This window comes from Juglans microcarpa x Juglans regia, chromosome 4D (genome assembly GCF_004785595.1).
Source record: "Juglans microcarpa x Juglans regia isolate MS1-56 chromosome 4D, Jm3101_v1.0, whole genome shotgun sequence".
Lineage (NCBI taxonomy): Eukaryota > Viridiplantae > Streptophyta > Magnoliopsida > Fagales > Juglandaceae > Juglans > Juglans microcarpa x Juglans regia.
In genome coordinates, this window is record NC_054600.1 from 26,082,329 (window position 1) to 26,225,442 (window position 143,114).

Consider the following 143,114-nt stretch of genomic DNA (forward strand, 5'->3'; position numbering starts at 1 on the left):
TCTTTCAACCAACTCTATTACATCCTCAGCCAGCTCAAGAGAACTCTTGGCTAGATAGTGAGCAAGACAATTACCCATTCTCCTTACAAATCTTACTTTCCATTGATCTATTTCTGATAATAATACTTTAGTGTCACACAAAATCATTCCCACATTATCCCAACGCTCACTTTGATGGTTGAGGCCATTGACAATTTGTTGAAAATCACCTTCCAACATCACAGAGTTTAGTCCCAATTCTCTGGCCCATCTAGCAGCTTGATAACCTCCTTGTGCTTCAGCTAACAGAGGGTCCATAAAACCAGATGTTGACAGTTTCTTAAAAGCCAAAATTGAGCCCTCGTGATCACAAGCCACCAAGCCAATCCCAATTATGTCTTTTGTTGAACATAAAGCTGCGTCCCAATTGATTTTTATGCACCATTCAGGTGGATGGATCCAAACATGGGAATCTGTTTGATGCCCTGGGCCACTCTTTCTTGACATAAGTTGTGCTAACTTGAAATCCTTCAAGGATTTTAAACCCTGCTTGGCTACCTTAGTAGGGTGGGAGAATAAGTCATCAAAAACAAATTTGTTCCTTCTTATCCAGATGCCTCGAGCAATCACAAAAAAAACCTCCATAGAAATCTGATTTGAAGTGCACTGTAGATGCTCAACCAGGTCCTTGAAGTTACTTACTCTACTAGAGCTCTTTTAGAAAACCATTGGCCCTTGACTCCACACATCCATGGCTGAGGTGCAGCTCCACAAAGCATGAGTAGTTGATTCCTCTTCCCTACAGCAGATAGGGCACAGAGGAGAATCAACAATCTTCTTCTTAAACAGGATTAATTTTGTTGGTAATGACTCAATACATGCTCTCCACAAGAAGACTTTAGTAGCATTTGGGATCTGATAGTTCCAGCTACATGTCCAAGATTTAGTTTTCTGTGCAACTTGAGAAGTTTCCACATCCAACAGCTCCTTCTGTTTATGATATGCGCTTTTTACTGAGAAACTACCATCTTTTGTGCCAAGCCAGATCAGTTTATCACTAGCACCTGATGCACTAATGGGGATTTTGCATACTAAGTCAGCCATTTCAGTTCCCAGGACAGAAATGACCAAACTTCGATCCCATTGCTTGGTCACCACATTAATTAACTCAACAACTAGAGCATCTTCATGCAGTACCTAAATAGGAGATTGGATTTTAAAACTTGAAGGGCGAGGCAACCACCTACAATTCCATATTTTGATATCCTGACCATTTCCTAATCTCCATAAAGATCCTTTCTCAAGCAAACCCCTGGCAGCATGTAGACTTCTCCAAATAAAGGAAGGTCGAGAGCCTACTTTAGCTTGGAAAAAATCTGACAAAGGGTGGCATTTCAATTTTAGAACCTGAGCTGCCAATGAATCAGGGAATTGAATGAGCCTCCAACCTTGTTTAGCCAACAAGGCTAAGTTAAAGCTCTCGAAGTCTCTAAAGCCTAAGCCACCTGCCCCTTTTACTTTTCCCATCTGACCCCATGAAACCCAATGCATCTTCTTTTCATTATCCATATGGCTCCACCAAAAATTCTGCATGATTCTGTTAATTTCACATAATAAGGACTTTGGCAATCTAAAGACCCCATGCAATAAGTTGGAAGAGCCTGAACCACAGCTTTCAGTAAGATTTCTTTTCCTGCCTGGGAGAGAAAATTTGTTTTCCAGTTACTGACTTTGCCTCTAATTCTGTCCAAAATTCCTTTGAAGGCAGCATACCTTGATCTTCCTATTAGGGATGGTAAGCCCAAATATCTCTCATAGCAAGAGGAAATGCGAGTCCCTGCAATACTCAGGATATAATCCTTGGTAACCTTGTATTTGCACTAAAGAAGATGGAAGTCTTTAACTTATTAATTTTCTGCTCTGAAGCATCTTCATACAGAAAAAGGATTCTATTAATGGCTGCCCACTCTCTAGAATTTGCTCTGCAAAAAAGTAAACTGTCATCTGCAAAGAGGAGGTGGTTAATGCTTAATACTCCTCTACGAATAGCAAAACCATGAATGTCTTTAATAGATTCAGCTTGATTCAACATACTACTAAAAATCTCAGCAATAAGAATAAACAGAAAGGGAGATAGAGGATTCCCCTGTCTGATACCTCTTGAAGGAATAATCCTTGCTTGTGGCTTCCCATTCACTAAAATGGAATAGGAAATAGATGAAATGCAGTTCATGATCAAATTAACTCATCTCTCATTGAATCCCATCTTTTCCATAACCTTTCTTAAAAAGATCCACTCCACTCTATCGTATGCTTTGCTCATGTCTAGTTTAATGGCCATGTACCCTTGCTGTCCTCTTCTTTTAGTGGTCATAAAATGCAAGACTTCAAAAGCACCCATAACATTATCTTGGAGCATTCTCTCCGGGACAAAAGCACTCTGTGTTGGAGAAATAATTTGAGGAAGAACCATTTTGAGCCTGTTGGACAGCATTTTAGAGACAATTTTGTAGAGTACATTGCATAAAGAAATAGATCTGAAATCCAACACTGTTTTGGGACTTCTTAACTTAGGAATCAAAACTATGAATGTATCATTTATGAGGGTCAAATCCCCTCCATGGTTGAGCACCTCAAGAACAGCCTTAGTAACCACATTTCCCACTATCTCCCAATGAGTTTGATAAAAAACAGCTAAGAATCCATCTGGGCCTGGAGAACCCAGAGGATTCATCTGAAAAAGGGCTCTCTTTACTTCCTCTGCAGTAAAGCTTCTTGAGAGGTTATTATTCATAACCTCTGTCACTTTTGGTTGAGTATTTCGCAGGCATTCATCAAATTCACTAGGATGCATTGTAGAGAAAAGAGACTGGTAATGCTAGTTGAAGGCTTCAGCAATCCCAATATCATCATTAATCAACCTGCTATCTTCACAAACCAGGTTTTTAATCTCATTTGTATTTCTTCTTTGGTTAGCACACTTATGAAAAAACTTTGAGTTTCTATCTCCATCTTTCAGCCATAACTGTTTTGCTCTTTGCTTCCATTTGACATCCTCATTTTCAAGTAATCTGTCTATATCCTTCTGAAGCACCTTGACTGCTACTGTATCTGAACCCGTATTTAAATTCTGCAAAAAGGACAACTGGTTAAGCTTTGTCTGAGTTTCCTTCTTTTGATGTCTCAGAAAATTCTTGTTCCATAGATCAAGAGCTGTTCTGCACTTGCCAAGACTGCTCTGAACCGAATTTAAAAAACCCTGCTGAGGTGGCTAGTTTAGCCAAGTCGTTTGGATGATCTTGTTGCATTCCTCATGTAAGTTTCACCTAGCTTCAAACTTGAAAATTCTATGTCTAGCCCTTCCCTCCTGTGGCAATCTAGCTCCACCTTTCAAGGACATCATAAGAGGACTGTGATCTGAGGATTGAGCAACCAAAGTAAAAATTCTGAAATTATCAAACAAACTAGTACTGAGCATATTCCCAAAAACTCGGTCAATCCTTTCGTTTGTGGATTGGGCACCTTCCCTGTTATTGCTCCAAGTAAATTTTGGGCCCTCATAACCTAAGTCACTCAATCCACAATGCTCCACACATGATCTAAAAGATTCCATCTGATGGTAAGGCCTAACAGCAGCTCCAAACTTCTCATGGTTATGTAAAATTTTATTAAAATCTCCAAAACAAACCCAAGGCTTATCTACCTTAGGTCTCATTAACCTTAGTAACCTCCAGCTATCAATCCTTTTAGCAGTAATGGGAGACCCATAAAAACCTGAAATTGAGACTTCTAGACCAGATTCTTCATGGTGAACTAGCATGGAGATGTGATTTTGAGAGTAGGATTCTAGTTTCAAATCAAGATTACTATTCCACATAAAAGCAATCCCCCCACTCAAGCCAATGCTATCTACCACAAAGTTTGAATCAAACCCCACTTTATTTCTAACTTCCTCTACCCTTCTTCTACCACACTTTGTTTCTATTAAGAAAACAAACTTGGACCACTTAGTCTTCACTAACAAGTGAAGTTCTCTAACTGTCCGGGGGTTCCCAAGCCCCCGACAGTTCCAGCTAAGGCCTGTCATTGTTGTTGGTGGAGCTGCATAGCAGCCTCCACCAACTCAATGTCAAGGTTGGAATCATCCATAACTTTAACAACTCTTTTTTTCATATCAGGTTCAGAATCATCACCGATAGAACAAACTCGCCTTTTCCTTTTTTCCTTTAGTGCAGAATCCAATACCAATGGTCCATGAAGATGTTCTTCCCTTGCCCTACGTTTCCACGTGGTTCCTCTTTGCTTGGGCAGTTTTTTGTCAGATGGTAGTTTAGAAGCAGAAAAAACGGTTTTTACCTGGGTCTTTTCACAAACAGGTGAACCCCGTTGAGAGATGTTAATCAATCCAGAGGTCAACGGCTCTGTACCAAACTGAAATGTGATCCCTTCACCTTCTTGAACTTTAGAATCATTATAGGGAGTTTCTGTTTGCATCTCACTATCAGGAAAATTACCCACACATGTTGTTGATAATGACTCAGGAGATTTTCCATCTTTGGTCTCATCGTCACAACTCCCAGGACTCTCATCTTTATATCTCCTCTGTTGATGGTTTTCACCATTGGGTCCACCATATTTACGGGTCTAAAAAATCTTAGAATTCATTGGTTGTGCTCTTAGCCAAGGGCCAAATTGAGATGGTTTTGAATGACCACCTAGGGTTGCACTTCTCTACCCCTGACATCCCTTAAGTTTATGAGATAGGATCCCACAATGAAAACAGAAGGATTGTAAACGCTCATACTTCAAAGAGACCCAATACTTCTTATCCTCCAACTGCACCCATTTACCTCGTACCAAAGGTTTGTACAAATCCACAGCGACTCTGACCCTCATGCACTTTCCCCATGTCATACTATCCGAATCAGCTTCAACACGTAAGACATGGCCAATTGACGAGGCAAGGCTTCCTCCAATGTCTTCTGACATGGTTGCCAGAGGCAGACCATGTAACTGCACCCAGAAAGGTTCAAACTGGAATTGCACTGAATTTAGTGGAATAGATTCATCAATCTCTTGAAGAGAGACTAGGTTTCTATCAAAAAACCACGGACGCCCTCCAAGGATTCTCTCCTTATCAGACAAAAATTAGAATTCTATTAAAAACCAAAGTTCCCCAAGATCCTTAAATTTCACCCACCCTTCCAACCTCCACACTTGTGAGATTGTCACCCGAAAAGCTTCACTGTTAATCCCCTTATCCGCCAACACCCCTCCAATCGCACAGAACGTTCCACGTAAACAACTATATTTTATATCAGTAGGGGAAACCAAGAAAACTTTACTTTCCTCCGATGACAATTTTAGGTTTTCCCATCGTCGAGCTAAATCCTCTTGTTCCATCACTCCTCTTACGTAACTCTACACTCACCAAAACTATAAACTCTCACAAAAAGAGACTTGCACCTTTGCCCAAGCAAAGATACAAAAACCTTACTCAGTCTCTAGAGAGAAAGAGAGTTATCCCTAGTTGGTATCATGTTTGGTTGAAAATATATGAATTTTAAATTTTTGTTGCATCTGTAGATATATTTATTAAAGGATATGTTTTAATATAGTTTTTTATCACATTTTTTTCATGTTTGAATATAGTGTTAATACTTTCATCTATCCATATATCTTTTTAAAAGCTTTGCACAAATAATTTTCATAACGATATTGGGTCCTTTGAGTCAATTCGGAAAAAATAAAAGTTAATAATAAAAAGAAAGTATTTTAACTATAAAAAAATATATAAAAAAATTAATAAGTTAAAATAATTTAATATAATATAACAAATTATATGAATTTATATTTATCACAGTAAGATTCTTATTCATGAAAAGTTGAGATGACCGTAACTTTTATCATTAAGGAAAAGCTCCTAGCCAGTCGAGTATGAATCTAATTTTAACACCTGCCAATATAAATTTGTCACATAAGCCATGTACCAACCTTAAATTTACACCTATAGGTACATGATTTCATTTTATTTCTCTCTCACCCCAATGCTTGCAACCCCTCTCTCTCAAGGATGTATATACAGTAATGATTTTTTTATATGAAAATAATGCAAGACGTAAAAAAGTGACGAATGAAAGATAATGCAAATCACCTAAAACGAGAAAAAGGTGAAAGAAAACAATGCAAAAAAGTGGTAGCACCCACCCCCCAAAAGCACCGGTAGTTTTTTTTTTTTTTTTAAATTTTTTATGGAAGCAGACTAGCAGTAAGCACCAGTAGGTTTTAGTTAAAAGAAAAGTTCATCTTTTTCCAAAGTATCATTTAGATGAACTCTTACATTTAGATAATTTTCTGCAACTCCCTCCTACGCGCAAAAAATGATTTAAATATTTAAGTCTTGTTTGTTTTTAAAAAATATCCTATTTCAATATTATAATTTTTTTAAATTTTCATACAAAATAAAATAAATAATTTAATTTTTTTAAATTTTAAAATAAAAATAATATTAAAAAATATATTCTAATAATATTTTTTTAATTTTTTAATTTTTTAATTTTAATCTTATCTCATTTCTCTTCTAAAAATAAATCACCACTTAAATATAGAAAGGATGCATCGGATAAATATAAATCACCACTTAAATATAGAAAGGATGCATCGGATAAATAGAAGTTTAAGCAAGAGAAGTGGCATTGCACGCGTACAAGGTAGGCAGAGAGGGAGAGAGAGAATGAGAATGAGAATGATAAAATGAAATCATGTATATACGTAAATGCAAATTTTAGTCTGATATGTCTCCCACGTGGAAAATCAATGTTTGTTGGTGTTAAAGTTAAATTCCCACCCGGGCTAGTAGCTTCTCCCTTATTATCATCATCGACTCTGTCGCGAAGGAAAGAATAAAGTAGACATACACGATTGCTATTCCTGACAATTACAGCCCATCTGCTCTTAGACCCGAGCCTATTTTGTTTTTTTTCCCCTACTCTCTCTCTCTCTCTGTGTTTTTTTTTTTTTTCCTCCTTTTATTTCATATTCGGGAAAAGGAAAAGACATATTCCGTAATCAAACATGATTGATAAAATTATCCTAAAATCCTTCTCAGACTGCAATTAATAACTTAGATAAAGTGAACTATTCTTATATTGATTAACGAAATATTGCAAGTACATTTAAGAGTATGTTTAAAAAATGAGAAGGGATAAAAATTATGTAAATAATAATGAAATTAATTGTAAATAATAGTGAAATTAGTTTGAGTTATGATATTTTATTGAGTTTTAAGAAAAAAAAAGAAAAAATTGAATAAAAATATTATAAAATTAAGATATTATTATAACTTTTGTATTTTAAAATTTGAAAAGTAGTATTATTTTTTATATTTTGTTTGTAGCTTTAAGAAAATTGTAATTATTAAATGAAAAAGTAAAAAATTTAATATTGAAAAGTATTTGTATTTTTGTTATATTTAAGAAGAAAATTATAATAAGTTTTGAAATGAAATGATGAGATCATTGCACTTCCCAAACAAGCCTCAAGTCCACACTAGGAATTAAACAATAGCAACTAACTGCATCAACTACTTACCACTTTAGTTACTTGGATTGAAGTAAGGCCACATTTAGATATAGAAACAGTTTCATCTCATCTCATCTCATCTCATCATTATAAATTTTTTAAATTTTTACACAAAATATAATAAATAATTTATCTTTTTCAAATCCCAAAAGTTAAATTATAATAAATAATTTCGTGGCCCAAACTTGGCCACAAAGCAACTCACTTGCAAGAAAAAATAAGTAATGATGGCTGATGGAGCAGATAGGCCTGATGCCGCTCGGCCACCTCACGCTCATGGGGACTGGTACAGGTAGAACGGGAAAGATGGAGAACCTTTGATCTTCTGACAAGGGAACATCGATGAATGACCAACAAGACCTGGGGTTTTGTAAAATCTTCTAAGATATTAATGGGTAAAAGGATTGGAATTGGTTGAATGTATTTACTGAAATAACCTAATCCTTTTTTGATAAGACGCAGAATAAGGCACCACTATCCGAGTAACACGCCACATTAATGAGGCCATCGCAGAGGCACACCGCATTAAAAGACCCTAACAAAGGGAACAGTAGTGAGGACATAGATCCCACAAGGGCAGACACGATTTGTCTCTCCAGACTCCCTGTATAAATAGTAATTTTCAAGTACGAAAAAAGCTTTGGTCTTTATACTCTTTTATTATTTGCAAACTTTCAAAATACTTTACTAACTTTGGCATCAGAGACTCTTCAGCCTCAAGGGCGCCTTCTCCTAGCTGCTTTCTTATTCATTGTTGCAGGCCCAACTTTGAAGACATGAGTTTCTAAAACCTAGTCCAAAGGCGTACGAAACATGACGTTAACAGTGACATCGTCTGTGAGATCCTCGTATATCTTATGTGTACTTCATATGCCTATGACAACCCATTCCAGGCAACTCGGGGGGAGGGGGGCACATAGGAAGTTTCCATGGAGGCGAGACTAAAAGCTATGGAGGACTGGGTAACAAAGTTAATTGGCGAAGTGCAAAAATTTCATGAGGAGAATAAAGAGTTTAGGACACCTCAACAAGAGTAAAACGAAGAGGTGGAGCCTAGTAATAGCGAGTGCATGGAGTCCCGAAACGCGAGAGCTAGAGCGAGCTTGGAGGACGAGATGAAGAACATGCAAGACGAGCTCCGCAATCTCAAAGAGAAATACAAAGAGATTGCAAAGAAGTGAGCACATCATCATCAGTGGACCAACTACTCACAAGCACTGGTTTACCCTACACGGAAGAAGTGATAGTTGTACTCTTGCCACTAAAGTTCAGGGTTCCTACCATGGAGATATACGATGGGGGGAGAGACTCCCTTGAGCACCTAGAAACCTTTAGGACTCACATGACGTTATATGACTTCCCGAAAGAGGTGACATGCAGGGTGTTCCCACTGACCCTAAATGGGCCAGCACGAGTATGCCTTGGGTCTCTGGCGCCCGGTTTCGTAGATAGTTTTGGTGAGTTGGCTAGACTATTTTTGACCCAGTTCATGTCAAGTCGAAGAAAGCGACACGCAACATCATACCTCCTTACCATTAAGCAAGGAAATGAGGAAAGTCTGAATGCGTACCTGCCCTATTTCAACAGGGAGTGCGTGACTACCGATGACTAGGACGAAAAGATAATCCTAGCGGCACTTCTGGGAAGGGTCTGACCATGATCCTAGTTCATGGTCGAGCTAGCAAGAATAACTCCTGTAATGTTGCAGGAGTTTATGAACCAGACCAACAATTTTATTAATGCCGAAGACACTCTTTAGGCCTTAACGGAGCCATGGAAGAAGTCAGGCTGGAGGCAGATGTAAAAACCGCCACCAACAAAATAAGGGTCGAGAGCATCCAAAGTTGAAGACCTCGTACTCAAAGAAATAAGAACAACAACACGAGACTAGGGAAGGCTGGGCCCCCGATGGGAAGGTCCCTACATGGTCACTGCACCAATCGCCTGGGCTCCTACAGACTCTGAGACTCATAAGGAAACGAGTTGTTGTACCCCTGGAATGAGGAACACCTATGAAAATTTTATTGTTAAAGGCACCTTAATTATTGTAAATTTATGTTTTCATGCATTCACTACAAATCCTAATGGAAGAGGTGTTGTGTTTCAATGTCGAGTTTCAAGAACATAACAGAATCTTCATCAACGTAATCTCCATCAACATAATCTTCATCGACGTAATCTCTACCAATAGAATCTCCATTAATGTAATCTCTATCAACAAAGTTTTCATCAACTGTTTACCTCTCGCGGGACACCAACTGGACGAGTCGCTCTAGAGGCTACTTTATCCCTCTTGCAGAAGAGTGTGGGTCAGGCCTCAACCACCCGAAGATAAAGGCTTACCTTCCTCATGAGCGTCAACAGGAGGGAGCAGGTCTAGTTATAGACTTCCCGAACAATGTACCTTTCGTTGGGCCAAAGGGAATGGTTGAGCTAAAGGCCGCCTTGTCACTCTTGGGACAGAGAGCGAGTCCAGACTCGAGACCACCCGAAAAACTTACCCCAACTTCCGTCACGATGAAGTATAGGATTAACGTCAGCCTGACCCAAACTTATTCTTTCCTGCGATGTCGACGGGCAGGAGCGGGTGTAGTCCTAAACTCTCCGAACAACCTACCTCCCCACGAAGGATGATAGGTGAGAAGGAGGCTCAACCTCCTCGTCAGAGAGAGCCGGACCAGCCCCCTGGTAGCCCGAAAAACTTATCCCGACCCCATCGCGGTGAATGAGCAAACCAGCCATATCACTATCAGAGGTAAATGTAGGCTAAAAGGTTGTATTATTCCTCCTGTGGCATAGTACTAGTCAGTCATCAACTACCCGAATGGAAAGACTTACCTTTCTCGTAAGCGTCAACAGGCGAGAGCGGGTCTAGTAGTAGACTGCATGAACAACCTACCTCCCTACAGACCAAGGAGATGGGTTGAGTTAGAGGACGCCTTGTCTCCCCTCGGTGGAGAGTGGGACCAGCCCCACAGCTACCCAAATAACTTACCACGACCTCTACTATGACGAAGAATGGATTCAGCGTCAGCCTGACCCAAATGTCAATGGACGAGAGCGAATCCAGTAGCAAACTGCTCAAACAACTTATCTCCTGTGAAGAACAAATGGATGGGTTGAGCCAGAGGCCACATTGTCCCTCCCGCAACGGAGAACGAGTTCAGCCTTGTGTCTACCCAAAAACTTACACCGACTCTCATTGTGGAGAAGGAGCGGACCAGCCATATCGCTATCCGAATTACCTTCTCGAAGGCAAATGGACAGTTTGGCTTGAGGCATTCTGACCCCTCCTCGACGGAGTGCGAGTAGTCCTTAGCTACTCGAAGATAAGATTTACCTTCATCGTAAATGTCAGCAGGCGGGAGCGGGTTCAGTTACAGACTGCCCGAACAATCTACCTCCTCGAGGACCAATGAGAAAGGTCGAGCCAAATGACGTCTTGTCTCCTTGCGGTGGAGAGCTGGACTAGCCCCATGGCTACTTAAATAACTTACCCCGACCTCCGCTACGACAAAGAGTGGGTTCAGCGCTAGCCTGACCGAAAACTTACCCTTTCTTGAGGTGTCAATGGGCGAGAGCGAGTCCAGTAACAGAATGCCTGAACAACCTACCTCCCACGGGGAACAAATGGACGGTTTGAGCCAGAGGCCACCTTGTCCCTCCCGCGAAGGAGAGCTGGTCAGCCCTGAGATTGCCAGAAAACTTACCCTGACCCCTTTCGCGACGAAGGAGCGGATCAGCCACGTCGTTGTCTGAATTACCTCATCGGGGGGCAATTTGGTAGTTTGGCTTGAGGAATTTTGACCCCTCCCCGATGGAGTGTGGGTTGGGTTCTTTGACAGCCCGAATGCTGCAACAAGAAATACAGACATTAACAACATGGTAAAAAGCAGCAAGCATAATGCATCATAGGCCAAAGGGCCTAGGTTTGTGAAGTCTAATTCCTATGAAGCTAATAATAAAGTTATGATAGCCTACTTATTTTCAGTCAGGAATTACATATGCAATGTCAACGAGCAGGAGTGGGTCCAGTCCCAAACTGCCCGACCAACCTACCTTTTGCAGAGACAAAAGGGACGAATCAAGCCAGAGGCCATCTTGTCCCTTTCACGACGGAAAGCGAGTCAGGCCTCCCAGTCACCAGAATACTTTTCCCAGCCCCCATTGTAGCAAAGATCAGTCTTGATTATTTAATTTGACTCCACGGCCACGGTGCTACTCGAATGGATATAGAGGCAGGTTAGCAAAACGTTTCTCAGCCTCTCTCCCCCCAGGAGGCAACAGGCTTATCTCTAAGGGTGCTTATGCACTCCGCGACTTTCTTATGTTATGGGGTCCCGAAGATTGAATTTAGCTGCCAACCCTAGTCAACAAGCTGAAATAATAAGGTAAGCTTCATTGCTCCAATCGGACTATTGCCACCACTTACTAAGCTTAAGTTTTTGCAGCTTAATTCTTAGGGGGGATTTCCATCCCCTCCAAGCCGATGGCAGCGGACGAGGGCTGATATACGCTGATGACACTTTTTTATTTTTTATTTTATTTTATAGTTGCGCATCAAAATAAAGCACGACAACGCAAAATGGAAGAACTAAAGAACTATGTGGGGGTAAAGCGCATTCAAAAGATCGACGACCAAAAAAAAGAAAAAAGAAGAAGAAAAAGCAAATCGGCCTCGTCAACGATATAACTAAAGGTACCAAGAGGATAATTGACTAACGAAGGCAAACGATGACAATATAAGCGAAAAGTCGTTAATCGATGGGTCGTCAGGGATGGGTTCGGCACTAGCGGGCTGAATCGTAAAGCTCTAGATGGCGGCAATCCCCGTACTCGACGCAGATCCCCGCGCTCGACGCAGAAGGAGACCCCGAAAGTAAACGGCCACAGAAGATTAAAAAAAAAATTGATAATTTTATTGGCAACATGAAGCCACAAGCTTACAATAGACAAGTTACAACGTGAAGCGACAAGTTACAATATGAAGTCGTAAGGTCAAAATGGACAAATTACAACGTGAAGTGACAAGTTACAACATAAAACCGCAATCTTACAATGGACAAGTTACAACGTGAAGCCGTAAGCTACAATAACATACATCATAAGTCAACTAGATACAACAGAAAGTCGTGGGGGCAAAAGCAAACCGAAGCTTGATCAGATCATATTCTAGTAGAAGTAGCATATAGGGATTTTCATCATTACGACGTGCCGATAACGCCAGAGGTTACCTTGAAATCAACAATGGATGTAATGAGGTAGTTAATTAGGTCGTACGATGACAACAACCGCCAAGACACCTCTAAGAGTCGCCCACCTGTTGTGGAGAGGTATGAGAAATAGTTGGAGAAGGTGAAGACAGGTGGGCGAGATGTCGATAAGAGGGTAATTTTGAAACTTAAGAAGAACTGTTGTGTGTTGGATTGTGCAAAGATGAATGATGAAAGCAAGGGTGAGCTTTGAGAGAGGAGGAACTCACTAGAGTTTCTCCTCGTTATGCTATATGGGTCAAGTCGAACACGATCCGTTAAACTTATCGTGTTAAAATTTCAAACCCTAACACGACTCATTAACATAACGGGTTGTATCAACCCATTTGGATCCTTTAGTGAATACTACGAAATAGGCTAACCTGACCCGACCCGTTTATGTAAATGAGTTGAATAGACCCGAAATTAATATCTTGACTTGATTAAGTTTAATATAATTTTATATAAATATTAAAATTACAATATCTATAAAAAAAAATATAAAACTAATTACAAGTCTAAAATTACAATCCAAATAATAAAAATATCAAAATTAAAATCTTAACAATTTTACTTTTAGTATAAGTGTATAATTGTAACTTTAACTTTATTAACGAGTCAAAACAAGTTGATCTGTTATCAACTTGTCAAACAATTATATCTTAACAGATCAATCGTTTTAATCCAAACTCGTTAAAATTAAACTCAAATATATTATTATTGTATTATGTTCGTATTCGTAGGTCAAGATTCGATACTGCTACTCTCAGCCTAAATCCAATTTTACGCTTCCAGACGGCTTCACGGAACAAGACGTGGTTGCGAGCACTCTCGATGATTGTCCAATAGCCGCGAGGCCTGAGAAGTGGAGACTGGGAAGAGGCAAAAAAAAAAAAAAAACCGAAGGGAGCTGCTGTTCTTATCTTAGCAAGAAAACTACTTTCTCCCAATTGATAACGGACGCGTGTACTTTAGAATCCGAGGCGGATCCTTCCTTTAACGGCCGTTAACGAACCTGACCTCTCAGAATCTGGAAGGACGCGAGAGAGGACACCGCTGGACGGTCCACTGAATGCGTCAGAGATCCAACGGTTGGGAGGCTCTGACGGCACCGATCCACGAACTAACAGGAGTTCCATCCGGTCACCAGAGAACCACCAACCAAAAATCACCACGTGTCGGTACCCCATCCCCAACCCAACCCCTACAGCTATTAGATCAGTGCGATTACTTGGAATCCCCGGTGGCCAACCACATACCAACAAGTTCGTCTCCTCTGTCTCTGTCTCTCTGTCTCTCTCTCTCATAGAGACCTCTTCTTAGGGTTCCTTCGATTACCTGTCAGCGAAGGGAAAAAGCATTCGAATCATCGTCATCGTCATCGTCATCGTCGTCTGTGAGATTCCCTGTTTGTCTCGGGTTCCGCCTTCGATTTTCGTTCAAGATTTTAATTTGCTGTGATTTTTTACTAGACATTTTTGTAAATTGTCGGGGGGTTGATGGATTTGATCTGCTAGTTGATTTGAGAATTATTGGGAAGCTTTAAAAATTCGAAATTTGAGGTTTGCTCTGTAAACTTTCGTGATTCTCTCTGACTTTTTGGACACCTTTAAGGAACTCTAAACTGCAAATTACGATAAAGGTAGAATTGCTCATTTCGTGAAGCGTTTACTTTGCTTGCTAGATATTCTTCTTTCTACCGTTGATTGATAACTTGAAGGACTTTAATAAAGTGAAGTTTGCAAATTTGGGCTGCTTGTGGAGCTTCCATTCTGGACAGATCCAACGAATTTGAGTTGCTTGATCTGGAATTTAATTGCCACGTAACATTACTGAAGTGGGTTTTGCTTTGGAACCGTCTTAAACTTAGGTTATTCGTGGATTCTTGCAAAGGGATTTGTTTGGTTGAGTTAAAGGTGTCGTGCTGAGTAATTAAATTTATGATTTGGAACGGGTTATGGCTGCGGGTATGGATCTTTCGCCTCCATTTGCGATATTAGAAGGTGGTTACAATAACATGGATAATGTATCTACTATGGAAGATCAGAGCTCGGAGAGCTTGAATAATTTGAAAAAAATGACAAATGGAAAACCTCCACGGCATCTTTCAGTTATGCGGCATAGCATGTGCTCGATGAGGCTGCTGGCCACTGCTGAGTTGGTAAGTTAATCCCAAAATTCTTGGCCTGTAATCAGTAGAAGTTGATAATCCGTTCCTGTTCTTATCTGTAGATCTTTAGGAAGTTTTATCCTAAAGGAGGGGAGTTGAATTCGCAACATATTTGCAACAGCCACATATATTTTTCTTTGTTACTGCATTTCTGCAAAATGCACTTAAAACTATTTTTCCATATATCCTTCTCCAGGATTTGGATGTCAGTATTATTTCCAGTAAATCTCCTTCTGATGAAAAGTCAGATTTCTTACCCATGCTCCGCTCGGGGAGCTGTGCAGAAAGAGGACCTAAACAGTACATGGAGGATGAGCACATATGTGTAGATAATCTTATTGAACATCTAGGTGCAACTGCTGACTTCCCTTCTCCTGGGGCTTTCTATGGGGTAAGCATGTTGCTTTTCTACCAACCCTTTCGTACTTCTGTTCCTTGATTAGAGGAATAACTTATCAATGGATCTCCTCTTCCATGAAAGGCTAGCTAATGGGAGACGTGAATTGATTTTGGCATATAACAATGCACTTCCTTTATATCATATGGCATAATTGTTAGTTGATAATCAAAAGCATGTGATCTACCTGATAGTCACTTTCACTAAAACTTCGTAATTTGGACTATGATGTAGTAAGATATGAGTGCAATCATTCAGAAGTACCCTAAACTGCTGAAGATATCCAAACTCACTTCAGGTTTATGTCACACCACTGACCTAAAATATCCTGATGTTCTACCTCTCTATTTCAAAATGCCTCCATTAAGCATTGAAAATAATTTTAGAGGGATTATGGATTGTTGGAATAAAGTGGCTGATGAATGGTGGTAGTATACATACAGTGAGTTGGAAGTTTGTTACCTTAAGTTGAAAATGTTCACTAACTATTTTAATTACTATCGACAGGTGTTTGATGGCCATGGAGGTACAGATGCAGCATCATTTGTCAGACATAACATCCTTAGATTCATAGTTGAGGACTCCCAATTCCCAATCTGTGTAGAGAAGGCAATTAAGAGTGCTTTTGTTAAAGCTGATTATGCATTTGCTGATGCCAGTTCTCTTGATATCTCCTCTGGCACCACTGCTCTAACTGCACTTATTTTTGGCAGGTAGGTGACATTCAGAGTTGCTTTTAATTTAATTTAATTTTGCTTTAGGATGCAGAGTCATATATCGATCGTGCTTAAAAGTTTTATTGTTTTAACAAGTGAATAGAATTGCAGGCCTTAGGCACAATGTGTAGCTCCCCTGTCAGACATCCAGCATATTTAGTCCACTACCCCTAAAGATTGTGATGGTACATGGCATAATAACATTATTAATTGTACATGATTATATTATGTTGGGAAATGAGAGTTTAACACATTGCCTTTTCTTCTGCATTATAATGCATTTTGTGGAAACAAGGTTAAGAGATGCTTGAAAATTCCAATATTCTACAAATATCAGAGGTTTTATTGTGTTAAAAAGTGAATAGAATTGCAGGCTTTAAAGTTTTTGTTATAGAGTGGACCAGTGGTGATGTTACCTTGGAAAATTGCTGGAATGCAAGTCTACTATTGCATCAATGTTCTTGAATGGCTGGAAACATTGTAATCTAGGTTTTCTAATATTCCATTCTCAAATGCTTATACTTGAGAGTAAGCCGTGGATTATCTCTGACAAACTTTTACTCTTCTAGGACAATGATAATTGCAAATGCCGGGGATTGTCGTGCAGTTCTTGGGAGGCGAGGTAGGGCAATCGAGATGTCAAAGGACCATAAACCCAATTGCACATCTGAAAGAATAAGAATTGAGAAACTTGGTGGTGTCATATATGATGGATACCTCAATGGCCAATTATCCGTGGCTCGTGCGTTAGGAGACTGGCACATGAAGGGCCCCAAAGGTTCCGCCTGCCCTTTAAGTGCAGAACCAGAGTTGCTGGAGACATGCCTGACTGAGGACGATGAGTTCTTGATAATGGGTTGCGATGGCCTGTGGGATGTAATGAGCAGCCAGTGTGCTGTCACTATGGCGAGGAAAGAATTGATGCTCCACAATGATCCTGAAAGATGCTCAAGAGAGCTGGTCAGAGAGGCACTCAAGCGCAACACCTGTGATAATTTAACGGTTATTGTGGTTTGTTTTTCTTCAGACCCTCCCCTCGGATAGAGATACCTCAATCCCGAGTTAGGAGGAGTATATCAGCGGAAGGATTGAATTTACTCAAAGGCGTATTGGACTGTAATTCATGATTAGGAAGGGGAATGGTTGAAAGATTGATGTACATATATTGAGGTGACTATTGGTTAAGGGCATTTTAGCCCCTGAGCTGCTGCTGCACCCATTTACTTGGGCTACTCCCACTGCACTTGTTGCTTTTGTTCTATTTGTTGCTCCCTTTTCGATGGCTGGCATTCAGCCTCATTCATAGAAATAAAATTATTTAGGATTGATTTTCATCTCTGAGTTCTGAATCCTGAACATCTCAGACTAATCAAAGAACAAAAACCCTGTACAACACATAATAGTTATGCTGTACTAACTGGAAGATTCATAGTTTGTGGTGTACTTATCAGAAGTCTCTATCATAACTTTACCAAGGCTTTTGAAGGTGTACGATTTAAACGTAGAAATATATATAGAAAAAATCAGCGCTCGTAGCTGAGGATATTAGTGACTGTAGAGTTTAAGAAAACAAGAATGTATTTTAAGAACAATCATCCCTTAGCTAATAGCATATGAAGGAAATTTTAATCTTGTACCCGGTTTCAGTACGTGATGATCTCGAACAAGCACAGAAACACAAACTGTCGTGTCATTGAGTTCTTCAAACATGTGATCGGTTATTTTTAACTTTTGTGACTTGAACACATTGATACATCCAGCTAGCAGAAGAATTGGGAGAAACATTTTCTGGATTACAAGTTAAGCGTAAGTTTAATCTGAGTAGTGATGCATTGATGCCGACAGAAGTTTTAAAATGTAGGAACCTTTTTTTCTTGAGAGTTGATCAGAGTTCTCCATCTGATCCATGATCGGTGCCAACCACGTCTGGGAAGTCACTGCAATAAACCTGAAATCCATTAACTTTTAAGTCTTCCCCTCTTCAAGGCACAAACTAGAGGCGGCTAGCTAAAGCATGCAGCCCAAAGTTCCTGTAACTTTTATTTTTGAAAAAAGGAAAGGTGGGTTGGATTACAGGTTTAAAGTTCAACATTACCTCGTCTGACTGCAGTGCTTGCTTACAGCTCCTACTTCGACAGATCCTTTTCTTTTTCAAGTCTGCCAACTGCAAGGATCGGTAAAACTGACATAGTTGTATGCAATGCATCAACAAAAGTGACCTTCAATTGGGTCAAAATCGAAATGCAGAACATCAAAAGCTACATCATCTTCTGTTTCCATTGCAAACATGGACAACTACCAAGATCAAGATCGACTTCAGACCATAAAAAGGAGGTGTACCAGTACTGTTTAACCTCTTACCTTCCACAATAAGACGAGATAGCTTTTGAATATGCTCGGGCTTCTTGTGCATTTATCATACAAGACACGTGCTTGATTCCCAAAATTTATAAATATTATATGCTGGTTTTGGAGGTTGTTTCTTCTTTTTTTTTTTTTTTTTTTTTTAGAGCGATGAAACAAAGTGTCATTTGTGGTTGCTTATAGGTAAAGGAAAATATTTAACCTATAAAATGATTACACAAAAATAAACCTATAAATTGATGTGATTTAATATAGTAGGTCAGATTGTAAAGTTACTTTTATTACAAAATAGATTTAACAGATTCTATAAAGCGACATCAATTTGTGGGTTTATTTTGTATAATCTATTTGTGTCTGTAGCATTTCTCGTAAAAGAAAACAAGAATGTATAATTATACCTTAAGGTTTGTATTCGCAACCCATCTGAAGTCATTTCAATTCATCTCACTACTATTTATTACTATTCATCAACTTTAACTCATAAATTTCATTACTATTCACAACTCATCTCAATTCATCTTAACTCATCTTTGAATCCAAAAGATAGATTAATTTTCTCTATAGCCCTAGAAATCCAAAGGTTTTAGGCTACGTTTGGGTATCAAGAATACCTCAAGTACTCTTACTATTATTATTTACTTTATTATTACTTTTTATCTACTTTTTTACTATTTATTATTTTTTACATACTATTTATTATTTTATTATTATTTTTTTACTACTTTTTTACTACTATTCACAAATATTTTTAACACTTATCAAATATTTTCACTACCCAAACGTAGGCTTAGCCGTAAAGTGTATGCAATGCAATGATTGTCTGAAGCAATTAATTGCGTACTCTTCAAGCAAAGTTGCAATAGCAGTTCTAACCTCATCATGTATTTCACCATCAAAATCAAAAGCCCAACTTGGTTGCTTCCAATTGAGCATTATTCAAATGAATACGTCTTCCTGCATGAGCAGGAAATCATATGTGCTGCAAGAGATTCACATGCCTTCCGGATGCTTTTCTCCCAAATATTGGTTGATGCAGCTTCTTGAACTTGAGCTAGCTATTAGAAGAACTGGGGCAAGTAACACATCTCAAATACTATAAATTTTCTCGCATTATTATTATTATTTTTTGTCATTAGAATATAATTAAATGATTGCATGTACATTTTCTCATCATTTTAAACTTTTCATATAAATGATAATTTAATACAGTATCAGAATAAGGTCACGAGTTCAAACTTTGATTTTACCATTTACCTTATGTTCATTAAGTTTACATATTCTCGTCAATTTAAAAAATTTGAAACAACTGATAATTTAACATTAATTCGTGAGAGAGTCAAGAGTTTTTAAGAATTTGTAGCACGTGATAGGTTTGTACCACACCATGCATACTCATATCCATGATTAAAGATCATGTGGTAAGAATCAACCAAAATTGATAATCATTCTTTCAATTAAAAATAGATTAATCCTCATAATTATATTCATGATGCACTCACATGAGATCAATTTTCATGCGCTTGTCTTTTGGGATTTCATGATGATCAACAGATTATTGATCTCTCCCTCCACTATTTGGAAGTGGAAGGCCAATGCGTGTTGGCTTGGCTCCGGTCTTTATGGGCCTATGAATTGTATCAACGATGGGCTTTCTCTTAAAAAAAATTATTTTAAATATAATATTTTTATTTTAAATCTAACTTATGATTTTTAAATTGAGTCAAGTATTCTAAAATCTTCTAAATATTTTATCAAAATCATTTTAACTAAGGTATTTGTAGTGTTATTGAACAAAGACTAATTTTGAAGTAAACATTTTTATATTTTGGAGTTTCGAAAATAATATAGTTTTAAAAAATTAATTAATTTAAATGATTTTATTATTTTAAGAATATTATTTAATATTTATTAATTTATTTGACTCAAAACATGCCATTAAATATCATTTGTCATTTTCTCAGAAAACGACCCAAGCATAAATCGATCATTTTCCCAGAAAATGGTGCTCGTATCCATTAAACCACAAACCGCCATTTTTTCAAAAAATAGCCTGACATATTCATTTATCAATCACTGTAGGCGGAAATTGCAGGCGGGATTATCACCATTTCTACCGCTAATACTGTAGGCAAGAATCGTAGGCGGGAATCATAGGCGAGACTTACCACCATCACTACTTACCACCACCCCTACGGCTTGTACTGTAGGTGAGAATCACAAGTAGGACTTACCACCATCTCTGCTTAACTACCGCGTGCATCATGGGCGGGAATCACATGCGGAACTCTACCACTGTCCTTGCTTACCACCATCCCTATAGTTCCCTTTCATTTCTCTTATTCCTTTTAATCCATTCATTTCAAACATATCCAAAAATAAAAAACCCAATTTTCATTCACGACACATGAGCATGCATGAAATGATGCAATAAATGTCATGATGCCAAACACAACATAAATGCATGCAAGCATATTTCAATTAAATAAACAAAACATCTTTATATCCAATCAACCCCCATACTCATCGAACCCAAAGTCCGGCACAACCAACAAAACTACAGGGTGGGCGGCGGTTGGACGTTGGAGGCCAAAATATCCAAATCGAAAAATGAGTTAGAAGAGCTTCAACGGTGGTGTATTGGAGCTAAGGTTGAGTGGTTTAGGTGGCTGGAGGGTTGATGGTGGTATGGTAAAGAGATGGTGGCCAACGACAGCACAACGACGACGCTAGAACGAAAAAGGGTTGCGGCTTAGATTCTCTCGTGGCGGTTAACGGCAGCACCAGAGGGGCTGAGATTGGAAGGGGAGGGACGCCGGCCGGAGGGGAAGAGAATGGGCGGGGTGGTGTTGGCCATGCAGGCGTGCGGCAGCGCACTGGAAGGAGCGAAGAAACAGACGGGGGAGAAGGGAGGAGGGGCTCGTGGGCGGGAGAAATAAGCTCAGGGGCAAAACAGAAATTTGTGAATAGAAGCAAAGGCAAAATGGGAAGAAGAATTGTTAGACGAAAATACTGTTCATCTCATATTCGCACTTATATATATATAGTAGATTTTGAAGAAGGTTCATCTCATCTCATCTTCGTTTGGATAGTGAGATGAGATGAGATGAGATGAAATGGTTTGTAAATAGTAGTGAAATTATTAGTTGAAATTAGATGAGATGAGATGGTTTCATCTCACTTCTATATCCAAACGGGAGTAATTTTCTTTTATTTATAGATACAAAAAACCTTTTATTCTTATTTTTCTTAATCTCATATAATGTATTTTTAGTAGTTTTAAAAGGCAATTATTTAAATAAAATCTACTTAAAATATAACAAATCAATTAAAAAAATAACGATAAAAAATAATATTTGTTAATGAAAAAAACGAAGGAAAAAGTGGGAAAACATGTTGAATAAGATCCAAGGAAGGAAAGTACATAAAACAACATACGTGAGATTATAGACTAAAAAAAAAAAAAGGTAATAAACTAATTTTTTGTTTATATTCCAGAATTAAAAAAAGGACAAAAATACATAAACCATTGACTTAAAACCCCGTAATTCTCTCGGTCCCCCAGCCCCGACACCTACTTAGTTCTTACATATCCAGCTAAGTAGCCAACCTTTTTGTTTTTTGTTTTTTTTTTTTTGGCACCCAAATTGCTCTATGCACAGTCACTCTCATTTCTTTTGGTTGGTGAGCCATGAATATAAGGTGTTGGCAAATCATGTCAATAGAGATACACAGATCAAGATCCACTTTATTTTCCATGTGAGACTATAAATTCTTGGGGATAGATACAGTCTAACAAATTCATGGATATTAGATGCTGTTCTTGATATCTAACTAGTTGTGGCAGTAGGGTCAACTCTTAGAATCAAGTTTACTTGTCGCAGTTAAAAGATCTTGGGCCTCTCTCTCTCTCTCTCTCTCTCTCTCTCTCTGTTAAAACGGTACAGTGTTCGTAGCTTTAGGACCACACCCTCCCCTACACCTATAATTAAATACCACGTGGTCCAAATTTTTAAAATTTTATCACCCTCTCATAATCTTATGATGTTGTTGAAGTCATATTTCGCACGCACTTGGACTAGGCCTCGACAACTCGGGTCTTTGGAGCTAGGCCTTGATCGGTGATATGTGTGAGCCTCCGGTAGTAATCTGGTGTGGCTGTGCGGTATTGGTTTATACATCCTTGGCGATAAACATTATCTAAATGCAGAAAATAAAGAGATTAACACACAGATTTTACGTGGTTCGACACTAGGCTTACGTCCACGGGAGTTTGGAGATGAAAGATTTCACTATAATAAACTTGTTTACATTCTCTTGTAATCTCTCATTTCTCTCTGTACAATAGAAGCAGTAGAGCCATTTTATAGAGAATCAGTTCTCTCTGGAACTCTTTGAATGAAGAAGAAGTCGCAAAGTCTGAAGAAGTCGAAAGAGTAGGTTTCCTCCATTTTAGCTTCTGTCTCTTATTTGTTTTAAGTCACATTCCTCATTTTCTCTCCTGACACCTTACTTTATGTCACCTCCTTATTTTTCCTCTCCTAACACCTCCTGGCTTAGTACATTCTTGTCCCCTCTCCTTCTCTCATACTTTATTTTCTAGAGAGTTCCCACTTAATGCTTGGGCCCATGATACTCTATAGGTCGGGAAAAAATCTCATATATATGTAATATTAAATGATTAGAAATTATTTATTATATTTTACTTATGATTATATCGTCTAATACTATATAATAAGATAACGAGAAGATAATAAAAAAATAGATGAGGAATATATTTTTTCTTATACTATTTATATTATAGAATTTATTTGCAAATATGATTCTTCTTCCAACATTTATACGTATAATTATTACTTAATAATAATAATAAATGCAAATAAAAAACTCACCCCTGCCCCAAAGGAAGGAAAAAAGTACAGACAGTGAAAACAGGATGATGGGTTCCACCCTTCACCAACTACTGAAGAAAATTCTCACTTCGCACGTGTTACCATTCACACTCGTGCCAAGACAAAAAGCCCCAGCAAATTTATAAGGGGAAAGAAAAAACAAAAAGTACAACAATGGCCCGTGCCGACGTGTCGCTCCCACGATAAAATCGGACGGCTGAGAGATATGAGTAGCACAATAATCTCCGTGGGCAAGGTCGTAGCAGATGGAAACACAGTGAAGAATGCACAAATGCAAATGGAATTGGGATAAAGAGTAAAGAGAGGAGGAGCCGAAGCTGTTGGGTCGCTTTTTAGATCAGTGTTGCGTCGCTTTACTAAATTCCACCTCCGACACCAACCAAACCCCACATTTTGTTTTTTGAATTTTGTTTTTCAGGCCCTCTATGATCGATCCCTGTCTGGCTTTCCATTAAGATAATCACAAGTTTATTCGCCCATTCTTCTGAGCTCGAACGATCCAATCTCGTCTCAGATTTGCTTTGGTTTCTCTAGGCGCTTTCACATTCCTGCGAAATGTGAGTTTTTGGGTTAATTTTGTGTTTTCTGGGCTTTGGACTTCGTTTTTCCGACATTTGGTCGACGAGGATTCTTAGGAAAGAGATAGAACTTGAATTCTGTTGCCGTAGTACGTTTCCGTTTCTAGATTTCGAGTTTCCCCTTTTGTTTCTCCACAACCAAACGGGGAGTTTTCTCTTTCATTTTTTTTCTTGCTTCGTTCTTGGCTTTTGAATCTCTATACAACTCGCTTTAAAATTCTTTCAGGATTTTGATTTGAACGTGATTCGTGTAGTTCTACCCGATTCCATATTGCGGTTTTTTTTTCTTTGGTTTTCCACATTTATGTAAAACAAATTTGAACAGTTCCGAAAATTGATGAATTAGGATATACAGTGTTATGAAAGACCGTTACATATCCTGTTATAAACGTTTTCTTTTTAGCTTAATTATGCACTCAATGCAGCGGATCTGTAAATTCTACCGATTGATTAGGTAAATTTTCGGGCTTAGAATCGAATCTTCATGACACCCATTTATTTTGTTGTTTTTCTATTATTTCTTGAATTGGGTCGTGCTTAACTCCTTGTTCTAGCCTTTCGATTAAAGGAGAAACTCACCGGGTTATTGAAATGTTGGGGCTAATTAGTTTCTCTTAACTTGTGATTTATTTCTCTGTGCACGAATAATGAGGAAAGGTTTCAACTTCTGCTCAGTGCTTATATAAATTGTATATGCTTTTGTGCTCTTGGAGCAGATGTCTTTTCGGTCATAGTTTCTTCTTTGTTAATGTTTGGGCCTAATGCTTCTTGGTTCTTCTGTTTCAGATGAATGCCGGTAGGCAAGTTTAGTGATGGTATCATTGCAATTTGCGAGATAGTGAGTGGGAATGTGCTTTTTCTGGCAAAAGACTAGAGAACAGAATGTTTTCTGAGAAACTGACTGGAGAAGAATCTCTTGGTCAAGATTTTGAGGCTTTGAGTGTGTCGAAACGTCTCTTCAGAAGTGTAAGCCAGAAGTGGAAGAAGAAGTCCAAAGGTGGAGGAGAAGAAGAGGATGATGTGCGGGGGTTTCTTTGAGATGTCTTACTTTATATGGTAGAGGTGGGGGTTGCAAAGTGGGGGCTGACACTAGTGGTGAATTTCGGGATCCAAGTAGCAGAAGAAGGTCAAGTTCCAGTGAAGAAGGAAAGGGATACAAAATGATATGTGGCACTGAGGAAACTGGGGTGGATTGCTTCTCATATGGGGTGAAGGAGAAGTTTTGGAAGAAAACTAGTAAAAAGGATTTTGAACTTGAAGAATCGGTAAGAAACAGTAGAATGCACATATTTCTTCCAGATGATATTCTGGAAATGTGCTTGGTGAGGCTTCCACTGACAAGTCTTATGACTGCCCGCCTTGTCTGCAAGAAATGGCGATACCTAACTACCACTCCTAGGTTCCTGCATATGAGACGGGAAGGTTCACATCAGAATCCATGGTTGTTTCTTTTTGGTGCTGTTAAAGATGGCTATTGCTCTGGTGAGATACATGCATTAGATGTTTCTCTAGACCAATGGCGTAGGATAGATGCTGATATTCTGAAGGGAAGGTTCATGTTCTCTGTTTCTAGCATTCAGGATGATATATATATCGTTGGAGGTTGTTCCAGCTTGACCAACTTTGGGATGTTGGACAGGAGCTCATTCAAGACACATAAAGGGGTGCTAGTGTTTAGTCCCTTGACTAAATCATGGCGTAAAGCTGCATCTATGAAGTATGGGAGGTCAATGCCTATTTTAGGGGTTTCCAAGGTCAGTTCAGATTTTTCAATCTATCAAAGTCATCAAAATCGGCATGATAGACGCTTTTCCAGATCACGGGTTGGTGGGGTTTCAGATGTTTATGAGGATCCTCACAGGCTTTCACTAAGAAGACAATGCAGAAATGCTTTGGAAGAAAACGAGGCTTCATTGTTGCCCAATAAAAAGTCATACAAATTTACCAGGCAAAAAAGTGATCAGTTGGGCACAAAGGGCTGTCGAAGGTTTGTGCTGATTGCTGTTGGAGGTCTTGGATCTTGGGATGAGCCTTTGGATTCTGGAGAAATCTATGACTCTGCATCAAATAAATGGACAGAAATCCAGAGGATGCCTGTAGATTTGGGAATTGTTTGTTCTGGTGTTTTTTGTAAAGGTGTCTTTTATGTATATTCTGAGACTGATAAACTTGCAGGATATGACATAGAAAGGGGTTACTGGATTCGGGTCCAAATGACTCCTTTCCCATCCTATGTTCACGAGTACCATCCAAAACTTGTATCTTCTAATGGGCGGCTGTTCATGCTTTCTGTCTCCTGGTGTGAAGGAGACGGTCAAATAGGCCGAAGAAACAAGGCTGTTAGGAAACTGTGGGAACTGGATCTCATGTATCTTACATGGACTGAGGCCTCGGTACATCCTGATGCTCCAATGGACTGGAACGCTGCATTTGTCGGGGACAGAAACCTGATATTTGGGGTTGAAATGTTCAAAATATTTGGTCAGGTCTTGGATTTCTTGACTGTATGTGACGTGTCTGATCATGGGGCTAAATGGAGCCATATTACAAGGAATCATGTAACTCATGAATTTGATGCTTCTTCATGCACAACAAAATCACTGGCAGTGCTACATCTGTGAAGCCTATTGTAAACTGCAACTCGTGCAGAAACTTAAAGACGTCCTTATTCCTAATGGTCATTCTGAGAGGACATAACAACTGGGGGAAAATACTGTTTGGAATTCTTTGGACATAATCCTGGACACTACACTTCTGGTCGCAGTTTCTGATTCTGGCAGCGACTAGAGGTATGGCTTGCTCGTGTAACATTTGATGTAATTTATTCCACCACCATTCATACAATTGATTCTGTACTTTTGCTTTTGCATATATTGCACCAGTATATTTCTTTCCTGGTAAACGTCCAATTTGTGGATTTTGTTTCAGCTCAATTTATAGCCCTTCAGAATCTCATGGGTATAAAGTCGCTGAATCGAAGTTTCTTATTATCTGTCATTAACTTGTTTGAAATGTACTTTTGGTATTAAGCATATGATGTACATCGCCCAAAAACATATCATTTGAGCACAAACATTAGATGGCCAGTGATTGAGAATTTAAGAAGATCGGCGATAAGTTTATAGGTAAATGACCAATCACTCATAAAACGACCATGTTGTTTCAGACCTAGTATGCTACATTATGTTTTAGAGTTTAAGATTTTAGGTTCATGGTTGTTTCAAGAAGCTAAAAGATTCTAAGCGCCATATGCACACAGACTCGTGTCTTGATCACGGAGGACCATACCTTTAAAAGTCTAACCACCTCTCTCTCAGGTGTACCCTTTAATGTTCAGTCTAATTGAACAATATCCTTAGTTGTGTTTTAATGTTTTGTGAAAAACTTTTTGAATTCTATGATAAGTCCGGTTGATAGGATCGGGGACAACCCCTCGTGTTTTCTATGAAATTGGTTCTGGAGATGCAGGAGGGAACTTGGGCTGCATCGACTACAGTAGTTTTATTCTGATTGAACTGATGTAATGCCAGCAAGGGAGTGCTGTTTACTCTTTGTTATGGCTGCTGGGTATGTGAAACGGAAAGAGCATTGAGATTGCTCTGGGCATTTCTAGTTGAGGCAGTGGAGAACATTTCGCATGCACTCACGAACGGTGCTTATCATAGCATGATCTTGTGAGGAAGTAACTTCACATTGTTCGATCGATTATCATAGCTAATCGTTGGGTTATGATACTTGCCTTTTGCTTTGTTTTTAAATTGTGGTTTATCAACCTCCGTTAAAACCTCAAAAACCATTATTACATACAAAATACAACCCCAAGGATTGAGTACAATGGACAAGCTATACATTTACCATAATTAGCTATTGGCACCTTAAGCTACCAGTTTTTAACCTTTTACACAAGGTCATCGATGAAAAATAAATATATAGCACAATCTTAATGGTCAGATTTTGGCTGAAGGTGCAAATTGTCAAGATTCAGTAATTTATTTATTTTTTTTTATTGGCACCGGGTGTCCGGAACAGCAACCCGACTAATCCCAGGGTGCAAGACTCTCGGCAAGGAGTTTCTCACAAGTACATCTTGAGTAATTCAAAGAAAAAAATCCTTTAGTCCGATACCCTTAGAGATTATTTGCATCCAAGAGGATTTGAACTTTAGTCCTAGGGAGAGCATATCCCTAAGCGCAAGGCCTTTTCTACTTGAGCAAATTCCTAGGGGTCAGGATTTGGTAATATAAAGATAACAAGTATTAATTTTGTTAGATTATGATATAAAAATTGGAAAACGGTTGCAATTCAAGAGCACAAAATTGAACTTTTTCCTAAATTTTAACTAATGTTTCAATGTTGATAATGGCCGAACGCATATACACGGCAAATGCCTACGTTGTCTCAAGATAATTAAGGTGCATGGGAGATCAATACGTCTGTGTTGGTGGAACCCCATAACAATCCCTCCGTTTATGCTTTGATAAAAAGGTAGAGACTCTCCCTATAAAAGAATTTAACAATTTCCCACTCTCAACTCAAGCGCTGTGCAATACAAGTCGATAGAATAGAATCATTCAGAAAAAATAAACAGCTTTCAAAAACCTCAACAAAGGGAAAATGAGAAAATCTGTATACAACAATATCTACCTTCAACTTTATGCTTTCCAAGCCACCATTGAAACAGAACGCTCCAGACAAAAGGAGAGTTACATACGGGTACTTGTACTCATCAACTTAAAGAAATGGCCTATCCCATATTTGGAAAGATTCCAGAGAAGTTTGGTATCTTATCAACATGCTTCAAGGCACGCTCGGCAATCTGCCGGGTTCGGTAATCAGCATGCTGAAATGCATCAACAAGTGCTGTAGTCACATTTGGATCTCCAGAAACTTCATAGGCTATATCTTCAGTTCGCAAAAGTCTTTCAACAGCCCAAACTGCCCTCCTCCTCAGATTATCTGTTCGTTTCTCGAGTAAAACATCGAGTATAGGTTTGATTCCCTCTACCTCATTCAGCACTGTTACGCCTTGTTCAATGTCAACACCATCATCCAGTAAAGTAGATAATGCCGCCAGTGCTGCCTCAACCACCTTCTCATTTGTATGGTCTAAAAGAGCGACTAACTTTGCCACGGCCTGTCCTTCCAGAAGGCAAAAGGATTCTTTTAGTGAACATGTTCCTCGATGAAGCCTACACAATCCAGTTATGACCTGCTGTTTGCTAAAACATGTGAAGATTGAGGCACAAAAGCCAGGTGCTGGCAACTCGGGCAATGTTGTCAAATTCTTGGATTCTAGTGATAAGTTCTCCAGCGCTGTGGCAGAGATCATCTGTACATTGTCTAGTCCATTGGCCTGAAGCAGTTCAATAAACAATGCAGCGACATTCTCCTCACGGCAGAAAGCAATGCAGTCAGGTTCATCAGCCAAGACAAATGTAACCCTCGCAAGAACCTGTACAAGCCCTTCTAGGAATGGAGTGACAAATCGACTGCCCCTAGTCTCTCCTTGACGGATCCTAACAACTCTAGAGAAGATCATCCGAAAGGCACCCTCATCCAGCATCTGCCTGGTAAGGCCCAAGTCCCTCTCCGGAAGTTCAGCTAAAAGGCCAACAGCTGCAGCCTGCTCTTCACTGATTCCTATATTTTCTGATATGACTTTAATTAGGCTGCTGAGCTGGCCGACTGAGCCGCGCAGGGCATCAGCCAATTCCTGACCCATGAGTGAGGAGAGGTTCTTCAGAAGTTTAATGGAGGCTAAACGCAAATCTCTCTGTGGAGCCTCAATAAACTGAACCAAACTGATAGCAGCACCAGAGCTTTTGATGGCAGAAACAACATTAACAACGGTAGTTGGAGAGTTAGTGAGCCCAACAAGAACCTGGAGAAGCTTGCACTCGATTGCTGGACCTGTGTTGCTAATGAGATGTAGTAGGTTATGGACTATGTCTTCTGAGACCAGAGTCTGGTGGTCGGATCCAACTGGGATAGAATCACAGTCATAACCCGAGCTCACAACATTAGCGAGAATTGTTGCAGAAACCTCTTTTAGTCTCATGGGAAGCTGATTGGAACCAACAGCAAAGAGATCCTTCACAAGAGGGGGAAGTATCCCAGCCTCTATCAACACCTTGGCACTTGCCTCATAAGATGAGATCTGGTTTAGAGCTTTTAAAGCAGCTTCTCTTGATTGAATATTACCATTTCTCATTATACTAATCAAAGATGGACCGACGGTGTTGGCCACAATGACTTTTACATCATTGTTCAAGACCAGCTCACCAAGAAATGCAGCCATGGACAGTTTGGTTTCTGGTGGCCCTGCAACCAGCACAAGGGAACCGAGTTAATCTGGAATTTCTTTAACTAACTGTTACTTCATAAAAAAAATAAATAAATAAAAATCCTACCACATCTGAACTCTTAAATTGCTAAGGTGGACCCACCACTCTACTTCTCCAGCTACCAACCAATAATGATTAGAAGAAAGAATTACAGATCTCGTACAAGAAATAGTCTAATTCTCATTTCAGAATATCATGTTTGGCATTTGGATTGCCTCGTACCATATTCAACCCAAACATCAACCCCTCTTCAAGTAAAAAGATGAAAATCAATTGAAGATAGCAAAATCAGTAGGTAAAATATTTGGCAACGTGTAGAAGTTTGGTTTGAATCAAGTTATAATTGACTTGCATATTCATGCATTATCTTTAACAATTAACTTCAGCAAGCAAAACAAAATATTCCTTGCTCTAACCCTGCAAGAAGCAGGACATGTCTGAACTACAGTGTGACCTACGTAGTTGGCTAAAGAAGAAGTCCAGCCAAAATTTGTAATTCTAAGATTTCTTAAAACTATCAAATCTCAGGGCATAAATATTGCACAATCAATTTATGCTTCTTACGCTTTTTACTAATAGTGAGAATAATATCTATTTATGTATTTGTACTTATAGAGATAAAAGAAATTAGGGAGCTCAGTAATCGAGTGAGACTTGGATATTGCTCAACATAAATTCTACTTCAAACACATGACAAGCAACATTTTTGTAGTCCAGTTTGTTTTGGGAAAAGAAACTGGCCAAGGAGTACAGCTTTTGTAGTCAATGAAATAAGCATAAAATAAGACTGACAGTGCAAGCACCTTCAAGGAGTTGCATCAGAAGAGGCTGCAGTCTGCCATTTTCAGCCATCTGCCGCACATTGTTCTCACACTTCTCCAAATTTTCTAGCGTTTTATCAGCCTTTTCAACAGTTAAAAGATCCTCTGAATTACTGCTTGTCATTCCAACCAAGATAAGAATTGCTCCATTAACTGAGCCAATCTTCTCACACAATGTTTCGGATTTGGAGAGCTCATACAGCAAAGATACAGCTTCCTCCCTCTCTTTGGAGAGTTCATGGGACAAGAACTTTACTATAGTGCGCACAGTGTCTCCCTCAGCCAACATTTTCTGCAAAACAAAAAGAAACCATTAACAAGAGGCACTAAGCCCATCCATTTCAATGATTCCATAAAAGCAATTTAGAGAATCATAAACCAATAAAAACCTTATTCTCATCATCATCCTCCACCACAATTCGAAGAGTTTCCAGAGTTTTACACCGAACTTTACGGCTGCTGCTCTTTAACATGTCAACAACCAAGGGTATCAACCCTGCATTACGTGGGATATGCTTATTGGATCTGCTCTTTTGGCAGACGTACTGGACACACTTCAAAGCCTGCAGAATATCACTATCTGAACTCCCCAGATTCAATGACTTACGAGCCATATCAATCTGAACAGCTTCATTCCTAGCAGTCCACTCTTCAATAGTGTTCCTCAAAGCTATACTAGGTTTCAGATCTGTGCTTTTTAATTCCTTCAGCGTTAACGGACACACCAGCTTTCTTGCACTCTCCCTGCATTCCTTGAACCACTTTTCAATTGCTTCTCGTTCAAAAGTTTGCCCATTCTCTAAGGTAACAGGATCACGCATAACTTGCTTTGTCAACGGGCAGACAAATGCATCATAAATAGGCTCAAGGTATAGTCTTTCAAAATGACTGCTCTCATCTGATTGGCTGCCAAGGTCAAAACTCCCATCCCAGCTATTAGCCATCTGATCTAAATTATCCCCTGTGACAAAGATAAGGTAAAACCAGTGTAGACAGTCATTAGAGAAGTAATGCAAGATACAACTAAATCATTTTTGTGAGAGGGGAAAAAAGGAAGCTGCTTTACAGTAACATCAACCATCAACTCATCAAGCGAAGTGAGACATGGAAAGTTCAGAATTTGATTATGGAAAGAGACACTTCGTAGAGAAAGGCACTAAGCTAGTGTGCAGTAAGTAAGCAAACAAGACCCTAGAAGCGCTCATTCCAAGTAAATACTATGTTGGACCCAAACTCCCAAACTTCGAATAACCACTCCAAATCCCCCTTCTTCATTTAAGACTCGTACATCTGGCCAGATATTATCCAATTTTGAACCAAAAAGCAAATCTTATAATCCCCTGAATTATAAGCATCATTTGAAATATATGGACACCAAGAAAACTGAGCCAAACTTTGCCAAAAGTACTAACTACATTCAACCACAAGAACAACAACATGGTATTAATCCTAAGATTCAATTTAATCCGTTCTAAATTAAATCCCAAACTTTTCTAAATTTAAGCAACCACCCCTCACAAATTGATCGTAAAAATAATGACCAAGTTTTAATCAATATCGTTAAACGCAACCATTTTAATCTCAAAGATTCACGTCAAGGTGCGTTCCGGACAATTCAGATTAAACCCATCCCTAATTTGTTTCCACTCTTTCAAAGCGATCGTAAGCAACCCAAGAAGCACAAGGAGGAAAAGACACGGATAGAGAATTAGAAAACAGAAGGAAAGAGATAAATACAAAGAAACGATAAGAAGGGTATACCAAGAACATACCTTTACTCTGAAATTCTTGAACAACTTGCCTCCAAGGAAACCCTAATTCTAGTCTCACAGTTTGGAGGAAATGATCACTGGGTGGATTCGTTGAGCAGAGAAGACTCCGATACGGAGCACTTGTTCCATAAATAAGAATTGACTTTAAACTCGCTGAGAGCAATAGGTATCAAAGACTGTTGTTGCTGGAAGTGGGATGTTTTGAACATGGAGAGAAAGGAAAGAGGGGCTTTGTGGTGAATCAGGAAAGCAACGAACGCTACAGAACAAAAGAGCCAGATAAGTAATATCATAGATTCATAATACAGCGCGTATGTTTCGTGGAAGATATAAGGGGTCGACTGGACAAGAACAGTCGTATGAGAGAGAGAGAGAGAGAGAGAGAGAGTGAGTGTGTGTGTATGTGTCTGTGGAGCCCACGTTGGTTTACCTCGCGGTTGACCCACCAAGCTCCCAAAAACCAGGCTGGCAGAGGCTGTTGGCACTAAAATAGTACGAGAGAGGGAGACGGGCGGCAGGGAATGGAGGACAGTTCCACGTTGGTACCGACAGGCAAAAACCCGGTTTTTCGATGAAAGACATGGCAAATAGAATTTGTTGCGTAGTCTTATCGGATGTACCGTTATTAATTCATTATTATTACACTAGCTTGCAAGACTGGTGCATTGCAAGATTACTGCATCGACTGACCGACCCTGAGGGGACTTCCGGCGGCTGTTCCATTAAAGGCGTTGACTTAACGGTAAAAACTTTCCTCTGATTTAGTTTGGATAATTGGGAGTTGAAATTTAAAGTCTTCACAAGTACGATGCTAAAAGCATGAAACTAATGTGTACTATTTCTTTTATATAATGCGACTCTATGGTTCATCTTCAGATATAAAATGCTACTGAACTACAATTACGTCTATGCACAGATGATGAGTATATATCAACGTGTTATCTCCATCCATCTTCTTAAACTTGTTTACCTTGATAAGAAAGAACTCACACCTTTTGGAATTTCTCTAGCTTCTTTTTCAAAAGCTAATCATTTTTTAATCCTCCTACGTTTGCCATTGAACATATATAGCACAAAAATTGGCCAGATATCAGATATCATGTCATGACTAAGCTTTACATTGAACTAAATTATGTACGACGATGTCATGTACTAAAGCTGAGAAGCAGCACTACAACTTTGAAGTCCCCTTTCAAAGATGATCTCGTCCAGTTCCAAGTTGTTCTTTTTTTTTTTTTTTTTTTTTTTTTTTAGCCTCAGAAGTTATAACAAGTATTGCTTTGACTTCATAAACTAATGGATCCAATGATGTCTACATGTTAACCACACACAGACACGGAGAGAGAGAGAGAGAGAGAGACAGACAGACAGACAGACAGACAGACTTTTTTCTTATCGCCTCCATGCGTTTAATTTTCTCGAAAACTATTATGCGTCAAATGTGGTTCATTTTGACTGGACATCAATAAAGAAAAAACCTTCGTTGAAAGAGAGAGAGTGCTCGCTTTTCCTTATGAAACCTTGTATTGACCAAATCTGATTTCCAAAAGTTTTTTTTTTTAAAAGTCAAAGATTCAATCTTATTTGGGCGGCTGATACAAAAACATGTCAAGGGCTGAAAGTTAAACCTGCCACGGTGCTACCTGTTGGTCCAAGGTTTGCTACATATGATTATAGTATGATAAAACGAATAATAAAGACTAAAGAATAAACATGTCGAAATGAAGTACTATATAAAGGCTCCCAGCTCATCAATATCGGATTTCTGCAAGTCAATGTTTGTTTTGGCAGAAACAAGTTTTACCTATAACTAACAAATCATTTGTTGATGAGAATAATAGGCATAGCCCATGTACACATAACGTATACAAGAGAGAGACCTAAGCATAACTTGCAACCGATACAGGAAAATCATGGACACCTCCCTTGTATATACGCCTATGTATCACACCACTTCCCGGGATATCATCACATAAGATTGTCATCTAACGGAATTCTGAGTGCCTTGTTTGTGCTATCAAGCACCAATTTCTCAGGATTCTCTCTGCAGACAGCTTTTATGGAGTCTCCTTACCAGGCAACAAGCATGCTAGATGATCACCGTAGTAAACCTCAAAAAACGATTCCACTTTGTACTCCCGGTACAAGATATGCTATTTTGTACCACGGTGGAATCAACAGATTTCTTCAGCAAATATGATATCAAATATGAATTGAACTGCAAGAAAAATGCTGCAATCAAATGATGGAAGTAAACTGCAAAAGTTGGTGAAGTAACCATACGTTTTCCACTGAGCAGATGTAAATTTTGCAGGTTTCGACATTGGTGGGTTCTCCCAGCTGGATTGCTTTAAAAATGTCAAAAACCCAGCAATCCAGCTAGCAGAACCCACCAAAGGCCAAAGGAGTATTTATCTTTTCCCATCTATTCTGTCCCTATGTTTCTTTGATTTGTTTAAATTTTTATTAAATGGCAAAAATGTGTTGCACATTGAACCAGAAGAATTATGCTCCTTATTCTATGACATGTTCTTCATTTGTCCTTGGCATACCTTCCTCTTTGGGGATATTAGGCTGATCAACCAGGAGCTGCTGGAGAGCACATAGATCACTGGCACTGCAATGTAGATAGTCCAATATACATGTCAAAGCCGAAGAACAATAGAATACACACACAGAGCACGCAACTAAAAACAAGTCAAGACATGCTAACATAAACACATCAGCCAAAAGTGCAATAAAGTATAGTTGAGAAAAAATAAGGCAGATTTAATTATCTAGAACAGATAAATTATGAACAGCGTAAACAAATATATTTAGAGCTTCTTCTTTTTTCTGTTTCGTACCTGGGTTTCAAGGTAAGTGCTGATAGTGCTGAAACCACTGATGCTTTGAGACGGTACCTTGTAAACAAAAAGCAGGCAAGTCATTGATAATCAAAATCTTTATCTAGCAGTAATACAGGACCATAAATCATAAAGGACATGCTCCAGAGTTCACAGACAGAAAAGTTCCATACTCAGAATTGTGCATGTCATAAAGAACCAAAAGCCCATCCAAGCAGTCAACAAGGCTGGGTTTTATGCCAACTCGTTGCTGCAGTTGCTTTGCATTTGGCTTACTGGAACCACCTTTAATTTGCTGTTTACTGTCTCGATGAATCTTCTCGATTGAAAAAACAATACCATGAAACTCTTCCCTAAAACAATTATAGAACTTAGGTGTAATGAATAAAGCAAAAAATAAGAATCCCATAGGGTAAATGCTGAGTAGCAAACTCTGAACAATTTGATTAAATATAGTGGCTAGAAGTTTAAGAACTGATACGCATACAAAGTGGTTGCTCAATTCATTGCCACTAAACTCCTATGGTCTCTACATACATCTATGAAACAACTGATGCCCATCTTTAATCCTCGCTAATCAGTCGCCAAAACCCAAATCGACAAAAAAAAAAAGTAGGGGGGCAACTCACATGGTTCTCTTCATAGAAAGGAAATTTATTTCTAAAGACTCCATCTGCTTTCTCAGCACCTCGTCCCTGATGCCGTCGATACAATTCAGAGCACCATAATTGCTAGGGTCTTGAAGCACCTGATCACAGACAACAGACGCCCAAAATTTAACATTCTGCATAAAACAAAATTGAGATAAAAAAAAAAAAAAATAGGATAGTGTATAAAACGAGGAACCATCTGGCTCTAGAACGACCTGCAGCCTCTCGATGATGGAGGAGGCATTCCGGAACTGTGAAATTAAGCGAGATTGAAGCTCGTCCCAACGGTTCATTTCGTCCCTAACCTTTCTGAATTTTTGCTGATATTTCTTCACCATCGCCTCCATGACTGTCTCCGACCGCTGACAATAACACAATACAGGAATAAAGAGAGAATCAAAGTGACCGAGCTAGCCTAAGCTGCAGCGCCATTTTCAGTCCATTCGTTGCTTTGTTTTTCAGGGGACAACCAGTCGTGGAGTGGAATGTCGTCGCAAGTCTCTCCTTGGGCCTAACCCCTAACCCGAAAATACTATAACCCGACCCAACTTCGTGTTAGGCAATGACAATTGAGTCCCCAAAAGTTATTGAAATTACGAACCTGTGGCATAGACTGAGTAGGGCTGAGCACCGACCAAGTCGGAGTCAGTATGGCCATCCTCCGACTTTGACTTTGTCAGAGGTCGAATCCGACCTCCGACTCCGACATGTTCATCCTCTGCCCCAACTCCGACTTGTCGGAGCGGAGTCAGATTTGGGGTTTTTTTTACTGTTTTTAACTTCATATTTGACACACTTTTTGAAAAAGAATTTTGTGTGAGATTTTAAATTTATTTTTTTTCAAAAATACAATCTGAAGTAAATAATTTACTTTTTACTAAAAACATAAGAAAAAATAAAACTAAATAGAAACAAGTAACATACTAAGTTACTAACATGCTTCAAAAAATTAAAAATGACTAATCACTGCAATAAACATCCACTCCCATCAATGCATCATCCATCATCCACATCCAACTAATCACTTCAAGTCTACAATAAACATCCACACCCATCATCCATCAACCACATCCAAAATCATCCACATTAATCATAATAATATGTTCTTACAACAATTACAAACATTTTTTATGTTCTAATTTTGTAAAAAAGAGAAACCCAACATTTTCTAAGTGCCAACCAAATTAAATGTTCCCAACAACAAACATATTACAACAAATTAAATGTTCCAAGTGCCACACTGCCTTTCCAACTTCTAAGTTGTGCTTAAAAAAAATATGAAAATATGTTATAAAATATTTTGCTATGCCAACCAGAAAATGATAATGACAACAGAGATAACTATGAATTTTGCTATGCAGTAAATATCCATTATCATGAATTTCACAGAGAATAACAGTTCAATGATCTTACAAACTCCAAAAATCCAATGCAAGCATTGTTGATGGTCCTCTCAATTCAACCAAGGAACGTGATATAAGTTATCCAATCTTTCTTTTCATGATTTTCAAGATTGTCAGCCACAAAACAGACATCAGCAGGACTTTTAGGGAATAACATGACAACTTATGTCGTATATGCACTAAATTAGTTTATCAAAAAGAGGTGATTTCATCAAGTCTGAATTCCTAAAGGTGATAAAACTTCAACTTTGTACTAATAAAAATGTTCAACTTTGTGGAACACAGATTAACTTCCCAACCACACCATCAATTACAGAAAGAAAAAAAACAGCCCACATGCATCATATTAATATATAAACAGTCCCAAACCACAACACACAAACAAAAACAGCTCCAAAAACAAGTATAATCATAGTTTATTCATTCAAAACATCCCAACAAAAGCAGCCCCAATCTTAACTCAAATTAAAACAGCCCCAGTATAATCACAGTTTTATCCAATCATTCCTTGCAAAAACTAAAAAACAGCCCCAAACTCATTCTATTTTAGTTACACAGATTTTACACAAACTCATCAACTGCAACATCCATCCAAACAAGTGTTGATAGGACTTTCAGGATATTCCTTGCAACATCCAAACAAGTATAATCACAGTTTATTCCTTCAAAACATCCCAACAAAAACAGCCCCAATATTAACTCATACTCATCAACTGCAAGTCTGCAACATCCATCCTATTTTAGTTACACATTTTTATACAAACTCATCATCCCAAAATTACACAGATTTTACACAACTATATCATCACAACATTACACAGATTTTACACAACCATATCATCGCAAAATTACACAGATTCACATTTTACACAGAAAGAGAAGACGAAGGGAGAAGAGAGTGAGGCTTACCGTGTTGACCGCTGCCTGCGGGGGTGGTTACTGGGTCAGGGTGAGGTCCTGCGGCGACTCGGCGAGAGAGAGACGAGAGTCGGGGGGATTGGATCAGGGACAGGGGGACTGGGTCAGGGTGAAATCGGGGGGACTGAGTCAGGTGAGATCGGGGGACTGTCGCAAGGTGAGATCGGGACTCGCAGGGAGAGAGAGAGAGAGAGAGAGGAGAGTGGTGCTGTGGAGGCTAGGGTTTTTTTTTAAGCTGAAGCCGAAGGAAAATGGAAATTATGAGTGAGAGAGAGAGAAAGAGAGAGGAGAGTGAACAGGGTGAGGGCCTGAGGCTGAGGCCGCCCCTCCGGGCCGGGGAGGGGGGTGGGGGAGATGGATAATGATACCCTTCCCTCCCGTCTACAACTAGTTTACCTCCCATGACGTGGCAGCTTAGCTTTTTACCTCAGCAGTACAAACTATCGAAACATCTGAAATTCAAAAATAAATTTCAGTCCTCCGACTCCTCCCCGCGCTCTCTCCCCGCTCATCATCTCTCTCGCAACTTCGCATCGTTCGGCGCCTCCATCTCATGTGAGTATCTCTCCTCCGCCTCTCTCTCTCTCTCTCTCTCTCTCTCTCTCTCTCTCTATTGGTTTTGGCCGACAATGGTTGAAGTTTACTCGTTATATGTGCTGCCACCATCACCGTTGCAACTCCAGCGCTGCCATAAACACTACCTGAGACGCCCCTCTCGCACTTCTAAGTAGGCCCCAAGTTGTTCCTCTCCCTCCGCGTACGCTTGCATGGGCCCTAACCTCTCTTGTGCAAAAATCATAGATTGGTCCACCCCCACCCACCGGCGACACGTTCCATTGGTACTAGATTGGTCTACCTCTCCCTATCTCTATGGCTTAAATTGTCATAGGCTGTTGTGAATAATGTCCGAATGGACATTTTTTGTCTCTCAGCTAGATTGGTCTCTTGTTTTAGTCAATCTTTGTTGTGATTCATTCATTATATGCCCATTCCCCCCCGCCCTGATTTGGTTTTCATTGCTGCATATTTGGTGGCTGGTTGTGATTGCTATGTATTATTCTCCCTGAGTTGGTTGCGTATTTGGCCCTCTACCTCTTCACAATTGAAGCTTTCAACAAAATCCCTTGCCACAAATAAATCTAACTAACCAAGAAAATTACAGTTTTGGATTAATCTAATATCTCAAAAAAAGGATATAAGGATATCTGAAATAGAAAAATGAAAGGATCTAGGGATTTAATAAAAACCTAGGAGGTGAGATTGTTTGCACTCGCTCATGTTCTTGATTATGCCTGGAAATGGATATTAATCATAATCCGCACTTGACTTGTTATTCCTGGGTTTTTATTATTTTTTGAGGTTGTGGTTGATCAAAGGCCCTTATTTTTTTAGTTCTTTAAGCAAAATCAGAGGCCTAGAATAAGTTCCATTGTGGAGTTTGATATATAGGTTTGTAAACCTGGTTTCTTTCTCTCTTTTGGTTGAGATTATGTAGGTAACACATTGAATTTGCCTGCAAACTCAAGGCACTTCCTCTTATTTTAGTGGAGTCAATTAGGGATTGAATTGTTTGTTTGTAAAGATTAGTTCTTTATTCTTTTATTTGGTGCACTTTGAATGTGGTCCGTCTTGGATAAATTTTCATGCACTTTGAATATGGTATTGGATAAGTCATGTTATTTCTTTGGTTTGCAGTTTGGCCAATCATGCAACTTTTTTACTTGGGTAGGAAAAAAGAATCCTGAATATGGTACAAGCATGACAGAAAGGGAACTAAATGAACAGTTGGTGGCCGAAGCTGCTCAAATTCATTTAATGAACGAAGATGAGGTATCCAAAGCACAGGACGATGATGGAACCAAAAGTTGTTCGACATCGAGTAGAACTTGAAAAGCCAAACACTGGAGCAAAATATTTATCCATATATATGGGGCCGCACTTTTAGTGCCGTAGACTTTTCAACTTGTACCTTTGACCAATCAATTTAGCTTGAATCCAAATTCAAAGCAATCCTCCACGAAAGCTTATAATGTTGTAAATTTTCATTACACATGTATTTAGAGACATGTTGATTAAAAACTTAGACATGTTGATTAAAAACTTAGGAAAATGGGGGAAAAGGACTTTCAAACTGGAATAGTTTCATGTGGAAAGGTATCAACAACCACCTAATTCACCACTTGTTTTAGTGCTATTCCAAAACATCTAGTTTTTAACATAATCAATTTGAACATAATTGGAGTACATATTACAATGAAATAGTAGACATTAGAACTCGGCCAAAAAATGCACGCATTACAATTAATTTTCCACTGACCTATTACACATTACAATACAACCAGAAACGGTATGCAACTAAATTTCAACTAATCTACCACACATGACAATCAACCAAAATCTGTACACATTATAACTAATTTTCAACCAGACCAAAACAGTAATTTTTATCCCTGACCAAAATTGTACACATTACAATATGATTTGGCTTTCTCTGTAACATTCGACCTTCACAAAATGGCCATTACCCTCATGGGAAAAATATAAAAAATCATGGAAGCATCATATAAGTAGAACCATACATTCCAAAATGATAAATGTAACACCCTCTATTTTAGTAGAACCCGCCATTACTTAGAACCAGCTCAGGTACAAAAACTAGGGAAGCCAGGGACACAAGGTAGAACCAACCTAGGGGCACAAATGATCGAGTAGAACCAGCTATCAGAACCAAATATGCAACCGCAACCACAACCACATCGTGGAAAAATCCAGTTGAGGGACACAAAAAATGCCCATTCTAGCATTAGTCACAACAACGTCCTATGTGGCCATATCTCAACAGAGACAGGGAGAGGCATGACGGTATCCATATGCTGGCGCGTGTTGTTGGCCGCATCGAAGGTGTAGTGGCAGTGGAAGGCATCACCGATGGGTGGGTGGACCAGAGGGGTTATGGCACATGCAAGTGTACGAGGGGGAGAGGAACGACTTGGGGCTTACCTAGAGGCATGAGAAGGGCGTCTTAGGCAGTCTGTATGGTGGCACTGGAGTTCCGATAGTGGAGGTGGCGGCGGCACCTGAAACCAGTAAACATCAACCATTTTCGACCAATGGCCCAAAACAGGTGGGGAGAGAGAGAGAGAGAGAGAGAGAGAGAGAGTTGAGGAGAGATGGAGGGAGGGAGAGAGACTCACCTGTGATGGAGGTGTCGAACAGTCTCGGTGGGCAGAACTGCAACAGAGATGATGCGGAGGAAGAGAGCGCGGGGAGGACTGAAATTTATTTTTGAATTTGAAATGTTTCGATAGGCTGTATTGTTAGCAGTTATTTAGATGTTTTAAAAACTAAGCTGCCACGTCATGGGAGGTAAACGAGTTGCAGACGGGAGGGATGGGTATCATTACCCAATTCTAAAATCAAAATGACCAGCACTATATGCTGTTTCAGAAGTAGTTTTAGGCTTTGTTTGGTTATTAAACTCATCTCAATTCATCTCAACTCATCATTATAACTTTTTTAAATTTTAATATAAAATATAATAAACAATTCAATTTTTTCAAATTTTAAAATAATAATAATATTAAAAAATAATATTTTATCATCACAACTCAACTCAACTCAACTCACTTCAACATCCACACACACCCTTAGTTCAACTTCTTATGGCAATATTTGGACATTTCAGGTAAATGAGATCTTCACTTTGGGTTTATCTCGTTTGGTTATACAAATCATCTCATTTAATTATTATAGTTTTTATAAACTTCCACACAAAATACCATAAAAAAATTAATTTTTTTAAATTTCAAAACAAAATAACATTAAAAAATAATATTTCAAAAATATTTTATTAAATTTTCAACTTTCATCTCAACTCATATGTGTAACCAAATGAAATCTTAATCTCGATGACCTTCTATTCTTGTTTTTACTCGAATAACACCACAAATTCAACTAACACACTTGCAAGTTTTGAACCCCACTTGGTCTTAGAGCTGAGTAAAAATCTGAAAATCCGATTCCGACTCCGAGTCTGCTCTGAGTCTAATAAGGTTTTTTTTCTTGAGAAGTCGGAGTCAGAGGTGGAGTTGAACCGACTCTGACTTTGCTCCGATCTGACTTTGATACTCCGACTTCGACTTTGCCCTCCGATCTCGATTCCGACTCCGCCTCCGACATCGATATTATATATATTTTATAAATATATGTGTTTTTCTATATATTAATAATAATAATTTTATATAATTATATTTTATATAGTTAGTTAAAATCCATACTATACTGGCATGACCTCATTATTATTAAATAATATATATATATATACTATAATATATAGACTAAATTGACTAATAATAATTTAGTATATGTAAACATCATACTATTACAATATTATTACCATGTAGCAATAAATTACTAATATATAAATATAATAACACGTAATCCTAATATATAAACGCTAAAATGCATAATAACATGTAATACTAATCAACTAAGTTACTAATGGATAATAACATGTAATACAAATGGATAAACACTAATGACTAATATATAACTTTATTAATATGTAATACTAAATTATAATAAGTAAAGTATAATAACATGTAATAGTAATGTATAATACCTAAAGTATAAAAACATATAATAGTAATGTATAATAACCAATGTTCCAATATATAATATATAATCACCAGTGACTAGTATAATAAATTAAATATAAATACCAAGTCTAGAATATAATTAAGTTAGAAAATAATATAATAATATGTAATACTTTAGTAAAACAATATGTAACTAACTATTAATGTATAAACATGTAATACTATTCTTTTCAAAAAAAAAAAAACATGTAATACTATTATACTAATATATAATACTAATTATACTTTAGCTATTAATAGAAATAAATTAGACACTAGTTATAGTGAAAGTATAACAAGTTAATAATACGTAATTAAACACTATTTATAAAAATTATAGTACAAGTCTATAGACTATAACATGTAATTTTTAATAACATGCAATACTATAATATAATAATATGTAATTATCAATAATCAATCCTATGGTACAAGTATAAATACTAACGATAAAAACATTATAGACTTATAGTCTACATTTAATACCAATGTAATAATAATTATATTTAAATTTTAGTCAATATAGTACAAGTCAATTTAAATAATAATTTTCATTAATTAATACTAACAATTAAATTGAGTGATAGAAAAAAATTATAAAAATCATAAATAGAATGATAAGTTGATAACATATAATTAGATACTATAATATGATAAAATATTAAAAGTATTATATGAATCTATGATAAGTGATAACATATAATTAATACTAACAATTATAAATATTATAAATATAAAAACTTAACGTTAAAAGTCTAAATAAAGATTAAGATTAAAATTAAATTTATCTATAAAAATCAAAGAAAACAGCGCCCTTTTTAACCAATCCATCTCCCCGAATTATGGTACGCTTACCACCAACTACTACTGTTTTACTACACGTCCGACTTGCCTTTCTTCTTTTTTTGTTTCTTTTACTCTCTGCTACTAGACGCTTATAATAGGCTTCTCTGCGGTGTGATGTGATTTGCTTCTTGCATTGTCAGAGTGATGCACCTCTACACAGAACGCATTTTCATTTCGAAATTCAAATCCTTCCCCACGGGTTGCTTTCATTTTCGCTGGGCTCTCCTCGGACGAACGAACGAACCTCTCATTGTTGCAAGTGTTTAGCAAACCTCCCGGCGTTGTCGAAGGGCTTGCGAACCTCTCTCGATGTTGTCGAAGGGCGAAGTCAAAGGCACCAAGCAAGCCGAACGAACTCCTCCCCTCCCAACGTGGGAACAACGGCGCCATTGAAAGTTAGATAAACACCATACGAGTTCTTGAACCTCTATTGTGAGATCCTTAATTTTTATGTGTTTTATTTTTCTTAATATTTATTTATTTTTTATTATTTTATTGTGTTATTTTATTTGTTTATTTATGTTATTTTTTATTTTATTTTATTTATATTATTTTAAATGTGTGCATTTTCAATTTGGGCATTTGTTTTTATTATGTTTGGTGGGCTGTATGTATTTTTATTTGTATTGTGTGATTTTAATTGTGGGCCGTGTGTGTTGTGCTTAAAACTCAACCCAGCCCGTGTAACTTCAAGCCCAACCCGTGCACCATGCGAAGCCCAGCCCGTGCGAGTAACCTAGACCCCCCACTATCTGAAACGGCGCCGTTTGAAGTGAACCCCTTAGGGTTTCTCCCTTGCGCCGCTCAACTTCTTCTTCCTTCTTCTTCTTCTTTCTTCTTCTTCCTTCTATTTTCTTCTTCTCTCTTTTTGTTACAACAACTGCCGTGAGCTACCTCCACATTTCTAAGGCAACTCCATGTCGCTCAGTTGCGGCCTTTAGTCACGCATTTTCACCCACTGTCGCCACCTCCTCATTCCTTGGTCTTTCTCGGTGTCACTCGGCATGAGCACCGAAGGCTTGCTAGCAAGCCATCGCCCCACAGCCACCACCTCCTTCTTGCTTGGGCTACTCGGTGTCGTGCGGCAATGGATTCTGTGGTGCGCTGTCCAGCTGTCGTGCCACGCATTCGTGCAAAATGCCACCTCTCCTCCACGGCTTGCTGCCCTTTTTGCTTTTCTTCCACCCGTGCGACACGCATGCCTCGCAAACTGCCACACTTGGCCTATTTAAAGGCCACAGCTTCTGCAAATAAAATTCCCCGAGAATCCTCATCTTTCTCTCTCGTTTAAGCTTATTGTTTCTCTGTGTGTTTAAAGTTTTGTTCTTTAATTTTTGGTGGTTAATCAGAAAGCTTGTAGTTTGGTCGTGCTTGGTTTTGTTCTAAAAGTGTGTATTACAATCGGTTTTGGTGAATTATTGAAAATTGTCGTTGTGCCGCCACCTTGAGCAACGCCCTTTCGAGTGATCTTTCAGATTTTTCCTAACTTCGTGTGTATATAGTTTTCCATTTTTATAATTATACGATTGTAATTGTCAATTGTAAAACTATTGATTTGTTGGTTTGATGGAAATTGGGCCTTGGACCGTTGAAGTGTTGGGTTGTGATTGTAGTTGGTTTTTGTGTTGGGCCTTGGGCCAGATTGGAGGTTGGGATTATATGTGTATTTGTGAAACTGTATAATTGTAAATGGAGGGTTATTTTATGTAAATGAGTTGTTTTAATATTTATTCCAATAAACTGTTGTAATGTATATTTATCGTTTACAATAAATTGTGCTGTGATGTCACGTTGTCTGTTGGAATTGAGACTGAATATATGGGTGCGTGTGTATCACAACCCCAAGCCGAGATGGGGCATTATCTCAGTAAAACTCCTCTGGTCATTTGGGAGCGTAACAGACTGACATGACGTCCCCTGAGTTGTCGTAGGGCGACGACGAAAACGGACGAGACGGTAACGCTCTCGTACCGATTCTGTGACCTTTTGGCTGGCGAGGTTAGAGGATGCTTGGCCATGTACGCGTTGGGCGCGGAACTAGGCATCGCACGTTACGAAGTCTCATGCACGGACGTTACCCGTGATGTGACGATGAGAGCCAGGGTGTGCAGACGATCCATAGAGGAGACCGTGGTGCATGCATAATAAAATAATGGTTATGACTAGGCTAAAATGGGATTTTTGGTGTGAGTTGTTAAAAAGGATATTTTTGGGAAAAAAGAAATGTGGATATTGTTTTCTGTATTATTTGTTCGTATGGGGACGCATGAATTTATTAATATGTTTTAAATCTCTTGTGTGTTGTTTTGGTTAATTACTTGATGAGATGTCATAATCTCATTATGGTGTTTTACCCTACAGTTCCATCTTATGGTGCCGTAGAGTCTGACGCAAAGCCCAAGTATGAACCTGAGGAATCAGCTCCGCCGGAGGTCTGAGTTGCTGAATTATTGTTCAATGTCATGGGATTTGTTTCCCTTATGTTATTTCCTGTTTTTAATTTATCTGTCAGATGACTGTATAATCCTTGTAAAGTTATTTTACTGTTTTTGAACAAATTCTGGTACTTAATAAAGAAAGACCTTTTTATTTCTCCGCTGCGAATATTTTTGTACACTTATTGCATGTTGTACACACTCTGAGCATTGGTCGTTAGGGTACGTGATCCGTGTGGTCATTATCCTGGTGTCACGAACTCCACAAAAATAACACGTGGGGGTCGAGGGCGCCACAGGTAGTATTAGAGCGGTCTGGCTCTGGAAAAAATCGTAATAAATATCTAGGTGCAGTACCAGAATATTTTATTGTATTTTAACTCATTTATTAAATATTGGTTTTAAGAGGCGTGTTTTATCATAAAGATGGACCGATCAGGAATGCCACATCCGGAACCTGAGAACGACTTGTCTCGTATTGATGGGAATTTCGCCATGGCTAGAGCCTTAACTCGTATGACCAAATTTTTTCAACAGAATTTTCTTCCACAAAGGGAGCAACAAAACGGTTGTCCGTACGAACGCTTTTTAGCTCATAGAACCCCTGTTTTTTCTGGACAAGAGTATCCACTTCGTGCTGGGAGGTGGATTAATGATCTCGAAAAGTTGTTTGAAATCTGTGGGTGTACTGAAACTCAGAAAGTGTTATACGCAAGTCACCTGCTGCAAAGTGACGCAACTGCTTGGTGGGGGCCAAGCGAGAGCTTCTGGAAATGGAGTTAGGATTAATTGCAGTAGTATCTTGGCCGCGTTTTAAAAAGGAATTCAATGATCGTTTCTTCCCTAGCACTATGAGGAAACAAAAGGTACGAGAGTTTAACAATTTAGTGCAAGGGAAAATGATGGTCGAGTAGTATGCCCAGAAGTTTATAGAACTCAGGAAGTTTGCTACACATTTGATTGCTACAGAAGAGATGCGGATCAAGCAATTTCAGGAGGGTCTACGGAGGGAGATCTGTAGACAGGTTGCTTGTTTGCAAATTCTGACCTTTCAGCAATTAGTAGAGGTTGCTACAATTGCAGAGCGGGAGTTTATTGATCCTGTTGCTGCTCCAATCGGTCAAAAGAGAAGAGTTTTCAGGGAAGGTAGTAGTTCAGAGTCTGCACCTAAGTTTATTACTAAGACTGGAGCCCGCCCGCAGATGGCCACTGGAGTACGAATGGGGGGACGAGCACCAGTATGTGGCAAATGCAATAGGTCGCATGTAGGCGAGTGCCATTTGTCTGGGTTATAGTGTTTCAAATGCAGGCAAAGGGGACATCTTGCTCGCAATTGCCTTACCATGATGTAGGCGAACCGAGACGATTACCGTGATGGGAGGACTACCCCAAGACCAACTCTTAACTTTTCTTGAACTTCTTTGAATTTTGTATTTAGTGCATTATTTTTTATGGCATTATTCAAAGAAGTTCAAGAAGAGTTAAGAGGTTTGATTTATTATTGTGCATCAATGGTTTGGAGTGAATGAGGGATTTTTACATATCATGTGGTTGATCAGGTCCAAGTTATAGATGGGTTTAGAAAAAATACAAAATATGTTGTTGAGTTTAATGAGGAAGAGTGTGAAGCAAGTTGCACATGTCAGTTGTTTGCTTTTAAGGGCATTTTGTGTAGACATGCCATTCGTATGTTGACACTCTATGACAATTAAGAGTTCCCTAGAAAATACATACTTGATGAGTGGAGGAAGGGCCTAAATGAGATTACACACTTGTCTAAAGTAGCAGTGATGATCTGAGTTATAGTCCAAATGCATTCCGAATGAATAAATTGATCAAGACTTACAAGATTTCTTCAATTGCAGGCACCTTGGATGAAGATTGTGCGAAGTTAATGACTCAATTAAGTAAGTTAAAGCTTAAGTGGGTTGAGGTCCAACCAGTGTATGATAACCATTCTATTGAGTCAGTAAGGATGACAAACGGGTCTGTCAAATTAAAAAGTCATGTTGCTGCTCGCAGTAAAGGTAGGCTGGTTTCTAAGAGAAAATAATCATTACTTGAGAAGTCAGTGAATCGGTTGAAAGTAAAGAAGACTCAAAGGCTAAGTCAGGTAATTTTTGTATTTTGTGTTTCTAATTATATTTTATAATCTATTGGCATTAACTATATGTCTTGAAAGTTTTAACAGAATAATAGGCCACGCCTAAATAGAACTGCTATTGCAGATGTTGGGTCACTTTGCTTGCCTGAACGTGATTTTCTTATAGCCTATACTGCTTAATCGAATGTGGTATTGTTCATTTGTATTGTTTATATAATATTGATTCTTTGAGGATATTAATTGTGGGTATCTTGTCTTCCCTTGATAGATACAACCGTCTTTCCAACTCTTGGACAATGTTAATTCTTGTGCTACTCCTACGTATCAAGATTTAGACGTTGATATCTGTAAGTATATTATATTAATTATGCTGAAATTAAACTTTACTCAAAATAGTACAATCACTAGTGTAACAGTATACTGCAAGTTTGAGATTGTAGATCATTCTTTAGCGCCATTTTGCAATGAAGCTGTTAAATTAAAGTAGCCACTAGTGTACTTGTTTAAGATGGAAGGTAGATATATTAAGGTGAGGTGTTTGATAATATCTTAATTAAGTTAAGCAGTGCCTTAAGTTTATTATATTGTTGAGTGTGTTGATGTCTACGTGCAGGCTTCAATTATTTAAGTTCATTTTGCTAATTTTGGTGCAAGGGCTGGTGATATTGTTTGCAATGTGGCAGTTTTGTGCTCACCCTGGAAGGTGGTTATTTGTGCTTTGCCCTGCGATGTGGTAGTCTATCTGTCTTCCTTTCTCTCCCACACCAAATCCATCCAACCATACATACCACAAATCACTTCGGTATTTAATCTGTTTTTTACTCCATCTATCCAAATACAAGCAGCAGAATCCTCATATCATTTTTGTCAAACACCATACATCATTAAAGGATGGCAACAACACTGCACATAAATCTTGAATTTGGCGTTAAAGAGAAAATATCAGGGAAAGAAAGAAAGAACAAGAGAATAAATATTATTTTTGCCAGTGAGACACATCAAGCTAAAACAAGAATATAAAACCGTCAGTAAGGAAATTGGATAACAAGGACATATAGCCATCAATAATCAAAGTCCAACATCATATACAATATTTTCAACAAAAAATAAGAAAAATATCGAAGATGGGTTAGACTCGTTAAGTTAAAGTAACAGTCATATTAATACAAATAAGAAAAACATCTACGACACTATAAGTGCAGCCCTATATCTACACATGAAAATCTTGATTTTGTGTGCTTCATTTTGAATTTGTACTTGATGTCGTGTACCTTTTATCAAGTTTTGCTACACAACCTCTTCCACACTCCACATTTTAAAAAAAAAAAATTTGAGTTTATTCTTTTCAAATTTTCTATTTATTATTCATATAATAAATATTTGATAAAAGAAAAAAAAATAATTAAAAAAAAAATAAAGTGTAGAGTATGAGGAGGTTGTGAAGATTTATTCATCCTACCATCCAGCGTTTTTCGTTTAAACCTAAGAGAAACAAGCTTCTTTTTTTTTTCTCCTTTTCTTTTCAATTCGTGCTCTCTTTCATCCCAAAAAATACAAAGGCAGAATGTCCTCGACATAATATAAGGCCACGCCATACAAAAATACAACTGTTGGGATTTAGTTCCAAGCTATACATTACTACCAAAAAATGGCTACCATTAACACCTCGAAAAAAAAGGGGGAAAATAAGGGAGGCAGTACAAAAGCAAGCTAAATTGCCAGCTAGAAAGCACTCCAATTATCCGAACTTCTTTTTGGCGTTTGATTCTCTGATGAGACCCTAAATGGGCCAGAGGAGCCGAACGGGTCTGTGTCATCAAAAGTAAATGCACCACTGTGGCTGAAGTCTTTGGTGCTGCTCATAGAATCAAACCTTGTAAGCCTGTCACCACGAAATCCGATATCTTTGCTGCTGCTCATGGAATCAAACCTTGTAAACCTCTCCCGTGGCGAAAATCCACCATCATGCATGCTAAAGGAATCAAACCTTGTGGAGTTGTCAAAGAAGTGATCCCCCGCCTCACTGTACCTCGGAGAATTGCCAAACTTGGACGTCGGAGTGCCAGGAACAGAATCTTCAAACATAAATGGGCTCTTTGTCGGAAAGATGATTTCTGCATGTGAGGATCCTGTTCTTACGGGCTTTACATCAAAGTCACTAGATCCAAAGCTATCTTTGTGCCTCTCATTATCCGAGTACTGCAGGAATCATGGGCAGGGAATGAAACATCATGTATTATAACAAGATACCATATGCAACAAAAGTGGTTTGACAGCAAATATGTGAAGAAGCAGTCTGCCATGAAAGTAGCATCTTATACAGTTGGAATGCAGAAACCGCACTGTAGCAGCATAAAGCTTTGGAATAAGACAGTCAAGAATCAAATACATTCCAAGTCTTGGATTGTCTAATGATTAAAGAAGCGTGTTCTCGCTTCTAATGGAATAGATCAATAGCATTGAAACTGTTTTACATGTAGACCAAAACACTTTTTCAGTCAAAAGCATGTATTAAATAGTTAGTTTTCCTTGACCTCAAACCCTTTCCCTCAGTGGAATCTTGATCTTAATCAGCCTAGAAGTCAGGTCAACACAAGAACATAAACAAATTCTGAATAAGTAGGGATGGATCCTTTGATGCATTATGCAGCAAGGCAGGTTCTTCAATCCATCCCCAACTGTAGATAAGCATCCTAATGTATTATTGAACAGTTTGAATGTAGATGCGTGTGCACTCTAGGGGTGCTAACTTTAGGCTTTCCAATGTGCCATATATTGGAGGGCAGCATATGTTATGTGGACAAATGACATCTGTCAAGTGCGAGTATAGATTGAGGTATGAGATCCATCTTAGCACTGAATGTTAAGAGATTATAAAATTACATTGTGGTGAAGCCTATGTTGTTGGAAATGTCCCAAGTATTTCCATTTGATATGGCAGAAACAGTTTTCCATTGGGCGTGGCCGTTGCATGCCTTACAGAGAAATTTTAAGTTATTGCATAAATTCAAGGAAAATCTTGATAAAATAACAAAATCCTAGGGAGCTTATAAACAACACCCATCTTTTCACCTTTTGCTCTTATTAGACACACCTAATAGGAAAATGCCCGAACACATCTCCATGTGCTAGGAGGTTTTGGCTCACCTTGGTAGTGGAAGTATTAAATCCCCACACTGAGTCCACGTCATCATTATTGTCGAAGGCACCCCATGTCGTCGATTCATCAAAACTTCTGTCACCGTATATGAGTGAACACAGTGAGCACTAGAGAAAGAGATGAAACTGCAAATTAGGTGAAACAAAGGCATGAATCAATGCCTATACCTATGTGTTTCTGCATCTGCTTCGGAATCTTTTCCATAATGAACATCTGAATATTCTTGAGATGGACTCTCAAATTGATTCCTTCCAGCCAGACTATCCCGAGGGCTTCTGGCCAATTCATCTTCACTGTGGGAATATGCAGATTCACTCTCAAAGGCAGGTTCAGGGCTCAAAGAATTGCCTGGCTTTCCATTAGCATATAAATCATGGGGTGAACTATCACCACCATACGATTTTTCTATGTGAACAGATGCAGATTTTGGTCTTGGAGAGACAGAAGTATTTTTTGCATCAAGAGTGAGATCATTAACAAAACCTGAAAGTTCAAAAGGTATACCCACATTGATAAATAATTCTTTTTAATAACTTTGCCAAATTACTCAATCTCTTAAAATGATACGCAGAGCTGATGGCATTAACTGGAGACAGAAAAAGTAAGCAACTACTATTTTTTTTAAAAAAAAAGGTAGGAAGCAAGGGGGCATACCTTCATCTTCAAACTTATCCCACTCTTCATCCCAAAGAGCTGCTCCTTCTTGAATTCCAGGTTCCCAACCTTCAAAATTAATCATGCAAAATGACCATATATGATTTGCAGTTTATCACAAAAGTATTGCCCTTAAGTACAGGAGCAATGGCAATAAACAGTGGCTACTCCTACCAACACCCCCCCCCCCACGAGAGAGAGAGAGAGAGAGAGAGAGAGAGAGAGAGAGAGAGAGAGAGAGAACGGGGGTTATAGAAACAACAAAGTAGCCTATTTCAGAAATTGGATAGCAACGCGGGACATTAGCTTCCTCAACATATTCGGCAAACATTACCTGAACAAAGTATTGACTACTTTTTTTATTTGTCTCGGAGGCCCACCATGCATATCAATCGGAGCTAGTTGCATCAAAACCCTCAAAAACCCAGAGAATTTACCCATTGAACCGGCAAAGGAGAAACAATAAGAGGTTTCTATATAAAAGGTCATTCAGGTGTACATTTCTGATCAAATACTAACATGGGGGATGAAATCCTCACACACTTCATGGAGAAATCCAGAAATCCACATATATATATATATATATATATATGCACGTATGCAAAAAACAAATTATACAATCTTTCTCTCCCCAAAACTCCACCCAGGATATGGTGGCTGATCATTAAAACCCACTTTAAGTAATATTATCTGTTTTAAAGTCTTCAAAGTTAAACAAATAATGGAAGTTGTGGAACCCTGTATCCTATTCAATGCTTTTATTTGGAAAAATAATTAACTTAAAATAAAACCTGCGTGCTACAACAGGTTTCAAGAATTTGGATCACTATGGTTACGTAAAAAGGAATCGTATATCTCGGCACAGCAGCAAGTGTTCTAAATGCAAATAGCAAGACATTGAAAAAGGTATGGAATTGCATTTTTAAAGAAGCTGCATGGATGAGTCTAAATAAACGGTTAACATGGGACTAAAAATACCAATTGGAAGCTCAATTAATGCAGTCGACTTAATAACCAATCCATGTTTCTTGCAACGTTCAGTTAGAGCCTTCAGCAGCTCCTCAAGATCTGATTGAATACGGTCAACTCGCACCTATATAAGTAGCAAATGCAATGATGTTGGACAAGATTAAGGTGCCATTTGGATAGTGAGTTGAGATGAGATGAGTTGAGATAAAAGTTAAAAGTTGAATAAAATATTGTTAGAATATTATTTTTTAATATTATTATTGTTTGGGATTTGAAAAAATGAATTGTTTATTATCTTTTGTGTGAGAATTTGAGAAAGTTGTAATGATGAGATGAAATGAAACACTTCTTGTATACAAATGGGTAAAAGGAGTCTCCATTGACTCTTCATAGAAATTTGGGTAGGCGTACCTGAAGGATACCATCTGCACTGCCTCCATGTTCCATGTTAACAATTGCTTGATGCAACTCCACCTTCCTCTCCTAATAGTAAATCAAGTAAAATTCAAAATCATGCGAAAAACTTCCTTAGAGACAAGACTCTAATAAAAATCCATGTTTCAGAGGTACAAATTCTTGATCAGGGAATGAATGTCGCCAATGGGCTGCAGCTCAAGATAAAATTAGTATGTTTAGCAGTGTTATCCATGAATGTTATTACTTGTAACCCCCCCAAAACGAAAAATCCTTTTCTTTCTACTAAGCCCTAAGCAAAAATGAAAGAGAATCATCTCAATAAAATGAGCATAATAAGTGGAAAAAGGAAACTGACAAATTAAGCATAGATGATAAGATACAAGTTGAGTTCCACCTTAGCAAGAAATTAACGTCTCAACTACCAATTAGAGAGAGAGAGAGAGAGAGAGAGAGAGAGGAAGTAACCAGAGGGAGATGAAAAGGCCATAATTCTGTCAGGGAAAACACCACAACCACCATTGATGTAGGAGCAACTATGGCTCTAATTGAGCAGTGAGACAAAAACACATTACTGTACTATCTCATATGTTCATAACTATGCTTTATTGGGCTCAGTTGGATCACTCATAAAAAATAAGTACAATCGATAACAAAACTCATTGGCTGTTCAATAAGCCCATGGTCACACCGTCTCATAAGCAACTCCAGGCCCTCATTATATAAAAGTGAAGATTACCCATTTACCTGAATATCACGAAATCTAGCCTCTTCAATGGTTAACTTAGATGCTATCTCTGCCACTTGCTTGTACTTCTCTTCATATTTCGAACCCAGAGACTCTGCCTGCAATAAACATTGTTGACATAAATACAATAAGAATCTAATTCTAGTCAGATAACTGCAGCATAATTCTTTACATCTTAAAGGGTACCTCACGCTTATCAGCAGATGCCCTTTCTGTGATCTCATTTAGTTTATTATCACATCTGCTTTTATATAGAACCTGATACCAGAGAATAAACATGAACAAAGACAACTAAGAGAATGAAAAAGAAAAAACACAAGTAGCAAATGGTTCACCAATAGCTTCAAGGTTGCATCATTTAAGGGTATACGTAACTGTGGTAACTATACAAGGTCAAATTACATGAACATATTAAGGCTCCCAATAATGTCATGACAAAGTGGTTATTTCATGATTGAATTCCAACAGTAATTTCAGCAATTTGTTTCAATTAATTTAACTTTTTTCATCATTCCCACTGAGCTTGGAATAAAGATCCAAGTTGGTACAGAGTCCTGTCACTGCAACTTGGTTGAATACTTTTGTAAACTTCTTTATTTAACTTAACCTACATTGACGTTCTAGCATCACCAACCATTCCACACATAAAGTAAAGCATCACGCCTTTCCGATTCCCTGCTGGCCTAGCCTGAACCAGTTCTTGACCACAATTATATAGAAAGGAAACAACGGTTGATTATTAATGAAAAAAACTAGAAGCAAACGAATAAGACAAAGATAACTCACGAGTTCTTGCATTTTGGTGCGGTAGAACTCGAGCTTCTCTTTAGAATCCAACATCACGTTTTGTGTTTCTTCAACCTACCATAAATAAAGAAAGTATTTTCGTACCCCTAAGAAGGTTCACGAATACTGAAAAGTAGACTAAAAACACTAAAAGCTCTAAAAAACATACGATATAATAAGTCAATAGATCACTATTGACGTTAAAAAGTTGCAGAAGTCACAGACTATAAGTAACATCTTGATCTAAACCATCCAGTAAGAAAGCAAAAGAAGAGGGATGATTATAGGAAAAAAAATAACTACAATCTTAAAACAATCTTTTTGACAAATTTCTTTTTCAAGAAGGGGAACATGGGAGAAAATTGAGTGCACTTTCTGAGTTAATTTGATTTTAAAAAGTGGTTATACTGAAATCCTAAAGTAATTTCTTACATACACATGCTTCCATTGTAATGTGTCGAAGGCCTTGTGGGATGAGGTTTTTGTTAGGCTTGGCATTGCTGGCAAATCTTTTGGCTTCTTGGAGAGGTATTCAAGGCAATCGACAAATTGCAGCTGTTTGGAAGATGGTACCTCTATGCCTTATGTGGTGTATTTGGAATGAGAGAAATGGGCGTTGTTTTGACAATAGAGAATGTTTGTTGGGAGCGACTAGAGATTTTTTCTTTCATACATTGTTGCTTTGGGCTTCGATTATTGTGTTGGATGGGACTAGTCTTAATGCCTTTATTGCAGTTTTTCCAGCTTTAGTTTTGTAATGAGGTGTTTTCTCTTGTATAGTTCCTGTGTAATTATGTGGATTAATAAATTTTCTTACTTATAAAAAAAAATAAAAAATACACATGCTTCCACATCATTTTTTCTTACAATGAGAATGTACCATTGCCATATTTTTTTGGTTCATTAAGCTAAAAGTGTTTTCTTGTACACATCTCGTTGTATTGGATTGCGCCATTCGCGCTTATAATGAAAATCTTATTACTTGTCAAAAAAACAAAAAGTGGTGTCTATTTTCTTGCATTTTTCTTAAGAACTATTTCTGTAAGGCATGAATAATTTTTCAACACACACATTCATAATTCAAATACTTCTATGGTAAGGCAACCAAAAGGACAGAAAAGATGCCTTTTTCCCAGCAGTCGTTGCCTCTGGAGGCTTTGAGTTCATTGAATTTGGTCCTCTGGTATCAAGTTGGTTTACAAAGGAATCCTCCAATGCAGGCACTCCAGATTTCTGCTGATTGGATTGCAATACACCATCAGCCTGGGGGGCACTTACCTGCATTGGAGGCCTCAAACCAGTTGCAGGTGCAATCGGCCGGGCACCTTGCATCCCTTGCTGCTGTCCAAAACCTAAGGATAGAACCAAATGCTTCATCAAGAAAAATCTGTATGGCACAAGAAGAAATTAAGAATATTTAAAGCAGTTCTAATTAATACCAGGACTGGGGCCCCAAGCTGCATTCCCATAAGGGACTTTGGATTGACCTGTCATAGACAGCAGTGTCTCGTCAAACATGACATTAGGTGGCAGCGCAGCTGGCAGAGGGCGACCTTCCCTGTATCTTTCCATCATATAGAGAGCAAAGCAAAATTCCCTCAAAGACAGCATGCTATCATTATCCTGGTCGGATAAGTCCCACACCTGCTTTAAGACATCTGAAAAAGGCAACAAAGACATTATTGAGCATATGTAATCCTAGACTACAACCAAGTCCTCAGTAAGCTTGTCCAAGAAGAAGAATTCAGAAGAAGTACAGGAGTACACATCAGTTCCATTACAAGAACACAAAGTCCAGTAAAGAAGAATTCATCTAATATAATCATTAGTACATTCTAGTGGCACCTTCATTCTAAGGCATGAGAGATGTCTTAGCAAAAAGATGAAATTTTTGGCCATTCCTAAATTTCCCTTCATAACATACATAAAACTTCATAATGCAAATCAATAGCCAAGCAATTTAAATGGAACTGCAGGATTTAAATGCCAAAAGATGGTAGCAAAAGTGAATTGCATTTACCAAATACGTGAAAATAGAGACAACAGGCTTGTTTGGATTAAAGATTTTCCTGAAAAATTCTGTAATCATTGAATACATTTTTAGAGATGAGTTTTTGGGGTTTTGGGAAAGTCAATGGGCCATAGAAATTTTGGATTGAGAAAATTGGAGTTTGAAAAAACTGTGGTCCATTTAAATGATGTTTGGAGAGAGAGATTTTGGTGAGATATTTCTATTTGTGAAAATTGATTTGGGTTTTAGGTTTCTATATTTTTAAATCATGAAAAGAAATACAAATGACTAGATGAAAATTATTTTTGAGAGATGATAAAATGTTTTTGGTATGTAAAAGATGTTTGGATAGAAGGTGAAATTAAAAAAAAAAAAAAAAAAACTGATATTTTTTCTGAAATTGCTGGTTCCCAAACAAGGCTTACATCTCCTGAGAAATTAGGAATATTTAACGTAGTAACCCCAGTACTTTTTAATAAAATGGGGCACCTTTACTTATAAGAAAAATCATTTGTTCCCAATCAATTTGTAAGGGATTAGTAACCAAAAATATTTGTTGAACAACGATCCTTTTGGGGACAAGTCACATATAATTCCGTAGTTTCAATTCGCCTAAAGTATGCACTACACTTGAGGTAGCATGGAGAAAAGGCCACATTCTCCTATGTAAAGAGATAACGATCGCAAAAACAAAAAAGAAGATCAATCAATGAAGAATACCCTTATTAGTACTGAAACAGAGCATAAGTACTGAAAGTCTGAAACACAATATGATTCCACTATTATTTTATCACTTTGGATGTTCTATTTCTTTTCTTTTTTTAATGCTTTATTTCTAACGATAATAATTTAATTAACTATTTATCAAAAAGCACATGATCAGCAGCGTTGGGTGAAAAACTATATGGTGCAACAAGTCGTGTTTTATATATGTGTGCACTTGTGAATCAGTAAAGCTTTAATAATGATAGGGTACTGTGTTTTTTAGAACAGAATTTAAGGATTTTAGAGAATTTAGATTTAACTATTGGAGTGTGGAAGAATGTTCTGAGACCTTTGTTTTTTTATCATGATCCTACTTTTTTCAACTTTCTAGAGGCAGTCATGTTTAAATAGGTATACATCTTATGCACTGGGGTTTTGCCCACAACTTCTCATAAAACTAAGAAATATTGGGTGCAACACAGAATACTGGTGGTGTCACAATCCATGACGGCAATATTTAGGAAATAAACATGAGAAACAGTTTCAGAATCAGCCAACTTAGTAATAGACAACAACACAAGGAGATATCAGCCAAACTTCCATATTGAAGGATCCTCACCTCTTGGTAATCTCCAACTCAAAAATAGATTCCGTGCCTCCTCACCAGTGATTTTCCCATCCCTGTCAATGTCTACGTCCAAAAAAACTTTTGTATATTTCTGAACATCAGATGGTTTCATCTTTGGCCAATGAAGGTGCATATTGTCAGAAGTAGGATTTCCAAGTCCAACCGAAATCCCAGATGACGTGATTGAGGAAGAACCTGGAGCTGAGACTGTCATCGTTGAACCCAAATGTCGAGGTACAGCAACAGGTTGCATTGAGAATGCACTTTGCAATGAATCGAGTGAGCTCTGCTTACCCAAAGGTTGAGGTACAGCAGAAACAGGAGTGATGGCTGAAACAGGTTGAGGTACAGCAGAAACAGGAGCTCTACTAACAGAATTTGGCCCAGAAGCAAACCCATTTCCTGAAACAACTAACGCTTTAGAGGCATTAGCTGTTGGCTGGGAGGTCATAGAAACTGGAGATTGCGGCTGTGAAGCCTGCAGGGGCATTGATGGACCAATACGTCTGGGCCCATTAGGAACTGAACCAGTCCGTCCGCTGAGCCAATCATTTGAGATATTTGAGTTTGGGACATTGGGACCTAACATACTACCTCCCCTAGCGAGGTCTGGACTAGCAGTACCCTGTGATGGGTGGGAAGCAGTAACAGAAGGTAATGGCATAACTTGAGGTGGTCTCATGGACTGATTTTGCTGAGAAGGAAAATAATGCTGGTTCATACTAGGATTTGGCACTCCTTGTGCTCTAAAGCCAAGATTTTGAGAGGATGTTGGTGCAACTGCACCCATCCGTGGGGCAGATGCAGCACCCATTGAATTCAATTGAGGCACAGATGTGGCTGCAAGATTGATTTGCGGCGGAGGAATTTTAACCGCAGCCGGACCATATAGTGCTGCGTTCACAATATCTTGGGTTAATTCCCGTTTACTCTGTGCCACAGTTACGAGTTTGAGAGCATTAAAAAATTCTACACGACCAAGGAAACCAGTTTTGCTCTGATCAGCATGCATCCATATCTGCAAGTCATCTCGAACATTTTAATTAACGTACATCCCTAACATTTTGATCAACATGCAAGTCATGTTCAACAAGGTCTTAAAATTCCTCGAGAAAGAAAGATAAACAGATAAATTTACTTTTTGAAGATATCACTGGCAAGAAAAAAGACTAAAAGATAAAAAACACCAAAACAAACAACATCTGGGATATGCCTTGTGCTTAGGACCAAATGCTCAAAGCAACTATGATCATCCCAAGATAAAAATAACCGCTTGATAAGAATCACTAGTAGAAGTCTTCCCTCGTGTCTGTCAATCCAATATTCACCGCTAAAGGCAAACATTAACATACTAATTTATTTCTTTCGTTTTTTTAATGAGTATAAATTAAGGGCATCCTTATTCGGGTTATCCCCCAAACATACATTTATTGGCATAAGTAAACCAGATCATAGTAGATAGAGAACTTACAGCAAACTATCGCATTCTATAAGATTGATCCCAATGCCTTTTAGTCAAGCTAACAAGAAGAGACCGCTAAAACTTTAAAGGTCATTGACGACTCATGAGAGAGCGTCCGTCAGGCAACCAACAAATCTCACTATGATAGACCGCAATTATTCAAAATAATTATCAGAAACCGCAGCTTTGACCAAATTAGGAAACATGTATTTATACATATATAGATATATAGACTTATCAAAATATATATATATATATATATATATATATATACACACACACACACGCATAGACACACATAATCGACCAAGAGGTAGCTCCAACGTAAACTCCATCCATCATTCATTCACATACGAGGCACAAATAACTAAATTATCCATAAAAATTCATCTTGAAATGGAAATTGGGGGTTAAAAAAAGTGAGCAACCTGAGCAAGAACTTGTTTGGCCAGATTGGATCCCTGAAAGAAAGCAACAGCTTCAGCTCCACTGATCTTACCATCGCCGTCCAAATCCGCTCTCCTAAAGTACGCCTCGAACTGATCCATGTTGGGCCCTTGATTTTGCCCCGCCATCTCCTTTTATATTTTACGAAGATTTTCCAAACGCTTTTTTTCCAATTGAGATTCCCGCAGATCAAGAATTCTAAATTCGATCAAGAAATCAGAGAACTAAAAAGAAAATGCGAAACCAAAAGGTGAAAAACAAAAATCGAAATAGTGGTAGTGGACGAAGGAGTGTACGGAGGAGCTGGAATTTGGTTTCGTCGGACCGCTTCTTGGTTGGATATGATGGCTAGGTCGAGGGGAGACGAGCGCTAGTTTAATGTGAATTTGGGGGTTGGAGCTTGGAAAATGAAAGAGTAGTGATGGATAGCTCTGCCTTCTCTTTCTTGCAAACACGCATGTGTAAGCGTATTATTACTCATGTCTTGCTTCCAGTTCCTTCGATTCAACTTAATAATTATAACAAATCAAAATATTTCTCTGTTTTAATTACAATGATAGGAAATGATTTAGTAACACTTTCATTTCATTTTATGTCATTTTATTTTATTATTATAATATTTTTTAAATTTTCATACAAAATAAAATAAATAATTCAAATTTTTTAAATTTCAAAACAAAAATAAAAAAAATATTATAATAATATTTTATTCAATTTTCAACTTTTATCTCAATTCATCTTAACTCATCTACGAAAATAAACGAAGCCACTCTTAAACCCAATATTTTCACTTCTTCGCACCCAACCCTCTCGCTCTCTCCCTTCGCACCCAAGCTCTTCCCTCTGTGCCCAAAAGCTACCATCAACGATGACAGTCCAAGACGGGTCTCTCTCTCTCTCTCTCTCTCTCTCTCTCTCTCTCTCCTCTAGCCTAGGCCAACGTTCGCTCCGCTCAACGTCACGCCTCCTACGGTGTGCCTGCCGTTCAACGGAGCCGTCTTAGGTGAGGATCCTTCTCCTTCGCCTTTTTATTTGTCCCTCTCTATCTTGGGTTTTGGCAATCTAGAGTTATGCCTCCAGGTAAGCCTCCAAATATTCGAAACCTAGTTACTACTCTTGTTAGATGAATGCAATATGTTCAAATAGTGGGATTGAGAAATTCATTGCTACTTTTTTTAAGCAAACATATTATTTAACAGTTATAGGATATAATAGTCAACAAGGTGGAAGACCCCAACATTCAACCCAAACCAACAAATACAATACAAGGAATAAAAGAGAGAGAGAGAGAGATTTGGGTTCAATGACTTGACCTCCACGAAGTAATTTAAAGTGGTTTTGATACAATCCAATAAACGGACTATAATATTATGACTGAAAGTCATAGTAAAGAGATTTGTGCTGCATTTCATTGGTCTGGACTGGTTGCAAGAGACTTCCACTACCTCTTTCCCATAATCCTTGGTTAGGAAAAGCTAAAACATATATAAATAACAAACATGAGATGCGTCGAATAGCCGAAGGATGGCAATTAGGGATTGTGGTGGTGAATGGAGGCCACACGCCACTCTAGGAGAATTGAGGTCGATCGGATCTAAAGAATCCAATGTTGCTAGCCCTAGAAATATCATGCGTGGCATCAACAGGCACTCCTTAGTTTGGCGGCGTGTGAATCTTACGAACGCTTTGATCCGCGCGTGTGGCGCATGCGCTATTTTGTTCGACATTCTGGTTCGGCCATTTGAAGGATTAGTGGCTAAGGAGTCCTGCTGTAGGGAGCATGGTGGTTGCTGGACTCCGAAAAGCAATAGGCCAGCACTTCTTCTTGCTATAGACATAAAACAAAATAAAAATCATAAAGAAATGAGCTGCACAGTTTGATAAGACGAGGGAGGGAGGAGTCAAAGTTCCACCACCACCCCCCCTCGGGCGGAGAAAATGAGATCTTTGGGTGGGTTTTCGTTGAGAGCAAAATGACTAGAGAGAGAGAGAGAGAGAGAGAGGGAGAGAAAAAAAAAAAAAAAAGAAGGGCCAAGAGATGAAGTTCATTGCTACTTATTTTTTTCCCAGATTAGTAATGTCCTTCGTCTTTTAGTTTCAATATGCGTTAACTCTTTTATTTTGGCAACCTTTTTTTAGCTTTATCTGCTGATGTTGTTTAGAATGACCAAACCCTGCTGCCCCGCCCCCGTTCGCTAGATGCGGGGGGTGGGTGGCCCTGCCTTGACCCGCTTTTCCCCTGATTCGCCCCTGCATCGTGTATAAATATATACATATATTATATACAAAAAACCCCACCATGTATCAAAACACGTTGTTTTGAGATAGATAAAACATTGTCGTTTTGATAAGTTTTAATTTAAAATCCTCCATATATCAAAATGACCCCGAACCCCCCCCCCCCGGAACCCCCATAGACTTCTCTTTTATCTCTCTCTCATCTTTGTGATTCGTGAAACCCTAGCCGCTCTCTCTCCTGCCCCGTTTGTCGTACATTGTTCATCTCCATCTTCGTTCCACGCATAATCTGTCACCCAAGGTATGTTTCCGTGCACGTTGTTCTTTACTTTTAGGTTTTTTTTTTTTGAAGTTATGGAAGATGAAATTAAATTGAAGAGTTGGAGGATAGAATTGTGAATTGTGTGCTATGGAGTGTGGACATTGTGCATGTCTGTTGATTGTTGTGTAAACAACATTGTGCATGTGAAATTGTCACTTTAGGGTTTCTGATTGAAACTCTAAATTAGTTTAGAGGTTTCGATATGAAACCCCGATCTATTTTAGGGTTTCGACATCGAAACCTCGATCTATTTTGGGATTTCAATATGAAACCCCGGTCTATTTTAGGATTTGATGTTGGAACCCAAACTGTTTTGGGTGATTTGTGCATGGTTTTAATTGTTGCTATGATCTTTGCTTCATTTCAAATTTTTGTGAGTTTTGGAGAATAAATAACCAGTCAGATTTTAGTACTAGTTCTCATACCCCTATCCTAACACCTAATCTTACAATTGCCACTAACCCTATGAACCTTACCTCTACACCTGCCACTAACCCTACTGGGCCTACCTTTATCGTCGCCCCCATAAAGCAAGAAATCAATTTCAATAGTTTGAACTTACTTCACCAAATTAGAATGTGATGATCTCAATAACTTCCAAGCTAAGTGTAACTATTGTAGTAAAATGTATGGATTTTACTATAGAAGACACGATACATTCAAATTAAATGTCCACTTAGAAGAACAATGTAAGAATAGTCAAATATTAAAATCTTTACAATATAATAGTCAATCTAGACTAAATATTAGACTTTAAAAAAATGGCGGATGGGAGTAGTAGGGGTGCAACGTTAAATAGGTATAATAAGTATAATCTGGATAAGTGTACGAGACATCTAACTTGTGTAGTCATCATAGATGAACTACCATTTCAATTTGTGGAGAGGAAAATGTTCCAAGTATATTATAAGTACTTGGAATTTAGGTTTAACCTTCATTCTCGCCACACAGTGGCAAAAGATATAAAAAAATATTACAAAACAGAGAAAGACTTGTTAAGGGGCCAATTGGTGGGTCAATGAGTTTGCCTCACCATTGATACATGAACATTCGTCCAAAATTATAATTACATATCTTTGACTGTTCATTTTATTGATTGTGATTGGAAATTAAATAATAAAATTTTAAAATTTTGTCAAATTTTCAATCACAAGGGTGAGATGATTGGAAAGGATTTTGAGGCTGCAATAAAGGAGTGTGGGTTGGCACGGGTTGTGATAGTGACAATTAATAATACCTCGTCTAATGATGTTACATTGGGGCATCTTAAAATCTATCTTAGGGAAACAAATAAGACAATATTGGGTGGGGAGTGTTTGCATGTGAGATGCGCTGCACACATTCTAAATTAAATTATCGGTGATGATTTGAAAGATCTTGATGACTCGGTTGCATGGATTATAACTGCTGTGAGATTTATGAGATTTTCACCTACGATGTTGGATAAATTCAAAGTTGTTAGGAGGGTTGCGAGTATAACATCCAAGATGTTCTTACAAGATAGAACTCAATCTTCTTGATGTTGGAGGCGGCTCAACAATATAAGTTGACATTTGCGTTACTGGGTGATGAAGACATTCAATATGTTAGATATTTTAATGACCATAGGGGATTAGGCAAGCCTACTGATGATGATTGAGAGGCTATTGCTACTTTTATAGACTTTTTGAAGCTTTTCTACGAGTTCACAATGAGGCTATTCGAATCTTTGTAACTTATATCCAATAATTTATGTCAACAAATATGTAAGGTAAAATAAGAATTGGATGAGATGTGCGTAAGTGATCGTATTAGAATACAGGAAATGACATTGATGATGAGAGTTAAATATGGCAAACAAATATTGTAGAGATTTAAGCAGGGTAAATATTTGTTATATGTGACTATTGCTCTTGAACTTTCAGCACAAGATTGATGGCATAGTATATGACTTATGATTGGCACACAAGAACGCATGGGCGGAGCATATTGTGGCAAGAAAACCCTTGTTAGATTGTTTGATGAGTTTACCATGTTCAATGATAATAATATTTCGGCACCTACACCTATCCCCCTCGCCCGGGGCGGCCTCCTCCAGAAGCTGGAGTTGGGAAAAGGCGTAGGTTAAAGTGGGGTGAGAGATTGGAGTAGAACCCCCTAGTTCGTCATCCTACAGAGGTTCAGCTGAATGTAGATAGATACTTAGCAACAAATTTTCACCCATTTACATGAGGATTTGATATATTGTCTTGGTGGAAGACTAATGCCTTGAAGTATCTCGTTGTTTGAGAGATAACATGTAGTATTTTGGCTATCTTGATTAACATTGTAGCCTCAGAGTTGGTCTTTAGCATCAGAGGGCACACATTAGATCTATTCCGGAGTTTATTATCTGCTACCACTATGGAGGCACTGATTTGCATGCAGAATTGAATCAACGGGACATTCCTTCATGTTCCATATGTTACTGATTTTGACGAGGCCGAGGAGGAGGAGGGTGGTGATTAGTCCGAATCTGGTAATTGTAGATTTCATTTTGTTATTTTAATTTATTTATATTCATTTAAGTGATATTAATTTCAAATTTAATTGTTGTAACGATACACAAGACAGTGTCTACCTCTGTTGCAATATGACTTCATGTTTATTGGACCCACTATTGCCATTTGCCCATTGGTTTGTACAATTTGTCCCTTAATTATTTTTTATATTTATATAATTTTTGATAATTTTAATTATTTTTCTTGTATTTTTTTTAACTTTTTATAGTCTTACTATCATATGCCCAATCTTAATCCCAATGATCCAATGATCTCATTCTTATTGTCATCTTCATCTCAATCTCGTCTTACTTAATACTTTTAATAATTGTAATTTTTAAATTTCTAATATATATTTGAATTTTTTTTTTGTTTTTTGTTTGTAATTCTAATTTGTTTTTTTATTAATGTTTCAGGTTTTATAATCTCACAGTGTCACAACACAGCTCACTGACTTTTCCACCACCATGGTCATCCCAAATTCCAATGTCAAACAGTCAAAGTCAATTCTCCGATTGAAATGATATTCTTGTGTTGATTCAGTTAATTGTAATCTTACAACAATTTGTCCCTTACTAGTTTATTGTGTTGTCATCTTTTATTTAAATTATGTGATAACTTGTAATATTTTTTAGATGAATTTATAATAGTTTTATCTTAATTCACTTAATTGTAATGTTGCTACAATTTGTCCCTTAATAGTTTATTGTATTATCATATTTTATTTAAATTATGTGACAATTTATATTATTTTTTAGATAGGTGTCCACCCTCGCACCCTGGCAATTGGATGGGGAACCCCGCCCCCTGTGTGCGGGGGAGGGTGTTGGGAGAAAAACTCCACCGCTCACCCATGTAGGGGCGGGGGGCAAGAAGGGGGCCACCCCGCCCTATAAAGTGCGGGTAGAACCCTAGAACCAACCTGACTAGCCCAATAGATAAATCAGGGATATGAAAACAAAAACAAAAATTAGGGTTGGTTTGGATAACAAAGTCTTGCAAAATCATCAAATCTCATCTCATCTCAATATCCAAATATCACAAACACAAACAATTTGCAATTTCAAATCTTCAACTTTTTTATCTAATCATTACCTAATTATTAGAACTTTTTTAAATTTTGAAACAAACTATAAATAACAATTTAACTTTTTTAAACCCCAAAACAAAAAATTATATTATAATGATATTTTAATTTTATAATATTTTTATTAAATTTGTTCTCTCTCATTTCTCAAAATCATGTAAAACATATTAATTCAATCATTTCACTAGTATTTACAAATGATTTAATTACTATTTACAAATCATCTTATTTCATCTCATTATCCAAACGAGACCTTAAAGTAGAGAATTTAGTTGCATTATAACATTACAAGTGCACTGTGCTCCATGTGGAAAAAGATTAGAAAGATATTTTCGATACATAAGTGAGAAGTGCTACAAATACAAAATAATTTTATAAAAATAAATTTATAAAGTAACATCACTTCACATGATTTATTATATTTATTCTATAATAAAAATAATTTACAATCTAACTACATCACTTTGTAAATTTATTTAATGTATATCTCTTTTGTTGCTAAGTTATTTTTCTAAGTAAGATCGTAATTGTGAAAAAAAAAAGTGGAATCGTAATTAATACGTGCAACCGTCACAAACCGTTGGATTGCGAGGTTAAGCACTGCTTCGAAAGCAAGTTACCGCCTTGATCAAATCCCACAAAATCCAAGTTCCCGCCAAAACTCCCCCAACTTTCCGATTGGTCTTATAAACCCCACCGACAAAGCTTGAAAACGTTTTCTTCTTCTAAAGATCATCGCCAGAGCGCCAAGAAATGGCCTCTGCAACTTCAGGACCGAACCATAAGAATGTGTACCACATCGGAGGCATTCAAGTGGAATTCCCCTACCGACCGTACGGGTCGCAGCTTGCGTTCATGGGCCGCGTCATATCCACGCTGGATCGAGCCCAGAGAGAGGGCCACTGCCATGCGCTCCTAGAGTCCCCGACCGGTACCGGCAAATCGCTATCGCTTCTCTGCTCGAGCCTCGCATGGCAGCAGAACTATAAGTTGAAGAATCAGTATGGGAATCTTTCTCAGTCGAAGCCTGCTCCGGAGGCGGTCACGGATCCTCTGGCTTACGGTGGCGGATTTGTTCCGGAAGTGGAGCCTTCAGGTAAATCAAGAATTTAATGATTGATTTAAACCCTACTACATTATAACAAAATGATATTATCAAATTTAAACCCTAATGCATTATCAAAGAAATATATATTATAAACAATTTAAACCCTAATACGTTCATATTGCATAATTATAATATATATCTCACGCTGTTAGGGATTCCGAGAAAGTGAGAAATTAGGCCTTCGTATTAAACCTAAAGCGTTAATATTGGATCTTTGTTTGGTTATTGCAAATTTAGAAGAAAGGAACATAGTAAAACCTTTCCTACTGTCCTTTTACCTTGTGGTTTCGAAGCAGGTGTGAAACCTGCGTTATGAATTTTTTTTTAAAAGGAGTTTCTAATTGATGAATTATAGTTTCTGATTATTAGAGTGAAAAATATGGTCAAACAATCCTTTATTCATTATTTCTATTTCTTAGTCGATGAACTATGCCACTGACATTACAGTTTTTATTAGGTAATCCAGGGTCAGAAATTGTGGAGCCAGCTCAATCTGCGGCAAAAACCAAGAACCAAAAGAAACCGACAACACCTACCATTTATTACGCATCGTAAAGTTCTATCCTAACTTTTATTTTTTATTTATATTTTTTTAATTTTTTTATCAGCAAATAGGAATTTTGTTAAATATAGGCAGTTCTATCCTATCTGTTACTACTCAGGACTGTTTTATTTATTTTCTGTGTTTATTTATTAAGTTAGTAGTATTGCTTTTGAAAGCAAGGAGAACTGTTCTAAAAACTCCACAAAAAGCATCTGACGACCACTTAAAAATCTGTATAGTGACAATGAAATCTCTTTATAGTATTTACAAAGGCAAAAATGTAATAGTTATTTAGTTTATTTTCCATGTCATGATCTTGCGTTTCATGAAAAGTATCAACTTTATAGTATAGCTTCCCATTTTAGGTTGTATTCAATTACTTTATTTAGTTGAATACTTGATTTCAACACTTAGTTCAATGTTTTTTTTTCAGTACAGAAGAATTTTATCGATGATAAAAGTAGGCATAGCCTCACTATATTACTTTAATGTTGTGATAATGATTTTTTAAATGTAAAATTATAGTTTAACTCTAGTATGAATTCCTCAGGTTTTACAATTTTAATTTGAAATTGGTTGTGAGTTATTTCTTTTCTGATTATTATTAGCAACAATTTTAGCTGAAACTAGACATTATAAATTATTTAGGTCAAGTGAAATCAGTCATTTTGTATTTTTCATTTGATTATTTGTGAACATTGAAAGAAGATTTTACAATCTCAAGAGTATAAAAAAATCGCTTACTGGGTTGTCAAATGTTGAATTCAATTCTCAAAGTATTATAAACTATCTTCTGTTTTTTAAGGAGGACACATTCACAAATTTCTCAAGTGATTCGTGAATACCGGAAAACTGCTTATCGAGTGCCAATGGCGGTTTTGGTAGGTTTGCCTTTTCCTTTTCAGTTCGTATTCAGCAATCGCAAATTTCACACATGCCCACACATTCATGTTTCAATTACAGCCTGGAAAATTTTTACTGGTCCTCCCCTTGCAAATTGTCTTTTTTCTCGATTGTGACCTGTTCATCAACCTAATAGAACTTTCATTATAAGTGAATAAATCATTTTTCTAGATTCTTTTAGAATGCATGCTAATGGTAGCCACATGCCTGACACTTGCAAGCATTTTTCTGGATTGGGCCTTGAATCTGGCTATGGAACAAACATTGTTATTGCTCAATATATATTGGAAAAATTTGGATTGGTCATATTTGTTTGAATAACAGTCGAGATCAATTTTGCTCTCCTTATGTTGTCTTCGACAAATAACTAAACATTTAATCATTAACTGGGATATGCTGTCCTTGTTAGCAGTTGTCAACTAAATTAGGAATTTTCTTGACCGCAAAAAGTTTTTGGAATGTTATTTAGTCATTATTTAATATATGATATGCCTATAAATTTTTTTAATTGGTAATCAAGAAGTTTTATTCATAACAAAAGGCATGGTCTCTCTCTCTCTCTCTCCGATGCCCAATATGACTAATTCCAGCATATTCAAAACTTTAAGTAGTAATGAACTGGTTTAACTTGTTTGCAATTCATATTATATATATTTATAATATATATCTTAGCAAGTAGTAATCAATTCATCCACCGTCCTCTTGCAGTATTCAAAACTTTTATTATTTCTCTCCCTCCAAATACACCAACACATACATTTTTTTTTTTTGATAGGTAATCAAAAATATTGTATTCATAGAAATAGGCAAAGCCCAGGTACACAGGAAGTATACATGAAAAATGCCTAGCTAGGGGTTACAATAGAAAGAAGATCATGGACACTAAGTCCATTACCAACTATAGCCCCCGCCCATAGGAACAATGACTTAAAAAAGAAAACTTTAAGCTCATCTATTGTTCTCTCTTGATCTTCAAAGCATCTAGCATTTCTCTCCCTCCAAATACACCAACACATGCATATTGGTACCAATCTCCAAATTGCCGCTACCTGAGAGTCTTCTTATAGTCCTTTCTAGCTTGTGAGGAAATCCACCAATCTACTAGGCATAACTCAAGACAATCCGATTCTTAAGAAAAAATCTTCCCATAAAACCTTGGCCACCTCGCAGTGTAAAAGCAGATGATCAACTGACTCTCCATGCTTCTTACACATACAACACCAATTTAGGACAATAATCCGTCGTTTCCTCAAATTATTTGTGGTGAGAATCTTGTCCAAAGATGCTGTCCAGACAAAGAATGCCGCTTTTGAAGGAGCTTTCATCTTCCATATATTCTTCCACGGGAACATAGACGTTCTGGAGTTCGTGAGCTTTTGGTAAAAAGAATTGACAGAGAAGATACTTTTTTTAAAATGGTTCTAATGCATCTTATTTCCAGAGCCCCCTGGAATACTTGTATAATGCCGCAAAAAACTCCATAATAGACTCCAACTCCCAATCATGGGCTGTCCTAATGAAATCAATATTCCATTGAGGGGTGCCGTTTGAGAAAACCAGAAGGTCGGCAATCGATGTGTCCTTTGCTCTAGCAAGCACAAAGATGGCAGGGAAGGTATTTCGTAGACAATGATTACCACACCATATATCAAACCAAAAAGGGACATGCGAACCATCACCTACAACAAAATGTTCATGTCCTCGAAAGGTCCCCCACAGGCGCCTTATGTTTTTCCACAAACCCACACCATAAGGGCCTCGTATCTCATTCGAGCACCATCCTCCCCAAGCTTCCCCAAATTGAGAATTTATAACAGACTTCCATAAGGCCTTCCTTTCATTTTGGTACCTCCACAACCACTTATCCAAAAGAGCTTGATTAAATTTCATCAAGTGGCGGATCCCCAACCCTCCCCCCGAGATTGGTGTACAAATTGTTGACCAATTAACCAGGTGGAATTTGAACTCTTCCCCCAATCCATTCCATAAGAAATCCCTTTGTAGCTTCTCAATGCGGTTAGCCACTTTTGTGGGGAGCGGGAACAAAGACAAAAAATAAGTGGGTAGGTTAGAAAGAATGCTTTTAATTAAAGTCAATCCACCACATTTCGACAAGTATAGCCTCTTCCAGGCAGCCAATCTGCATTCCACTCTTTCAACTACATCATTCCAAATCTTTTTAGATTTAAAAGAGGCCCCCAAGGGTAAGCCAAGATACTTAATAGGAAGCAAAGATATCTTGCATCCCAAGGTAGTAGCTAAAATCTCCACATCTGGGGCAGCCCCCATTGACACTATTTCCGACTTTGCGAGGTTAATGCTCAAACTTGACACAATTGCAAAACAAAGGAGTAGCGCTCTCAAGTCTTGGACTTGACCAAGGTATGCACCACAAAAGATAAGCGTGTCATCGACAAATAACAAGTGAGAAATGTTGAGATCGCCATTCCCCACTGACAAACCATGGAGTAACCCACCATCCACCATGCCCTCAATCATCTTGCTGAGAGCTTCCATGACAAATAAGAAAAGAAGAGGAGAAAGCGGATCTCCCTGTCTCAGGCCACGAGAGGAGTTGAAGAAACCCACCGGTGATCCATTTACCAAGATAGAGAAGCGTGCTGAGGAGATACAAAATTCTATCCATTTCTGCCATTTCCTTCCAAAACCACATCTTCCAAGTAAGTAGAGAAGGAACTTCCAGTTAACATGATCATATGCTTTCTCCATGTCTAACTTACAAAGTAGTCCGGGTTCTCTAGACTTCAAATGACCATCCAAGACTTCATTCGCCATAAGTATTGAGTCAAGAATTTGTCTACCCTTGATAAAAGCATTTTACGGCTTCGAGATTAGTTTTTCCACCACTGAGCTTAGTCTATTAGCTAAAACTTTGGATAGAATCTTGTACATCCTATTCACAAAACTAATGGAACGGTAGTCTCTCACATTCCTAGACCCCACCTTTTTAGGAATGAGGGCTAAAAAGGTGGCATTGAGACTCTTTTCAAATCTAGCATTAGAATGAAATTTTTGAAAAACTTGCATAATATCTTCCTTGACCACATCCTAACAAATTTGAAAGAAACCCAAAGAAAATCCGTCCGGACCAGGAGCCCTATCACTTGCCATACCCTCTAATAACTTTGCTCACTTCCTCTTTTGAAAATGGCATTTCTAACCACCTTGCACTCTGCTGGTCTAATGAGGAAAAAGGCAAACCATCCACTCTCGGTCTCCAATTATGCTCTTCAGTAAAGAATTGATGATAGTATTGTACAATGTGGTTTTTGATAATCGTCTGATCCGAAGAAGCTGCCTCATCTACCATCAATGTGTCAATAACATTGTTCCTCCTGTGAGAGTTAGCCATCCTATGGAAGAATTTTGTGCATTTGTACCCTCCTTAAGACAGAGTACTCATGAAATCTCCTCCATCAGAGTAATTCTTTCATGATCAGCAACTACCTGTCTCTTGCGAATTTTATCAAGTTCGGAAAGGGTATTGGTCTCCTCCTCGCCTTCCAGACCCTGTAGTTCCTCCATAAGAGAGTGCTTATGCTGAAACACATTGCAAAAAACTTGTTCATTCCATTGCTTCAGATCCTGTTTCAGCGCTTTCAACTTTTTAGCCATAATGAAGCTGGGAGAGCCTTGAAAACTATAGGAAGTCCACCAATGTCTAACCCTGTCTACAAAACCGTCAGTTTTAAGCCACATATGCTCAAATTTAAAATATCTTCTGCCCCTTGGATGCCTTCACAATCCAAGATGATGGGGGAATGATCAGAGCATAAGCGAGGTAATCTTCTTTGAGCTACATCCGGGAAGTGTGACTCCCAATCGGGGGTAAGCAAATCTATCGATCCTCGACCAAGAAGGACAATCACGGTTGTTGGACCAGGTAAACGTGCCTCCTGATAATAGAATGTCCATGAGCTTCTGTTCTGAAATGAAATCAGAAAAATCTCTCATGGTTGGAGTGATGTGAGAAGCTCCCGACTTTTTGCTTGGAAAGCGAGATATATTAAAGTCCCCCCAATGCAACTTGGAAGCTCCCACCAACTGATGACTCCTGCCAATTCTTCCCACAAAAATCTTCTCTCTGAATCAATGTTTGGGCCGTACACACCAGCGAAAGTCCATTTGAAACCATCTTCTAGATTAACAAAGGAGCATGCAACTAAGAAATCACCCACACACTCCTCCACCCTTTCCACCACCCTTGTGTCAAGCATAATAAGAACTCCCCCAGAAGCTCCTTTTGATGATAGGTAAGACCACCCAACATGTTGACCTCTCCATAAGCTGCGAACTACTTGTCTAGTAATAACTTCCAACTTAGTCTCTTCATCGCTCTCTGGATAACCCAATCAGACACATTGGGATGAAAGGAGTAGAGTGGAGTAGGATCATCCTCCCCATCCCTATTAGCAGTAAACAGAACCAAGGAGCTAGCATTTTCGAGTACACAGGGCCCTTCTACCATCTCCAATCTCGAAGAAAGAACCTGATCCGAAGAAGCAACCAACCCAAAGAGTGCTGGCGGCTCAACAACAATCTCCAACAAAACCGCATGGGCTTCGATTGGGTTTTGACCAGCATGGGCTTCGACCATGGGGTTCAAAGACTCTAACTCCCAAGCCAAGATAGTGTCAAGGATGCAACCCAAGGGTGCGACTAGGCAGGTCGACCCATTCTGTGACAACGACAAACTTCTGGTGTCTAGAGAGTAGCCGGCGGCGTCACTTAGACCTAGCCCTGTCGATCCCGTCGAAATTGTGCCTGTTAGTCGCACGCTGTCAGTGACAGAAGGGATGACGGTGACAGTGCCGATAGGGTCGACAATGACCGGCGGCAAATTCTGTAGTGTTGGCGAGGTCACCGGCGAGGGTGCCGGTGAGCTAGGGAAACTCGAGCCTGAGGAGGAGGCTCGGGCCCGAGATTTTGTCGTAGGCCACCAGATGGGCATCGCGGGCTTCCCGTTTGCAGGCCCAACGCAGGCCTCTTCATAAGGTAGAGCTTGCGGGCCCAATCCAACACAAGCCTCTTTCCTGCGCAAACCCAATCCAGTGGCCTCTTTCCCAGCCTTATCATAGCTTGCAGGCTTCCCATCGGCCTCTATCCCACCCTGGCCCATTATCACACTTAAGCCCCAATCCATTTTATTCATAAGAGTGGATATTTCTTCTGAAAGACTTGACAGATGGCCTCTGACCTCCCACAACACTCCTTCAATGTCGCCCAACATAGGACCTGCAACAAAGGCTCTTGTATCACCCTTGACAGCGATAGGTCTGCTAAAAAGATTTCCTACGCTACCCATCCTTTCACCCATAGCCTGATACCTGTCAGCCACAGTGTTAGAAACACTCATTGCCGGCAAACTCAGTGCCTCTGCATATGAAGCTTTGTTAGAAGGAGGAAAACTCTCTTCCTCCAGTATGGAATCTTGCAAACCAGCAATAGGGATGCTTCTCGAATGGTGGCCTGCGAGTTTACCCAGATTATAAGCAAAGTCCTCCCAGCCACTGCCCTTCAAGCCTTTAGGAATCATCACCGATCCCCTCTTTTTCTCAAAACCCGAGTTCTGCCAAGTGCAAGAAGCACCCGCTGGCATTTACGTGTCTTTGAATGGCAAGAGCTCCATTTCCCATCCTCTTTTGCCTAAAGAAAGAGTCCTTTCGATGAGAGGCTAACCCTTCCTCCACCATTTGGACCACCTATGTAGCCAAAACCCTGCTTACCACGATAGATGTAACCAGTCTTTTACTACGTTTAGTGATACGTATAGTACTACCCCCTTCCCACGAGAAAACAAAAGATTTTGCTTTCACCTTGAACTGCCTAATGTACTCCATAATCAACACATACTAAACAAGAACCAAAGAGAAAAAGGAACCTAGGCAAAGGGTGAATCAACTCCGGCGAGAAGCACTGGAAAATTTAATGAGGCCACCTAGATTCATAAAAACTTCATTACTATAACAGTTATAAAACTAAGGGCTGCACACCAACACATACATATAAGGACCATCTTCCATGTTGCAGTCACTTTGCGGATTGCCTTGGAGACGACTACAACTTGCTAGGAAATCCATCAGCCTTCTAGGCATAATCCATGTTAAACCCATTCCCACAAAAAAATCATTCCACATGGTTTTGGCCACCTCGCAGTGTAAAAACAAGTGATTTGCCATTTCCCCATTCTTCTTAGACATGCAACAACAATCCTTCAACTTGATCTGAGGTTTCCTTAGGTTTGTCTATAGTAAGGATCTTTCCTAAAGAAGAAGCTGTTTAGACAAAGACAGCTACTTTCATAGGTGCTTTAGTCTTCCATATCTTCCTCCGCAGAAAGGAATTATTGAGTTGGCTAGTCAAATTATGATAGAACTATCTAACGGTGAATTGACCTTTTTTTGTAGAGGCTCCAATTGATCTTGTTCATAGCCCCTATTGTCACTCTTGTGGAATATGGTAAAACAAAGAACTCAATGATGACATCCAACTCCCAATCATGCGCTACTCTGGTGAAATTGACATTCCATTGAGGGGAGCCACTAGCTCGTGCGATTTCTATTAACTTGGGAAATGTGTATTTGAGGCTTTGATCACTTCACCATATGTCATGCCAAAACTTGACCCGGAGCCATCACCCACCTCAATATGCGTGCGTCTAAAGAAAGTCTCCCATCCACTTCTTATGTGTTTCCAAAGACCCACCCCATGTGATCTGCACACATCATTTGAGCACGATCCACCCCATGCTTCATCAAACTCCGAGTCAATAACAGCTTTCAATGAAGCCCCCTTGGGTTATAAAAAAAATATTTGATGTATAGCTGTTTGAACCAGAAGCCTTTGGACTAACGTATATTCACATGTACTCCCACTCTCGAATAATGTTTTGTTTTACATGGTTTTTCCCTAGTTCAAGCTTACAGTGACCGCATATTAATGTTGTCTGTTTCTTTGTCTCTCTCCCTTCCAGGCATCACGAAAGCATTACTGCACAAACAAGCATCTTCGTGGGAAAGATAATATTGATGAAGAATGGTGCACTTCTGAACTTATGGCTTCTTTTGTATTTTGTTTTTTTCCTTGCTTGTGAGAAAATTACCTTCCATTTTTCCTTTCTGAAAATGGTTTGGGATTATCCAGCAAATTGCTTTTGAGTAATCGAGAAGTAGGATGCCCAGAATTTAAGTGAGTTACATCTCTTATCACATGCTTTCCTCATCTTAGTTATCTTGGTTTACACTAGTGTAATAAGTTGTCATAATGGCAATTGGATAATTTTATTACCAACAGAAATGTACACAAAGTCAAAGGTCATCCATCCCTTCAGAAAGGAGGTTGCCATGAGGCCCATGATATAGAAGATCTTGTAAAAGTTGGGCAAGTTGTGAAAGGTTCATTTATTGTATTTTGTATTATATCTATATTTCTATTTTTAACAAATCTTACATCATCTTTTCTTCCTTCTCTAGGTTGTTCATATTATGCAGCACGTTCAATGGCAGATGATGCACAATTAGTTTTCTGCCCATACAACTACATCATTAATCCAGTCATCCGTGGAGCAATGGAAGTGGATATTAAAGGAGCCATTGTGATTCTTGATGAAGCCCAGTATGTTTTATAAACTCTCTGGATTAAGTTTAACATTTTATGATCTTCTCTCTGGTTGTTGAATGTGTAGAAAAATAAAATAATGGTAAGTTTACAGTTTATTACTTGGACTATTTATAAAATGAATGATAGTTGGTGAATTTCTAAATTGTGAAATGTCATTTTTCCACACTGGTTTTGGAAGCATAGGCAAGTTTGTCAGTTGGGATTTTCAATTCTTTCTTTGTTGCCTTGTATGCTTTTGAATTTCTAGGAGCACTACTTATAAAAAAAATATTACTAGTAGTTCTCTCTGATTACCTGATACATGAATATAGTGAGATGTGAGGATATTTCTAGTAGTTCTAAACTGGTTTAACTTGTTTACAGCAATATAGAGGATATTGCTCGTGATGCTGGCAGTGTGGATGTTGAAGAAGACGTTTTGCATAGTAGGTTATGAAGTTATGAAATGACTATGCTTTCTATTTCATGATTTCATAAGTTAGTTTCTTATAGTTGTAGTACCTTTTGGAAGAATTGCAGATGGAACTAGAGCAACTCTGCGGAGTTGATGTTTTAACTTATCAACCTTTACATGAAATGACGCAGGTAATTGCTTGGGCAACATGACAATAGTTTGTTCCACTATTCATTGATGATTAAATGATCTAAATGTGCCAGTAATTTCTAGGACCTTATTAATTGGATTGAGCGGAGGAAAATTACATTAGAAAAGCATGAATTTCAACATCACGTCTCCTGGTGAGTTAACTTGTTTTATGCTCCTCTAAATCTTTGTTTCTGAAATTCTTTATTTCAAGGTATTCAATAATTGTGATGCCGTCTAAATCCCTTAGAAGCTGATGTTCAAAAAATTCAATATAAAAATTCAATCAGCCCAAGATATTCTATTGCTTTTAAGGGACATATTCTACTTTTCTCCACTGGCTTCTTTCTACTAGAAAAAAATAATGTCATTCTTCCCTTAATCACATTTTGCTGACGTTCATCATGTACTTCAATTAAGTATAGGCTGCTACGATTTTGGAATTCACAATGCAATGCATTATGGTCGTGGGTATGTTATCAATTTTGAGGGATTTCTATTGTAATGTACACATATGAGGTGTGGGCTCCAATAAAATATGGTTCGATTACTTTTAATATCAATTTTTTCCACTTCTATGATTTATACACTTGCTTTCCGAGGGCGCTATCTGTGGTTTAATATAAAATGTATTTTTGGTCCACCTCATTGTTGTTAGCTCATGGATTAAGAGTTTCTACAATTATTTGCTTCTTTTAAGAAAAGACACTTGTTTGCATGTAAGATTAAGGGCTTGTTTGGAAATAGATCTCATCCCAAAATTCTTATCTCATCTCCTTCCTAAACATAATTCAAATACAAGATTTTCAAACTAATCATTACAATTTTTCCAAAATTTCAAACAAAAAATAAAAAATAATTCAACATTTTCAAATTCCCAAACCAAAATAATATTATAAAATAATATTTTAAAAATATTTTAACTTTATAATATTTTTTATTCAAAATTTTCTCTCCTTTCCCAAAACTAAAAAAATACTCAACTCAAATTATATCACTACTATTCATAAACTATCTTATTATTGTTCACAAAATTATAATCTCATCTCACTCCCCAAATGAGCCCTTAGGCTTAAAGGCTTACCCTACATTTTTCTGGACAGGAACAGAGCAATGCACCATCACCAACCTCAAAATTAATGAATAGAGCAAAATCATCCAATCCATTTCTAATATTCTTCCACAAACCAGCACCATGCACACTTCTCACTTCATTTGAACACCGACACTCTCGTAGACTCTCATACTTCAACTTATAATAGTCTTCCATAAAGGCTCATTTTCTTGATGATACATCCATACCACTTCCTAATAAGTGCCTTATTGAAGATTCTCAAATACCCACCCATGGGTAGCCCAAGTGGGAGGGGCAAACTTATGTGCATGAGCCTTAAGCCACAGGTTCGATTCTCCCTGGGATCAAACTTCGATTTAAGTGGAAGGCCATGGCGGTGGGTTGTTGTGCCAGTCTCCCTGAGGGTTTAGGTTCCATAGGTGAGTCCTAGGGGCTCTATCGTGGAGTGGTTCCCCTGTCATAAAAAAAAGATTCTCAAATTACGAATTCTCAACCCTCCACTAGAGATCGATATGCATACCTTATTCTACATGACGAAGTGGAACAAGGGCATGTTTGGGAAACAATCTCATCTCATCTCATCTAAAAAATTTTCATAATTTTTTTCTCAAACATTACTCGAACACAAACACTTTTTAATTTCAAATATTCAACATTTTCATCTAATCACTACCTAATCATGACAATTTTTCCAAACTTAAAAAAAAATATATTACTTTTTCAAATTTCGAAACAAAAATGATATTCTAACAATATTTTAACTTCATAATACTTTTTATTCAACTTTTTCTCCCTTATTTCCCAAAATCCAATAAAACATCTCAACTCAAACCATCTTACTACTATTCACAAAATTCTCATCTCACCTCATCTCATTCTTCAAGCATCTCCTTAGTCTCCTTTCCATTTCCTCCCCACAATAAGGCATGGAAAATCTGCTCAATTTGATTTGCCTCACTAGTTGGCAATGGAAAGCTTTTTCCATATCTAGCTTACATAAAGTACATGGCACTCCCATTCTCAATCTATTCTCCAAACATTTATTTGCAATAAGAACCAAATCAAGGATCTGACGCCCCTTAACAAAAGCATTTTGAGGTTTTGAAATAATCTTCTCCATAACCGTACTCATACAGTTAGCAAGAACTTTGGAGCTAATCTTGTACACCCCTTTTATAAGGCTAATAGGATGAAAATCCTTGACATCCGTTGCCCTTGCCTTTTTAGGTATGAGTGCTAGAAAAGTCGTATTGAGACATGTCTCAAACTTTTTATGGGCAAAGAACTCATGAAAAATGCTCACAATGTCCCCATTCACAACCTCACAACACTCTCGAAAGAATCTTGGGTGTCATAAAGCAAGATTAGAAACCCTCCCCTTATTCCTTCCCCGACTTATACTCCCCTCCTTTGCGTCAGTTTATTGTACTGGTAAGTCTCTTCAACTCTCTTTCTTTTTTCATGCTGATTTAGCAAACGAATGATGGCCCTTCAATGGCAATAAGTAAGGCACTGAATTGGTCTTCAAAATCCTCACACGAAATCCCCAAGCACTCCTGGATTTCTTGGACCTTCTTGAGGAACCATTTCAAAGAGCACCCAGCCAATTTTACCCCCGGGAGCAGAGTACATAAGGGCAGCAGATGATCACCCATCTTTTCCATCTCAGTCTGATTAAAAACCAGATTCTCCATATCCCTTAAAACCAACTGCATCTCAGCACAACTATGGTCTTCCCCCAAAATTATAGACTCATCTTCCGCCATCAGATTAAAGAGAAAGTCTTCATCCTGATGCACTCCACCATTACATCCAGAAACACATACTGGGTTTACCAATAAATTTTTGAGATTAGGGGGAGCAGAGGAGAGGCGACATCGTCACATTCTGTCCCAGTTAAAACCTTCAGATTTGAACATGCCGGCAAAACCACCAGTGAAACAACGGGAGAGTCCGTCGGTGTAACTTCCGGTATCTGAATATTTAAACCATGAGCGGTATTTAAACTTGATATGAAATATTTATCAAGTATGTTTATGTCCTAGAGACTCTGTACTTATGTGATAAATCCTTAATGATATCTTTCTCATGAAAATAGTCAATTTATTCTGTCTTCTTTTCACCATTGCATTCATGGCCATTGTGTTCAATAAAGATTCATCATTCCAATTGTAGAGAAAGTAAAAGAGAATCATAAGTATTGATCTGTTCATTTTTATTTTGCTTAATATATGTCATAGTTGGACCGGTGGTAAGGCTTTGAGAGAGCTCCAAGAAGCTAATATTTCACAGCAGTGCTTCCCAATCTTGCTAGAATGTGCCACAAAGGTATATCAAATACTTGAGTTTTTATAAATTTATTGGCTCTGGATTCTTATAAGTTTTTGCTGAAATGTAATATTTTTTTTTCAAGGCAATCAAAGCTGCTTCAGATGCAGAATCAGATGTAGCACATTTGAGTGGCATGTCAGTGATGACCCTGGAAGGTACAGGCTTCATATATTCATGTTTATGTATCCTGAGCTTATCTACCGGTCATTGAAGCTTCACATCTGATTACCTTTTTTGGCAATGCTGTGCAGGATTATTCTCTTCTCTAACTTATTTTTTCTCTAGAAAGGGGTGTCACACTTTTGATTATCAGCTGGCTTTACAACGATACGTTAAAAGAGATGCTGGTGAGTGGTATATGTCATAGGTTTTTTTGAACGTTAACTATGTGATGATACATAAAATAATTGGCCATTGTCCCAGTAATTTTTATGGTTTTTTTCTTTCCTAAATCACTTTTCTGTTCTTATTGCTATAGATATTTGGTCAGTTACCATTCTGTCTCTTTATAAAATTTTTCGTGAGATTCGGGATTAGCTGGGACTTTGTTCTTGGACATTTGGTGCCAATAAATAAAAAAAAAGTTTTCGTGAGATTAGTTACAGCTGCAGCTATTTTTGTTGTCATGTCACTATCATTGGTTTTGATACTGTATCAGGAAAAGCTGGCAATTGGACACACACTCTAAGTTTGTGGTGCCTGAATCCAGCTGTTGTTTTTAGAGATATTGCTGATCTTTCGTTGTCAGTCGTGTTAACATCAGGGTAAGCATACTGCTTAGCACACTTGGCTTCTAACTGTGTTTGAGGCAGTGATCCTTAATTACCATTTCACAGTATGGGTTATGCTGCTTATACAAATTCATGTTATTCTTTTGAACATAGCTTTCTGGCTACATGTTCATGAGCTTGGCCTATCTGGGTTGGGTGGTCATGTTCTTACCAGTAGGACCTCAGCAATTTCAGTCAGTCAGCAGAACAATTCTATCCACACACACACACTTAATTCCAATCTCTCTCAAATGCAAATTGACATATAGGATGTCACATACTGTGTTGCAATTTGGGGGGGGGGGTGCTCACATATTGTTGATTTTGCTCTGTTCAGTTCCGTGCAGTTTGCTCCATTGTCATTACCATTCCATAGAATTTCTCTTTTACAAGATTACTCAGCTAGTTTGTTTTGGTGATTTAGGACTCTGTCACCAATGAATTCTTTTTCATCCGAGCTTGGAGTTCAGTTTGGTACTTGTCTGGAAGCTCCACATGTAATTGATGTTGAGTCACAGGTTCAAATGACATTTCTTTGCTCCTGTATTGTTCATTGGTTCAACAATTGTTCTAGTTATGGAATTAACTTTGTCACTGCAGGTGTGGCCTGCTATAATCTCCACTGGCCCAGGTAATTATCCACTGAATGCAAGTTATAAGACAGCAGATGCATATGCATTTCAGGTATATCTGTGGATTATGTTGATTTTTAATTGATTTGGTAATTATATCTTCTCATTTGAATATAAGTTACTGTTATGATTTTAAGGATGCAGTCGGAAAATCTTTAGAGGAGATTTTTAAGATTGTTCCAGGCGGCTGTTTAGTGTTCTTTCCTAGTTATAAGCTAATGGAGAAACTATGCAAGCGTTGGCGTGAAACTGGCCAATGGTCACAACTAAATGCAAAAAAATCCCTTTTTGTTGGTAAGACTTCCCTTTCTTCCTCATGCTTATTATCTTATAATATGCAAATATTCCTTTAGAAAGTCTAATGAAGAATGTTAAGTTCCTGTGTGCTGTCTTTTAGGGGTGAGGTTAAAGTTGAGTTCATCTTACTTGCATCATACTTGGCTTGATTTTTTTTATTGTCTCTTAATAAAAATTTTAGTTATATTATTTTGCACTTGTTAGTGCAGAGCCAAGAGGAGGAAGCCAAGATGATTTTGAGCATGTTTTGAAAGGTTATTACGACTCAATTCATCAAGGAAATAAACCTGTTTTGGGGAGAAAACGACGGGCTAAGAAAACAGGCCTTAATCACGTAAATGCAGTTGAGTCCCCTGAAAATTCAAAGGAAGGAGCTGCATTTCTTGCAGTTTTCCGAGGAAAGGTACAGAATTATATTTTATTCACTTTGGAAAAAGGGAATTTTAGCAATGGTTGGCGCTGTCTTCCACTCCAATGTATTTATTTTGGCTTGTATGCCAGTTTTAATGCCTGTAATAACATGAAAGTTCCGGGCTGATTTGATCTTCTGCTGTATTTAGTTACTGTTGCAACTTATGTTCTGGAGCCAGAATGCCCATATTTGTACATAACAAAAAGTGGTCTAGCTGTTCAATGCCTTGGCAGCTAGTTTGATATGATTCAGATGTAGTTGAATGGTATGCGGTAGGTACTACTGGAAATTTAGATGTAGAGTGGCAGGGGTGTGTTGAAGGAGATGGATTCCATGAGACACTGAACCTTTTCTATTCATTTGCCCCAAAAAATATTTTTTAGAAATTCCAAAAGTTTTTCTATTATCAAAGACAAAGGGGACCATGTCATTCTATCATTATAAAAACCAACATGTGGACTTATAAACAATGTATGAATATGACCTTTTGTTGAGTCTGAATGTGCTCGGTCATTATACTATGCTTGCAGGTTTCCGAGGGAATTGACTTCTCAGATGATAATGCTCGGGTGGTTGTATCCTTTTTGCCCCCGTTGACACCTGTTGTTTAGTCTCTATCTGATAACAGCTCTTTTTTTTTAAAAAAATTCATTTAAATTAGAAACATATCTATTCAGCTTTTATGATTGTTAACTGTTGATACATGTGAAAAATGATTGTTGACTATTGAATACGTATGATCTTGACTATCTCAGATAATTGTTGGAATTCCTTTTCCAAACATGTAAGGGTTCTTTCCTTTCTTAAAGTTCTGTGTGGAAGAAATATCCTATTATACAAGCCGTGATTTCTGATTGATTGAAGTTCTTATCAGAAATGATATTCAAGTTGCATTAAAGAAGAAATATAATGATACACATAAATCATCCAAAAGTCTTTTAAGTGGGAATGAATGGTACTGCCACCAAGCCTTCCGAGCCCTAAATCAAGCTGCAGGTATGCTCTGTCATGGTTTTAACTCAATGTTTCTATCTTGAATTTGATATGAGGTGTTATATTTATCCTGCTATCATACTTTGCTTGAAATTTTTTTTGTTTTGCATAAATGATAAGTTTCTATGCATATCTAATAATTCTTACTCTTGTTGATAATTTATCATGATAATAACTGCCTTTTACTTTCTATAGGACGTTGCATACGACATATGTTTGATTATGGAGCCATCATCCTATTAGGTAAATGTTTTAAGCTTACTGATTTCTTTGTTCTTTTAGTTGGCTTCATTAGTAATTATATATACCCAGATTATATATTTATTTGCATTGGGTGTCCGGAACAAAATCCCGACTAATCTCAAGGGTGCACAAGCCCTTCTCGGCAAGGAGTTTCCCTCAACTTCCTTAGGTAATTTAAGGGAAAATTTGCCTGGTCCGATGGCTCCTAGAAATTGTTTGCACCCAAGGGTTCAATCCAGAAAGATATTGCCTATGTCCAACCAGGAAGTGTGATAAGATTTCTTAAAAAGTCTTATTGTATTGAACTCTTGGTAGACTGAGCTTTACCATACAGCTTCTGCAGGCTGCTGAGGCAACCAGCATTTTATTTTACTTATATTTATGTTTGGCTAGTTGAGCTTAAATTCAGCATTTGTCTTCAAATTTAATTGATGTTGTTACTATTTGTGTTGGGCATTTCTGGTGAGGCAAATATTCCATGATTGGTATTTCTTTGATGGCATATTTTGCATGTCGATTGCCATCCAGTTAGCGTTGACTTTGTAGGGAATTATTTTTTGCAAGCAGATGAGCGGTATCACGAAGAAAGGAATAGAGCATACGTATCAAAGTGGCTCAGGAATTCAATTAGACAATATGAAAGATTTGAAGTATCAATGGAGGGATTAAAATATTTTTTCAAGGATGTTAAGGTACTTCCCATTTTGGTTCTTAAATTCTTAATCTATTTCATGAGTTAAGTTGTTGGATGAACTATATATTCTAAGTGGTCAACGTGCTTGCAGGAACGGATAGGGAAGAGTACAATAAATGTCTTGCAGAATATTGACAATAACGAAGAAAAGTCTGAAAGTATGATCGGGAAGGGTCAAAGTGAAGAGTTTGGAAGAAAGGAAAGTCGGAAACTGAACACGTCTGATCATTGTGGACAAAAAGTAATTCCTGTGAAAAATTATGACGCTTCCCCTTGTGGGCAGAAATCTCATGGAGATGCAGAAGTTCATGCATCTCTGAAAGTGGATGAGGGCACTAACTTTGCATATATTGATCTTGAATGCAGTTTTCAGAAAGAAACAAGGTAGCTCTGGAATCCCACTGTTCATTTTATTAACTGCTAGCATATTCTAGATAATTGAACCGGCCACTGGTGTTCTGGTAAAATGGTTGGTAGCTGTCTCCTTTTGAAGTTTCTGGATCAAATTTTTGAATTCAATTAGATATAAGAGATGAGCATGAAACTAGCATCTGCGGAAGGTTTAAAGGTCCCCTGCTACCATCCAAAAGGGAGTAAAATAAAAGGCCAGAAGGTAGTAATACTGAAAGCCAGAGAGTAAGAACTTCATTGAAGTTAGGGGAGCAATGCATTATGTGAGTTAATTTGATTTCTACTCCTTTGGGATTTGACCCGTCACATTAACATAGTTCACGCACTTATCTTTATGTATAAAAATATAAAACATTGATCAGAGGGGTTTTGAATGCATTTTTTAGGCCCCTGACTTGCCTTTCTACATCGTCCGTCTAAATCTCATCTTTTAAGCATATAGCTGGATAGTTAATGAAACATCTTCCATCCTGGTGTAATAATAATGTGTCTCCAGTTACAACTCCATTACAAGGTAAGAGGTATCCTTTTGCAGGTGTGCAGAGGCTTTATCCATGTCTTTCTCTCATGAAGATCCAGAGGTTTCTCTTGTCAAAGAAACCCCATGTACTACAGCTAGTCCAGGATCCTTCCTTAAGGATGATTATTCTAGTTCAACCATAATTGAGGCTTCTACAGAGTTTTTAGATCAAGTATCGGTTCCCTCAATTTGTTTATCTTATCCAGGCAAAGCTCTTTCTGAAACCCAGTGTTCAGTTGTAGTTACTCCTGATAAAAATATCACTATGAACACCTGCAGCCTTACGCCGGAAATAGAATCTTATTTGAATTTGAGTGTCAATTCTCATACCCAAAAACGGAGAAAGTCCATGGCATCTCTTCATATTGACCTTACACAAGATGAACAGTCCGATGACCCCAGTGCTAAAACTCCTGTCTGTTCGAGTTTCATGAGAAGCTCAATGGCTAGCAGAGACTCAAATCGCAGAATTGAATTTGGTTGTGAGTCTAATTGTGCAGATCAGAAATCGAAAATTTCAAATGTTTCTCAATTGCTCACAAAGGATGATTATGGCACTCCATGCATGTCTTCTGTTCCTGTGATGGAGAAAAGACTAAAAGTTTTTTGTTCACTCTGCAAAAGCCCATTGGGTCTTCCTGAAAACGATCTCTATGTAATGTGCTCGTTGACTTCATCATCGAAATCTTACCCAGCATCTCTTTTAAATGAAAATATGAAATGTTCTATGGACACACCTAGAAGCATACAAGTGTTCATGACAGATACATCATCTGTTCATCCTGATCTCTGCTCCAGAACTATTGAAGGTGCTCCAGGACACGGCATTTGGCGTGAAGAAGATGGGTGTGTATTCAACACTATTTTCTGTCCTGCCTGCAGGAACCCTTGCATTTGTCTTGGTGTGCAGATTGTGGCAACTGATGCATCAAATGTTCAGTTACTTAACAAGGTATCTCATTGTACTCATGCTTATAGGTAATTTGATTGTGCTTGATACTTGCACTTGTTTTATGCCATCATCCTGATTTAGTTTCAAAGTAGAATTTTATTTCTGACTAAAAATCATGAGCAGATATTGCTTTACCCTGAGCGTTTGGAAATTGAGAATCTTGAAGCTTCAAGGGACAAGGTTACAAAGGGAAAGGTAAGATTGTGCTATACTGCTTTAGTGGGTATCTATTTATATTTTGTCAAAATGTGCCCCTCTGCTGAGGTGCATGTGAGTTTCTAAGGTGAAGAAGATATATTAGGAATTAAAAATTGGAAATTATTGCCTGCTGCATTGTAGTAAACAGATGAATAGCAGGAAAAAAAGTGAAATTGACAATGAGTTTGAAATTCCAGGATCTCTTTGCTCAGGAGCATTTTTTAGTAGGTAGTAAATAGCAAGATTCCCGTTCCTATAAGGTTTGGTGGGTAAAAATGTTATTTTGGCTGTTTATTAAAATAGAGAAGATTTATTTCGTCAATCTGTCTGAAAAATTTACATTTTCATAAGTTACTCGAAGTATAAATTTCATGATCCCCTTCAGAAAAGGAAAATAAAATTTCTCTGCATGATTGTAGAATTTGTTGTCGGTCAGTGGCTCTGGCATGGAGAAAATGGCCATCTTGAGTTCTATTGATAAATTCTCATACTCCCCCAGCAGAAATTGGAAGGCTGGAGGACTACAAAATCAAAGGTAGAAACTTATAGATGTCTCCAGCTCTTGATTTTGGGACATTTACTTGGTTAGAAGCAAAAAGATTTATTGTTTGAAATGTTGCAGTTAAGACTACCACAGAAAGGCCTGCTTTCCAGTGCAGAGGATTGATGCTGAAAGCATACAGGATTTCAAAATGCACGTTTGGTTGGACATTATGTGTATTGGGGAGATGATGTGCTTCTCCACACAAGATGTTGCTTCTGAAATTTGAATTTCCAGTTGATGAGCGTCACTGCAGCTGCCTTGATAATGCACAGCTTTGGCATTGGGTTACAGGTGTAATCTGTTTTTCTGATATAGTTCTGGAAGTGAAGCCACTGGCGAATTACCTGGCAGCAGCTGATCTAGCAAAGTAGCAATCTTCCAATGCCTCTAAAGGGGAGGTATTTCACGTTGCATTATCATGATGAATTTGGAAGCATGTTGGATTTATGGCTTTGCAGTTCATTATAAGTTAAAGCCAGTTGGATTGGGCAAACTTCAGTTTTCTGGTTCTAATTTAAACGGCTATGAAACGGGCTCGCCATTTGCATCTGGCCTTTTGTTTATATCAACAAAACCAAGGCATTGTTTTTGTAGTATTTTGGAATTACTTTACAGATTAAGAGCTTTTAATCACGATTAAGATTAGAGAGCTGTGAATTCTCACATTCAAGTAGTAGTGAGAAATTGCGGGCCCATCTAGGCCTTTTTGTGTTCTCAGGTAAACAAACACAAAGTAGATTCGTACTTGGATTCGGCCATGAGTTCATCTTTAGTTTTGCGCGACAATAAGGTCCAGCTAACGTTGTAGACAAATTAAGCGTGCATGGGGAGTTTTGGCATTTTTAACCGAGTTTACAAAGAAATTAAAAAGTAATAATAGAATATTAAATAGTAATAAATAGTAGTAATAATAAAGTAATGAATAGTAGTTGAGTATTAGAGAATATTTGAGGTACTCATAATACCAAATCGTATCATAATAAGCTACGAATTAGATTTTTTGAGCACGAGATTTTGTAGTCGCTATTGGATGCTGAAAACCTCTCTCATTTGTCGTTCGATGCTGAATTTTCAACGTCGAATCCCATTCCTGGTTACCGACCGTTCAGATTCCATGGATCGATTTCTTCAGATCTCAAATGCTTTAGAGTAGGTTAGAAATTTAAAATCATCTCAACTCATCTTAATTCATCATTATAATATTTTCAAATTTCAACATAAAATATAATAAAAAATTCAACTTTTTTAAATCTTAAAATAATAAAAAATTAAAAAATAATATTTTAATAATATTTTATTATTTTAATTCAATTTAACTCAGTTCAACATCCAAACGCAGTCTTAATATTGCAAGTCATAACCGGTAATGCTCAGACCTTTCTTAGCGCTGTATTTTCTTTTTAAAGTTTTAATTTGTTTAAAGTGGGAAATCGATAGTTTTATCTATAGCATCGCTTCCGAATAATACATATGTCAAACAAATCGAAAGACGCTGAAGAACATTACGAGTATTGTTGGGAGTTTGACGTCCTGCGATTTTAAAAAACAGCAAATTTTAGTCTCATATGAATCGAGTATTTGTCCAAATCTACAAGCTTGAAACTTTGAATGACTATATATGTCGACGTGTTTTAGCGTTGATACAACGCCTACAGATAGTAAGTCTGATACAAGCACATGATACAGCCCTCTCTTAACAACTGGGGCGACACAACGACAGTGGAATGAACAAAAACAACACCACCACCAATTACCGAACTGGTGTTCAGGTGGCCGTTCCTTGACTCGGGTTGTTTTCTGTGCTTTTAATTAGACTGGCCATATATCTCCTCCTAGCAAATATATGAGTGCCCCAACTACGTGCCAAACTGGTCTTGTTAAGTAAACACAACAGGAGATTAAGAGAGATGAGAAAAAACTTAGCAGCCACTGGTAAATGAGAGAATGATTGAAACCTGTTTTACATTGCCCCCATAACGAATGGCATCCCTGTCAGAACTGCAGAGTTTTGGTGATGATTAGTTTCTTGTGCTTGTCGGCTTGAACATTGCCTGCAAATTCCTCTGGCATGTTCGTTAAAACTATTTTCTCAATGGTGCTCAGATTTAGCAACCTATCCGGAATCTCGTTTAGCTCATGACAACATCGGATTTCTATTTCTCGGAGATTTTGCATTGCTTCTTCCTCCACTGTCCACTCTTCCAATTCCTTTAGCATCCAGAGGTGCAGAATTTGAAGTTTACCGAAGCCTTCACGAGGGCACAACATCTTCTTCCCGGTGTAGGAATCAGCCAACAGCCTCAGGACAGAAAGGCTTGGCAACTGCGCTAGGATTGGCATGGGATCTTTTGTCAGCTTTGAAACTGACAGAGTAAGAACTCTAAGTCTCGGGGGGAATTCATTTCCATCATATAGCTTTGGTAAGTTTCCGAGCAAATACAAGTGAGTGAGATTCTCAAGGCTTGACAGAGGCTTTAATGCAAGCTCTGAAGGCCGACCATTTTCATCCTTGGATCTTAACCTCAAAGATTGAAGACTTGATAATCTTGCAATCCACTCATTTAATTCTTCAATGGAGTCAAGATGATATGTCAGACCTAGTTTCCTGAGACTTGTCAACCTATTCAAAACATTCTTCACCGGACTCTTATTGTCCACAAATAATCCCCAGAATGTCTGGAGCCGAGTAAGAGAACAGCGATGTTTTTGCACAGACATATCAAGGCGTATTTCATTCAGACATAGATGTCGCAGGTGTTTCATCTTCCAAATAGAATTCGGTAGAGAACTGATATAGGTGTGCTTCACATCCAAGGTCTCAAGGTAGGGCAGCTCACCAACAGAGTGGGGAAGGGTATCCAAGAAGGTCCACCTTAATCCCAAGTACCTTAATTGAAACAGTTTCTCCAGATTCTCGGGCAATTGAGGTTTGTAAACACGCTCTAGATCAAGCACCCTGAGTAGTCCAAAGCCTCGATGACCAATGACATTGCTGAGAAAGTTCCTTATTTCCTTTGCAGGTATATCTTTCTTTTGAATATTGAAGGACAAGTAAGAGCGTAGATGTCGAATGTATGACGATTCGTTACATGGATAGTCTATGATGTCTCCATGTCCAGCAACTCGACGAACACTGGGCATAGGAGAATCATTTGTTTCCTTATCTGACTTGGGAGAATCATTTTTTTCCTCCTCTGACATTATTCTATGGATGTGGAAAAGGCTAACATATTTTGCTTTTGACAAGATGATATCGTGTAGCTCTTCACGAATAACGCATATCTTGGGACTCCCATCTTTCCTCCTTATTATTTCAATCATTTTCTGGTTTAGAAGTTCGTCCAGATACTCTTCCACCATATCCTCTGGAGTCTCGTCTCGTGAGTGCTCTACAAAGCCTTCTGCAAGCCATAAACGCAATAACCTCCTCACAGGGATTTTGTATCCTTTTGGGAAAAGCCCAAGATAAAGTAGGCAAGGCCTCAAGTGGAAGGGCAGAGAATCATATTTCAAGGCCAAGATTTTTGAGACCTCAACATTTTCATTACCCTGAAAAAACTTACGGCTAGGCTGACAAGAATAAGAAAAATCTTTATGAATATCAACATTCCAACTTGGATGGTCAAGAACTTTCAGCCATTCCTTATAGCTGGCAGTTTTTGTAGACAGAAGACCTCCGAGTAGTATGATTGTCAAAGGTAAGCCCTTGCATGTTGTTATGATTTTTCTCCTAAGCTTGCTCACTACTTCCGAATCATAGAACTGAACGTCATCCGGTAAGTGTACATGTTTCAGAAACAATTTCCATGTGTCTTCATCGTTTAGTGGCATGAGTTGATAAGGCGGTCGACTTGGATTTGCAAACCTAGCTATGTTTACGTTTCTGGTAGTCAACAGCACCTTGCTAGTAACAGTTTCTTTTGAAAAGGCAACGCGCAGGCCTTTCGAAACTTTGAGCGACTGCACATCATCCAACACAACCAGAAACTTTTTATTCTGCAAATTCTCACGGATCTTGGCTACCAATTCTTCATCAGTGGCTTTCTCATCAACTATTAAACCCATCTGCTCCAAAATGCTCAGCAAGGCATCTCTTAGGTTCTCAGAGGCAGAAACCCTTGCACGGCAATCAAAATGACCTATAATCTCACTGCTGTTATATATTGTCCTTGCAAGGGCAGTCTTGCCAGAGCCACCCACACCTACGATTGAGATGAAGGGAAGACCTCGGAATGAAGTGTTAGTTAGACTGGTCACTAGCTTGCTTTTGGCCTCTTCGATGTCTAATTTTTCATCCATAGTAGTCAACAGCACCTTGCTACCAACAGTTTCTTTTGAAAAGGCAACACGCAGGCCTTTCAAAACTTCGAGTGACTGCACATCATCCAACACAACCAGAAACTTTTTATTCTGCAAATTCTCACGGATCTTGGCTACCAATTCTTCATCAGTGGCTTTCTCATCAACTATTAAAATGCCCATCTGCTCCAAAATGCTCAGCAAGACATCTCTTAGGTTCTTAGAGGCAGAAACCCATGCACGGCAAGCAAAATGACCTATAATCTCACTGCTGTTATATATTGTCCTTGCAAGGGCAGTCTTGCCAGAGCCACCCACACCTACGATTGAGATGAAGGGAAGACCTCGGAATGAAGTGTCAATTAGCCTGGTCACTAGCTTGCTTTTGGCCTCTTCGAAGCCAAAGTTGTATGATTTTTCATCCATAGAATGGCTTTGACTGTTTTGCTGATTTTGTGTTGGCCCTTCATCTTGATAACTTGAGCCAGGCTTTTCCTCCTTGATCTTCTGGATCCTTATCTTGATCTCCTCAATCTTCTCGTTGATATTCTGTACCTCATTATGAAGGTCTGCACCATGCCTCAACTTCTTGTGGATGCAAATGTACTTCCTAGGGAAGTTGATTCTCCTGCTATGCATTCTCTGCAGGACAAATGTTTCAATGGCATCCTCTGCATTGTAAACAAGAGCAAGAAATTCTTCCATACACTTCATAACGGCGTCACCGCGTTCTTTCTTATCTTCTGCATCTGTGAAGAAGTTCTTCATCTGTCTTAGACTTACTCTGACTTGCTCCACCTCATCTATCGCCTCTTTGAAGATGTTTGATTCTTGAATGAGCAGGTCAGTAAGTTTCCTTATGACTAGAGAGACAACTGCCCAAACATCCATTGATTGTCTTCAGCCTTTCCTCTTCGTATCCTTTTGCTTTACCACAGCCAAACCAGAAATGGTGGTTCCAAGAGGTGATTCATTGTTTGAGTACTGGTTGTGGATGAGTACAGATGGCCTTGACCTTCCTGTTAAAGAAAGCCAGGCAAAATAATGTTATCTCTGTAGTCTTTTCTTTATTATAATTAGTAGGTGGGTGTGTTTTAACTGTGGTGTTATGTTTTCCAGCTAATATTTTGTACCCAATGCAAATGCAGCCGCAGGCATAAACTCGTCATGTTTTCAGATTTGTAATTATATAATCCGGCGAAATTTTTGACTCGATTACGAATATTTAATGTGTAGTAGGGATCTCTCTCGTCTGTCATAAAGGTAGAAAATGTAGGAGCAAGCAAGAATTTCTTTCCAGTCAATCTCCAAGATAGTCAAGCAATTCACATTTCAAAAATTTCTCGCTTTCTGTGTCTACACCTCACCCGGTGCTTAAATTCTATCATCAAGAAATGCAGTTCAGAAATGACAAAGGAAAGATTCTTGGAAACGCATTTCGTGTAATACTATATATAAGTTATAAATAGATAAATCTTATAAAAAAATTTTGTAAAAAAATAGTTCTCACTAATAAAACATAATTTTTTTTTTTTATATTTTTTTAAAATAAGATCCACTTTTTTATAAGAACTTGTAAGGAACTTGTACCAATCATTTCTCTCCTTCAATAGTCAACAAAATGCAGTTCAGAAATGCATCCTTCCTAGTCGTTGCATTTCTCCATGGTACTTTATTACCTGATAGATGGGTTCCTTTACGACACTACTCCTAACTACTTGCGCATCTAATTTGGATATTAAGACAATTTTATTATTATTTATTATTTTATTATAATCATTTATTATTTTATCATGATTTTTTTTACATTTAGTCACAAAATATTTAAAAATATCTCACTGCCCAAGCATCACCTAATCGACGCGGCATCATTTGACAAAATTCTAAAGAATAGCAATAAATAAGTAATGAGAACACTTGCTGATGCACGTGCAAATATCCAATGTTGACAGACAACTGGTAACATTTAGCTATGTTTGGGTAGTTCTATTATTTAATATTTTATTATTATTCACAAATCACTTAAAATTACATAAATATCCAAACATACCGTTGAAGTTGTAAGGGGGAGAGAGAAGCAAAGGATTAATAAATGGTTTGCAACCAGGATGTCAGTTCATCTATAACTGGTTTGCAACCAGGATGTCAGTTCATCTATAACATGGAAGAGTTTCTCCCAGTGGCTCTTCATTCGGGTTAGACCAAGAAAGACCTTCTCTTTAATGGAGCATGGTCAGAAATATACGTTTCTTTTTTCGATCCATATGCATTCCTTCCCTCTGAGACAGTTTGAGATTGATGCTTCTTTGCTTCTGGGTTTCTCCGTGGTCTTTCTTTATTTCCTAGCGGATGCGCAGATAGGTTTATTATAGCTGTCACATGCATAATAATTTCAACTACTTGCAGTAATCAAACCAAAATTCAAGCAGACCTGAGAATAACATGTTTTGGGATTTATTATTATACAATTATGTAAATTGTTTGAAAGAAAAACAAAGACAAGTTGACTTGACTTTTCGAAATGATCAGAATAGTGTTACTCTGTTTACTTCCATCAGGAGCATATACGATATCTTGAATGAATGTGAATGAGGCGAGTTAGGTTTCTGGCAATCAGTGAGCAGCAACTCCCATTTTTTCTATTTTCCTTTCCTGTCAATCCATAAAACAATTTTTTTCCCTACGGAGTAAAGCAATTCATATTTGAAGTTTACACTTTTGGGTTTATTTCTTACACCATACTTGAAATCTGTTAACAAGAAATGCAGTTTAGGGATCTCAGAAGCTGAACAGAGGATGCTACTTACAAGTAAGTCACCAGAAACATCAAGCTCATGGAACTTCTCTCTTGTCATTATTAGTTGTATTTACCATATATATCGTCTTCTTGTCTAAGCGTCGTGTGTGTGTGTATTCTTTCTGCTTTCAGTTTTGAGTGGCTGGCTTTTTGTGGAGAAGAGGAAGCTTGTCCAGTTGTTCCCAGAACCGGTGAGGAAACTATGGAACGATTGGGAGCTACGAATAATGGTCTTGATCAGCCTTACCTTGCAAATATTATTAATTGTCATGGGCAACCGCAGAAAGTACAATCCGGGAACTTGGCTCAGATTTTCCATTTGGTCTGCATACCTAATGGCAGACTGGGTAGCAACTGTTGCACTTGGTGTCCTCTCCAATAAGCAAGGAAATTCCTGTACCTGTGCTGCCAACAAAACTGAAACTATAGATGAGGAGCTCATGGCATTCTGGGCACCTTTTCTCTTGTTGCATCTCGGCGGCCCAGACACGATTACTGCTTATGCTTTAGCAGACAATGAGTTGTGGATAAGGCACTTTCTTGGACTAGTTGTCCAAACTCTTGTAGCATTGTATGTCACTGTCACGGCTTGGAGTGGAACTTGGCTCTCATTCTTGACAATTCCCATGCTTGTTACAGGGGTGATAAAGTATGGAGAAAGGTCATTAGCCTTGAGGTCAGCAAATCGGGAGCAGTTTCTTGATTCCTTGCTTGAGCCTCCTGATCCTGGCCCCAATTATGCTAAATTCATGGAGGAATTCACTTTGAAAAAGTGTGAAGGGTTTAGTGTCTTGGCCATTGAAGTGATTGAGGAAGCTGACCAGTCTCGTGCCCGCAATGTCAACAACAATGGTGCTGCTAATAGTCGGACATTATTGCTCTCCGCATACAACTTCTTCCAAACTTTCAAGCGGCTCTTTGTAGATCTTATTCTTAGCTTCCAAGACCGTGACCATAGCCAGTCTTACTTCAAGGATCTCTCTTCAGAAGATGGTTTCAAGTTAGTTGAAATTGAACTTGGATTCGCATATGATGTTTTCTACACCAAAGCACCTATAATATATACTACATGGGGATGCATTTTTCGCTTCATCAGTCCCTCTTTAACCATTATAGTGTTGGGGGTGTTCCAGTTTGTTGATAAGGGCAATCATCTCATGACTGATCTGGCCATTACTTACATACTGCTGATCGGAGCTATTATTCTGGAATTCTATGCTGTCATTTTGCTACTCTACTCCGACAGGACAAAGCTATGGTGGAGTAAGCATGAATTTCCGTTTTCTCCAAAAATATGCTGTTTTGGATCACTGGTCTCTCGACTAATTTCTTTTTTTAAACCAATACTTTCTCGCTTAATCTCTGGTTTTCAATGTATGGTTTCTCCAGTTTCCAAGTTTTTTCCACCTATGGTTTCTCGAATGTTTTCTTATTCTCTACCCTCTAATAAAATGAAGTGGTCAAATTCCTTGGCTCAGTACAATTTGCTAAGCTTCGCCCTTCAAGATAATCTTGTACCTTGTCTGGAAGATAAATGCCATCTTTTCCTAAAGATTGTGAAACATATACCACCATTGGAGAAGCGCCTGCATAGATATCATTGCAACATCTCTCCTGAACTGAAATCTTGGATCTTCAAGCACTTTCTGAGAAAATCAAAGGACACCACAGAGAAGGACAACAAAGAAAAATCAGAGGAGGTCATCGCATCTTTATGTCGTGCAAGAGGCAATCTTGTTTTTGAACAGAATAACTGTTTTCCCTCGTTCAAATGGACAACTGAGTTAGAATTCGATCAAAGCATTCTTGTCTGGCATGTTGCTACAGATCTCTGCTATCACTCAGATGGGGTTAAAGACCTAGCTGTCAAAAGTTGGAGCAAGAACCTTTCAGACTACATGTTATATCTTTTAGTCATGTGTCCTTTCATGCTGCCCATTGGGATTGGGATGATCAGGTTTCGAGACACTTGTGAGGAGGCCAAGCAATTTTACAAGGAAAAGGGTTTGTCATTTAAAGACAAGAGTCACAAGACCAAACTATGCAAGATGTTGCTTGAAGTGAGTACTGAAGTTCTTCCAACTAAGGTAAAAGGGGACAGGAGCAAATCTGTGCTATTCAATGGATGCAGACTTGCACGTGAATTGCTTGAAATGGACAGAGAGAAGAAGTGGGAGTTTGTTTGTGACGTGTGGATAGAGATGCTAGGCTACTCAGCCAGTCAATGCAGAGGATACTATCATGCTCAACAGCTGATGAAAGGCGGGGAGCTTCTCACTCATGTCTGGCTTCTTATGGCACATCTAGGTATTACACAACAATTTCAAATAAACCGAGGCCATGCCAGAGCCAAGTTGGCTGTGTACTGAGTATATACATACTTTTGTATTATTATTATTATTATTGATGTGAACGTGGCTAACTTTTTCAAGAATAAAAACTCTGAAAACTCATTAAGAAGAATCACATCTCATTTCCCATAAAATTTCCTAAATTTTAACTAAAATACATCATTCCCTAAATTTTATCCCAAATTTTAGCTATCTTCAAAAAATCTCATACATCACATTTCCTATTCATTCTTTATTACTTTTTTCTCACTTCTATTTCTATTCTTAACTACTACATTTTTTTGTCTTTTTCTTTCCTCTTCTTTTCAAAAATCATATTTTTTGTCTTCTCTCCGATGGTAATTTATTTTATCTTCTCTACAACAGTAACATTTTTTGTCTTTTATCTAACAGTAACATTTTTTCATCCTATTGTAACGGTAACTCTTTTTTTTTTTTAATATAAATAGGCATTTTGGTTACAATCACATTCTCCTAAACCTAACCCCTATTTCATCTTGCAAATTTTCAAATTTTGACTTTATCTCCTACTCACTTCATCAAATGGCTTGTTCGTTCTTTCACAAGTTGTTGCTTAACTTATCCTCTGAAGATGAGTTGGAGGTTGTTGAAACAGGACATAGCAATGGGTTTGCACAGACCAACTCATGGGTGTAAAGACCAATCTTGGCATCAATTGAAATATCACATAGCAATCAAACCAAATAGAACACGAATAATCTCAGTGGACATAACAGTAATACCCATTTCCAACAAGAAAAATACACAAATTGAACCCGTATAGGTAACTCGTGAGAAATCTAGGATTTTCTTTCAAAACCCTAAATCTTAAAATCCAGCCGAGGAACCTATAGGGGGTCAAATGGGGTAGAGAACCTCGGTGTAGATAGTCATGGAGGATCCCAGATGGAGGAGAGTTCTCTGTGGAGAAAGCCAAACAGTCGTGACTACACAATGGGCATGGGGGAACTCATGAGATTAGAGAAACCGAATGCGAGGGAAGTTATTGGACTTACAATGATGAGAGGATAAAGATGAGGTTATCGATGGTGGCCACAGTGTGAGGGAGGGACCAAAACCACAAACGCAGCCAACAATCGAAGGAAGGAGACGTGAGATGGAACCCAGAAACCAACCAACGATTTCGGTTTAGAGAGGAATAGTCGATCCCCATATTTGGGGATCCACTGTAACATCTCCATCCATACACCACAAAATAGGGAGGGGTTTGGCAAAATTTTCAAAATTTGGAGATTTTAAGGATATAGAAAACGGACTATAAATGCTCTAAACACCATTGGAATATAGATAGGATATCACTTCTCAATTCTCGTAAAATGTTGTGTTACTAAAATGAATAGTGATAGAAACACAACCTTCTTGATAACAATACTTTCAATCGAACAATCTTCTAGCTTCCTCAATTTTTAGTGTTTTATTTAGTTTACATATTAAAATTTGATGATGTTTTTGAAAATTTTTAAGTGTTATAGCACTCTCATTAGATTAGCTAAAAACTAAATCCAATGAGAATTTAGCTATTGAACCATAAAATGTATAACATTAGAATAACTATATTCCAAATATTTAGAATATAGCTACAATAACTTCAAAAGTAATTTCCAAATTTGAAAGACACTATTTATTCATCAAATCTATTTTATATCATTTGTTTCTCTCTCCCGAGATCTCTATCAAGGTCTCTCTAGTTTCTATTTTTAACCTATAATTTAATTAGAATATCATTACTAATTAATATATAATATTATAAATAGTAAAATATGATAAAATAAATAATTTCATAATTAAAAATATATATTTTTGAAACGATTAATTACTCATGAATAAATGAATAATCCAATGTAGAGATTTAATGTAAATAGCCAAAGCCAAAGCTAAAGCCAAATTCATCTTTTATTATTTTATTATCATATAATAAAAAAATAGCTATTCTAATATAGAAACTTATATAAATAAAATAACTAAAAACTAAATTCATTTTACATTCATAAAAAATATACTTTTAACTTCAATTAATCCAATGCGAATGCTCTAATTATATTTTCTTTTTGACAGAAAGGGAGGCTACCTCAAACCTAGGCATGGTTAAAAAATTAAGAAATAGAGAAAGAAATTAGAATATTAGATTGGCAATGCATCGAGAAGAGGGTGGCTGTAAGCTCCCGTTAATTGTATTCTTTTTTTCTTTATTTTTTAAAAAAAATCATAATATTATTAAAAAACACTTCCTAAGTAAAAAATAAATAAATAATTTCAAGGTAACATTGAGCAATAAAAATGAGTGAGTAGCATTTTTCTCTAGAAGATTAACCATAAGTAATTTTCGACTGCTCGTCGTGGAAAAATACACCTACCACGGGACGATTCACTTGAGCAAAGTCGTCTCCCACAGAGGGAGGGAATATGTCATGAACCCATCTGAGTCTGAGAGTAAAAACTTCTTATGATTTGCCAGTTTAATAATCTAATCTGCACGAATTAATCAGCAGCCCATATGAATTGGTTGCATTTGTCAAATGAATCTTAAGATGCATTTGATTTCAACTCGAATTGATTACACGCAAAAAATGAAACATCCCTATAATTTAGTAATGCTTTTTTTTTATAGGGTCTTGAAGGACGATCGTGAATTTCAACGAGAACTAAAAAATTGTTTAATTTCGTTGACCACGTGTACCATGATCAGATGAAGTCAACGACAATGTTAATTGCTGCAACGTTCGCCAGCACCCAAAGATATCCAAGTCAACAATCCTAGAGCTCTCATTGGCACAGCACTCCGAGATAATCAAAAGGAACAAGAATTCTTTCTTAAGGATGAAAAATCTCTAGAAATAGAAAATCCAAATCTAGTCCACACAACATAATAAGAGGCACATAAAAGTACCATAAAATGCGTAGCAATTCCAAACCCAGTCAGGAAATTGAAAAAGGGGCAGGAGAGGTGAATATGAATATCCTCAAACCTAGCAAAAAAGATAAAACTACATACAGATCAACTCCAACCACACATGGCAGAACAGGGGAAAACAAAAAGAAAAATGAATAATACAAACGGCATCTGGATATGAGTAGACAACAAAGACGATTTTTTCCCCATTATATGATTTTTTTGAATCTTCAAAACCAAAACCCCAGAAACTACCAAATCAAATAGTTATCGAAATTACACCAACTACAAACCGACTTCACTTCCACTCAAAAATAAAGAAAAAGAATTATCAAAACTTCAAAAATAAAAAAAGGAAAAGGAAACATACAACAGCACAGAGGGGATAACAAAGAAAAACTTAATATATAACAAAACCTAAATTAGACGATGCATTATCGCCAAGAGCTAATGCACAGAGATAGGGAGGTGACAACCTACGATAGATCAAACACCTTTGCTAATCATTAGAATTCAAATAAAAGTACAATAGAGGACAACTTCCAAGCTATCACTACCCATTTTTTCTGAAAGGGCAAAACAAATTGACAGGGAAGGATGGATATATATCCTCAAAAAAGAAAACAAAAGTCTAGACATAAGATTGTTGAACCATTAGCATGGGATGACCAAACATTTTGACAGCCTGAATGATTATCCTATACTTCATTCCATCTTCTACTCGTCATCCTCTTCCTATAAACAACAGAATAGAAAAGAAGCAAAATTAAAATGTTGATTCAAATCTGATTGTACAGAATCAAGAAAATAAAATAAAACAAACCTCATCACTGCCCTCTTCGTCTCCTTCCTCATCATCATTCACCTCAGACATTGACTTCTCGGACTCTACCTCCTCCTCTGCTGCATTGGTACCTTCAGCCTGATTCAACAAGAAAGACAAGCATGTCAATTATTTATAGCGGTACACAAACACGATGGCAAACAAGAATATACATTAAAAGACTTGCCTGTTTCTTATTATAGGCTTTCATGTTCTTCTCATAGTCGACCTTCCTTTTGTCGGCCTTTGCTACATATGGTGCTTTCTCCTAAAATATAAACACCACTTTAGTTTAATGCATTTATCCATGCATTATTTTAATAAAGGACTTTCATGCTGGGATATCTTACGGCCTCAGACAGAGACTTCCATTTCGCTCCAGCAGCTTTACCAACCTGGTTGTTTTAAAATTAACAACAGATTTCAGATTTATTTGCACCGTTTCAATCTCCAAACCAACCCAACACAGAGAAGACCAACAAGACTTACAGCAGACACTGACTTGTTGTCAGGGTGATCTTTATTAAACTGCTTCCTGAATTCTTCCCTGCAACGATCATATTAGGGAATAAAGAATGTGAGGAATAAAGATTAATAAGAATCATAAAATAGGTCATAGCCCTCACTTTGTTACCTAATGAAGATATTTCACATATGATTTGACGGGAAACAGAAATTTAATTCACATATACTTTTTAACACCTTGTAGGTAACAAGGCTCTGCTTGCTCCCCAACCCCACTCCCCTCTTCTCTCTCCTATAACGCGACCGTCTATATATATACATTTATAACTTATAACGCGTTCCGCTAAATATATTGCGCGGACTTTTCGCCTTTTTTTCTTCATCGGAGAACATTGTATTTTCCATCGAAACAAACATAGCAAGTTGAAAATAGAGATCTGAGGGTCAGAAAGATGATTACATGAAAACGAAGAAGGCACTGGCAGGCCTCTTAGGCTTGTTAGGGTCCTTCGCTGCCTTTCCCTTCTTAGTCGATGCCCCTACTGCTTTCGTGGAAGCACCGCGTTTCTTATTCACGGAGAGCCTACCATCATATACAAAACCATGCGATAAAAATGAACAAACTAACATATAATTTTAGACCGTTTTCGTCAGTTTCTAGATCTGAGATTTGAGCCACCATGATCGACGGGTTTATGACTCTAAACGCTCAAAGAAGCGACGGATTCTTAGTAAACGCTAGCGAAAACAACAAAACTTACTTGGCATCAGCTTTCTTCGGCTCAGACCTCGGTTTTGCTCCCTTCATGATGATTCCTGCATATATACGATCGGATCAGCGAAAATAAATCGAAATACGTGAAAAATTGTCGAAAATTGATCGAAACCAACAGGACTTACGAGTTGGTGACCTAGTTAGTAGGGTTAGGGTTAGGTTTGGGGCAAGGCTTTCAACGCGTAGCGAGAGAGACAGAAGAAGGGATAAGTGGGATTGATTGGAAGTGAGGGGCTTTGAGAAGCCAAAAGCCGGAGATATTAAGCTCGGGGGGTTAAATTGAAATTCAATTGCGAACGAAATGAAATTTGGGGGTTTAGGCGGGATTTGAAAATTTATGCCAAGTCATCGATCCTTGTGCTTTCACGGTATTGGCTCTGCGTTGATCTTAAGCGTGTCCTTTGATCTCTCTCTTCTGTCCTCGACTCTTGTTGTGTTTTCCTTTGTGTTTCTTCTTCCTCCGACGGTCAGCAACCCTCTGGCAGACTCGGATTGCAGTCAGACCAAGCCCAGGTCTAAGCCCAATTCCATTACATTTTCTTTGCTCCTGAAAAAGCCCAATTCTGATGTATAGGACCAAAAGTTTAAGTGACCCGAGCCCAAGATTTTGTTTTCTCAATACTTTTGTGTTCAAAATCTCTTATCTTGAGGTGAATTTCGAGTATTGGCATTCGACTCATCTAAAATATAGATAATTTTTGTCAAAATGACCGGACTCATCAAAAATATCTGGCTTAATTTTTAAGCTACAATTATTCTAAAGTCTTCTATAAATTTGGAAAGGTATTGTTCATCCATTAACCCATATTTTATTCCTAAATGATCAACAATGAACATTAGGAATTATGTATCTGCTGTGTTGTGAATTTGTGAGTAATTATATTTCCCTTTTACATTGTAAAATACAATAAACATTAGGGAATAAAAAAAATACTAAAAAATTATTATTAAAATATATAATATTATATTATTATTTTAACTTTAAGATGACTAGTTCAATATGGACTAATTTCTTCAATAACTTTTGTTTTAACCAAAACTTTAATTTTTAACCAAATTTTAGACTTGACTTTGGCCAGACCAATGTTAATTTTCTTTAGTACTCAGGTCTAAATTTATCCAATTTTTGGTTATAAAAATAATAAAAAAATCACTTAAAATGTATGGGATTGAATATATTAAACTTGAGAGAACGAAATTTCTCGATATTTCGGTTTACGTGAAAAAAATGTCAATATTACTAAAATAAAATAAAAGGTTACATTATTGTGAAAGTAGTGCTACTATGTCTTCTCAATTTATCTATTTGATGTGCCTCCTAGTACAAATTGTACTTCCCTTTTTTTTTTTTTTTTTTTTTGCTTTTTATTTCAAATATTTTTTAAACATATTTAAACATTTTTAAAAAAATATATATATCAATACACTAATAGTCAATTTCTTAATAATAAAAAAAATAAAAAAATAATTAAATACATGAATGGATAAAATGAAGGAATAAATTAAAGAGATATAATAACATTATTCTTATTACCGGCATCTAATTATGTTTAATTATAGTAATTTTGTATTTGATGGACAACTGAAAAGATTAGCCATTAGGGACAACGTTTGGCTACTGTGGCTAGATTTTAGTTATTTTATTGACTGTCTTGTTTCATTTTTTAGCAAGTGCCATCAAGACAGGCCATTAGGGACACCGTTTGACTCCCATGAAAGGTGGCCTTCATAATTCCTCAGCCTTTAATTGCACCGTCGAGTCGAGTGGAAAAGAGTGGGGCAAAAGCAAGGCGTAGGCTCGAAACCTGGTGTACAAATGTCACTTCTGTTCACATCCTTGAAACCAAAACCTGCAAAATTCATGCCCCAAAAGATGAGCTAATTAGTTTAGAGAAGAAGGGCACCGGAAGCAGAGACGATATCAATAAAATGAACAAGATAGTTTCAAACGGGGTAAATCGAATGTTAAGAGGGTTTGTTTAGAAATCAAATTCATCTCAACTCATTATTATAATTTTTTTATATTTTAATATAAAATATAATAAATAATTTAACTTTTTAAATCTCAAAATAATAATAATATTAAAAAAATAATATTCTAACAATATTTTATCATCTCAACTCAATTCAATTCAACATAAAAACGTAGCCAGGCTAATTTGGATTTAGATGAGCTCTCAATTTATTTTATCTCATTATTATAAATTTTTATAAATTTTTACACAAAATATAATAAATAACTTAATTTTTTCAAATTTTAAAATAATAATAATATTAAAAAATAATATTCTAACAATATTTTATTCAACTTTCATCTCATCTCAACTTACTATTCAAACCTAACCTAAGAATACTAAAAGTGTCAAGAGTGATATTTTTTTATGCTTAAGAAGAAGATTAACATTTGTGAGATTTGTGTCGAAGGCTTGGTTATGTTTGAGTAATTGTAATCTCAGATATTATGTAAATAGTAATAAAAAAATAATGATAGAATATTACATAATAATTAATAATGATAAAATATTACATAATAATTAATAATAAAATAATAAATAATAATAAAATATTTTCAAAATATTCTAATACTCAAACTAACCAGTGTGGGAGAGTTTGTTGGATTGTGTTGGCTTGTAGATTTTGTACATAGGGATCCTGATTCCTCTATAACTCACACCGACCATAACTAACAAAAGAATCAAAACAAACGAACAAACAAAAGCTTCAACAACTGTTGTAAACAGAGCTTTTGATAATTTGATTTATTTTCACTAGGAGTGTAACTGATTCGGTCCGATTCAGTTTTAGATAAAATTTAAGACCGAACCGGTATGTATCAGTTTTATATTTTTCAAAACTGATTACGCTCCGGTTACGCTCCTAAACCGGTACCTCTGATTTTATCGATTTTCGGTCCGATCTGGTTTTCTAATTTTTTTAAAATGTAAAAATATATAATAAAGTGTCACATCTTATGATAAAATATTATTAATAATTTAATATATATTTTTTATGTTTAAAGTATATGATCAATTAAATTTTCATCTTTAAGATAAAACTTTTATTTTATAAATTATAATAACATTATCGTATATATAATTATATTAATAACATATAATCAAATAAATTACAAATGTTTATATTTAAGATTAACATTTCATGTTATAATTTATAAATTATATATAAAAATTTAATATATAATTATATATTATATATAAAACTTATATATATATATATAATATTTTGTATAATATATAAAATTAATTTTTATATATATTTTTTCAACCGGTCTGATTCAGTCTGGTACGGTCTCGAAAACTACAGAACCGAAACCGGATCAATTCCAGCTGGTTTTCAAAATATAAGAACCGGTTTCGGATCAGACCGATTCCAAAACCGGACCAACCGATCCGGTTCGGTCCAGTTTATTAGTTTAAATTTATACCCCTGATTTCCACTTTCTTTCTCTCTGTTTCATTTTTGAGCTACTGTTACGTAGAGATCTTTTAAAATTTTTGTCCAAGCTTTTAACGTTCGTTATAAAATAAAATATATAAATATAAAGATTATAATTATCTAACATTTAAACATTTAATACTGTTGAAAAATTTGACGAAAATCTCAATTCCCGCACATTGACAAATTAATTTTGCAAGTTGATTTTCATGTCCCTACGAAAAGAAATGATATACCAAAGCTTCGTAAACCTTATCTACAGAGCATAGTCTAGTCTCATTTGTTTTTACAATTCTTTTTAATTTATTTCATCTCATCTAATCATTATAATTTTTTTAAATTTTTACTCAAAATAAAATAAACAATTCAATTTTTTTAAATATTAAAAATATATATTCTAATAATATTTTATTTAACTTTTAACTTTAATCTCAACTTATCTCATCTTATACGTGAAAACAAACTAGGCAAGCAAAATTAAAATCAAATTTTAATTAAAATCATATATTTTTCCTTTTGCTATTCTTTTCAAAACCTGTTTCTATATTGGATTGCTTATCCACTCTCTATATGTAGGACTGTTCATCTGGATCAGGTCAGACCCAAATCAAAATTTGGATGAATTTTAAAAAACCATTTTTTTTTATTTCAATTTAAATATTTTGATGTTTCCTTTCTTCGTAATATCTCCCCACAAGAGACGCCGCCATAGTGCAGTCGCACACCCTCTAATTGTCAATCAGGATAGAATACTCATCTTCCCATAAATACATTTATACATGCATGCATGTTTGTCGAAAGTTGGTAGTGATCCTTGGAATCATTCTAAAGATACTGTTGACTTCGAGAAAAAGGAGTGGGAAAATAACATCTGGGCGATCGTTCAGGCCATGGAAGACCTTGTGCGGGCTGTGCTAAGGCAAGAACACTATTTACTCTGCCGCTGAAATATGTGTCCCGCACGTAGAGGTGAACTTGCAGCAGAACCAAAAGTAGTTGGTCTCTATTGCATTTCTCTGATCAACTGAACTTGTAAGAGCGACCAACTACTTTTGGTTCTGCTGCACTATGGCAGCATTTCTTGCGGAAAAATGTCACCAAGAAAGGAAACATCAAAACATTTAAATTGAAGAAAGAAAAAAAAACGGTTACCAGGTGTACCCGGATTTTAATTAATAATCATACACATACAATTAGCCCCATTTCAACCATTTTATATTCTCAACAGTCTTGTTTTATTCATAACGCAAAACTCGCTGCTCGCAGTATGATTTTATAGCCCTGGCAAGGCATTGTTTCTCAAGGTCTCTGAACAAAAGTACGCAAGTTATCTATGTGGACACTCTCAACCTGCAACGGAAATTTGGAAGTTGGAATTATTTTGAGTTGTTCATAATGGAACATAAATCACGTGCACACGCGGGCGCACATATTATTGTCCACCAAATAAATACTGCAGAGCAACTTAAAGCTCCATTTCAATATAAAAATAGTTTCATCTCATCATTACAGTTTTTTAAAATTTTTACATAAAATATAATAAATAATTTATTTTTTTCAAATCTTAAAATAATAATAATATTTTATTTAATTTTTATTTAAAATCATCTCATTTCACTATCCAAACAAGTCCTTATGAACCTAGTGGAGTACTGTACTATTTCTTTTGCCACTTTTGTGTTAATGTTCCATAATAATTTGACACACTATAATTTTCCTGAAAAGAATATTACAAGAGATAGTAATAGAGACAAGAACCCTTGAGTGTACATCATTAAGTCAAGAAATTAACTTTACATTCTGGCTTGGACGATTATCATTCCTAAAACTTGGACACAAAAAATGCTGCTCTTCTTTGGCATGAACTTAAAATATTCTCAAAGCCTCAACAATATGCAACAGTGGCTAGGTGTGTCACAGAGCTACTTACTTTCATATCCAACCGCCCTTGGGTGACTTCTTCCTATCCTAAGTTCAGATGGTAAGTGTGAAATGCAACGAGGTAGGTTCCAAGTATGAAGCTTGCCTAGCCAACTTCCCAAAAAAGGGATCTAGTATGCTTTAGTTTTATATGAAAATCAAAATAGGAAAGGAATATGTTAACAATAGCTTAAACAAGTCAATAATAACCACTGATTATTATCATCCTGCCATCCATGTAACAAACCAACCAGACAATGGTCCTGCAGCAAGGCAAAGACAGCTTAAATATGCATAATATTAATTCAGGTTACACTAATCTTGTATTTGGAGCTTAAATTAATCTCAGTAACCTCAATTAGCTTAATTCAGTAGGTTTGGGGCTTTAGATGAGACACAAAATTCTCATCTGATCTCATTTCATCTCATCTCATCTTATTCTCAAACATAATTCAAATACAAAATTTTCAAACTAATTATTACAACTTTTTCAAACTTTCAAATAAAAAATAAAAAATGAAAAATAAATACAATTTTTTCAAATTTCTAAACAAAAATAGATTCTAAAACTATATTATTACAATATTTTAACTTTATAATATTTTTTATTCAACTTTTTCTCTCTCATTTTCTAAAATTTCAGAAAATACTCAACTCAAACTATCTCACTACTATTCACAAACTATTTTACTACTATTCACAAAATTTTCATCTCACCTCACTCTCCAAAGAAACTCATTTCAGCTTAAAAATGACAACATATACCTGCTTAGAAGTGAGGACAACAATCTTGTATTTGGAGTCCAAAGCTGGCACCCGGACAACATATCTCATAGTGTTAATGTCGTGTTTTGCACACCTTTGGGTTAAACTTCGATAACTTAGGTATTCAAAAATGAGTCCTGCAAAAGGTAGAAAAGAATGCGGCCTAAGGGCCCCATAACCTCCGATGCCAAAGTTAGTAAATATTCTTGAAGGGTAGCAAATAAGTAAGAGAGTCTATGAATCAGAGAGACTTTTGGTACCTGGAGCTAGCTATTTATACCGTGACCTGGGAGAGGGTGCAAATAGTCTTCTTGTCCACAAAGTCCGTGCCTTCTTTTCTGTATCTACTGTCAAACTTTCTTGAATGTGGCGTGGCTTTGCGTTGGCTTCATAAATGTGGCATGTTACTTAGAAGCAGTGTCATTAATGCGGTGTGGTTCTCCGTCCCTGTGTCTGGGCTATACGAGCCATAGATGACCCGATGCCGATAGATCGAGGGTTGTCTGCGTTTTCCATTGCATTCTGCGCAGATCTCTAGGTTCTGAAGGCAGCTGCAAAATGTCAGGCCGATCTATAGACTATTCGGCGCCCATCCCTGCTAGACGTTCTGTTCCTCTACACAGATATGGGAGCTATTGGGTCGAGCCTGGGCAGAGGCCTAGTGGTCATTTCCTAGGGAAAAATCCCCTTACAGTTACCCAGCCAATTCCTTTTATTTCTTTTGGCCCCTTATTCCGCCAAATTCCCAACCCTTCCTTGTTGCATGCTGACCAACGAGCGTATTCTGCATACGTTGCAACACAACGTCAATTAGGCTTTTGCATTGAATGGTGTCCCTTCAATTTCTGTGTCATGGCTCTGTGTTTCACAGCCATCAATTTCGCACATCGTATTAGCTGATATGCTTTGCAGTGGTTGCATTAATCAAGGGATTCTGGTACCCTAGAGGGACACGTGGAGATACACGGAGTTATGACGGCTCGGGAGGGCGAACGTCAACCCCGCCTATATAAGGGCTCCCTTTCAAGTTGAGAAAACCCATTACACTCATTGTGCCTTCCTCCTGTCATTATGCGATTTCTTTTTCTTACTTTTTCTCCGAAGTTCCTTACCATTTCTTTCAGGCCTATATGGCTTTGAAGAAATCTTCACGTTCTGCTTGTCATGGCGGCTCCTCTCTAGATGACTTTCCTGGATTCTCATGGTGGTCGGTGGTTACCTCCGCCGAATTGGAAGAGTTGAGGGCGACCTACAGGAGCCCCTCAAAAGTGGAGCTCGTAGTGCCTTCCCCTACTAATGGAGTGGTGGATTCTGATGTTTACAGTACTAAAGTGGCGGTGTACCTCGCCATGTTCTCTTGTGGCCTCAGGTTGCCATTTTGCCAACCAGTGTGTGAAGTGTCGAGTTTCTTCGATTTGGCGCTCCCTCAGCTTCCTCCCCTCACATGGAGGATTTTGGTGTCATGCTGCATAATCTGGCGCCGCGCTTTGGAGTAGGCATGAGTGGATTACCCTGACCTCACGGCCTGCGAGTTCTTCGTTACTCATAACCTTGTGCGAAAGGGCCGGCACATCTATAGTTTCCAGCCAGATAAAAAACTGGCCCGGTTAGAGGAGCGGCATGTGGTGGTGAAGGGATATACCCAGAGGTTCTTCTTCTTGTCAGGTGACGGATGAGAGTACCCGGTTGGGCAGACCGTTAGGCGACTGTTTTATGTACGTGCCAACTGGGGTACTGTAGTTGATGACTCGATCAGTCGGCTTGAACTTAGCCCTCATGAGAAGTTGAGACTTGGGGTTGTTCGAGCCTAGGTGAAGGCGCATCCCGACGATGTTTCTTCAGAGGCTCTGTTGATGGAGGGTAGTCTTCGTTGGTATTTGGCTCCTCCCGCTAATCTGCTCTCCAATGTGAGTATTCCAACGAACACGGTTGTTCCATCCGCTCGTAGGTGTTCCCTGAGTCCGCTAGTTGAGGGAAGGGGGAAGAGACCCCATAGGGCCTCACCTGTTTCTGCCAACTCTGGAAATGTTCCCATTCCTCCTGTGGGGCCGTTCGTCTTGGTGTTTTTGATCCCGACGCTCCCCAAGAGTGCCTGAAAAGACTGTGTCGATAGCCAATCCTCCTCGTGTCGTGCCATCGGCTCAGAGAGATGTAGTCAAAGCTGCCCTTGTGACCGAGGCCATTTTCTTGGGCAGCGCCGAGGTGGAGGAGGCCGACATTCCAAGCAAGGGAATTGCGGCACTCGGTGTGCTTGACGATGGAGTGGGTGTGAAAGCCGTCGAAGAAGTTCCTGCAGACCTTCAGATGACCTCGTTGCGCAGCCGCGTCAACCGTCCATAAGGCGGAGGGGAGAATCCGAAGGCTATTTGCAGGGGTAAAATTTGCTTGCCAATTCCTCAGATTCTCTTCCTTCTTTCTTTTTCTTTCTTTCTCTCTGTATTTTTTTTTAGCCTTAACCTGGCTTTCTGTGGTAGGGGTTGGAGCATTTGGAGGCCTTAATTGTTGACAGCCAAGCGGACCTATGGAACTAAAATCGGGACCTTTGTTCTCTGGTTCAGGTGGCCTTAGACCGCGTGGCCTCCTAGAGGACGTAGAATGAGGCAGTTGAAGAGGCCCTAGTTGACCTGGTCAAGTCCCAGGGGGAGGTTGGCCAGCTCCGCATTGAGGCCTCTCTCGCTTGTGAGGTGAGGGACACGCTGCAGCAATCCCTTGACTAGTGTTAGTCGGAGCTGAAGCAGTTGCAGGTCGATGTTCGGGAACTGCACCGGCAGCTGGACACAGATGGTCTGTCGATCAAATGGCTCGAGACCCAAGTTCAAATTCATAATGAGTCGGCGACGAGGAGGAGGAAAGGTAGCAAAGAATAGATGTGGAAGCTGCCCTGGAAGTGAATAAGTTGGTCCTCGAAGGTCACGAAGTTGTCCTCTGAAGCTTGCGGGATGAGCTATCTTATGTCTGTGGGGTCCGTGAAGATGCATGGAGATTCGGCTACGACGAAGGCTTGGAGTAGATGAGACCTACATTCTTAAGAACCCCCGGTCTGACCTCCGAGCTATGAGTGTGGGAGACTTTCCCTCACATGAAGAGTCCCTGCAATGACGCATCATTCTTGGGAAGGGTCTGATTCCGAGCGGCCTTGGTGATAGTCCTATGGGGAACGAACTCGCTTTATGAAGGCGGGTTTTCCGGGAAGATCTCCTTGCCAGTCCTCCGTTATTGGGGTCCTGGACCCCTTGTTATCATTCTCGTCCTTTTGTTTATTGTGTTTCACTCATTCTCACCCCTTTGCTTACGGGGCTCGACTTCGAAACCATTCTGCACAGTTGACGGGCTATCTCGAGGGCTTCCCGGATGATGCAATCACCATGAGACTCAATTAGTTGCCTCATTACATCCCTGTTGATGTTTTGAGGTAACCTCTGGTGTTATTGACACGTCGCAATGGTGGAGACCTTTGCCCTCTGCTTCGCATGGAAGAGTGATTCGATTGGGGTTGGTTGCAATGGTGAACGACCTTCGTTCGGTAAGCAATTCTCAATGTAGGAATCAACTCCGAGATGTTCCGATTCTTGGTGGTATCTTCGTTGTTATTGGAGATCTTTGGCTTACCTTGCTTCATGTTGGTCTAAGAACAATGTGGTCTTGTGGTCTTTCTAGGTTAGCCCTGACCGTTTTACTGTCTAGGTTTATGGTCAGGCATTGAAACTTGCTTTGTTGAAGATATGAGCTTCACGGTGTAACTTGTTCCTTGTAGTTCTATGGCTTTATGATGTAACTTGTTTCTTGTAACTTTCAATAATCAATAAAATTATTTTTTGTTGATTGTACCCAGCTATATGGTTTGCTTACTCTTCTTGCTGTATCTCTTTCTTCTTCTTCTTTTTCTCCTTTTTTTTTTAAACGGGCTGGCCTGGATGGAACTTGGCTGTGAGGGTTTGCCTCACGACATTTTTCGCGATCCACCCCACCAGCGCCCTGTTGCAATTGGCGAACCTGCCATGTTGGTGGCCTTTTGGCTTGCATTCTTTCTGTCGACCCCGTTTGTGACGCTGGGGATTTTACACTTTCCTTGATAGATTTTCATTCTTCATGCTGTTGTTGAGAGCCCATGGTGGCCTTATGCTTCTTCTAGTCGTAGGAATTAGTGTTGCAAACCTGAGCTTCATGGCCTGCGTTGGGTGGTCCTTGTTGATGTTGTCTATCATGTGCCGCCGTCATTTATGGTGATGACGTCTTCGTTTCTTGCTTCCCTGTTTGGGTAGTCTGTTGATTAGGCCTGCTCTTCGTTGGGGAAAGGTCGGAATGCCTCACACCAAACCGTCTCTTTCACCCCTTGGGAGGTAATTCGAAGAATGATGTGGCTAGTCCGCTCCTTCGCCACAATGGGGATCGGGGTAGATATTCGGGTAGCCTTCGGGGTAGACCCGATCTCCGCTGCGGGATTGATAAGGTTACCTTCAGGCCTACATTTCTTTATAATATACCCTAAGGAGGTAGCCATTCAGGTGGTTTGCTACCGAACCCGCTCCTACCTGTTGACACCGTGGGGAGGGTAACTTTGGGTCAGGTAGGCCCTAATCCCACACATCGTTGTTGCGGGGGCTGGGTAAGTTATTCGGGTAGCCGCGAGGCTGATCCCGCTCTTTTTTACAGGAGGGATAAGGTAATCTTTATGCCTACATTTCCTTATGGTACCCCGCAGGGAGGTAAGTTGTTCGGACAATTTGTTACGAAACCCGCACCCGCCTGCTAAAGCTTACGAAGAAGGAAAAAGCTTTTTCCTTCGGGTAGTTGAGGACTAATCCACATTCCATTGTGGGAAGGATAAGACAATCTTTAGGCCTACATTTCCCTCTGTTGCCCCACAGAGAGGTAGTTCGGACCTCGACGTGGTTGATCCGTTCCTTCATTATGATGGGGGTTGGGGATAAGTTATTCGGGCAGCCTCGAGGTAGGTCCCGCTCTCCCAGACGAGAAGGTCGAGTCGCCTGCTCGCCTATCATCCTTCTTGGGGAGGTAAATTGTTTGGGCAGTTTGTTCTGGACCCGCTCCTGCCTGTTGACATCACAGGAAAGGGTAAATTTGGGTCATGCTGGCGCTGATCCCACACTGCGTCGTAGCGGAAGTCGAGATAATTTATTCGAGGAGCCCTGGGGCTGATCTCGCTCTCCTCTACGGGAGGGACAAGGCAACCTTTAGGCCTACATTTCCCTATGATATCCCGTAGGGAGGTAAGTTGTTCGGGCAGTCTGTTACTAGATCCACTCTCGTCTGTTGACGCTTACGAGGAATGTAAGTTTTTGTCTTCGGGTGGCCAAAGACTCACCTGCATTACTCTGTGAGAGGGATAAGTCAATCTTTTAGGCCTACCTTTCCTTTTTTCTTCGTGGGGAGGGAAGTTGTTGGAGTTTTCACTTAGCGAATTTAACTTTGCTGAGGGGTAAACTGGTTTGCTCGGGAAAGAATTCACTTGGTGTGTTACATTATGTTCCTGAAATAATCATTGAGACAAGACAAACATATTTTTATTATGACCGATAACAAGCATGGGGACATGCAAAAGCTATGACAAAAAGGCCGGCTTAGCAGTAATATTTTAGCAGATGCTCGACGTTCCATGGGTGTGGCAGTTTGTTTCCCTGGGAGTCTTTGAGGCGATAGAAGCCCGGTCGATTTGTAGCAATGACCAAGTAGGGGCCCTCTCATCGGGGGCCTAGCTTTCCTTCGTCTTGCGGTTCCCGTTTCCTTGAGCACCAGTTCCCCAATTTTGAATGTTCTCGGCCACACATGCTTATTAAAGCACCTCTCGGCCCTTCTTTTGTTGGCCACAGCCTTTACCTCAACTTTGAGTTAGACATCTTCCAACAGGTCTAACTATTTTTCTAGCCCTTCACTATTGGATTCTTGCTCGAAGTGCTAAACTCTGTACATGGGGAGTCCAATCTCTAATGGCGGCATTACATCGTGACCATATGTGAGGGTGAAGGGAGTTTTCCCAATCAGCGTCTTCACCGTGACTTGGTACGCCCATAGCACGGCTGGGAGCTCCTCGGCCCATGCTCCATTATGTCGTCAAGTCACTTTTTGAGTATTCTCATTAACGTATTGTTGGTTGCCTCGACTTTCCCATTAGACTGAGGATGCCTCAGGGATGAGTATCGAAACTCGACCCCCGATTCTCGACACCAATTTCGGTAGTGGTCGGAATCAAACTGCCTTCCGTTGTTCGAGATGATAGTGTGCTGGACGCCGAATCTGCAATCCACTGACCTCTATAGGAATCGTATGATATTGCTCGCGGTGATAGTAGCTAAGGCTTCAATTTCGACCCACTTGGTGAAGTAGTCCATAGCCACTACTATGAACTTGACTCTGACTCCTCCTTTGCCCGGGGGGAGTGGGCTGACCAAATCGACTCCCTATTGGGCAAACGACCAAGGTGATGTGATCGACGTCCACTTTTCTGGCAGGCAATGGGGGACTTGAGCGTATTCCTGGCACTTCCGTCACTATCGTGCATATTCTTTGGAGTCTCTCGGGGCTTGAGGCCAATAATAACCCGCCCTCATCACCTTTCCGGCTAGAGTCTATCCTCCCGAATGGTTCATGCAAACTCCCTAGTCTATTTCTGCTAACTTGTATTGCGCCTCCTCTGGGGAGATGCACCTTAAGAGAGGCGCCGAATGACCCCGTCGGTATAGGATCCCCTCGATCATTGTGTAGCGTGCCGCTATTCCTGACTTTTCTTGCCTCCTGCCGGTCCTCTGGTACCTTGCTGGTTTCCTAATACCTGATTATGTCCCCCGCCCAATATGGGGTCTTGGGTCGTATTTCCATTATCTCGATTTCGACAGTGGGTACTTCCACTGTTCTAAGCATTGTATTTTCTGGCAGGGGGAGTTCTCCTGTCCGAACGTTGTGCGTGCCAGTTTGTCTGCTTTATGATTATCCGTTCTTGGTACTTGCTGAATTTGGAAGTATTTGAAATGGGGCGCTCAGCCTCCACCAATGCCAGATATCTCCTTAACTTTTCACTCTTCAAAACAAACTCCCTTCGCACTTGATTTACTACCACTTGAGAATTGGCACACACTTCGATTTCGGTGGCTCCTAGAGCTCTGGCTACATATAATCCTGAAAGTAGCGCTTTGTACTTTGCTTCATTATTTGTTGTTTTGAACGCCAATTTAATGGCGTAATTGTACTCTTCTCCTTCGGGTGCTGCAATATGCACCCCCTCTCCCCCTCCAGCCCGGCAAGACGAGCCGTCAACGAATACTTGCCAAGGCATTACAGGACGTGTACCATCGTCCTCTGCTGGGAACCCGGTGAACTCAGCGATAAAATCTGCCAACACTTGTCCCTTTATGGTGCTTTGAGGCGCATAAGCATATCGAACTCACTCAGCTCCACCGCCCAATTCATAAGGTGTCTAGTCGTTGCAATACCTTCTTTAGAGGGGTTTCGGTGAGGGCTCGTACCGGATGAGCCTGAAAGTATGGGCACAGCTTTCGCGGGGTTACCAGTAACTCAAAAGCTAACTGCTCTATACGGGGGTATCGAGCTTCAACTCCTCAATATGCTTGGCTGACGTAGTAAATCGGCTTTTGGACCCCTTCTTCCTCACGTAACAAAGCTGAAGACGCCGCCTAGGGGGAGACGACCAAGTAGAAGGTCAATGTTTCCCTACACCGGGGTTGACCTAAGGAGCGGATGGCTCGTGAGGTACTTCTTAAGTGTTTCGAATGACTGGTCGCATTCGTCGTCCCATGTCTTTGCTTTCTGCAAGACTTTGAAGAACGACGGACATTTGTTGGTTGATCTTGAAATGAATATGTTGAGGGCGGCCTTAGCAGTTGATCTTAGCACTCCGGGTAGTGGGCTTCTCGGATGAACCCCGCCCTTAGCAGTCGGTCTACCTCCTCGGTTATGGCAGCATTCTTTTCCGTGTTGACGCTTCGGTGCTTTTGCCTTACCCCTTTGGCTTTTGGATCCACACTCAAGTTGTGATGTATGATTTCAGGCGCTATCCCGCGCATGTCCCTATGGTTCCATGCAAACACATCTAGATGTTTAGCGAGGAGTCGCTGCATGGCGTCTCAAGCTTCGGACGTCATTTTGTAGCTAATTGTCACCGTAGCTTCTGGTCGATCTGCGTGGAGGATAACGAGTTCCAGCAGTCCGATTGGCTTAGCCTTCTGGAGTTCTTACTTGTCACGAACTTCGCTTATAACCTTCGCACGATCGGGGGCTGAAGGCAAAGAGCCGATATCCTCTGCTATGTGTCGTGTTTTATCCGCGTATGCATTGTCTTCTCTCATCGCGATCTTTCCATTTCTGCATGTCTGGTTCTCTGCCTGGCCTGTCTCCATGCCTCGGATAGCTTCGGTGAACCTCTAAATTTCCAGGAACGGGTTGCCTCAGGTATGAGAAGGACACGCGAGATCTATTACGATCCCACATACGATGCCACTGTTAACGTCGTATTTTGCAGACATTTGGGCCAAGTTCCGACGACTCAAGTCTTCGAAAACGAGCCCTGTAAAGGGTAGAAAAGACTGCGGTTTTGAAAGGACAGCCTAGGGGCCAGGTAACCTCTGATGCCAAAGCAAATAAATATTCTTGGAGGGTAGCAAATAAGTAAGAGAGTCTAGGGATAATATATGTTTTTGTATCTGGAGTTGGCTATTTATACCGCAACTTGGGAAAGGGTGCAAATAGTCTTCTTCTCCATAAAGTTCGTGCCTTCTTTTCTATATCTGTTGTTAGACCTTCTTTAATGCGGCTTGGCTCTGCGTCGGCTCCATAAATATGGCGTGTTACTTAGCAGCAGTGTCATTAATGAGACGTGGTTCTCTGTCCCTGTGTCTGGGCTATACGAGCCGTAAATGACCTGATGCCGATGGATCGAGGGCTCTCCACGTTTCCCGTTGCGTTCTGTTTGGCCGCAGAATGTCAGGCCGATCTGTCTTGTTGACTATTCGACACCCATCCTTGGTAGACGTTCTGTCCTCTACACAAATATGCGAGCTCTTAGGCCGGGCCCTGGCCTTTCCTGGGGGAAAATCTCCTTACACATAGCATTGAACATTTTCGATAGCTTAACAAAATCTTCATCCATTTGCTCCTGTGACCATTTAACAAGATAAAAAATAAACTCACTCCCAAGTTGCACATGTTATTTAGTAACAGTGTCAAAAATACACCCACTGCCATGTTGCACAAAATGTTTAGCCCGACCCATGAGAGTCTAGTCGCCAAACAACATTGAATTCTTGGCAAACCACTACTTAGTTTTACAAGGAAAAAACATTCCCAAACTTGTTCCCCACCATAATGATTCTTTTGTCACTATAAGGAAAAAAACTGAACATTCAATATCTTCACCAGCATGATTCGCGCGATATTCTCCAGATTTAGTATCAAGGATTCCAGTTCCTAACAACTCCCACCTTCATGCACACCTTCCATCAAATCCCCAGCATTTTTATCGTCAAATTTCTTATGGTCTTTCTATGAACCTTCTAAAATTCTTTCAATTAGTAATTTATAAGACCTGGTTCCACGATACGCATTTGTCACACTAAGAGGCTTTAAAGCGCGCGGCGAAGGCTTCAACGAGGTTGGAGATTTGGCAACCTTATCGGTTGCTTCGACAATAGCGCTTAGACCTTTGGAATCAGAGTAATATGGCGGCATCCCACGAGTACGCAAGGACTGTATGGGTTTGGGTTTCTTCTCCGGGCTCACTTTGTACGATTTGATTCCAACTCTGCCATTAAAAAGAACAAAAATGAGAATTGGATTTTAAATATTGAGTGACTATAATGATGGATTTTCGCTTATATCATAATACAAAGATGGGTTTAACTCCATCAAACCTTTGCACTTGGAAGCAGCGGAGAGCTCGGCAACCTTAAAGTCAGTTACATAAGTTGATCATTTCGACAAATATTATCGAGACGATTGAGCTCATACTCTGTAAGTTGCAGAGACGACTCCATTGGAGAGGTTGAGAACTCACTCAGAGAAAGAGAGAGAGGGTGGTTTAGGTTCTACTTGGGAATTTGAGGGAAATTGAGAGAAAACTCTAGGAAATGGAAGCTATAGAGCGAAGGATAGGGAAAATAGAGAAAACTGAGGGAAGAGAGGGAGGGTCTGATCGTTGTAACTTGAAATAAAAGAATAAAATATTATATGGTCTAGCTATAATAATAAGTCAAATATGACTCAAGGTGCGAAATATTGTACCTTAAATCCAATTTTCTTTGAACTTGCCTAATTGTGTTTTTGATGTAATATTAGGCAACTTTTTAAACTTTATAGTAAATGCCTAATCCAATCATATGCTATTCTAAACTACGCAACGTTGAAGGTCCTTTCCTTCTTTAGAAGGGTGAGGTAGAGTCATTTCTTTCTCTATGAAAGGTAAGGCGGTGGGTTAGGGTATTCTGAAATACAATTAGATAGTTATTCTAAAGTATAGTAAGATGGCAGATGAACTGGAAATCATGTGGGCAGGATTAAAATTGACAAATAAAGAACTAGAAGAAGTGAGTTTGACAGTGGAAGAAACAAAAAGAGCAGATGCTCGAGGTCAAAATTGCTTGGTTATGCTAGTTCTATTGGACAAAAACATTAACAAGGAAGCTTTCAAAGCAACAATGACCAAGTTGTGGAATCCAAAAGGATGGATAAGCTTCAAAGAGGTAAGGAATAACAAATTTATAATGGAATTCTAGAGAGTTATGGATATAGAAAGAGTACCAAATGGAAAACCATGGACTTTTGATAGACACCTAATCTGTATTCAAGAATTCAATAGTAATATCTCCCCTAATGAAATGAATCTTAATTCAGAAACTTTTTGGATTCAATCTCATGGGCTGCCTTTTGCTGCTATGACTTATGAAGGGGGAAAAGAATTGGGAACTCAATTGGAGAGGTGTTGACAGTGGATGTTGATGAAGAAGGAGTGGGATGGGGAAAATACCTAAGGGTTAGGGTAAGGTTGGACATCTCGAAACCTATTCCTAGAGGGAAAATGATTAGGGTTGAAGGGAAACTAAGGTGGATAGAATTTAAATATGAGAGATTACCATTGTTTTGTTTTGTGTGGTGCTATAAAACATGTTGATAGAAACTGTGCTCTGGAAAAAAGTAGAAAAAATCTCACAGGAAAGGGTACAGCTCAATATGGTCAATGGTTAAGGGCCTCTAATAGCAATTATAATGGGGAGGGAGAAAAAAGGTTTGGACCAAGAGGAATGAAGCAAGTTCAATCAAAACTGTATGTTGGATCAGAAGAGGTGCTAAATACTGGTGCGCTTAATTCTGACAATCAAATGATTAAAAGTGGCAAAGGCATAACAGAAAATGTCTTCAGTCTCATGGAACCTCATCAAAACAGTGATAAAGATCAAGTTGAACAGGAATAAGATGATCACCTTCAATTAACTGCAATATTTAACAAGGGAGGTTGGGAAGGTGAGACTAGTATTACCTATCCAGAGAATGAAAATAGATTAGCTCAACCAAGCAATCCAGTTACAGTTTCAGATAATATAATGATTAAGAATACAAGTTGGAAAAAAAGAGCTAGGCAATCATTCATGAGCATGGTAATTGACATGGATCCTATAGATACTACACAGCATGAAACTGATCTAAAGAAAAGAGATATAATAGAAGTGATATAGGTGGTTCAACAGGGTCCTCTTAAGAAACACAAAAATACACTTAATCCTGCAAAGAGTTTAACTCAGGAACAAAAGGTGGTGGCTGCTGAGCAGCACCATCCATAAAAATGAAGTTTATTAGCTGGAACTGTAGAGGGCTTGGGAAACCTCGATCAGTTCAAAAGCTTCATCTTTTGGTGAGGCAAAAGCACCCAAATTTGGTCTTTTTTATGGAAACCAAATGCAGAAGGGAGAAAATGGAAAGAGTAAGAAACAAATTGGGGTATGACCGAAGCTTTAATGTAGATAGTAAAGGTTTTAGTGGTGGAATTGCTATGATGTGGAACTCTGATGATCAAATTAAATTGGATTCCTACACTAGAAACCATATATTTGTGAATATTACAGTTCAAGAAACTGTGAAGAATTGGCTCCTCACTGGGTTCTATGGAAACCCTTGTATAACTTTTAAAGAGGGGAGTTAGTAATTGTTAAGGCTTTTGAAACCAGTAGATAATAAACTTTGGCTTTGTATAGGTGACTTTAATGAAATACTATACCAACATGAGAAGTTTGGAAGGGCTTCGAGACCATGTACTCAGACGAAGTCTTTTGATCAAGCTTTACAAGACTGTGAGCTGTTGGACATGGGTTATAAAGGTCCTAAGTATACTTGGTTCAACAATAGACAGTGTAATGAGTTTACCAAGGAGAGATTGGATAGAGTGATGGCAAATCATCAGTTCAACAGTTTGTATCAAGACATTCAAGTCTACAACACTGCTGCTTGTACTTCAGATCACAATATCCTCTATGTTAATTGCAATACTCAGTTTACAGAAGAAAGTGAAGAATGTTCAGATGAGTATAGCTGGGGGAAAAAAACCAGAATGTCAAAGGCTAGTTTCTGATGAATGGATTCAAGGCACCAAAAATGATAGTTCATTATAGGCAGTCACAAATAATCTGTACAACTGTAGGAACAAACTCATTAGCTGGACCAGATCTCAGCAGCAGGCTATAAAAGGTCTCATGGAAGCAAAGAAGGCAAAGCTGCTTCTCATGCAACAAAGTAATAATGATGAGGATTTACAAGAAATTTACTAGATTAAGTAACAAGTGTCTCAAATTCTGGAAGGAAAGAATTCTAAGTGGCAACAAAGAGCTAAATAAAACTGGTTGCAATATGGAGATAGAAACACAAGCTATTTTCACAAGTGTGCTTCCCAAAGAAGGAAAACAAATTAAATCAGGAGCATTAATGATGAAATTGGACAGACTCAAACATCTTATCAAGGTATCAATCAAGTTTTTCAAAATTATTTCAACAATCTATTCACAACTTATAATCCTAATGGCATCAATGAAAGTCTAAAACCTATGCAAAAGAAAATAACTGAGCAGATGAATCACAAATTGCTGGAAGAGTTCACTTTCAATGAGGTAATAGAGGCAATTTTCAGCATGAAACCAATGGGATCTCCAAGACCATATGGGTTTTCAGCTGGGTTTTACCAACAACATTGGCAGATAGTAGGTAATGGGATCTATGGAGCTGTAACTAGGGCCTTAAATACTAACAATTGGGAGAGTTCAATCAATGACATTTATTTGGTTCTCATACCAAAGAAGAAAAATCCAAATCAAGTGTCTGATTACAGACCCATCAGTTTATGTAATGTGATATACAATATAATTTCAAAGGTGCTAGTCAACAGATTAAGGATTATTCTGCTAAACATAATCTCAGAAAATCAAAGTGCTTTTGTGCATGGGAGACACATTGTAGACAATGTCATAGCAGCTTTCAAGATCCTATAGTTTATGCAGACCAGATTGAAAGGTGTGAAGAGGGACACATGGCTGTGAAAATGAATATGAGCAAGGCTTATGACAGACTAGAATGAAACTTTATAGAAGCTGTAATGAAGAACATGGGTTTTGCAAATAGTTGGATACAACTTATTCTCAATTGCATAAAAAATGTTTCCTACTCCATTCTAATAAATGGAACCCCACAACTTGTTTTTAAACTCTCGAGGGCATAAGACAGGGTGATCCCCTATCACCCTATCTTTTTATTCTGTGTTCAGAAGCTCTCACTCTAAGTCTTAACAATGCAGAGAGGATGAAAGTCTTTTCAAGATTTCCAATGGAAAGGGGGAAGCTTACAATAAATCATCTGCTTTTTGCAGATGACAACTTTCTATTTTGTAAAGCTTGCCCCATAGAATGGACTAGATTGCTATTAATTATTGAGCAATATGAAATGGCCTTAGGTCAGAGAATGAACAGAGAGAAGTCATCCATTTTCTTCAAGAAAAACACAAGCAATGACACAATAGGATCCATTCTAGACATAGCAAGTATTAGAACTACTCATTCTTATGAGAATTATTTGGGTTTACCTGCTTTGATTGGCAAATCCAGAATGCATTCATTTCAAAATGTGATTGATAAAGTGAAGAGCAAAATGAATAATTGGAAATATAAGTTCCTTTCAAGAGTACGCAAAGAAATTCTCCTCAAAATAGTCATTCTAGCTATTCCTATCTATGCAATGGCAGTGTTTAAGATTCCCAAAGGATTGTTGAAGGAACTTAATAAGCTGATGAAAGGATACTAGTTGGGACAAATCAATCAAGAGAGGAAACTCAGCTAGATTAATTGGAAGGAAATGAGGAAATAAAAAACTAAAGGGGGTTTGGGGTTCAGAGATTTTGAAAATTTTAATATGGCTTTGTTAGCAAAACAAGGGTGGAGGTTATTACAATTTCCCAACTCTCTAGCTGCACAGATACTACATTTAAAGTATTTCCTTAAGTCTGATTTTATGAATGTCAAACTGGGTTATAATGAATCTTATATTTGGAGGAGCTTGTTATCAGCTAGATCTCTACTCAAAGAATGAACAATCTGGAGGATAGGCAATGGCAAATCAGTCAGAATCTGGATGGATAAGTGGCTGCCAAATCCCACCTCTTTCAAACCACAAAGTAGTCTTAATCCACTATTTTCAAAAACTATGGTCGAGGATCTCATTAACCAAGACACAAAGGAGTGGAACTTGAACCTGATCAATGCTATTTTCTCACAAGAAGAAGCATAAATTATAAGGAATATACCTCTCACTCAGAGTGACATATATGATAAACTGATACACATGTTATCTGCTTTGAAGGTGTCGAAAGTCGTGTTTGCAATTCTTAAAAGAATTTTTTCTAATTTCCTTTGGGGCTCTTCGATGGAGATTAGAAAGTGCAAATGGATTTCATGGAGGAGTGTGTGTAAGCCAGTGGAGGAGGGAGGTCTTGGTATTTGAGATCTTATGAAGGTGCAAGATTCTTTGCTTATGAAATTTGGTTGGAAATTACTGAAGGGGGAATCTATGTGGGTGGAATTTTTTTGGAGAAAGTACCTTGGGAGGGAGCATATTTATAACGTTAGTCAGGAGAACAAATGATCCCGGCTCTGGAAGGGAATTACAGCGATAATGCCAAAGGTGATGCTGAACTCTCAATGGCTTGTGAGGAATGGGCAGTTAAATTTTTGGATGGATAATTGGGTGGGGTGTGGTCCCTTAAGAAATCTTTGTCCGGTGGTAGGTAGCTGTAATTTGTTAGTTGATGAAGTGATCGATGAAAGGGGGCCGAAAATTGAACAATTTCAGAATCTGCTTCGGTAGGGGAGGGATGTGCTGATATGGAAGCATTCTTTGGATGGAGACTTCACCACTAAATCTGCCTGGAATATTTCTAGGCAACATGGATAAGTTTGTGAATGGAAAAAGTGGCTTTGGCAAGCTGAAATACCCAAGAAAATGTCGTTCTTCGTTTGGAGGGCGAAGCGTGGAGCTATGCTGACTGATGATTCTATTCAACGCCTGGGAGTCCCGTTGGCCTCTAAATGCCACTGTTGTACCATGCCTCAAGTTGAAACAATGAATCATATTTTATGTGAGGGGGCAAATGCTCAAAAGGTATGGAAGTTTTTTGTAACCCTTTTTCAAATAAGATTGCCATTGATCCGAAATTGGGAGGGTAGGATTTCTTTTTGGTGGTAGCGAGCGACGACACACTCTCAAGTTGGGTGGATCCGTGGAGCTCTTCCCATTTTTATTTCTTGGGCTTTATGGAAGTCTAGGTGTGCAGTAGAATGGAAAGTGAGGTGTTTAAGATAGAAGATGTTATTAGAAATGTGAAGTTTTTACTTACTAATGCTTCTTGCAATATGGAAAAATTTCTGTATATGAGAAAGAATGAGAGGTTGGTGATTGAGAGTTTAAAGATCCCGATTGTTTCTATTCATAAGAAAAGAGCTACGGCTATTAAATGGAACTTGCCGCCGATAGGGAGGATGAAGCTTAATGTAGATGGTGGTGCGTGCAATAATCTGGGAGATGCAGGGGGAGGGATCATCCGAGATTCAACTGGTAGAGTAATAGCAGGTTTTGCGCACTCCTATGGCGTTGCATCAAATACTGTTGCAGAATGTCGAGCGTTACTTGATGGTCTTCGCTTATGCAAAATTTTAAGGCTGCAGGATGTCATAGTAGAATTGGATTCGATGGTGATCATGAATTGGCTCGCATCTGGATTTTGTCAATTTTGGTTCCTGTGGGATTTCTGGGAGGAGATCAAGGAGCTTGCGCTAGAGCTCAATTCATGGTTTAGGCATATCTTCCAAGAAGCAAATATGGCAGCGGATTTTTTGGCGAAAGAAGGTTCGCATGGAGTCATCAAAGATCTTATTGGTGCGGAAATATTACAACCTTGTTTGCGAGGATTGTTGCTTATGGATCGCTTGGGAATTCCTTTTATTAGAGAGAAATGAGCCTTGTAGTAAAAAAGAAAGAGGTCGAAAGGGATCAGTTGGGTCGATTGAGGCAGAATTTCCATCTGGAGTTTATCGTTTGGAGTTAATGCTCAAGTTTGACATTGGCGTTGCGCATTTACGTACATCTGGCGTTGGTTTTCACTTTGGTGCGGGAAATGGTTCATGATGGTCTGTCCTTTGTGAGTCATTATACATATTCTTTTGCTTTAGTTTGGGTATTGGTTATTTTTCTGTGTTTTTGGGGTTTTGACTCATGGGATGGGTTGCGTTTGAATATTTGTAAATCCTATGAAGTCTGAATGTTGCCATGGTATTCCTCCGCCATAAGTGGGATTATGTTTTTCGAATAAATGTAGGTTGGGGTCACTCTTGGACATGTGACCTCGTCTCTTTAAAAAAAATGATAAATTGATCTAGAGAGGCACACCAAATGAGATATTCGATGTCAAAAGTGCATATTATCTACAAGGTGACTTACAAGAAAGAAAAAAGGGACAAAGTTCAAAGTCCACAGAAAAATGAAAAGTGGACTAGGATATGGAACCTACACATTCCTCCTGCTGCAAAAAATTTCTTGCAGAGAGCATGTCTTAATATCCTACCTACCAAGGTAAATCTGTGCAAAAAGAAGGTATTGACTGATGATACTTGTTCCTTGTGTTTAAGTGATCTAGAAATCACAGAACACAATTTATGGGAATGCATTGCTGCATATGACATTTTGGGAAAAAGCTTCAAACAAATTCAAAAGCAAGACATCATGTCAAAGTTTGAAGAAGTTGCTAACAAATATGTTTAACAAGCTTGAGAAAAAGAAAATGGAAGAATTGGCTCTGATTTTGTAGAACATTTGGTGGAGAAGGAACCAACATATTTTTAACAACATTCTCATTGATCCTAAGACAGTCCTACAGAGAGTACAACATATGCAACAAGATATGGAAGGGATACAAACTACATCCAGTACCAACACTCGAAGCAGTATACAAAGAACTGCAACTTGGGATTTCCCCCCTCCTAATTTCTGTAAGATAAACTGGGATGTATTTGTTGATAGCAAAAATAACAAGATTGGTATAGGGATTGCAATCAGAGATGAGGAAGGAAACTTCTTGGCAACTAGAAAGAACCAATCTATGTGTCCTGATCCTTGGATAGATGAGGTTGTAGGAGCTCTTACAGCAACAAAATTTGGAATGGAGCTCGGCATGAGAAGAGTAATTCTAGAAGATGATTCTAAAAGAGTAGTCATGGATGTTCAAGCACAAAAAGAAGATGACAGCTACTATGGATTGATCATCTCAGACATTAGAGCTAGGGTCAAGTGTTTTGATTCTTGTATTGTTAGATATATTTTTAGAGAAGGCAATGTTATAGCTCACAAGTTGGGAAAAAATAGTAAATACACTGCTTACATCGGAGTGCGTTATGGAATTGGAGGAAACTCCTCCATGTTTGAACAATTCGTAACCGGTTCAGTTAACTGAAATGTGTTATTTAAAAAACAAAAAAAAAACAAAAAAAAAAAAGAAGAAAAAGGACTACGCAGGGTCGTCTTCTTTTGGCGTGAAATACACAACCATTACTGGAGCCGCTCTCCAGACTGTTTCAAGAGACTCCGCAACCTCTTTCTCTTGCCGATCTGCTTCTCCGGTTCTCTCTCTCTCTCTCTCACCAATCGAATCAAGGCTAAACGGTCCTCACGGTTGCTTTATCAATCTCGTTCTCGTAATTACGGCTTCTTGATTGGCTTTTTTGAATTATCAGAAATTCTGAACCTTTGTTTGGGTGCTAAGAAATCGTCGGAGGGAAAGATGGTGTGGGTAACAGTGAAATGCGTGTTTTCGTGCTTATTTAGTGTTCTGAGGAAAGTGAGAAGCTTACCTCAACCAAGCTGAACGGAAACTGAAATGTCAAATACATATGCGAAATATATAAATTTTAGCGGACCAGATGTTTGCTGAAATTTCTGTTTGCCATTAAAAATACGTCTCAGTAACAGCGGCACATTTTCGGATTCACAGGAGTCCGGTTCAAACAATGGATTTCAGATTATCAACCATTACCCTGTATCCCATCCCATCAGACAGAAATTTTACAACAACTGGAAGGGTAACTTTGCTGGCGCGTTCAAAGACTAGGAGAAGACCGCCCAAGAACCTCCGTTATCCACGGCACCCCAAGAGTCCTCCCAACTTTGGTGTTAATTTATTCTTGAAGAAGAGAAGCACGAACTCTACAGACATATCACTTGCATATTTGATAGATGGTAAAAAACCACGTTTAGCTGGAAAAAAAGGAGAGGGAGAAGAACAAGAACAAGAACAAGAACAAGAAGACACTGAAGAAGAAGAGGGTCGACAAGAAACTGGTATTTGTTGGGATTCAGATGAGATTGAAGCAATTTCATCTCTTTTCCAAGGAAGAGTGCCTCAAAAGCCTGGAAAGTTGAATAGAGAGAGACCCCTACCCCTACCTCTTCCCTATAAGCTTCGACCTCTAGGACTTCCTACGCCAAAGAAACATGTTAAATCAGCTTCTCCGCTGGTTGCTTCTTCGCGTGCATCCCTTTCAAAGCAAGTGTACAAGAACCCGGGTGTCCTTATTGGTATAGCCAGAGAGATCAAGGTGATTAGTTCAGAGGAAGACGTGTCTGTAGTTCTCAACAAGTGGGCTAGGTTTCTGAGGAAGGGATCCTTGTCATTGACAATTCGGGAATTGGGTCACATGGGTCTTCCTGAGAGAGCTTTGCAGACATTCTGCTGGGCGCAGAAACAGCCTCAACTCTTCCCAGATGACCGGATTTTGGCTTCGACAGTAGAAGTTCTGGCAAGGAACCATCAGCTAAAAGTGCCATTCAACTTGGGAAAGTTTACAAGTTTGGCAAGTCGTGGTGTGATGGAGGCAATGGTGAGAGGGTTCATAAGAGGAGGAAGCTTGCATCTTGCCTGGAAGCTTCTATCGGTTGCCAGGGATGGCAAAAGAATGTTGGACCCAAGCATTTATGCAAAGTTGATATTGGAGCTTGGGAAGAACCCAGATAAACACATGCTCGTTGTGAGCTTACTAGATGAGCTGGGAGAAAGAGAAGATTTGAATTTAAGCCAGCAGGACTGTACGGCTATAATGAAAATTTGCATTAGGCTCGGGAAATTTGACGTTGTGGATGGTCTGTTTAATTGGTTCAAACAGTCTGGGTACGAACCAAGTGTGGTAATGTACACTACTCTGATTCACAGCCATTATTCTGAGAGAAAATATAGGGAGGCATTGGCTTTGGTCTGGGAAATGGAAGCTTCTAATTGTCTTCTCGATCTTCCAGCTTATCGTGTGGTAATAAAGCTTTTTGTTGCTCTGAATGACATCTCAAGGGCCGTAAGATATTTTTCGAAGCTTAAAGAAGCAGGTTTCTCTCCAACTTATGACATGTATCGCGAGTTGATTAAAATCTACATGGTTTCTGGGAGGCTTGCAAAGTGTAAGGAGGTCTGCAAGGAGGCAGAGATAGCAGGATTCAAGTTGGATAAAGGCACAACGTCACGGTTGTTGCAGTTTGAAAGAGAAAAAAAGGTTTTACTATGAGCTTTTAGAGTAATTATTGATGCTAATTTCTTCTATATATTTTGTTTTAAGGTAGGGATAAGGATATTTGTTGCTTCTTTAAATCGCAAGAGCACTAGCATTGGATTATGTATCTGCATATACATAGTTATGAACAATATTTTTACAAATTTAAAGATGAACTGTTTACTCTCAAAATTTTATTTTACTACTTTTTTCTCTCTCCTACCACATATGTTTTACTATTCACTCTAAAAATATTATTTTATTATTAACTATACAAATGTTATTTTACAAATGTAGTGGGTGTTAATTATAAAATATATAACAAATAATAATTTAAATAAAATTAATAATAATAAAAATTATTTTATTATTATTTTGTGTCAAAAATCCATAATCTAATATAAGAGTTTTTCTTGATATGCAAAATCAATCTCCAAAATATGTGAGTTTGCATATGCATACAGAGAATCAAAGTCATCTTCAAAATTTGATGGAAAATACGTGTTTTGAATTTTTCATAATGCTAAAACCTCTCTATCCATAACTTCACATTGAATTAGTCATTAGAGTCATTAAAATAATAATATAATATTATTTTTTTAATAATAATATTTTTAATTTTTTTTTCATATTTTGTAATTATACTATTCAAAGAAAGCCAAACAATTAATAATCAAAGACTAAAAGGAAGGCATTCTAGATAGTATCCACAATTTTTTTGGTGGCCTGAATTAGATGGGAGCATCGACTTTTTAGCTAATAATATTATATTATATTATTATAACAAATAAAAATTGTTGTAGCTATAATCCTATACTATTAACCCTATATGAATTTAATTGGGTTATTATTTAAAGAACAAAATATTATATTATTGTACATCGTTTACGCACGAAAGAAGTTGGTTTCAATTTTTATAATAGAATATTAATTTTGATGATGAATATTATTTTTAATGATGAATAATATATCTTTATTTTAAAGATATACTTAAAATTACTATAACTGTTAATGTAAATTATCTACCGTTCTTCAAATTTGGAAGATGTACTGAAAGTCAATGCCAATGGTCTACTGCTCTTAGATACCACAAACGTCGTATCTGAGTATTGATTGACAATGGCCCGCGACATCCACGACGTAAAGCATTAATTCCTTGACTATAAATCATTACATGATAAGCAAACGAACCAACGGACTAGGAAACAACAATTTCTGTACGTGACGAAGTTCCCTGTCACCACATTAGCAAGCATTGCAGAAACATAAAACTAGAAAAATTAAACTTAATGTTCAAATTTTGACGCTGCGATTTCTCCATAAAAATCACCATCTAGAGATGGATCGATCAGTAGCTTGAACCCAGATGTTTTCTGAAATTCCTGCAACGTCTCGGCGTCTATCGAGTTGCTCTCTTACACTTCCACGTCTCCAAAGATCTGGAACCTAGATGTCGTCTGAAATTCCTGCAACATTTTAGTCTATCTAGTTGCTCTCTAACACCTCCACCTCTCCATTCCAACAGAATATCTCTGAAGGTGTGAGTTTGCACACGCCTACAGAGAAACCAGTGGTCCGCTATGTTAGTTTGCATATGCATATGCAAAATCAATCTCTTAATACCGCAAACTTTGTATCTGAGAATTGATTGAATCTAAGATCTGGCGGTTATGTAACTTTCATATTGGAGAGTTCTCTGCTAGGGTTTTTTCATGTAGTATGGCGGCCGCCGAGGCCTTGCCTTCACAGGCAAGCCGTCCTCGGTTGTTCGCTGATATGGTTTCGGCTGCCCCTCAGCCCTTACCGGAGGTTGATGTATCCTTTCGTTCTCCAAAAGTTATAGATGGCGAGGTCTGTTTTCTTTTTTCCAAAGAAGAGATAGATCGCTCGGTTGAGCCATTTCGTTTCTCTATGGTCCTGAAGTTTCTGCGGATGCATCCGTCCATTGACGCTATTAGATCATTCATTCGTACACGTTGGGGTCTTACTGTGCAACCTATTGTTTCAACGATGAGGAGACCACGTCATGTTTTCATTAGAATGGCATTGGAAGATGATTTTAACAAAGCATTATCAAGGGAAACTTGTGAGATAGATGGGGTGCAATACCGAGCTTTCAGATGGACTCCTTTTTTTAATGAAGAGGATGAACCTTCTAGAGTTCCGATTTGGGTGGTCCTTTCGGGACTCCCACCGAACTTTTATCATTTATCGTTGCTAAAGACGCTTACTGCACTGATTGGAAAATTTCTGAGAAGAGATAACGCCACAAGTTGTGCAACGCGGATTGATGGCGCAAGAGTTTGTTTGGAAATGGATGCATCTCTAGCCCCTTTACAATCTTTTTGGATTGGGGCGCTAGGACAGTCGTCGAGTTGGAAACAAGAAATCATCTATGAAACCTTGCCTGCCTTCTGTTGTAGATGCAAGAAACAAGGACATAATGATAAAACTTGCAGATTTCAAGGGGGGGCCTGATAAGAAGTTGCAAAAATCAATGAAAACGTTGAAGTCGAAAGAATTGGTTTCTCTGGAGCAAGATTTGGTTAAGGTGCCAGAGATTGAGTTGAAAGGAAAAGAAAAAATAGGAGAGTTGGACACGCCGAGGGACCAGACAGAACAGTTGAGTGTTCCTGAAAAGGCACATGCAGAGGTGGTGCATATTGACCAACTAGATAATCTAGTGGAGGAGGTTGTAGGTGTCCAGGAAACGGGTGCTAGTGTGGAGACTGAAGATGTAGAGGTAGTGGGATCAGGTGGTGTGGTTGGTAAAGAAGACGAGGAAGAAACATCCCACGAACTGAAAAATGTTAGTCTGGAGCAAGAAGAAGAGAAGATGCACAGAGAGGATTTTACGGGTAATGTGGAGGTGGTGTCAGCTTTAGAATTGGAATTGGAGAGGTTTGTTGTAGAGAGAGATGAGGATGAAGTTGTCGAAATAGAAGCTCTGCCTCTGGATGAGTTTGGTAATGAATTAGTTCAGGAGGATGGACCATATTCAGAGTGAGGGGATGATGATTATATTCCTTTGTTGGTTGATCCAAAAGAAACTGTTTCAGACTCGGAGGTTCAAGATAAGTCTAGGGAAGGTAGACGAATGAAGACGGAGAAAGCAAGGAGTTCGAAAAGGGTGGTGACTCGGCCATTAAAACTTAATTTATGATTGGTCCGTATTTTGCATGGAATATACGAGGAATTGGGACATCGGGTAGAAGACTAAAGAAGTTGATTTTGAAACATAAGCCGAAAGTAGTGGCCTTATTTGAACCTTTTACAACTACTGGTAGGGTTCACAATTTTCCTCAGCGATTTATGTGCGACCAGTTTGTAATTACAAACGAAGCTCATGGAGGGAAGATTTGGGTCATGTGGTGTAATGAAGTGGTGGTCAATGTTGTTAGGATGACCAATCAATTTATTACTTTAATTGTTACGGATGAGGGCCAAGATTTGATCTTGACGTTTGTGTATGCCAAGTGTAATCATATGGCTAGAAGGGACTTGTGGGCGGACTTAAATGGCAATGGCAATTCAAGTTTACCTTGGGTAGTCAGTGGTGACTTTGACATTATTCGATCGGAGAATGAGCGTGGAGGGGGAAGGCCACGGTTGCGTGGGGCTATGGAGGATTTCAATGTATGGATTCAAAGTAGTGGTTTGCTTGATATGTACACGCAAGGTAATTGTCTCTCGTGGTGTAATGGTCAAGAAGGCTTAGCTCGGAGCCGGGTGAAGTTGGATAGGAGTTTAATGGATGCTAATTGTTTAATTAAATTTCCGCAAGCAATCACTCAGTATCTTCCTAGGTCTACATCAGATCACTCGCCCATGGTGATTAAACTAGAGGCTAGACAAGAGTTAAGGGGACCTGCGCCTTTTCGACTTCAACAAATGTGGACTGATCATCCTGAGTTTCTAAGATTGGTTGAGCAGAATTGGAACGTGCCGTGCGTTGGGTCTGCCCTTTGGAAGTTTGCGGGTAAAATCAAGAGACTTCGAGTGGCGCTTCGGGAGTGGAATAAAAAGGTATTTGGCCGTACCTTTAATCATATTCAAGATCTTGAAAATCAAATAGCCAGGTTGGAGGAATCGCTTCAAGCTGATTTTAATGAAGAGGTGGAACAAGATTTGCTAGTTACTAAGCTGGAGCTGAATGTTTGGTTGGACAGAGAAAATTTAAGATTGTCGCAATTGGCTAAGGTGAAATGGTTGAAGGATGGTGATCGTAATTCTAAGTTCTTCCATGCGGTCATGAATAAGAAAAAAAGGGTGAGTATATCTGAAATGAGGTTGCAGAATGGGGACATGATTAGTAGTCCCGAAATTATTCATGCAGGGGCAGTGGATTATTATCAAGGTTTCTTGCGGAAGGAGAGAAATGGTCCACTTCCGGATCTAGCACAGCTCATTTCACCAGTTGTTCAAGCGGAGGAAAATCAAGGATTACTTGCAGAGCCTTCTTTGGAGGAGGTCAGGGAAGCAGTTTATAGTATTCCTAGTTCAAGTAGTCCTGGACCGGACTGGTTTGGATCTGCATTTTATATAGCTTGCTGGTTGATTATTAAGGAGGAAATGCTCAATGCTGTTTCTGAGTTTTTTCGGGGTGTTTCTTTACCACGAGTTTTTACATCCTCTTATTTGGTGTTGATTCCAAAGATGGATATGCCTTCAGGATTTGATAAGTTCCGCCCTATCTTGCTATGTTCAGTTTTTTACAAAGTGTGCTCAAAGATTATTGTTTCGCATCTAAGTCATTTGCTTCCAATGATGATTTCCAAGGAACAAGGCACGTTTATTCCAGGTAGGAGCATTTTCGAAAATATCACTCTCACACAAGAAATGGTTCACTCGATTAATCGAAAGGTTGTGGGAGGCAATGTTTTAGTGAAAATAGATATGGCAAAGGCCTATGATCGAGTGGATTGGGCATTCCTTATGCATGTTTTGGCATCCTTTGGTTTTTCTACACAGGTGTGTAATCTGATTGAAGCATGTATCTCTTCTCCATGGTATTCTATTATCATGTATGGCACGGCAAGGGGTTTTTTTTCAAGGGGAAAAAGGTCTCCGTCAAGGTGATCCTTTATCTCCGTATCTTTTTATTATATTGCAAGAAGTGTTGTAGAGGCTTATTAATCAAGCTGTCTGAAAGGGTGTATTGGCCAGTTTTCACAACCTCGAAATATAAACTTGGTTTCTCATATTATGTATGCGGATGACGTGGTCATTTTTTCTAATGGTGCCAAGAAGTCTCTTCAGGGTCTAATGAGAGTTCTTCATACCTATTAAGATTGGTCTAGACAAAGAGTGAGCAAGGAAAAAACGGCAATTTATTTCTCAAAACATGTACACGTAGAGAGGAAAAGAGCTGCTATGAGGTTGACTGGTTTTTCAGAAGGTACTTTTCCTTTTAAATACTTGGGAGCTCCTGTAGTCATGGGGAGGTTAAAGGCCAGAGATTTGGAGGAGATGGTGAATAAAGTAGGAAGGAAAATAGGCGGCTGGAAAATGCGGCTTATTTCTGCTGGAGGCAGACTCACCTTACTAAAACATGTCTTATCTAGTATGCCTTCGCACTTGCTTGCTGTGATGCAGCTTCCTAAGGTTACTTTACAAAGGCTGAACCGAATGTTTAGCTCCTTTTTTTGGGGTGAAAAGAATGGAAAGGCTAAGTGAAAATGGTTAGCGTGGGATAAATTATGTGTTCCGTTTGAAGAAGGAGGACTTGGACTGAGAAGATTTGAAGATGTGCAAATGGCTTTTCATTTGAAATTTGCATGGAAGATAATGACCGAAGACTCACTTTGGGCGCAATTCTTCAGAGGGAAATATGTGGGTGCTGGGCATCTCTCTTTGGTGGACCCTAATAAAGGCACTCGGTTTTGGAAAGCGATTCTTAAATGCATTCCTATGGTCCTTGAACATTCGAAGTGGCTGATTAAAGATGGGGATGTTTCATTTTGGTATGACAAATGGGTGGATGATAGTCCAATATGTTATGAGTATCCGGTGTCGGCTTATCCTGAGTTGAAAGTTAAGGAGTGTAAAATAAAGAGTGGATGGGATATTGATTTGTTACAGAATCTGGTGGGGGCAGATAAAACTGCAAAGCTGTGTTCATATTTGGCAAGTCGCAGAGAAGGAAAGGATGTTCTGGTCTGGACAGAGAGTATGGACGGGTTTTTTTCTTCAAAGTGTGCCTGGGACTGTGTGAGAGTACGAGAACCAGAATCACGCTGGTCGGCATGGATATGGCATAATTTTATTCCAAAGAAAGCTTCTATTATTATGTGGAAAGCTTTACATGATTGTTGAAGTGTGGATGATCGAATCCATAGAGTGGGAATCCCTATGGTATCTAGGTGTGATTGCTGTCAGGAAGGTGGTTATGAGGATTTGAATCATGTATTGTATGAAGGGAAGTTTGCTAAGGAAATTTGGCAAATATGTGGTGGATATTTCGGTGCGGTAGTTAGGCAAGTAACTTGGAAGGAGCATGTCTTCTACTGGTTTAGAAGGGCTTCAAAAACAACACAAACAAGGATGGTAATGGGTGTTTTGCCAATAATTGTGAGCTGGAAGCTTTGGTCCCGTCGATGTTTGGCTCGCATGGAGGGCAGGTACGAAACAGTGGAGAAGATCTGGATGGATATTAAGTTTTGGCTTTCAACGGTTGCCGCAAGTATGAATAAAGTGGAGAAATTAACACAATCAGATGTGATCATTCTTCAGGAGTTGCATATCCCAGCAGTGGTGCCAAGGCCCAAACGATTCAGAACAGTGAAATGGGTGAAACCAAGAATGGGAAGATTCAAGTTAAATTCAGATGGATGCAGTGTAGGGAACCCAGGCAGTGCAAGAGCAGGAGGAGTAATTCGGGATCATGAAGGGTATATTCGGTTTGCATATTCCGTTTCTCTGCCTCCAGGTTCGAATAATTACGCGGAAATGTTGGGTGTGTTGGAAGGAATTAAACATTGTAAACGGATGGGCTTTAAAGATGTGGACATCGAAGTGGACTCCATGGTATTGTTGAATTGGTTAAAAAAGGGTAGATGTGGTGTTTGGTATTTGGAAGACTACCGGGATGAGTTTTGTATTTTCTGAGTTTTATGAATTATTCATTGAGTCACATTCTTAGGGAAGATAATGTTTCAGCGGATTTTTTGGCTAAGATGGGAGCGCATGGTGTTACTAATGGTTGGAATAATGTGCAAAAGTTGCCGTTGCAGTTTAGAGGTTGGATCAGGTTGGATGAAAGTGGGCTACCTTATTTGAGAGTTGATTAGTAGTTGTAGTAATTTGTGATTTGTTGGAATAACATATAATCTTGGTATTCTTTCGCCATAAGTGAGGGTTTTATTTTTTAATAATCTGGAAGGGTCACTCTTGAACATGTGACCTATCCTATTAAAAAAAAAAAATGTAAAAAGATATCCACTACGAAAAGCATTATTTCCTTAACTATAAATCATTACATGATAAGCAAACGAAACCAACGGACTAGGAAACAACAATTTCTGTACGTGACGAAGTTCCCTGCCACCACATTAGCAAGCATTGCAGAAACATAAAACTAGAAAATTAAACTTATTCTTTCAAAAAAAAAATTAAACTTATTGTTCAAATTTTGACGCAGCGATTTCTCCATAAAAATCACCATCTAGAGGTGGATTGATGAGTAGCTTGAACCCAGACGTTTTCTGAAATTCCTGCAACGCTCTGCGTCTATCGAGTTGCTCTCTTACACCTCCACGTCTCCAAAGACCTGGAACCTAGACGTCGTCTGAAATTCCTGCAACATTTTAGTCTATCTAGTTGCTCTCTAACACCTCCACCTCTCCATTCCAACCGAATATCTCTGAAGGTAGAGTTTACTCATTGATAGATAACCAAATGCCTTGAGTCTCCGCAGCGAACCTCTCTCCTGCTTCCATCCTTTAATCCTCAAATTTTCCAGTTTAAAGGACTTGGTGTTTAGAAAACGAAACAAAGATCATGCCTTCCCTTGTTTGCTTTGGCTGCAACCCAAGACAACAACACTCGAGGGGACAACCTCGTAATAGTACAAAACATAAAGCTAGATAAATTACACCAAGTGGTAAATCTATCAATAGGCGGATTCACCAGGACAGTCATCTAGGGGAGGATCGATCAGTACCTTAATCTCAGCCTTGCTCTGCAATTTCTGAAGCACCTCTACCGACACTAATTTGCTCTCTAACACCTCCACCTCTCGCAAGTTAATCAAACCGCATAATTCCCAAGGAAGCATGTTCAACTCAAAGCATCGATCTATAACCAAATGCCTTAGGCGCCACATTGCATCTTCCCCCTGTTTCCATTTTTTAATCCTCAAATTTTCCAATTTAAGAAATATGAGTGCAGGAAACGACTCTCCAATGATGCAGAGCTGACTGGAAAAGCAGCTTTGTAATTTCAGAATCTGAAGATTGACGAGATTTCCCAGCACTTTCATGCAGTCACCGTCTCCTAAGCACACTTGTCGCAAGGTTATTTTTGTGATTGTCTTCGGAAATGCATTCGGCAGACTAAGAATCTCTGAACAGTTTATAATTTTCAATTTTTGAAGGCGGTGTAAATGTTGGAGGCTGGCCAAAGCATCTCCTGCTTCGCTGTTGCTCTCGTTTGATGCAAACCATATTCCTAATTTCCTTACATTAGGGAGCTTAGCCTCGACAATGGGACGAACAGTTTGTGTGTCAAGTGATACGGTGGAGAGGACTTGGAGATTTGAAAGAGCTTTAATTTCTGTGTCCGACTGGTTCGGTAAACTCACTGGCCCAGACATATAGAGATTCCTTAAATTTCGCAGCTTCCATATCCCGATTGGCAAACTATTCAAAAAAGTACCTCTAAGATCAAGCGTTTCTATGTTCGTAAGGTTGCCAATGGAAGCGGGAATAACTTTCAGTGCATCTGACTGCACACGTAAGTACCTCAAATGGATCAATCGTTTTATCCACGTGGGAATGGAGTAGACATTTAGATTCCCAAAGTTAAGCACCCGAAGCAAGTTGAAGTTTTCTTCGACCCATTTCCAGTGGTTTGGATCAAAGCCACCATATGTATCTTCGCCGAAGAACAACAAAGAACGAGCAATTGAGGGGCTGGGGGTGTTTGAAGACATGTATAGATCAAGAGTGCTACCCTGGATGGAAAGCCTCCGAGATTTTTTCCACGATGAAAGATTGACATTTTCAGATACGTCAAAAAACTTCTCTTCCGCACCCTTGGATATGCAGAGGTCTCGCACAAGGTCATGGACATGACATGTCTTTGCACCTCCATCCGACCTCCTCTCAACCACTTGGATCAAGTTTCGGGCAATGAGCTCCTTCAAGTAGTTTTCAGCAACGTCCTCAATGTCTTCATTGCTACCGCAATTTATGAGTCCCTCTGCTATCCATAATTGGATCAGTTGGCTTGCAGGGATTTCAAAGTCTTTCGGGTACGCACCTAAATAAAAAAAGCACGGTTTCAAGTTTCGCGGCAGGTGGGTGTAGCTTAGGTTCAGAATGTCATCGCGTAATGTTGTAGCCTGAGCCTGGCACCAATTTACATCGGCAGTCACTTTTGACCATATTCGATGAGTCTTCCCTTTGTTTGCTAAAACGCCACCAAGTACCACAATTGAAAGTGGTATGCCAAGACAACCTTGTGCTAGTTGTCTCCCAAGATCAGCTAGGAATTCTTCATGATATCCTCCTAGTAGGAATTCTTCATGATATCCTCCTAGTAGGAAGTCTTCAGCTAGGAATTTTTTAGGATATCCTCGTGGGAATACCATCTCACGAAAGAAGTTCCAGCTTTCATCTTGATATCCTTTAGGATATCCTCGTGGGAATACCATCTCACGAAAGAGGTTCCAGCTTTCATCTTCGGTAATGAATGGAAGAGAGTAGGGGGGATTAAGACTTGTATGTGAAGCAACTTCTTGTAAGCGGCTAGTGATTAATATCCTACTTCCATTGAAGTCATCAGGAAAAGCAGATCTTATCTCATCCCAGATTTCAGTTATCCAAACGTCATCCATGACTATTAGGTACCTCTTCCCTCGCAAGTATTCCAACAGCTTCTTCTTTAATTCATCCCTACTCATGTCTTCGAGGCTCCTTATCAAGTCATCTGATTTTGGAATCTGACACTTCAGAATTAGAAGCAACAACTCCCTGGTTCGGAGATTTTGAGATACACTCATCCATACTCGACAATTAAAGCGACTCTTGATTGCATCATTATTATAGATCTCTCTGGCTAGAGTGGACTTCCCCAACCCACCCATACCTGTGATTGAAATCACGTCGAGTTTTGAATTCCCTTCAATAAGCTGCTTTAGTAATGTGACGACTTCACTCCGAATACTCGCCATCTTGACGGTACCCCTATTCAGTGGTGTGCGCAGATATTTAGCCGAAGCTATAATAGCCTTACCTTTGTTTTCTTCTTTACTAGCTTTAGCCCTTCCAATGGCGTGTGTGGATACGCATAGTTGTCGCACAAGATCATGAATACTCCATGTCGTTGCTTCTCCATCTGACCTCCTACTGACCACTTGGATCAAGCTTCGATCTACGAGCTCCTTGAAGTAGTCTCTAGCAACATCCACCGTGTTTCTTTCTCCACTCTGCTCTATGAATCCCAGACTGATCCATTCTTGAATTAGAAATTCCACGGGGATTTCAAGGCCTTCTTCGTATTTTTTTAAATGCGAAAGGCATGGCTTCAGGTGCAGGGGCAGGTGGGAATAGATCAATTTTAAAATTTTTTTCCATGCGAAATCCCGCCTAAGAGACAAATTTATTTCATCAATCACTTTCGACCATGCTTCGTATGTCTTCTCTGTGTTTGCTAAACAGCTCCCTAATGCCACAATTATTAAGGGTAAGCCATGACAATATTCTATCGTTTGTTTCCCAAGAGTTTCCAACACGGGAGGACATTCTCCTCCTCGGAACACCTTCTTATGGAATAGCTCCCAGCTTTGATCTCTATTAAGCAATGGGAGAGAGTAACTACAAGCAAACCTTGCAGGTGGACTCATATTGACTGTCCTGGTTGTGATTAATAGTCTGCTTCCGTTAAAGTTATCAGGAAAAGCAGATCTTACATCCTCCCACAGTTGAAGACTCGGGATGCCGTCCAGGACTACAAGATACCTCTTCTCTAGCAAGTATGTAGACAGCTTCTCAAGTAATTCCTTTGAGATCTTGTCGAGTGTCCTTCCCAACTCAAGGGTTATTGGCATCTCTTCTAAAATATTAAGCAACACTTCTTCGGCTGTTGAAGATCGAGATACTGGCACCCATACATGGCAGTTAAAATGTGTCTTGATGCAGTCACTATTAAACAATTTCCTGGCAATTGTGGTCTTGCCTATCCCACTCATGCCCACGATTGGAATCACACCAAGGTTTGGGATCCCCTTAGTAAGCCAGCCAGCCAATGCAGCAAAGTGTTTAACGAAGCCCACCACGTCATCTTCCTCGACGTCTCTCTTTCGCCTCTGACGTGTCTCCTCCGCCGTTGGATCTACATGACTTGCAGTTGCTGCACCTCCTTCGATACCGAACTTTTCTATATTTGTGGCTATTTCTTCGATCCCTACTTTGATGCCTTTTATCTTCTTTACAACATCATCGAGCACTTTTGCTTCCATCTGCCTCCGTTTCGCTGTCGCACCTTTGAGAATCAGCATGTCGATAGCATCCTCAACATCGAAAACAATGTCTCTGATTTGCCTGAGATACTGCTCCACTCTATCATGCTCGTCCCGTTCCTTGTCAAAGTACTCGACGCATTTGTGCATCACCCAAGAGAGCTCGATGCGGATTGATTCTGCCTGAACCTCCACCCCACGAAAGAAATGTGGTTCTTCATCAATCAGCCGCGACAGGCGATGTAAGAGGAAAGTAACAGCACAGTAGGCCATATTTGCTTTGAAACTCCTAAAATTTTGTTCCTCCCTTTAATAAGGAGTGGTGAGGAAATGGGAAAACAAGGATGCTAGAAACAATCTACAAAGTTCCTGAAGACAACTGAGGCGTGATGTTCCCGCATGAATTTAGCAATAATTTCCTGGATTTTTTTTCATTTTCTTAGCTGGGATGGTTCAGTGGATTGAGAAAGATGATAAAAGAAAAATTAACATTTTGAATTTATAAATCTCACAAGCCATCTCAGAAGTCTTTCTTTTTTGTCAGTCATAATTGTAATTATTGACAGACTAATTCATAGAATACTTTTATATCATTGAATTATTGTCTCAAAAATCGTTATTAATCACAATTGAAGGCACAATATGAGGAAGTCAGTGACCGTGTGCTGAAATTATTGTCTCAAAAATCTTTATTTTCGATCGGTCATAGTTGTAGTTATTGATTGGAATGACAAAATCATCAATGCGAGAAAGTTATTGCAATTATTGTCTCAAAACTATTTCTATTTCATTAGACATAGTTGTGTTTTTTTTTTCTTGTATTTAGCATGGCAGTATTCTGTACTCGGCATGAGCAACGATTAGTTATGCACTTCTTATAAAATGAGATAAGATATTTTGTTAAAAATTAATAAAATATTATTATAATATAAATTTTTAATATTATTTATATTTTGTGATTTAAAAAAGTTGAATTATTTATTATATTTTATGTGAAAATTTAAAAAAATTATAATAATTAGATGAAATGAGATAAGATGAGATGATTTAATTTTGTGTAACTAAACTAACCCCAAGCCATCAATATAATGATATCTTCTACTAGGAGAGGCTAGGGACAGGTAGCGGTGAATTCTGAGTGAATAAAATAAGCAAATTTCATACAAACAACCTCGCCCCTCTCCCCCTCATTCTCCCCTCTCTCTTTCTACCCAACCATGGTATATCTATTTAGTATGTTCAAAATTACCTCTAGCTTACCACTGACGTAGATATGGCAAATTTAAAAAATGAAAAAAAAAAAAAAAAAACTCCTCTCTCTCTCTCTCTGACTTTTCCAAATCGACAAACCTCTTTCCCTCCATTCCCTAGATTAGCATGAAACAATAGTCGAAGCATTTGATTTTTGCCCAAGAGCACACAAATTCCTTACCATATTGTAAACTCTAGTGGAATCACGGTTTTAAATATTTCACAAAAGCTAATTCTTGCAAACCGGTTCAAAATGTGCATTTGGTGATTTTTACATTCACGCTTTCACAAACGCACGGTTTTAAATTCCTTTGGTCACTTTATTATTGATGTCGTGTTTTATTGGTAAGTCTCATTTGTCCTTACCGTGTACTTTTCTAAAATATGGATTGTTTTGTGGATGAATTTTACTTGATTAACTCCTCTTGGAAGAGAGTTGTTGGGCTTGATTGGATTTGATCTGACTCTCTGACTTACTTCCCAATAATTACTCGTGGACTCGCTATACGAGCAGCCGACAGGAAGAAAAACCTCCTCACACCTGGTGTTCTTGTACGAATCTTAGCAAAAATTTCCTGACTTTTTTCGTTTTTTTTAGCTGGGGTGGTTGGTCGATGGAGCAAGATGATAAATGGAATTCATAAATGGGTGGTTGGTCGATGGAGAAAGATGATACAGAAATTGACCTCGAATTCATAAATCTGATCACAAGTCATGCCATAAATTATTGAATTATTGTCCGACCAATTCGTAGATATTATTATATCGTTGAATTATTGTACCATAAATTATTCCTTATTGCAATTGAGAAATTATTTTGAGAAATTATTTTGAGGCTTGTTTGTTTATATATATATAAGATGAGAAGTGAGTTAAAAGTTAAATAAAATATTATTATAATGTTATTTTTATGTTATAATTTAAAAAAATTAAATTATTTATTATATTTTGAGCGAAAATAAAAAAAAATATAATAGTTACATAAAATAGAATAAGATAATATATAAAAACAAACTAGGATAAGTCATCAATAATATCGTCGTAATTATCATCCCAGAGATCTTTCTTTTTGATCAGTCGTTGAAGCAGTTATTGACCCGGCATAACCAAGTCATCAATACTTCTAAATCATTAAAATCATTGTTTTTTTGTTTTCTAGACTTTAGCATGGTTGTATTATTGTCCCAGAAATAATTCTATCATAGTTGTAATTACAGACACGATATGAGCGACTCATATATACGACAATATCACTGACTTATTGTCCAGAGGGCCAGAAGTCTTTCTTTGATATGAGCAAGTCATATATACGATCACTCACCGCATCACTGGCTTACTGTACCAAGAAAAATATTACTATATCGTCTGAGTATATATTTTTGGTGTATTAGTAATTATTTATATATTTATATTTTTTTTATTTTTTTTTTAACTTAATGATTAAAAAATAATTTTTGGTGTATTAGTATATATTTTTTATTTTTTAAAAATATTTAAATATATTAAAAAATATAAAAAGAAAAAGAAGATAAAAATAAAACACTAATTTTGTGCCAGCAGGCACGACCGACAGTTAAAACTGGATGGCACGCTAGCAGAACTCTTGTCTCAAAAGTCTTTCTTTCTTGCGTAATGCTTTGACATATTAGAAAAAAAAAAACAGAAAATCGATTTAGTCCAGTTTGTAATTAATTCAATGCAGTAAGTCGATTCTAAATTGGTGCAGTATTGATTATTATATTTTTGAAAATCTGTTTAAACCGAACCCGGTATGGCCAAGTCCTAGTTGAAAGGGCAATGGCCAAGTCCTAGTTGTTTT

At 38.4% G+C, this 143,114-nt stretch overlaps 11 protein-coding genes and 2 long non-coding RNA genes across 24 annotated transcripts; 6 read left to right on the forward strand and 7 right to left on the reverse strand.

Moving 5' to 3' along the window:
* Positions 1–14,036: 14,036 nt before the first annotated feature.
* LOC121259997 (probable protein phosphatase 2C 27) lies at positions 14,037–17,429 on the forward strand. The gene is given in 5 exon segments (XM_041161847.1): positions 14,037–14,973; positions 15,179–15,373; positions 15,887–16,092; positions 16,665–17,107; positions 17,110–17,429. Coding segments are annotated over 5 exon segments (1,161 nt in total). The 5' UTR covers positions 14,037–14,769; the 3' UTR covers positions 17,223–17,429.
* Positions 17,430–23,657: 6,228 nt separating this feature from the next.
* On the forward strand, positions 23,658–26,944 carry LOC121259972 (F-box/kelch-repeat protein At5g42350-like). The gene is given in 3 exon segments (XM_041161814.1): positions 23,658–23,926; positions 24,734–24,976; positions 24,979–26,944. Coding segments are annotated over 2 exon segments (1,737 nt in total). The 5' UTR covers positions 23,658–23,926; positions 24,734–24,829; the 3' UTR covers positions 26,569–26,944.
* Positions 26,945–28,517: 1,573 nt separating this feature from the next.
* Positions 28,518–33,157, reverse strand: LOC121259957 (U-box domain-containing protein 44-like). The gene is made up of 4 exons (XM_041161796.1): positions 32,885–33,157; positions 31,502–32,073; positions 31,095–31,404; positions 28,518–30,268 (listed from the first exon to the last, which is right to left on the reverse strand). The coding sequence occupies exons 2-4, from the start codon at positions 32,054–32,056 to the stop codon at positions 28,692–28,694; spliced, it is 2,442 nt and encodes an 813-aa protein (XP_041017730.1). The 5' UTR covers positions 32,057–32,073; positions 32,885–33,157; the 3' UTR covers positions 28,518–28,691.
* Positions 33,158–34,598: 1,441 nt separating this feature from the next.
* Positions 34,599–36,896, reverse strand: LOC121260024 (uncharacterized protein At5g43822). Of its 3 annotated transcripts, none has more exons than XM_041161882.1 (6): positions 36,596–36,896; positions 36,360–36,514; positions 35,904–36,083; positions 35,731–35,787; positions 35,437–35,501; positions 34,599–35,037 (listed from the first exon to the last, which is right to left on the reverse strand). In XM_041161882.1, exons 1-6 carry the CDS (start codon positions 36,725–36,727, stop codon positions 34,997–34,999), a joined length of 630 nt encoding a protein of 209 aa, XP_041017816.1. In that variant the 5' UTR covers positions 36,728–36,896; the 3' UTR covers positions 34,599–34,996. The 3 variants fall into 3 exon arrangements, with proteins under 3 accessions (XP_041017816.1, XP_041017815.1, XP_041017817.1); XM_041161881.1 differs by having other exon boundaries at positions 34,599–35,102; positions 36,596–36,895; XM_041161883.1 differs by having other exon boundaries at positions 34,599–35,102; positions 36,360–36,478; positions 36,596–36,891.
* Positions 36,897–39,126: 2,230 nt separating this feature from the next.
* On the forward strand, positions 39,127–40,430 carry LOC121260047. Of its 2 annotated transcripts, none has more exons than XR_005939679.1 (2): positions 39,127–39,256; positions 40,397–40,430. It is a non-coding gene; the product is annotated as an uncharacterized LOC121260047 (long non-coding RNA). The 2 variants fall into 2 exon arrangements; XR_005939678.1 differs by having other exon boundaries at positions 39,133–39,540.
* An 812-nt stretch (positions 40,431–41,242) lies between these two features.
* LOC121260044 lies at positions 41,243–42,072 on the reverse strand. Its single transcript, XR_005939675.1, has 2 exons — positions 41,896–42,072; positions 41,243–41,778 (listed from the first exon to the last, which is right to left on the reverse strand). It is a non-coding gene; the product is annotated as an uncharacterized LOC121260044 (long non-coding RNA).
* An 8,126-nt stretch (positions 42,073–50,198) lies between these two features.
* On the reverse strand, positions 50,199–61,194 carry LOC121259948 (epidermal growth factor receptor substrate 15-like 1). 3 transcript variants are annotated; one of them, XM_041161779.1, is made up of 14 exons: positions 61,004–61,194; positions 60,689–60,905; positions 58,790–59,816; positions 56,894–57,112; positions 56,580–56,806; positions 55,455–55,529; positions 54,855–54,926; positions 54,668–54,766; positions 53,918–53,989; positions 53,516–53,630; positions 52,538–52,606; positions 52,051–52,366; positions 51,871–51,958; positions 50,199–50,922 (listed from the first exon to the last, which is right to left on the reverse strand). In XM_041161779.1, the coding sequence occupies exons 2-14, from the start codon at positions 60,833–60,835 to the stop codon at positions 50,446–50,448; spliced, it is 3,003 nt and encodes a 1,000-aa protein (XP_041017713.1). In that variant the 5' UTR covers positions 60,836–60,905; positions 61,004–61,194; the 3' UTR covers positions 50,199–50,445. The 3 variants fall into 3 exon arrangements, with proteins under 3 accessions (XP_041017713.1, XP_041017712.1, XP_041017714.1); XM_041161778.1 differs by having other exon boundaries at positions 60,689–61,194; XM_041161780.1 differs by lacking the exons at positions 60,689–60,905; positions 61,004–61,194 and having other exon boundaries at positions 58,790–59,144; positions 59,183–59,343.
* Positions 61,195–67,490: 6,296 nt separating this feature from the next.
* LOC121259945 (Fanconi anemia group J protein homolog) lies at positions 67,491–88,320 on the forward strand. Of its 5 annotated transcripts, none has more exons than XM_041161766.1 (28): positions 67,492–67,969; positions 68,439–68,532; positions 69,331–69,406; positions 76,423–76,487; positions 76,593–76,637; positions 76,743–76,843; positions 76,922–77,063; positions 77,433–77,494; positions 77,581–77,654; positions 77,737–77,807; positions 80,968–81,055; positions 81,141–81,213; positions 81,310–81,405; positions 81,717–81,822; positions 82,253–82,346; positions 82,429–82,512; positions 82,598–82,754; positions 82,967–83,160; positions 83,700–83,744; positions 83,925–83,953; positions 84,044–84,165; positions 84,358–84,405; positions 84,970–85,097; positions 85,191–85,483; positions 86,046–86,982; positions 87,106–87,177; positions 87,600–87,715; positions 87,803–88,320. In XM_041161766.1, exons 1-28 carry the CDS (start codon positions 67,627–67,629, stop codon positions 87,804–87,806), a joined length of 3,759 nt encoding a protein of 1,252 aa, XP_041017700.1. In that variant the 5' UTR covers positions 67,492–67,626; the 3' UTR covers positions 87,807–88,320. The 5 variants fall into 5 exon arrangements, with proteins under 5 accessions (XP_041017703.1, XP_041017700.1, XP_041017702.1 ...); XM_041161768.1 differs by having other exon boundaries at positions 67,493–67,969; positions 84,973–85,097; XM_041161770.1 differs by having other exon boundaries at positions 67,742–67,969; positions 68,429–68,532.
* Positions 88,321–89,268: 948 nt separating this feature from the next.
* LOC121259947 (putative disease resistance RPP13-like protein 3) lies at positions 89,269–93,078 on the reverse strand. Of its 2 annotated transcripts, none has more exons than XM_041161777.1 (2): positions 92,053–93,078; positions 89,269–91,638 (listed from the first exon to the last, which is right to left on the reverse strand). In XM_041161777.1, the coding sequence occupies exons 1-2, from the start codon at positions 92,912–92,914 to the stop codon at positions 89,717–89,719; spliced, it is 2,784 nt and encodes a 927-aa protein (XP_041017711.1). In that variant the 5' UTR covers positions 92,915–93,078; the 3' UTR covers positions 89,269–89,716. The 2 variants fall into 2 exon arrangements, with proteins under 2 accessions (XP_041017711.1, XP_041017710.1); XM_041161776.1 differs by having other exon boundaries at positions 89,269–89,597; positions 89,680–93,077.
* A 1,585-nt stretch (positions 93,079–94,663) lies between these two features.
* LOC121259962 lies at positions 94,664–97,280 on the forward strand. The gene is made up of 2 exons (XM_041161803.1): positions 94,664–94,832; positions 94,953–97,280. The coding sequence occupies exons 1-2, from the start codon at positions 94,820–94,822 to the stop codon at positions 97,187–97,189; spliced, it is 2,250 nt and encodes a 749-aa protein (XP_041017737.1). The 5' UTR covers positions 94,664–94,819; the 3' UTR covers positions 97,190–97,280.
* A 3,284-nt stretch (positions 97,281–100,564) lies between these two features.
* On the reverse strand, positions 100,565–102,443 carry LOC121260030 (HMG1/2-like protein). 2 transcript variants are annotated; one of them, XM_041161890.1, is made up of 8 exons: positions 102,271–102,443; positions 102,132–102,186; positions 101,831–101,953; positions 101,395–101,452; positions 101,256–101,300; positions 101,093–101,173; positions 100,906–101,004; positions 100,565–100,817 (listed from the first exon to the last, which is right to left on the reverse strand). In XM_041161890.1, exons 2-8 carry the CDS (start codon positions 102,176–102,178, stop codon positions 100,800–100,802), a joined length of 471 nt encoding a protein of 156 aa, XP_041017824.1. In that variant the 5' UTR covers positions 102,179–102,186; positions 102,271–102,443; the 3' UTR covers positions 100,565–100,799. The 2 variants fall into 2 exon arrangements, with proteins under 2 accessions (XP_041017824.1, XP_041017825.1); XM_041161891.1 differs by having other exon boundaries at positions 102,282–102,412.
* Positions 102,444–126,796: 24,353 nt separating this feature from the next.
* Positions 126,797–128,381, forward strand: LOC121259980 (pentatricopeptide repeat-containing protein At2g01860). The gene has a single exon (XM_041161822.1). The coding sequence runs from the start codon at positions 126,838–126,840 to the stop codon at positions 128,377–128,379; it is 1,542 nt and encodes a 513-aa protein (XP_041017756.1). The 5' UTR covers positions 126,797–126,837; the 3' UTR covers positions 128,380–128,381.
* Positions 128,382–136,747: 8,366 nt separating this feature from the next.
* LOC121260247 (disease resistance protein RPP13-like) lies at positions 136,748–140,528 on the reverse strand (the record flags this gene model as incomplete). The annotated part of the gene is made up of 2 exons (XM_041162078.1): positions 138,215–140,528; positions 136,748–138,082 (listed from the first exon to the last, which is right to left on the reverse strand). Coding segments are annotated over exons 1-2 (3,438 nt in total), but the record flags the coding sequence as incomplete, so codon positions are not given.
* Positions 140,529–143,114: the final 2,586 nt, after the last annotated feature.

Bases quoted from the DNA above. Each gene is read 5' to 3' on its own strand.
- LOC121259957 (XM_041161796.1), bottom strand. From the start codon at position 32,056: ATGGCTAATAGCTGGGATGGGAGTTTTGACCTTGGCAGCCAATCAGAT. The intron at 31,405-31,501 runs GTTTTTATTGGT...TTTGTTTTGCAG, and splicing joins AGGATGATGATGAGAATAAG to AAAATGTTGGCTGAGGGAGA. The intron at 30,269-31,094 runs GTGCTTGCACTG...TGCTGGTTGCAG, and splicing joins TCTGATGCAACTCCTTGAAG to GGCCACCAGAAACCAAACTG.
- LOC121260024 (XM_041161881.1), bottom strand. From the start codon at position 36,727: ATGGAGGCGATGGTGAAGAAATATCAGCAAAAATTCAGAAAGGTTAGG. The intron at 36,084-36,359 runs GTGAGTTGCCCC...TAATTGTTTTAG, and splicing joins CTTTCTATGAAGAGAACCAT to GGAAGAGTTTCATGGTATTG. The intron at 35,502-35,730 runs GTACGAAACAGA...TCTACATTGCAG, and splicing joins GCACTTACCTTGAAACCCAG to TGCCAGTGATCTATGTGCTC.
- LOC121259948 (XM_041161779.1), bottom strand. From the start codon at position 60,835: ATGGCGGGGCAAAATCAAGGGCCCAACATGGATCAGTTCGAGGCGTAC. The intron at 53,990-54,667 runs GTAAATGGGTAA...ATTTACTATTAG, and splicing joins CTAGATTTCGTGATATTCAG to GAGAGGAAGGTGGAGTTGCA. The intron at 50,923-51,870 runs GTGAGCCAAAAC...TGATTCCTGCAG, and splicing joins TTAATACTTCCACTACCAAG to TACTCGGATAATGAGAGGCA.
- LOC121259945 (XM_041161766.1), top strand. From the start codon at position 67,627: ATGGCCTCTGCAACTTCAGGACCGAACCATAAGAATGTGTACCACATC. The intron at 77,655-77,736 runs GTAATTGCTTGG...AGTAATTTCTAG, and splicing joins CTTTACATGAAATGACGCAG to GACCTTATTAATTGGATTGA. The intron at 84,166-84,357 runs GTATGCTCTGTC...TACTTTCTATAG, and splicing joins AGCCCTAAATCAAGCTGCAG to GACGTTGCATACGACATATG.
- LOC121259947 (XM_041161776.1), bottom strand. From the start codon at position 92,914: ATGGATGTTTGGGCAGTTGTCTCTCTAGTCATAAGGAAACTTACTGAC.
- LOC121260030 (XM_041161890.1), bottom strand. From the start codon at position 102,178: ATGAAGGGAGCAAAACCGAGGTCTGAGCCGAAGAAAGCTGATGCCAA. The intron at 101,301-101,394 runs GTAAGTCTTGTT...TAAAACAACCAG, and splicing joins ACAACAAGTCAGTGTCTGCT to GTTGGTAAAGCTGCTGGAGC. The intron at 101,174-101,255 runs GTAAGATATCCC...TTTATATTTTAG, and splicing joins GGAAGTCTCTGTCTGAGGCC to GAGAAAGCACCATATGTAGC.
- LOC121259980 (XM_041161822.1), top strand. From the start codon at position 126,838: ATGGATTTCAGATTATCAACCATTACCCTGTATCCCATCCCATCAGAC.